Here is a 144,179-nt window from a genome sequence, read left to right as displayed (position 1 = left end):
CCTCTCCTTACCCTTCAACTGCCCTCCCTTTCCCACCCTCCATTCACCCACCCTCCTGCGGGCCCTCCCCTCTGCTCCTCACCCTGCAGCCTCCCTCCTGTGGACCCTCACCTCCCCAGGCTCTCCACAGTTTTGCAAGACACTCCCTGCACCCACGGTCTCACCCCACTCCACGCACAGTGGTGCTGCTTCCTTGATTGAACCCCAACAAATTGTGGCCAATCCCTCACCTCCCACTTTCTCCTCATTGCACTCCAGTAAGAACTCTGTCTCCATCTCTCCATGAAAAAGCTTTTTCAGGTCACCCATAGCCTCAAAATTCCTAACACAGTGGCCCATCATTTGCTTTCTGGGCACTTGCTCTCTCAGCAGCATTTGAAACCAATGACTGCTCCCTTCCTGGGCGACTGGGTTTTCCTCACGCAGCTGGCTGCTTCTCTTGCTTCTCTTGCGTGTATTTGCTGGCCCCTCTTCCTCTTCCTGGCCTTCAGGTTCTTGTGTCCCAGGGTTTGGTTGTTCTTTGTTCATTTTTTTGAGACAGGGTCTGGCTCTGCCACCCAGGCTGGAGTGCGGTGGTGTGTGCAATGGCCCCATCACAGCCTGCTGCAGCCTCGACCTCCTGGGCTCCAGCGATCCTCCCTCCTCAGCCTCCTCAATTGCTGGGACCACGGGCACACAGCACTGGGCCCGGCTAATTTTTGTTTTTGTTTTTCGTTTTTGTTTGTTTGTTTGTTTGTTTAGAGACAGGGTGTATTAGGCTGCTCTTGCATTGCTATAAAGACATACCTGAGACTGGGTACTTCAAAAAATAAACCGACTCAGGGTTCTGCAGGCTGTACAGGAGGCATAGCAGGGGTATCTGCTTCTGGGGAGGCCTCGAGAAGCTTCCAATCCCGGCTGAAGGCGAAGGGGGAGCAGGCTCCCACATGGCCAGAGCAAGAGCAAGCGGGGGAGGTATCACACTCTACAACAATCAGATCTGGGCAAACTCCCTCACCATCTGAAGCACAGGACCGAGCTCCGAGGGATTCTACTCCCCCCTCCACCAGCCCCAACTCCATGACCAGAACACCTCCCACCAGGCCTCACCTCCAACACTGGGGGTTACAATTCCACAGGAGATTCAGCAGCCTCGCGCTGAGCTACATGTTCAAACCTCCAGAGGCTTCCAGTGGCCCATCTCCGCTTCCAGCACATTCGCCCTCCCACACATGCCGCCTCGCTGTACACAGCAAGCCCGCGAGAAAGGCCGGCGGGCCTGAGAAGGGCTTTTCCTCGAGAGACGGCCCAGGCAGAGCAGTGCCCCTTTTATCCCCAACGTGGCCGTGCGAGAATTTGACCGTGGGGGCCCTGGAGTTCACCTAGCTTCTGGTCCCATAACCAAGCAATAGCCGAAGAGTAAATCTAAGCCAGAGACGGATATTCCTGGGGCCTTGGCGACATGGTGGTGTCTCAAATGCTCACCCATTTCTAGAATGTCGGCAATAAATCACCAGTTTCCCTACAGTTTAAGTCAACCTGAGTTGGGGTTTATTTTACCTGTATCCAAAAGCATCATGAGGTTGCGCTTCCTTCTCCCACGCCGCAGCCTTGGCCTCCTTTCCATATGCAGCGCGCACCAAGCATACTCCTGCCGCAGGCCCTTCTCACTGCTTGTTCCTGCGTGGAGTGCGCTGCCCAGAATCTTCGCTGAAACTGGCCTTAGGTCAAGCATCACCAGGTCACAGGGATCTCCCTGACCTCCTAGCCAGAGGACCACCCTCCCACACCGCTTTTATGCCACACTTTCTGTGTTATTGCCGCCTTTACCCCACAGCATCTGTCATTACATTACAAGGTCCTATTTATCTGCACGCTTTTTTTTTTTTTAAGATGTGATCTCACTCTGTTGCCCAGGATGGAGTGCAGTGGCATGATCTGCGCTCACTGCAACCTCCGCCTCCTGGGTTCAAGCGATTCTCCCGCTTCAGCCTCCCAAGTAGCTGGGTTTACAGGCCAGAGCCACCACACCCGGCTACCTTTTGTATTTTTAGTAGAGACGGGGTTTCACCATGTTGGCCAGGCTGGTCTCAAAGTCCTGACCTCAGGTGATCCGCCCGCCTCGGCTTCCTAAAGTGCTGAGATTATAGGCATGAGCCACTGCGCCTGGCCTGCACATTTATTTTCTGCCTCCGCTGCTAGAATGTATGCCCCCACCAGGGCAGGGACAAGGGGCACATGCAGATTACAACTTGGTACTTAGTAAGTGTTCAATAAATATCATTTAAATAAAATGTGGCAAGAGAACACAACACATTCGAAGGACTGCAAGTATTTCTGTGTGCAAAGCTAGCAGAGAAGGCAGGAGGAAATGAGAGGTAAATGCCAGATCCTTAAGAACCTTACATTATATCCTAAGAGGAATGGACAGCCACAGATGAACTGTGAGAAGGAGCACTATACACTGCAGCACGGCAGACTGGAAGGGAGAGAACCTTCAGAAAACTGTTTGGCTTGTCTAGGCCAAGAAATGTGACTCAAACCAAGACAGTGGCTTTGGGATGGAGAATACAGAATGGATTGGGTTCGTGAGGCATTAGTAAAGGATTGGCGGCTTGGCCTCCCACTGAGGGCGGCAAGCTAATGAAAGGGAATCATCAAGGACAATATCCAGGCTTCTATATGGACAGGGTGGTGCCAGTCATGGAGACAGGGCCTGGCGGGGTGGCTGATTCACATTTGGAGGAAATTAGTCTAATTCTGAACATGTTGAATTTGAGACACTCAGGACATTCCCAGGTAGAGATGCACAGTTACCATCGAAGACACAGGTCTGGAGCATAGAGGAAGAGTCTGTCCTAGAAACAGGGCCTGGAGTTCAACCTTGAGAGTGTGGGGGTCATGCAGGAAGACCACAGAGAACGTAGAAAAGGAAGAGAAGACACTTGGAGACAAACCCTAAAGAGCACTGACATCTGAGAAGCGTGGAGAGAGGAACTGCAAAGAGACTGAGAAAAAGTAGCCCAGATGAAAAAAACACCAGAAGTGCATGATTTTACGGAAGTCAAGAGAATATTGCAAAGAAGAGCGATCAAGTGATATGAGAACTAAAATATGCTCATTTGACTTGGTAGCCAAGAAGTTTTTGGTAATCTGAGCAAAACCATTTTGGGGACGGTGGGAGCAAAAGCCAGATTGTTGTTGGTTGTGGAGTGAAGAGATGAGTGAGTAGGGATGACTCAGGGAGACTGTGTCCTTCTTGGGCGTTCAGCTGCAGCCAGCATTCGGCATACTCCCAGCTCTGTATTTACGTTCCCCTCATTTTTACTGAGGGTGAACATCTTTGCAGTGCTGACTGGTCATTAGCAGGGTTGTTTTTTTTTTTTTTTTTCTTTTTTTCCCTCTTGGGCTTGACTTTATTGCCTCTTCTATCATTTGTCTTCTTCTTTCATTGACTGGTGTGAACTCTTCAACTATTACAGCTATGACCCTTTTTCTGTTACATGTGTGGCAGATATTTTCTCTAGCTCTTTGGCTTGTGCTTAAACTTGTTGATGGTGTCATTCACTAATCAGAAGTGGTTTGGTTCAAGGAGGGAAAGAGAAGGGAAATTTACATTTACACCAACAATATGCATATGTTGTCTCTTACACATATTTCATTAATACCTACAGCATCTCTATGACATAGATGTTATTATTTCTAATTTTTAAAGGTAAAAATCTTAGGTATGAAAAGAGGTTACCTGCTCAAGATCACCCAGTGAGTAACTGAAACCCTTCCTGGAATTCACATCTATTGGTACAACTCCAAAATCAAGTTTTCCGCCAAAGCACCTTTTCTAGTTTCATTATCTATTTCTGGGCAGATGTTTGAGGGGAATGATTAAATATAGGTTCCTGTAGATTATACTTTTATATAAAAGTGATAGATCTTTACTAAAAATTTAAAAATTTTTTAAAAAGTGGTTTGGGTTTCTATTTTGTTTTGGTTTTGTTGGTCAGATCTGTCTATCATTTTCTCTATGGTTATTAGATTTTGAGTCTTGCCTAGTAAACCCTTTGTGACCCCAAAATCATGAAAATATCCCCTTATATTTTCTCATAGCACTTTTTCAAGGTTTAGTTTTTCCATTTTCAGAATGTATTTCCTCTAGAATTTTCTTGTGTATTTGGTGAAAGGCAGGACTCTTCTTTCCCTCCACTGGGGAGGCAACTTCCCAAAGGCATTTACTGGATAGTTCACTCTTTTTCTACTCCTCATTACACACTCTCCCAGGCCCCAACTTCCTTATATCCAAGGATAGGTGATGTGATGTGGTAGCCTTTGGGCCACATCAATTTGAAAATTTTTTGGTCAATAGAAAAGTTGTCAAAAATATATTTCAAAGTCTTACTGAAAGTCCACCAATGGTTTCCAGTCTTTGTCAACTTCCTTGCAGCCTCAAATCTCTGTCTCCCTGCCAGGAAAGGCCACTGCTGGAGGCAGTTGCATTGCCTCTGAGGCTGCACCCTCCACATGGGAGGGGCTGGGTGACGGCTGGCGTGTCACCAGGAAAGCCCCCATGAAACAACTGCATCCCCATTGATTTTCCTGCACGGCAGCTTCTCTGCAAAAAGCCTTTGTTCTTTCACTGACATTTGCAAGTTGTTAGGGTTTAAAGTAAGAAAGGGAATATTTCAAGGGGAAAAGATTTTCTTCCCAAGAATAATCAAGAAAGTTGGGAGAGATCAGTGAAACAGATTCCAGAGGTGACATGGTTTTCATGACTTTTTCAAAATGAAAGAAAACACTTTATTACCACAAACTGATTTATTTGAGTGGATCAAACCCAGTGTGCTGCTGCTCACTTCTGTTGTGCAATTGTCCTTTAATGCATGACTGCCACCTGGCAGAGCTTCCTTCTCACAGTGAACAAGAGCACATGGGTTTTCACTGACTATGCAAATAACTTTGTTTCAAACCTCATGGAAATAGTTGATACAGTTATACTTCTGTTTATTTTTTATTGTATTTTTTTAGTTCCTCAAATGTGTGGTCCATGCTATCCAAGGTCTCTGGGTGTGTATAAGCAAATTTAATTATACCATCTTTTTTTATTTTTTGAGACAGGGTCTCACTCTGTTGTTCACGCTGGAGTGCAGTGGCTCGATCTCGTCTCTCTGCAGCCTGGACCTCCTGGGCTCAGGTGATTCTCCCACCTCAGCTTCCCAAGTAGCTGCTGGGACTACAGGTGTACGCCACCACACCTGGCTAATTTCTTTTTTTTTTTTGGAAAAGATAGGGTTTTGCCTTGTTGCCCAGGATGGTCTCAAACTCCTGGGCTCAAGCAATCTGCCCACCTCAGCCTCCCAAAGTGCTGGGATTACAGGTGTGAGCCCCTGTGCCCAGCCTAATTATATCATCTTTTAAAAACTTCTACCACAGGCTGGGTGCAGTGGCTCACGCCTGTAATCTCAGCACTTTGGGAGGCTGAGGCAGATGGATAATGAGGTCAGGAGTTCAAGACCAGCCTGGCCAACCCCATTTCGATTAAAAATACAAAAATTAGCCAGGTGCGGTGGTGCGTGCCTATAGTCCCAGGTACTTGGGAGGCTGAGGCAGGAGAATCGCTTGAACCCGGGAGGTGGAGGTTGCAGCAAGCCAAGATTGCACCACTGCACTCCAGCCTGAGCAACAGAGCAAGACTCCGTCTCAAAAAATAAAAAAATTCTAACACCAATCAGGCAATACACAATAATTTGAATAAATGGTTCAAAATGAGCACCTGCACTGCAGACCTTTGAGAGAGCACAGATTGCTAAATGGGCACATGCAAGAATAGCATAAACCCATATTGAACCAAAAAAAATTAGAAATGCTAAGTTCCAGATTCTAACATACCCACCCACTGTCTGCAGAACATGCACTTTTGAATTATTTTGTAGTATCGATGTGGGTCTCTCATTCTCCATTGTGACCATGTGACACAGTCAGCTGAAATTAGAATTTGGCTCTTCCCATGTGCAGGTGACTTGGCCCAACTTTCCATGAATAAAGGCACTTTCTCTATTCCACTGAGTCAAGTAGCTCAGAGCTTGATTGACACCAGAGCTCATGGGGTGTCAGTCCAACTTAAAGACTCAGGAAAAGTTACCGCCATGCTGTGGCGTGGCATGGCGTGGCAACCCGACATGGCTGGGATACTGAGGGTCGCGAATACACTCCAGGTGCCTGCTTCACAGCAGAGATACCCCAATCTAAATGAATGACAGCCACCATCTCCTTCAGGCTGCTGCCCTCCAAACGAATAGCCTCCACCTTCCTGGATTTGCCCTACATTGGTTTGCATAGATTTTCCAGTCAGCAGATCAGGCAGGCACATATGATGAAATGGCAAACCTTCTCAGCTTACTGAAGCAGCAGCAGTGCATGGAATCCTCATGCTTTGAACCTCTCTCACTTCTGCCGCAGCTCTTTCTTGAGCTCCCTGCTATTAGAGGCTCCTGTGATAACAGTAGCCCCGCCCAGGTAACCCAGGCCGATCTCCTTACCACCTGTGCCACATAACGTGAGGTAAGCAAGGGAAAGTATTTCCTCCTGCTGAAGGGTTGCCCAGGGCAGAGTGGGGCATCTTTGAGGGAAATTTTGGAAATTCTGCTTACCACAGCTATGAACACAGCTGCATGCCTCCTTGTAGGTGGCCTGTAGTATGTCATGAAGTTCCCAAATTGGCAGTTTTCTTTCCTATAATTTTGGGATAACAACCCTTTTTCAGGATTCAGCACATCATGAGAATGATTGCAAATTCAGGTCAAACATGTGTTTGCAAATATGTGATTGCTGCAGCACATATCCTCAGCAGGTAGAACATGCTGTGTTGACCCTAATTCCCTCAGACAATGCTCTCTAGCGCCTGCCCTGCCCACTGAAAGGGACCGCGCTCTGAAGGTCCCTCCAGGAGCGGCAACTGAGCAATGGGCTCATTCTCACTTGTTTCATCTGCCCTGCGACAATGCCCAGGGTACCAGTCAGGACTCAGGGAGTAATTGAGGGGTTTAGTGAAGTGGTGAAGTTAAGGGAGATGACAGGTTTGACCTGATGAAGCGACAGCAAAAGGCTGTTTACCTCCGTGTCCGAGGGGCAAGGAGGGGTGCTTACCAGCTCACTGGGACCTCAGGTAGACGAACACAGCCATCCCTAACCCTCTGCCTGGTAGGGGAAAGCCAGGGGATAAACACCTTGGGCGCTCTCTCCTCCCCTCTCCACTGTCCCACCGGGGCCTCCTATTGGCTGAACCCAACCAGTACCCAGAAGGAAAGGGAGCCTGGCAGATGCAGGCAACAGAGACCAGCCTTCTATCACATGGAGCAGGATGAGGAAGGTGGAAATACAGTGACCTGGGTATTAAGGAGAAAGGGGGAATTGGTCATGACCAACAACCCATGATCCCCACAGCTTTCTATAGCAGTCACGCTCTCCAGGGCCAAGTGCAGCACTGCTCCATGTCATCTTCCTCCAGAACGTGGTCAACAGAGCATCTCCATCCAAAGCACATCCCATCTTATGGCCAAGAATAAAGAGGCCATCCCCATACCAGCTGCAAAAGCATCTGCCTGGAAAAGGCTTACATTCACTCTGTGCTCACTTCATTGGCTTGGGGTATATCACATAGCTACTCTGGAGTTTTCAAAAATGTGATGATGCATAACTTCCCACTGTGAGAGTTATCATAATGAGGAAAACCAGAAAAATCTGACAAACAGGCATGCAACATTAACTAAAAGGGAAGAGTGGGCATCATCTTAAAAGCCAGCACCTGTGCATCTCACCACTCCTGCTTCCAGTCTCTCCTGACTCTTCTTCCATCTTGTCTACATTATTAGACTGGGCTCACCTAAGAAAAGACATAAAAATGCATACAAGCCCGGGCATGGTGGCTCACACCTATAATCTCAGCACTTTGGGAGGCCAAGGCAGGTGGATCACCTGAGGTTGGGAATTCAAGACCAGCCTGACCAACATGGAGAAACACCTTCTCTACTAAAAATACAAAATTACCCGGGCATGGTGGAGTATGCCTGCAATCCCAGCTACTCAGGAGGCTGAGGCAGAAGAATCGCTTGAACCCGGGAGGCAGAAGTTGAGGTGAGCCAAGATCGCACCATTGCAACCCAGCCTGGGCAACAAGAGCGAAACTCTGTAAAAAAAAAAAAAAACCTCATACAAATCCGAAAGGGAGAAATAAAACTGTCCTCATTTGTAGATGTCATGATGGCCAACAGAGAAAATCCAATGGAACTTATTTTTTTAATCCTAGAACTAATAAAGTGAGTAAAACAAAGTTGCAGCTGGAAACTGAAATTTAACACACAACACCATTTACAGTCACTCAAAAAAATTAAATGCTTAGGGGGAAAAAATCTAACAAAACATGTATAAAACTTGTACGTGGAAAGCTGCAAAACACTGATTAAAGAAATCAAAGATTTAAATAAATAGACACATCGTGATCATAGATAAGAGACTCAACATCATAAAGATACCAATTCTTCCCACAGTGATATACAGATTCAACCCAAATCCCGTCAAAATCTCAGCCAGATTTTTTGTAGATATAGACAAGGTTATTCAAAAATTCATATAGAAAGGAAAGGAACTAGAATAGCTAAAATTAATTAATCAATTAATTCTGAAAAAGAAGAATAATGTGGAAGGAATCCCTCCATGAAATTTTAGGACTAACTATCTCCACTAACCAAGTCCACGTGGTAATGGTAGAGTGACAGGCATGAAGATCAGTGGAACAGAAAAGGATCTAGAATAGATTCACAGAAGTGCAGCCAGCCGGGCGAGGTGGCTCACGCCTGTAATCCCAGCACTTTGGGAGGCCAAGGCATGTGGATCACAAGGTCAAGAGATCGAGAACATCCTGGCCAACATGGTGAAACCCTGTCTCTACTAAAAATACAAAAATTAGCTGGATGTGGTGGCGTGAACCTATAATCCCTGCTACTCAGGAGGCTGAGGCACAAGAATCACTTGAACCCGGTAAGTGGAGGTCACAGAGAGCTGAGATCATGCCACTGCACTCCAGCCTGGTGACAGAGCAAGACTCCTCTCAAACAACTCCGTCTCAAACAAACAAGCAAAAAAATGTACAGCCAGGGGCTGGAGGAGCTCCGGCCTGGCTCTGTAGCATGCCTCTGTGGTTCCAGCTACTCAGGAGGCTAAGGTAGGAGAATCACTTGAGCCCACGAGGTCGAGGCTGTACTGAGATGTTCATGCCACTGCACTCCATCCTTGGTGACAAAGTGAGATTGTCTCAAAAAAAAAAAAAAAAAGAAAGAAAAGGAAAAGAACACAATGAGAATCACCACACACATATTACAATAGCTAAAATTAGAAATAGTGACAATACCAAACATTGGTGAGGATATATAAAAACTGGATCTCTCATACATTGCTAGTGGAAATGTAAAAGGGTAAAGTCACTCAGAAAAACAGCTGGCAGTTTCTTCACAAATGAAAGATACATGTGGCTGGGCACGGCAGCTCACGCCTATAATCCCAGCACTTTGGAAGGCTGAGGCAGGCGGATCACCTGAGGTCGGGAGTTTGAGACCAGCCTGGCCAACATGGTAAAACCTCGTCTCTACTAAAAATGCAAAATTAGCCAGGCATGGTGGCATGTGCCTGTAATCCCAGCTACTCAGGAGGCTGAGGCAGGAGAATTGCTTAAACCCGGGCAGCAGAGGTTGCAGTGAGCAGAGATCGCGCCATTGCACTCCAACCTGGGTGACAAGAGTGAAACTCTGTCCAAAAAAAAAAAAAAAGGAAGAAAGATATACCTATCATACCACGAATCCTGAGCATTTCTATCAGAGAAATGGAGATGTATACCCACGCAAAAGATTCTACACAATTGTTCGTGGCAGCCTTATTTGTGATAGCCAAAAACTGGAAACAACTCAAATGTCCTACAGCAGGTGAATGTTTAGACAAACTGTGATGCACTTGTACCATGGCCCCTACTCACCAGAAAAAAGAACTAACGCTTGATACATGCAACAATTTGGGTGTGTCTCAAGGGCATTCGGCTGAGGGGAAAATGCCAATATCAAAAGTCACATGCTGTATGATTCCATTATATAAAGTCCTTGAAATGACAAAATTACAGAAATGGAAAAAAGACGAGCATCCAGGTGAGTGATGATGCAGGGCTGGGGTGGGAGGAGAACCGCGAAGGGGTGGTACAGGGGGATTGTCGTGGGGCTGGATGAGCTCCGGCCTGGCTCTGGTGCTGCTTATCCTAACCTGCCCACATGATAAACAGAACTGCACATACCTTGAACCAGTGTCAGGTCCTGGCTTTGATTCTGCACTATTTTACAAAGGATGTACCCACTGGGGGAAACTGGGGGAAACACTGAATCTACCCATACATTTTCACAGCTTCCTGTGAACCTATAATTATTTCAAATAGAAACTTTTTAAAATCTGAGCAGAATCTAAAAAATGTGAAGAATGCATATACTCTAGGACTCAGCAAAAATATCCCAGTAACAAACAGTTTGAAAATGTATTCTTTAAAAGACACACACACAAAAAAATACAAAACAACTAACACTAAATATAACAAAAGATAAATAAGATTTTTATGAGGAAAATTATAAAACTTTATTAAAATGTCTTTCTAAAGAATTTAAACAGAGAAATAAGCAATCATGTTTGTGGATTAAAATACTAAATATAATACAGTATTAGTTCTTCCCCAGTGGATCTATAGATTCAATGCGATTTCATTTGAAACCCAACAAGCTTTTTTGTGAAACTTGATAAACTGATTGAAAAATGTGTAGGAGGAGTAAAAAGCAGAGAATAGCCAAGACATTCCTAAAATAAGACTAAGGTGTAAGGAATTGACTCACAGATATCAAAAATCATTGTGAAACTACAGAAAGTAGGACAATGTGGTGCTTATTTAGAAACAGACAAGCTGACAAAGAGAACAGAATGGAGGCTAGATCTAGACCAACGCACGAATGGAAGTTTTCTGTATGCCCAAGCTGGTATTGCAAATTAGCAGAGAAAAGATGATTATTCAATAAATGGTGGTGGGACATTGATTGCACATATGGGTATTAGATTATTGGCACACGCCATGTACAAAAATCAATTCTAGTATATTGAAGACAAAGGAGAAAGGCAAAAAACACAAAATTTAAAAGGCAAAATATGAACACATCAAGACAGTGAGGAATTTCTTAAAATACCACAGCAAAAATATAAAGGGAAAGATTGATGATTTCTACTGAACTAAAATGTTTAAATTCTATTCTAAAAAGACCTTATAAAGGGAATGAAAAAACAATTATCTGGGAGAAAATTTTGTCACACTTGTAACTGACAAAGGATTATTGTCTATAACATATATATAAAGAACTGTATTAGTAAACAACTCTGAGATGAAATGGGGAAAGGCTTGAAAATACTTCACAGAGAGAAATAAAAAACGGTTGTAAGTACATGAAAACACACAAGCTCATTAACAGCCACAACAAAAAACCATTTCGTACCCAGCAGACTGGCAAAGATTTTAACGTTGACAATACCAATGCTTGGGAAGGATCTGGAACTCTGTGCACACGCCCAATAGAAAGTAATTGTTACAACCCATTTGGAAATCAACTGAGCAGTCTAGAAAATGTGAAGAAAGCATGTGCTCTATGAGCCCACAACTCAACCCCTGGGGAAATAAGGGCCTTGGAGACCTGCTGTGTCTGTGCAGGAAGAGATGGAAGACAGTGGGCACAGTGGCTCTTTCTGTAGTAGCAGAAAGCCAGGCGCCAATCCAATGTCCGTAACAAAAGGATAGTATACTCCTTCAACTGAAATCCAGAAGGCAAGGAAAGTAGATAAATCACAGTTACACAAAAAACATGGATAAATCTCAGAGACACACAGAACTGAATGAAACTAGAAATCGGCCGGGCGCGGTGGCTCAAGCCTGTAATCCCAGCACTTTGGGAGGCCGAGGCGGGCGGATCACAAGGTCAGGAGATCGAGACCACAGTGAAACCCCGTCTCTACTAAAAATACAAAAAATTAGCCGGGCGCGGTGGCGGGCGCCTGTAGTCCCAGCTACTCAGGAGGCTGAGGCAGGAGAATGGCGGGAACCCGGGAGGCGGAGCTTGCAGTGAGCCAAGATCGCGCCACTGCACTCCAGCCTGGGCAACAGCGTGAGACTCCGTCTCAAAAAAAAAAAAAAAAGAAACTAGAAATCACAGAATAATATATAAAGTATGATTCTGTTTATTTTAAACTCAAAAAAAAGAAAAACCAAACTAGCTATTGTTTAAAACAACAAACATGTGGAAAAACTGTGAAGAAAATCAAGGGAAGGATAAACACAAAATTTAGGATATAGTACTTGCAGGGGACAGAAGAAAGGGACGGCTCCGGAAGGACCCAGAGACCTCAAACGGGATGGTGGCCATTTACTTAAACTGGCAACTGAGTTTACGGGCATTATACACATAGTTAAGTGCATGTTATGCATATTTTCAAAATTACAAAAATAAAGGAAACCGAGAGGCTCCGTGGGAACCACTTGATTCTCACTGAACCTGATGGAGGGGGAAAAGGGTGCCACCTCCCTGCCATGCCCAAGGCCCGCGCTCAAGTAGCTGCTTCCGACCCCCGGGCACTCTCACCCGGTGGACCAGACACACACTATCATTTCCTAAGTGTTGGAGCATGGGAGTAAAGGAGCACGGCCAGGCCGCTCATCACTAGGAGAGGCGGGCAGGGAAGGAGCAATAGGGAGAAGCGGGACGACCCCTGGCCGCCACCCTCCACGGTGTTCCGCATTCTGCCCTTGGCCTCGGCCCAGCGTGCTTTCCACTGCAAGCCAGCCAGGTCCTACTGTGTGTTGGGGGTAAGGGGAAGGGGAGGCTATTTTGAATCTCCACTCCACGGCCTCTCCCTCTCCTCCCAAATGCTCCTCCTTCAGACCACATCCTGACGCAGCTGCAGACGCCCTCATATTCAGCATCCACCGTAAGCTTTTTCAATTGCTCCCAGTGAAAGTTTTCAGGGATGTCAAGGAGGAGGAGGAAAGGGGGTGCTATCGGGAAGGGCTGGCAATGACAAGGCCAGGGATGGTGAAGAGACCCTGCAATTAGTTCCTGACCTCCATCTCACCTCAAGCCCAAGTCCTGCCATTTCAACTCAGGGGACTTGTTTCTGGCCACTGCTGGGGCCGCCTCCTCCACTTTGGGCGCTCAGCTGTCCCGTGACCTGCCAGTCCCCTCACCAAACTGGGATCACTGCGCGGAGGTCACCTGGAATCACCCGTACCTGTGGGTCCTAGACACCCTGTGACTCATTAATGTCCCTGGTGCCAGGAAGCTACAGCAGGAAAATTCCTCTGTTATCTCAGAGAAGCCCACCTGAAGAGGCAGTCCTCACTAGATCTACGCTTATCACCTCTGTGTGAGCACAAGAATTATGGTGTCTTATCAAGCAACATTTTCCGGCCTAATTAAGGGAAACGGTCCATTTGCCCTCTTGGAAAAATAACCACTGGGCGCCTGTCTGGTGTCGTGGAAAATCACAGCATAGGCGCTTCTAAAGCACAGGCTATAAAACATTCTTCACGTCTTGTTCAAATCTTCAAAACTCCCCGGTTGAAGCTCTCAGCTTGACAGAGTCCAGCGAACTCCTCCGCCTTGAGCTCTCTGTGCCTTTGGGGCCTGGGCCGCTGCTGCTCCCTTGCAAATATAGCTGGGTCTCCAAGGAGCCTAATCAGACTCCAGATGCCCACAGGCGCTTCCTCTTTCTTCTCTACCTCTCCCTGAAAAGAAAAAAACAATCATGCTAGCAAAAGGGGAATGGAACAAGGCAAATCCAGTTTACTCGAATGCATCAGAGAGGTTTAGTGCTTTTCTCCTAAAAAATATTCACCCATAGGCAGGGCAGGGTGGCTCATGCCTGTAATCCCAGCACTTTGGGAGACCAAGATGGGTGAATCACAAGGTCAAGTGATCGAGACCATCTTGGTCAACATGGTGAAACCCCGTCTCTACTAAAAATACAAAAATTAGCTGGGTGTAGTGGCATGCACCTGTAGTACCAGTTACTCGGAAGACTGAGGCAGGAGAATCGCTTGAACCCAGAAGGTGGAGGTTGCAGTGAGCCGAGATCACGTCCTTGTACTCCAGCCTGGCGACAGAGCAAGACTCCATCTCAAATATATGTATGTGTATATATATGCATATATTGGGAGGCTAAGGTGGGTGGATCACCTGAGGTCAGCAGGTGAAGACCAGCCTGACCAACATGGTGAAATCCCAGCTCTACTAAAAATACAAAAAAATTAGCAGATCGTGGTGGTGAACACCTGTAATCCCAGCTACTCAGGAGGCTGAGGCACGAGAATCGCTTAAACCCGGGAGGTGGAGGCTGCAGTAAGCTGAGATTGTGCCACTGCACTCCAGCCTGGGTGACAGAGTAAGACTCCATCTCCGAAAAAAAAAAGAAAGAAAGAAAGAAATGTGTGGATGTGTGGCTGTGTGGCATTTGCGGAAAATGCATCAATTAAGATTATCGCTTCTATAAGAAAGCAAATCTTAGTAACCAGAAATATAAGAGGATCCTTCCAAGAAGGAGCCAGGGAAGTAATGAGATTGAGGTGGAGACAGATAGAAGGGCAGGGAAAAGGTGTGCACCACGCAAGCCACTGAGAGCACTGGAGTTTAATTCCATGGGCAATACAAATAAGCACACTTCGCAACTCCTTCCTTTAAGGAATTTACTTTACAATTGCAATTCTAATACCCAGAAGAAGTGAAAACAGGCACTGAGAGAAAGACTTGTGCACACATGTTTACAGCAGCATTATTCACAACAGCCAAAAGGTGGAAATGGCCCGAATGTTAGTCAACGGATGACTGGATAAACACAATGTGTGGATACATCACTCATGTGGGGGTGCAGGACAGAGCTGGTGATGGGGTCGTGGCCACTAAGGATGGGACCTCACAGCTGGGTCTTGGGCCAGGAGAGCCACTGCAGGCATTCTGGGAGAAATACCAGCACACAAAGACCTCATTGCGAATTACTATTATATCTAAGTACAATAAATAGCTTAAGCAGGTGAAGATTAAATTAATACAAGATAGGGCTGGAAAGGTATTTGCAGGAGACAGTGGGAAATAAGCAAGTTTGTAAAATGGTAATAAAAGGTTTTGACATATTTTGGCTTCAGATAAGACATAAATGCCTCTCAGGGGGGAAAAAAAAAACATATCCTGGTCAATAATTATGTAATATGATTAACTCTATCCCTCTGGCCTTGCAGCTCACCCAACAGAACAACCCAGGCCCTTCCTCTCCTTAGCTCCTGCAGAGGAACATGGAGTGGTGAACGCCCACCCAGCACCTTCCCACAGACTCAGACCGGAGTGTGTTTCAGACCCTGTCTAGGTTTTCCACAGAGAAGTCATGTGTCCTCTTCCACTATTTCCTCCTAATGGTTGTTAGGGCAAAAAGCGATTATTTCAGATTGCCATACTCATGAAAGCTACTAAACTATAAAAGGGGGCCAGGCACAGTGGCTCACACCCATAATCCTAGCACTTTGGGAGGCCAAGGCCAGTGGATCGTCTGAGGTCAGGAGTTTGAGACCAGCCTGGCCAATGTGGCGAAACCACGTCTCTATTAAAAATACAAAAAAATATTAGCCAGGCGTGGTGGCATGCACCCATAGTCCCAGCTACTCCAGAGGCTGAGGCAGGATAATCACTTGAACCCAGGAGGCAGAGGTTGAAGTGAGCCAAGATCATGTCACTGCACTCCAGCCTGGGTGACAGACCAAGACTCCATCTCAAAAAATAATAAATAAATAAATAAACCATACAAGGGGGGATTCTGAACTTACCAGAAACATTTCTTATTTTCCAAAGAATAAGCATCATTCAAATGTATTAAACAAAGAAATGACGAGCCAAGTGGAGGACATAATCAGAACAGAAGTGCATTTCAAAGCCAGCAGAAGTCATATTTCTAGCATGGATGCGGTGGGGCCATGTCAGTGTTCACGAACTCTGGGGACCACATACACCTGGGGCCACGCTCTGTCTTTCTCCCTGCAGACGTCAGCACCTTGCCAAGAGACAGGCACTAGGAGAGAAGGTTGTGCTCTGGACCTGAAACACGGATGAAGGAAGAAAGTAACAAAATGCAGAACGGCCCCAAGCCCCTGGCATGGCTCATGCCACAGGCCTCCCAGCCCAGCACCTGTGCCCCCCACTTCCCACTTTGATTCTAGAATGGACCCTCGACTGTCAGCAGGGTCCGGGCGGAAAGCAGTCAGCCAGCAGCGCAGCTCTTTGCATGCCTAATTCACCCTTAACAATCATGTGCTCTTCCCTAACCGAGGAAATAAGGTTCTGCACCTGCCGGAAACATACAGCTTCCCAAACCCTGCCTATTTTCCTTCATGACTATCTTCAGAAACACATGAATATGCTTCCTCTGCACTTTATTAAGGTTCATATTGAAAGAAATAGCAATGACCTGCCAGAGATGCTAAATGGGTGAGCAGAGGAAAGTCTACCATGCACACGTGTGTGAGTGATAAGTTCTCCACCAGAGAATAGGTTTTGAGGAGAACAGGGGAAAGACACACCCCCAGCTCCATCCAGATGTAACTGTGCTCACATGGAACAGGCCTCCTTTCGCTGAGCACAGTGGCCTTTCTTCCTTTATGAGAACAGGTATTCCCTTCTGTTGATCACTAGGAAATGGGGGGAGAAAAGATACTTGATAAAAGGGCAGGGATCTCTCTCCCTCCCAACCAATTCCAGATGGAGGCTGAACAGGAGGCAGCATCCTTTCTCTCTGGCCCTGGTCATCTCACAGCCCTACCCCACGCCACCCAACTCAAACCTTGTCCTGTGGATGCCCAGACCAGGTTGTTCTCCATCAGCCCTGGATTCCAGCTAATTTCAGAGAACAAAAGGGACACCTGCACACAGAGGAGGAGGAGTCCCTGGCTACTCGTGGGAGCGCAGACCTCAGTGGGCAAACCTTCCCTTCTGAGGGCCACCTCGGCACAGAGGCCTCAGCCTGAGTCTCCGCCAACCAGCGAGAAGCGGGCAGGGGGCAGGGGATACAGAAGCATAGGTGCCATGCAGGGAAGAGCCAGACTGTGTCTACTGCCAGGGGTGGATGGCACCAGCTCCACACACACAGAATAAAATGCACACAGAGCTCGTCTGACACAGTGCGTGTGCTCCTCAACTTGGCCCTGGTCAGGCACCAGGGACACTGAAAATGAGCGCAGCACAGCCCTCCTGCTCAGTGTGGCAGCCGGGCCAGCACCGCAGGGGGTGCCTGAGCCCAAAGCCTATCAGTAGGGTGACCATGGCGAACAGCAACCCACTGTGTCTTTCAAAATAGCTACAGCAGTCCCAATGTTTCCAGTGGAAAGAAATGACAAGTGCCGGGCGCGGTGGCTCACACCTGTAATCCCAGCACTTTGGGAGGCCAAGGCAGGCAGATCATGAGGTCAGGAGATTGACACTATCCTGGCTAAAACGGTGAAACCCTGTCTCTACTAAAAATACAAAAAATTAGCTGGACGTGGTGTCGGGCGCCTGTAGTCCCCGCTACTCAGGAGGCTGAGGCAGAAGAATGGCATGAACCCGGGAGGTGGAGCTTGCAATAAGCCGAGATGGTGCCACTGCACTCCAGCCTGGGCGACAGAGCAAGACTCCATCTCAAAAAAAAAAAAAAGAAATGACAAGCATTTGGGCTGGGCACAGTGGCTCACGCCTGTAATCCCAGCACTTTGGGAGGCTGAGATGGGCATATCATCTGAGGTCAGGAGTTCGAGACTAACCTAGCCAACATGGTGAAACCCCACCTCTACTAAAAACACAAAAATCGGTGGGGCATGGTGGTGTGTCCCTGTGGTCCCAGCTCTTCAGAAGGCTGAGGCAGGAGAATCGCTTGAACCCAGGAGGCGGAGGTTGTAGTGAGCCAAAATCACACCACTGCACTCCAGCCTGGGCAACAGAGCAAGACTCTGTCTCAAAAAAAAAAGAAAGAAAAAAGAAAAAAATTTAAAAACAACAAAAGCTGTCATGAACATGAACCAAGGTTAAATCCAACAGCTACTCTTTAGTAAAAACAGCATGATAAACTTTATCTATTGACTTCAACAAAGCAGAGAAGCAGTCCCTGATTTCATTTGAGTTAGAACATCTTCTGGACTCTACCTTTTCAGGAAGTACACTGAAGCTTTGTTAAAAAAAAAAAAAAAAAAGATTTGAAATGAGAGAATCCTAATGCTAAAATCAGCCAATTGCTTAAACCAACAAAATAAACTCAATCTACTTCTAAGCACCTGGTTTTGTTACAACTCGTTCGTTAAGAGAACTGAAGGTGCCCAGCACCAGGCAGGGCAGTGAATTCCTCCAGTAACCTTGGACTCAATAGAGCAAAACTGAAAACAACAAATTATTCTCCCCCCTCGAGCTTTCTATATGCATTTATTTAATGTAAATATGCTTGATGAATGCCACAAAACAGGTAAGGCCTGGTGTTCCTGGAATCTGATAGTCACTTCTGGTGACCAGGGAAGCTGGATCTTGGACTCCGAGGGGCCCTGGACCCTAAGCTTGTTCATGGCATCTCTGTCTTGTTGTGTCTCTGGAGCCATTTGGTAAAACGAGCATTTGAATGTCCAGACTCATGCGACGCCTTTCACCAGGGAGTGTTCAAACCCTTTGCAAATCTAAGCTCGCTCATCTGCAGCACGTGGTGTGTTCAGCTGGGGAGGGCTCAGCCCACTTCTGCCAGAAGGGCAGGGCTGAGTGTGTCTCCAGGAGCCCCCACCTCAGACCAGATGCCCGGACCTCAAATAAATCACCCAAGTAATCTAAGCTGAGTGTCTTGGGGGTTGGCTCCATTATCCAAATAGCAGCTTAAATCTCCCCCTCTCCTTCTCTTGGGGCCACAGTCCATAAATCTGAATGGCTTAAGAGAAGGGGCCTCAGCTCTCCACAATTCCATCCAGCAAAAACTGAACCTCAGGCTTGTGGTTTCACAGCCAAAGCACCCTCAGCTACCACACCAGGCAGCAGAAGCCGGGACAGGCCACCAACCTCTGCCTCACTGCAACCTCTACCTCCCAGGCCACCAAGCCTGCCACCAGCAACGAACCAAAGGGATGAATTTGTCAGACAAGGGAAAATATTTCAAAGGAATATTGACTGCAATGAGAAACAGTTGCCTCAAAATCTAGGTAAACACTCAAGGCATCTTCCAAAGCCCTCTGGTTTGGATTGTACTTGGTCAAGGAGGGGCCCAGATCACAAGAACCCACTTCCTGGGGACTAAAATTTGGCATTTATAGATGCACCAAGACTCCTCTAACATGGCTACTGACTGCTGCACAGTCGAGATCTAGGGCAGACTACTGCAGCTAAACCAGGACTGCCAGGGGTCTGCAGGCACTTCCCGGCAGCGCCTATGGCTGTGGGGGCCAAACCAACAGACAGGAAACTCTCCCAGTACATGCCGGGTCTGGAACGCACTTGCTCTTTGAGAATTCAACTTTTTAATATCTTACTCTTCTAAAACAGCTGTCTCTCTTCTAGACTCCTGGTTCACAGTGAACATCCCGTGTGATCATAATGCGTCAGTAGATGGAAAATCAGATTATGGGATGCAGAGATCTTAGAGATGAGAGGCAACAGAATGGAAGGAGTATTTATGGAAGCAAAGATTCTGCTCAAGACAGATGCAGCCAAGCAGACCTTGGGAGCAGAGAGGTCACGGCAGGGGCACATAGCTTCATTTAATGGCAAAAGAGACCACCTTAAGAAAAACATAACCTTTGTATCGCAGATGACATTTCACTACAGGGAACAAGTAATGTAAAACGTTATCTGCCCATCACAGAAACGTTCTTTCCTCATCTGAGAGCTGAGAGCATTGTTTGTGGTCTCTAAAACGCTTCTGAGCAAGTCACAGGCCCCCCAATGAATAAATAGGATCTAGGCACCTACTTGGTCGCTGCCGCCTGCCTCTGACATGTGAACGGGACTTTCTGTGAATGGTACTTTCACGCTGAACAGCCTCAGTGATCTCCACCTGAGAATTCAACGCTTAACTTCAGAAGAAGATTCACCTTTATTCCATTCCACTTATGCTGCAGTCAGGAGAGCCTCCACCCTGGCCCTGAGGGCTCACAGCTGCGGCCAGTTTCCCAAGAACCAGCAAACAGCCAAATCACAGCCTGGACTCACTTTGCAAAGGACTCGCCATGTTCTCTGCTTCTGCTCAGGTTGAGGGGAATGGGGGAGCTGTTCTACAGAGTCTGTGTCTACTACCCCTTCCTCCAGGTGGAAGAAAGCCCCCCACCCCCATTTGCTGTGAAACACTGATTTGAATACCCCATTTCCTTCTCTAGGCCAGTGCAGGCAAATGGAGCAAACCAAGCTGAATTCCCCGTCCCGGGCAACAGGGTTCTATCCTGCTCTGAAATAGAAAAGTTTCATGTCGTGGGGTCAGGTCTACTGTCATGAAGTAAAGCTATTACTTTCAAGAATAACACAGTCTTAAAAACCATTCATCTGATGTAAAAGGTTCTCTGCTCTTCCCCTTCCCACACATACTTAGCCACTGGGAATGGAAACATTTTAGTAAAAGCCTTTGAGAAAATCTGGGTGTTTGCAGAGGATGGAGAACTTTAAAATGTCTGAGTTTGTCAGACACAGTAACATATTTCAAAGGAGCACTGACTTCAACAGAAAACAATACCCGTCACCCAGCACATAAAAGAAATCCCTGAAATCAAAAAGGTAGCATTGATTGAGTCCCACTGCATCACACAGTGTTACTATTTTCATGGTAATTTGGAAAATAATGAGTTTGATTTTTGAAAGCACATATAAAGTACTTTAAAAGCATATCATGAATATCAAAAAATGAATCTGTAAGTTAATGCAATGTCATACAAGACTTGAAAACATGTTTAAACACATAATTCAAAATTATATCTACTCTATTGATTACAATTGCAATACAACACAACCTCATATTAAAAAACAAATAGGGCCAGGAACAGTAGCTCACACCCGTAATCCCAGCACTTTGAGAGGCCAAGGCAGGCGGATCTTGTGCCCAAGAGACCAGCCTGGGCAATATGGTGAAACCCGGTCTCTACCAAAAAAATACAAAAATTAACCAGGTGCAGTGGTGCACTTCCGTAGTCCCAGCTACTTGGGAGGCTGAGGTGGGAAGATGGCTTGAGCCGGAGAGGTCAGTGATCCTCTTAAATTTCTCCCGAGAGAAAACACAGTGAGCTGTGTTTGCGCCACTTCTCTCAGGCATGGGTGACAGAGCGAGACCCTGTCTCAAAAAAAAAGAAGAAAGAGAGAGAGAGAGAGAGAGAAAGGAAGGAAGGAAGGAAGGAAGGAAGGAAGGAAGGAAGGAAGGAAGGAAGGAAGGAAGGAAGGAAGGAAGGAAGGAAGGAAGGAAAGAAAAAGCTGCAGGTTCCCCATGCAATGAAAGTGACATTCTTGTGTTTAGATATATTTTTGCTACTTATTAAATACAAATGTTACAGGCGATGTGGAGAAGGGGGTGTAGGGATGATTCTCCCCAGGGCACACCCGGGAGAAGAGCCTGTACGGCCCCACCTCCAGGAGAAACTGCTCCAGCAACCAGTTCATCCTGCAGCTACACGACAGTGACACGAACCCTCTCGTAACACACAGCCAAAAGTAAAATCCACATGCTGTACAAATTCATCCCTACCTGACACAGCCAAGAAAAAGCACTTGATTTTAAAATTGAAGAAAAAAAAACTCTCAAGCCATTAGTATTGTTAGTATTGCCCTAATAAAACCATTCCAACATTAATGAAAGTAATTTGTAGTACACTTACTATCCCACCACCTTAAAAAATCACTTTTATCTTCCACATTTTCAAAATATTTCAACCTTATGATAACCCAATAAGCTGCACACAGAAAAAAAATCACTTCCAGATTTGGTAAAACTCAGTTGAAAGAAAACAATCCCCCCCAGATATGTATAAGAACTAGGAAAGTGACTGATCAAAACAAGGCATGTTTCCTACACAGCATATTTTGAAACCCGACACACCTACATTTCTTTCTCTCTCAGTTCCAAACATGCCCAGGAGAAGTTGCACAAATATCCTGGGTATAGGGAACAGATATGTAAAGCACCTGACACTGTGACCCAAATTACAATTGACTTTCAGTCAATTCCATCACTAAAGTAGGGCTGGCCCGTGGAGCAAGTGCAAAACTTACAGGCTTCGCTATGGTTTCTGCACCCTCTTTATCATAATCTCATTTAGTTCTTACAGCCAATGAAACCGTTTCTAAACAGAACAGTCACCCATGGATGGGGAATCGGAGCTCAGAACTTACTCAACTTAATCTTAAAAGTATGATTCTGGAAATTCATCAGGATTTACAAAGCAACACGGACTTGCTATGTGCATGCTCCTCCTAGTGACTAAACTGGGGAAATAAAAAAGATTTTCCAAAGTTCCATCGGCTCCATGTCTGACTCTCCGTAAGGGAAGCATGGGCTCCCCTGGTCCCGCGCGGAGACCACCCACAGGCGGTCTTGGCCGTGCGTTCTCCATGTTGTGTAGTGCACTCTGTCCTGCCGCGGGTCTTCAGCTTATAAAAACCTCCCGAGAGAAAGGCCTGTTCTGTTCTTGGTTTAGCAGATGACATTTCAGAAGGCCAGTGCTCATGTCCAGCACTTTACAAATAACAACTCACGCAGACCTCAGCACGTTTACCTTCAATGTCCAGCTTCTGAAAGGGTCTCGGCATCTACGGGCACTGCTATTTCTGTGTCAAATATCACCTTGTTTCACCCTATTTGTAAGCCAGATTTCTTGTGACTCCCATTAAAAATGTAAAAAAGGAGACTAACATGGTGTTTATGAGTTCTAAAAAAATCCACTAATATTTTTATTAAAATACACAGTGTCTGGGGAGACTTGCGGGCTCCCCAGGCAACATCAGCACCATGCAGGCGGGGAGGGGCTGGGGCTGGAGGCCAGGCCTCCAGGGAAGTGCTCTGGCAGCAAGTTCATCCTACAGCTGCATCACGCTGACAGGGACGCTTCACAAAGTAGTCAAAAGTAAAATCCAAGTGCTGTACGAATTCATCTTAAGCTCAAAATGCTGCAGAGAACCATTTTGTCACAGCATAAGTCACTTGTGAGTTTCCTGAGTCCTCTGGTGTTCCAGAGCCCTGTTCTGTTTATACCATCCTAGGGATCCTAGCCTTCAAGGAGATGAAACTCCACGCCAGACAGAAAGGTGCAAGGCATAGGCCAGGCCCACATCTGAAATGCAAGAAGAGGCACTTATCTGAGCGTCTCTCGCTCCCCACACCCGAGCACCTCTCCCTCCTCCATGCGCTGACCCTGCAGTCCTCCAGGGCCGTTCTCGCCCCTCAATGCTGCAGCCAGGGGGACAGTGCTAAATGTGTGTCCGCACATGTCCCTCCTCAGCTCAGGACCCTGAAGTGGCTGCCTATGTCTCTCAGGGGGAAAACAGTGTCCTCACTGACCAGCCCATGGGCTCTGACCCCTCCCACCACCCTGGCTGCTCCCCCTCCTCCTGGGCTTCCCTTCTCACCTCCACCAAGGCCGGCCTGGCCTCCTACTAGAAGTGGCTCACACCTGTAATCCCAGCACTTCGGGAGGCCAAGGTGGAAGGATCATTTGAGGCCAAAGAGTTTGAGACCAGCCTGGGCAACACAGTGAGACCTCATCTCCAAAAAAGAATTTTTAAAAAAAATTAGCCAGGCACAGTGGCATGGCTGTAGTCTCAGCAAGTCAGGAGGCAGAAGTGGGAGGCTCACCTGAGCCCAGGATTTCGAGGCTTCAGTGAGTCACCATTGCGCCACAGCACTCCAGCCTGAGTGAGAGTGAGACCCCATCTCAAAAAAACAAAAAAGGAAAAAAAGAAGTGAGACCTCCCACCCCACCCCCACATCCTCATGGTCATTTGCCAGCTGAGAACTCAACAGGATGTTCTAGCTATTTGTTTACTGAGCTATTTCAAGTGTAAAGAAGAACATGGACAATAAGATAAATATTATTTTGTCATATTTTCTTCTCTTTTTATGAAACAAAGTCTGTCAACAGGCTGGAGTGCAGTGGCATGATCTTGGCTTCCTGCAGCCTTAGCCTCCCGGGCTCAAGTGATCCTCCCACCTCAGCCTCCTGAGTAGCTGGGACTACAGGTGCTCATTGCCACACCCAACTCATTTTGTACTTTTCATAGAAACAGAGTTTTGCCATGTTGCCCCGGCTGGGCTCAACCTCCTGGGCTCAAGCAATCCACCCGCCTCAGCCTCCCAAAATGCTGGGATTACAGGCATGAGTCACCGCACCCAGCCTTCACTTCCTTTTCTAATGAACATGACTTCACGGATCACATTGAAGCCCATGCACCACCCTTCTCCCCAGAGGAAAGCATTTCCAAATCCCCATGTATACTCAGACGCTCTCAGTACTATGGGCATAGAGGCTTCTGTCGAGTCCGCCTCCAGATCTCCTCATTTCATAAGGACACCAGTCCATATTGGATTAGGGCCCACCCTAATGACCTCATCTTACCTTGGCTTTCTCTGTAAAGACCCTATTCCCCAATAAGGTCCCATTCTGAGACACTGGGAGTTAGGACTTCAGGAGATCTTCTTGGAGGGACACAAATCAACCCAGAAGAGTCTGCTATATTTTTTCTCTCAAAGTTTTAGTTTTGCTTTTCACACGTAGGCCTGCATTTGTCTGGAACTGGTTTTTGAGTGTGACGAGGAATCTCATTCATTTCCTGTCTGCATAACTTCTCCTGGTGCCTCGTATGGAAGAGTCCATTCTTCCCCAGGAGTTCTCAAAGATCCCTCTGCCTTGGATCTAGTTTCCATACACATGTGAGTCTGTCTCTGGGCTTTTTCTCCTCTGCTTAATTGAGCTATTTCCTATTTCTGTCTCTTAATTACATAATCGTATAAAGGGACTTGCTATCTGGTAGTAATAATACTCTCTCGGTACTTCCTCTCCAGATTGGGTTTTTACTGTTTACAGCTGTTAGAGTCTCCATGAGAATCTTAGGATCAACATCTCATGCTTTAACAAAAGTCGGCTGATATTTGATTGGTATTGTACTAATTAATCAGGAAGAAGTGACATTTCTTATATCAAGCCTTCCCAGCAGTGCACACAATCTCACTTCCTACTTGCTCATACATTCGATGAAGTCTTACTGTTTAGTCCAAACATATCTGCACAAGTTTGTTTCATTTGTTATAACCTACAAGTGTTAAATTCTGTTTATCTGGAGAACCCAGATTAACACAGTGCAAAACAGTTTTTTGTAACTACTTCAAATTACCCTGTGACTACCTCCCTTCCCCTCCTCATATTAATAAAGAAAAGAAAATTCTGGTGTCAAACAAGGTATTGGAGGTAAGGACTGCGAAAGCTCCTAACATCAAAAGCCAATGCTGGCCAGGCATGGTAGCTCACGCCTGTAACCCCGGCACTTTGGGAGGCCAAGCGGTGAAGATCACTTCAGCCCAGGAGTTCAAGACCAGCCTGGCCAACATGGTGAAACCCTGTCTCTACAAAAATTACAAAAATTAGCCAGGCATGATGTCATGCTCCTGTAGTCCCAGCTACTTGGGAGGCTGAGGCAGGAGGATGGCTTGACCCTGGAAGGTCAAGGGTGCAGTGAGCTGTGTTTGCACCATTGCATTCCAGCCTGGGCAACAGACCAAGACTTTGTCTTTAAAAAAAAAAAAACAAAAACAAACAAACAAAAAAAACAGCCAATGGGCCTGGCGTGATGGCTCATGCCTGTAATCTCAGCACTTTGGGAGGTCAAGGTGGGTGGATCACAAGGACAGGAGATCGAGACCAGCCCCGTCTCTACTAAAAATACAAAAAAATTAGCCGGGTGTGGTCGTGGGTGCCTGTAGTCTCAGCTACTCCGGAGGCTGAAGCAGGAGAATGGCGTGAACCCGGGAGGTAGAGCTTGCAGTGAGCCGAGATCGTGCCACTGCACTCCAGCCTGGGCGACAGAGTGAAACTCCATCTCAAAAAAAAAAAAAAAGAAAGAAAAAGGCAAATGGTGGCATCTACCATTCTAGTGCAATGCCAAAGATGTCATTCCTCAACTCATCATGTTACATCTCTCACCCACTAAGATTATAAAAAACACAGCCAATATAGTTTCAGGATTTGTAGTAGGGAAAAAAAAAAAAGATGGTGGCAAAGCTTTACACTCTTGCCTTGCCCTTTTGATTTCCTGAGCTGTGATTCACACGGCCGCATGATGCTCCCTGCTCTCGAGGGAGGACCTCACAGGCAGGAGGGGCCATTCCACACACTGCTGAACAGACCCAGGGCTGCTGGACCCCGGCAGCCATGGAAGAATCGGGCAGGCCGCCTCAGCACACACTGGGACATTCTCTAAGGAGCAGTGGGGCTGGAATCATAAATATGCCTGTGAGCACATATAAGCTGCCTATCTGGGGACTTGCAGAAATAACAGGAAAGGGGGTGCTCTGCAGGAGGGGAGAAGAAGTCCTCGATGGGCCTGGGAGGCCAGAAGCCTAGGTTGTCAATATGGTTGTCAATAGGAAGGAGGCTATCATGAATGCCTGTGTGTTTGCCTGCCCCACACAGCGGTGTCCCTGGAAAGACCCTTCTACCCCACCTTAGTCCCTATGGCCTGAGTGTGGCCCACCCCATCCTCCAGCTACAGAGTTTTCGCTGGAGGCCAGAGGGCTTTCATTCACCTAGGCCAGAGGGCCTGGCAAATGAGGACTATGAGTGGTTGGGCTCCTGGATGGAAAGGAAAGGCCAGATAGAGCAGGCAGCAACCCCAGGACCCCACAGGAACAACTGAGGGGTGACAATCTGAGTTTCCAGGCAGAAGAGATCCCGCCTAGGGTTGCCTCCACCTCGTGGGTGGAAAGTGGGGTGTGAGAGTGCAGGAGTCCCCCTGCGAAGAAGCCCATACAGAGGCCAAAGCCATGAAGCAACCAATTCCTTGGCAGCCAACTGCATTTTTACTGGCCTGTGAAGCATGAGACACACCCAAGGCAGGTCACTCCATGAAGGACATGGATAAAAAGTCACATCTGTGCCTAATCAAAACCATTGGCAAACTAACCGTGCAAGAGCAGAAACTTCCTTACGTGAGAGTCAACCTCTGATGGAGGGCTTCAGCAAACACAACCACTAACAACATCTTGTTCAAGCAGGAAGAAGACAAGACATTCGGGCCTGGCTGGCTGGGCCTCAGGTCTGTAATCCCAGCACTTTGGGAGGCCAAGGCGGGCGGATCACAAGGTCAGAGTTCTAGACCAGCCTGGCCAACATGGTGAAACCACATCTCTACTAAAACTACAAAAAGTAGCCCGGTGTGGTAGTGGGTGCCTGTAATCCAGCTACTCGGGAGGCTGAGGCAGTAGAATTGCTTGAACCCTGGAGGCGGAGGTTGCAGTGAGTCGAGATCACACCACTGAACTCCAGCCTGGGCGACAGAGCCAGACTCCATCGCAAAACAAACAAAAAAGACAAAGCTGAGGTTCAAATCAATGCTACGAAGAAAGGAAAGAGTACTAAAACGGAAGAGAAAATGCTTGCCATATGCGGAAGACTAGAACTTTTGAATGATGAAATAGAATATAAGCAGCGTGAAAAGTGACAGGCTAGGAGAAACAGTTTTCAATGCACATAAAACCAATGGATTAATAGCCAACATTTATCAACAGTTTCTACATAACCAACAGGGGGCCAGGCTCATGCTTGTAATCCCAGCACTTTGGGAGGCCATAGAGGGTGGATCACTTGAGGTCAGGAGTTTGAGACCAGCCTGGCCAACATGGTAAAACCCTGTCTTTACTAAAAATACAAAAATTAGCCGGGTGTGATGGTGCACGCCTGTAATCCCAGCTACTTGGGAGGCTGAGACACAAGAATCACTTGAACCCAGGAGGCGGAAGTTACAGTGAGGCGAGATCGCGCATCTGCACTCCAGCCTGGCGACAGAGCGAGACTCAGACTCAAAAAAACAAAAAAGCAAGCCATGGAGCATTACATGTAGAATAAATCCATTTATCGTGTTTTAAAAATATGTAAACACAAGAATGATGGAACTTCTCCAAGGCTGTAAGAAATGCGCGTTTTATTTTTGTTTTTTAAGTGTACAATGGTATTGACATACCATCTATTAACATTTATAAATGGATTTGTTGGGCCCAGCGCAGGGGCTCATACCTGTAATCCCAGCACTTTGGGAGGCCGAGGTGGGCAGATCACAAGGTCAGGAGATCAGACCATCCTAGCTAACAAAGTGAAACCCCGTCTCTACTAAAAATACAAAATAATTAGCCAGGCATGGTGGCGGGCGCCTGTAGTCCCAGATACTCGGGAGGCTGAGGCGGGAGAACGGTGTGAACCCGGGAGGCGGAGCTTGCAGTGAGCGGAGATTGCGCCACTGTACTCCAGCCTGGGCGAAGGAGCCAGACTCCGTTATCAAAAAAAAAAAAAAAAAAAAAAAAAAAAAAAAAAAAAAGGTTGGTGTGAATTCTGTAAATGTTTGGTAGAGTTCAGCGCAAAGCATTTGGGCCTGAGCTTTTCTTTGCAGTTAGTTTTTTTTTCTTTTTTAAATTACTAATTAGATCTCTTCTTTTTATGGTTCTATTCAGATTTTCTGTTTATTCTTGAGTTAGTTTTTTAGTTTGTGTCTTTCTAGGAACTTGTCTTTGTTATCTAGCATGCTGGCATAATCCCTTTTATTTCTGTAAGATCAGTAATAATACCCCTGATTGGAGTCATTTCAGTCTTCACTCTTTTTATTTTCTTGGTCAGTGTAGTTAAAGGCTTGTCAAATTTGCCCATGTACAGACTCAGCAGAACTCAAGGTGTCAAGAGACACCAGATGCCATCTGAGTCCCACTCTCATGTGTAGTGGTGGGTCAGCAAGCGCTCATCCCTCCATGCATGCTCCAGAATCACACTCTCTTCCCTTTCCCTCAATGACATTCAAGTAGCATTGAAATTGGTCCTGTGTAAGTATTTTGGAAAACTTTATTTCTACAAAGGTAAAGGCTTAAATAACCTCAGTAAATGTTGAGCACAAGTTTCACATTTTGAAACTTAAATTAAAAATTAAAACCAGCAGAATGATCAAACAATGACACATAATATCATTAGAAAATATATGTAGCATTGGCCGGGTGCAGTGGCTCACGCCTGTAATCCCAGCACTGTGGGAGGCTGAGGTGGGTGGATCACCTGAGGTCAGGAGTTTGAGACCAACCTGGCCAACATGGTGAAATCCCATCTCTACTACAAATACAAAAACTAGCTGGGCATGGTAGCAGGTGCCTGTAATCCCAGCTACTTGGGAGGCTGAGGCAAGAGAATTGCTTGAACCCAAGAGGCGGAGGTTGTAGTGAGCTGAGATCATGCCATTGCACTCCAGCCTGGGGGACAAGAGCAAGACTTTGTCTCGAAAAAAAAAAAAATATGTAGCATCCTAGCCGGGTGCAATGGCTCATGCTTCTAATCCCAACACTTTGGGAGGCCATAGAGGGTGGATCACTTGAGGTCAGGAGTTCAAGACTAGCCTAGGCAACATGGTGAAACCCCATCTCTACTAAAAATACAAAAATTAGCCGGGCATGGTGGTGTGTGCCTGTAGTCCCAGCTACTCGGGAGGCTGAGGCAGGAGAGTCGCTTGAACCTGGGAGGCAGAGGTTGCAGTGAGCTGAGATCACACCACTGCACTCCAGCCTGGGTGACAAAACAAGACTCTGTCTCAGAAAGAAAAGAAAAGAAAAGAAAAGAAAAGAAAAGAAAAGAGAAAAGAAAAGAAGGGAAGGAAGGAAGGAAGGAAGGAAGGAAGGAAGGAAGGAAGGAAGGAAGGGACATATATGTAGCATCCATGATCAACTTACTTTGAAGTCATTTTCCCTCTGTTAACTAAGATTATTTAACCAGCCTCCAAAGTAGATGACCTAAGTACTAAAATGTTAGAACCCGAAACCTGGACAGTCCCATAATTTTCAGAAGGACAAAAGGGTCCTTGTGCTTGCCTTACTGCTATGGCTTCCTGAAGTCACTGCCTGGGCAAGGAAAGGATGTCTCATGTGCTGTGCACTTAAAGGATATGGGCGAGTGGCTGTTCATTTCTTCTCTGTAATAAAGAAGTGATAAGAGTGGAACTTAAGTCCTAATATCGGTGGTAGCCTGGACAAGGACAAGATCATAACATGAGAGAAACAGCCTTCACAGCGACCTTTCCTTGAAACTCACATCTGTGCCCCTGCACACAGTGTGCAAGTGTACACACACACACACACACACACACACACACACCCCTGAACTAACCCCAAAACAGAGATAGAGAGATCTGAGCAGAACTAAGTCAGACGCACAGCTCCAGCTGCAGCATGCCCTGGAATCAGGCTCATCCAAGTCATAACAGTTTGTTCCAGAAAAGAACAAGGTTTGACTGTAGCTATTCACGTTCTCTACAGTCTTTCCCTCAGATCCCAAGCTCATTTTGTCCATCAATCTGAGCATCAGTTTTGGAGGTAAAAACGTTGAGAAGCAGGACGGCACTACACGTGCGCTCTCGGGACAGCCGTGATTCTGTAGGGAGGGAAAGACACAGAAGAACAGTGAACATTATCTGTGCCATGTGGAGGACTGAGGCTTGCTCTACTAATTCCAGATGAGGAATCTAGCAGGTTGACTCTCAGATTTAAACAGTAAACAAAGAGTCAAAAACTTAAATAAAAGAGTAACTGTGACTGGATCAAGGCGACATCTGCCTTGCTAGGCTGATGACAGTGAGAAGCTCCTCCCTACCCATCAGAGATGAACAAATGAGTAAAGGAGAGTGCTGTGGACTGAACTGTATCTCCCCCAAATTCATATGGTGAAGCCCTAACCCCAAATATCATTGTATCTTTGGCAATGGGCCTTTGGGAGGGGTTAGGGTTAGATGAGGTCATGAGGGTAGGCTCCTCATGATGGGGTTGGTAGCCTTATAAGGAGAGAGAGAGGGTTGTCTCTCTCTCCTCCATGTGAGGACACAATGTGGTGGCTGGCTGCAAGCTAGGAAGGGGTCCTTGCCAGATAGCAAATCAGCCAGCACCTTGATCTTGGATTCCCAGCTTCCAGAACTGTGAGAAATAAATTTCCATTTTTAAGTCACCCAAACTATGCTATTTTGTTATAGAGACTCAAGAGAATTGATACAAGCAGCAATCACAGAGCTGGGTCTTAACTGAGCCCTATGTGTCTTTTCCTACAGATCTGCAGAGGAATGATTGGAAGCACTGTCACTTTCACGGGACTACACCATGTGTGTGTGTGTGTGTGTGTGTGTGTAAATATGTGTAATGGCTCTGATCTTAAAAAGGTCAGGACTCCAGCCTAAGCAACATAAGAAGACTCCAGTTCTACAAAAAATTTAAAAATTAGCACAATGGTGCACAGCTGTAGTCCCAGCTCTTCAGGAGGCTGAGGCAGGAGAACCATTTGAGTCCAGCAGGTTGAGGCTGTGGTGAGCTATGATTGCGTCACTACACTCCAGCCTGGGCAACAGAGTGAGACACTGTCTCAAAAAAGAAAAAAAAAATAGAGGTTAGGACACGGCAAAGAAGGATATCAATATAAAGTAAGAGTATTATCCTACCTTCCATTTTCTGTTATTGCAGATGCTGAGACACATACAATAATCACACAGTCCAGCAGGAAATACTTGCGAACTTACAATTATCTTACTAATAGGACATGCTAACCTCACAAAAATTTCCTAGAGGCATTTTTATAGCACATATATTTTCATAGCAGCATTTCCCAGTGGATAACACTATTGTATAATCAATCTTATTGATACTTTGAAGATAAATGTAACATGGACCATGGGAGTCTATAAGTTACTTTCTCGTTGGGAGCACATCAATCTAGAGAAGGAAAGAGTGTCCCAAGATGTCTGATTAGAGTGCTTTAGACCAGCAATTTTCAAATCAGTTGGTGCAGAATTCCTCACTGCTTCAGGGAAGTGGAGCCCTGGGGTGGGAGGTCAGGGGAACGGCTCCATGCTCCTCCAGCACCACCCGTCACTCACAGCTGAGCCACTTGTATCTGGTTCACATACTGGACACAAAAATTGTGGGGTTTATGTGTATCTTACATTGTATATACTTTATCTTTTCATGTTACATATTTATATACTTATATCTCTGCTAGAACTCATAAATTGACATAAAATACTATTTATAATAGGATAAAAAACTAAAAGATTGGGGGTACACTGAAACTACTAAATATTGTTGACAGAAATCAAATAAAACAAAAACAAATGGAAGGCCGGGACTGGTGGCTCATGCCTGTAACCCTAACACTTTGGGAGGCTGAGGCAGGCAGATCACTTGAGGCCAGGAGTTCAAGACCAGCCTGGACAATGTGGTGAAACCCAGTCTCTACTAAAAATACAAAAAAAAAATTATCCAGGCATGGTGGCACACACCTGTAATCCCAGCTACTCAGGAGGCTGAGGTGGGAGGATTGCTTGAACCCAAGAGCCAGAGGTTGCTGTGAGCCGAGATTGCATCTCTGCACACTCCAGCCTGGGTGACAGAGCAAGACTCCATCTCAAATAAATAAATAAATGGAAAGATACTATATTAGGGTTCTCCAGAGAAACAGAATATATATATATATATTCTAAAAACATATATATTCTGAGAAAGGGAGAGAGAGAGATTTATTATAAGGAATTGACTGGGCCGGGCGTGGTGGCTCATACTTGTAATCTCAGCCCTTTGCCCACAAAAAAGAAAAAATGAAAAAAAGAAAAAAAAAGCTATTGGCCTGTGTGATTCTGGAGGCCAGCCAGTCTGAATATCTGCAGGGTGAGCCAGCAAGAAGGAGAGCTGGGACTGAGAGCTTCAGGCTGAGGCTGGGAGGCGGAAGACCCGGGAAGAACCAGTGTTTCCGTTTGAGTATGAAGGAAGAAAAAAGCCAATGTCCCAGCTCGACGGCAGGCAGGAGGAACCTTCTCTTACTTGAGGAGCCCTTGTGTGACTCTTTTTCCTCTTGGTGTTTCATTGTGGATTCTTTCTATTGCCATGTAGTTAACTTCACTACTACTTATTCTGCAGTGTCTAATCTATTAATCCCATTCGGTTAGGATGAATTCCTAATCCTATCAATTCTACTTTTCATCTCAGACATTGTGGTTTTTACTTCTAGAAGTTCAACTTGAGTCTTTTTTATATTTTCTATGTCACTACTTAACATGTTCAATCTTTCCTGTAGCTTCTTAAATGTATCAAATGCAGTTATAACTGTTTTAATGTTCTTTTTTTTTTTTTTTTGAGAGGGAGTCTCGCTCTGTCGCCCAGGCTGGAGTGCAGTGGCCGGATCTCAGCTCACTGCAAGCTCCGCCTCCCGGATTTACGCCATTCTCCTGCCTCAGCCTCCCGAGTAGCTGGGACTACAGGCGCCCGCCACCTCGCCCGGCTAGTTTTTGGTTTTTTTAGTAGAGACGGGGTTTCACCGTGTTAGCCGGCATGGTCTCGATCTCCTGACCTCGTGATCCGCCCGTCTCGGCCTCCCAAAGTGCTGGGATTACAGGCTTGAGCCACCGCACCTGGCCTTGTTTTAATGTTCTTGTTTGCTCATTCTATACCTATGTTATTTCTGGGTCAGTTTTGATGATTTTTTCTCCTCATTGTGGATCTTATTTTCCTATTCCTTTGCATGCTAGGCACTTTTTTTATTACCAACGTGATTGTCAGGTGCTAGACTTTTTTGTATTCCTAAAATAATCTTGAGTTTTGGATATAGTTCGTTTCTTTTTATTATTTATTTATTTATTTATTTATTTATTTATTTATTTTGAGACGGAGTCTAGCTCTTTCGCCCAGGCTGGAGTGAAGTGTCACGATCTCGGCTCAATGCAAGCTCCACCTCCCAGGTTCACGCCATTCTCCTGCCTCAGCCCCCTGAGTAGCTGGGATTACAGGCACCCACCACCACGCTCAGCTAATTTTTGTATTTTTAGTAGTGACGGGGTTTCACTGTGTTGGCCAGGCTGGTCTTGAACTCCTGACCTCCTGATCCGCCTGCCTCAGCCTCCCAAAGTGCTGGGATTATAGGTGTGAGCCACCACGCCCAGCCATAGTTTATTTCTTAAAAACAGTTTCATCCTTTTAGATCTTGCTTTTAAACTTTGCAAAGCAGGACCAGGTCAGCATTTAGTCTCTGGTCAATTTATCCTCATAACAAACTGGCTTTTCCCCGTTTATCCAGTGGTCTTTCAAGATTAAAAGTTGGGGTTTTCAAGGGAAAAATTATCTTCATGACTGAGGCAACACCCTTCTGTGTGTTCCGCCTGACTGCTGGGGGAACAAGCTCTGTCTCAGGTCCCAGGTGAGCTCTAGGAGTGGGCTTCAGATCATCCCAGGTGTCTCTTTCCCCAGTCTCAGGTGCTTTTCTCACACTCGTGCTCATCTGTACTGAGCTGGATACTCAATGCGGACATCTGTAGACCTCCAGAGTTCTTTCTTACTGTGCAGCTGTCTCCTCTCCAGCACTCTGCCCTGCAAAATCCAGCCATCTTGGCCTCGCAGATTCCCAGCTCTGCCTCCCAAGTCAGGGAGGCTGTGGGCTCCTCCTGGGTTCTCCCTCCCATGCCACAACCTGGAAACTCCCTGCACGCAGCAAGCTGGGGCAGCTGCGGGACTCAGCTCCCTGGTTTCCCATCTTCATTGCTTGATATCCGTGGTTTTATATCTTCTGTCTGGATTTTTGGTTCCTTCAGGTAAGAATATATTTGGTCCCTGTTAAAGAAATGTCTGTCCTTATCTGTGCAAGTACCCTATAGCGAAACAAGTGAAAATTATGAACAAGTATTTCATCATGAACTTTTTCATATTGTTGAAGCAACTGCCAATATGATGCAGGAGATTCAAACCCCTACAAAGAGAAAATACGAGGACACAGAAAACATTTGATAAGGAAATAGTGTATTTTTTTAATGACTGGCAGACCTTGGAAAAGAGGTAGAAGGAAAGAAAATCACAAAAATAAAAGCAAATTGGAAGTAACACAAGGGAGACTAAGCATTGCCAAAAACCCAGGAAGAGCCCCAGAAGAGAGAATTAGGAAAGCAGGAAAAAGAAAATGGAAGCAAATAACTAGAAAAAAAAAATCAGAGAGAAACTAACTGCTACGGATAAATGGCAATGGTGGCCCAATTTAGGTATAAGATGAAAACAAAAATAATAAGACAAACTAAATGTTTAAAAATATAACTCAAGAAACTGTTCCAGAACTAGGAGAAGACATAAATCTACCGAGAAAAAATTAGCACAAAGCATTCAACACTGAGGCATATTCCGAAAAGCCTGTATAGCTCACGCCTGTAATCGCAGCACTTTGGGAGGCCATGGCGGGTGGATCACCTGAGGTCAGGAGTTCAAGACCAGACTGGCCAAAATGGCGAAACCCCATCTCTACTGAAAATACAAAAATTAGCTGGGCATGGTGGTGTGTGCCTGTAATCCCAGCTAAACAAAAGGCTGAGGCAGGAGAATAGCTTGAACCCTAGCTAGGAGGCAGTGGTTGCAGTGAGCCGAGATCACGCCATTGCACTCCAGCCTGGGCAACAAAGTGAGACTCTGTCTCAAAAAAAGAAAAGAAGAAGAAAACAAAAAGCCTGTGTACATCAAGGTAAAAAGTTCAAGTCACCCATAAGTAGAGGCAGCAGGGAGTGAATGAGGCTGACGCCAAGGCTCTGCCCATCAATGTTCAATGCTGGAAGACAGTGGAGTAATGTATAAATGTGCTCAAGGAAAGAACAAATAGCCTGAGAACTTTATATACAGCCAAGCTGTCATTCAGGAGCTAAGGTAAAAGATTAAAAAGCCTCAGCTTCCTGTTTTCCGTAAGTTTGTCTTTAGAAACTACCAAAGAATGAATGTCAGCCAACCAAACATAACAGGAAAAACTTTTGCAAAAAAGAAGCCGGTTGTGGTGGCTCACACTTGTAATTCTAGCACTTTGGGAGGCTGAGGGCAGGAGGATCACTTGAGCCCAGAAGTTCGAGACCAGCCTGGGCAACATAGTGAGATCCCATATCTACAAAAAAAATACAAAAATTAGCCAGGTGTGGTGGCACACACCTGTAGTCCCAGCTACTTGGGAGGCTGAGGTGGGAGGATCAATTGAGCCCAGGAGGTTGAAGCTGCAGTGAGCCATGATCAAGCCACTGCACTTCAGCCTGGGCAACATAGCAAGACCCTGTCTCAATAAAAAGCAGGGGTGGGCTGAGTGTGGTGGCTCACGCCTGTAATGCCAACACTTTGGGAGGCTGAGGCAGGCAGATCATGAGGTCAAGAGATCGAAACCATCCTGGCCAATATGGTGAAACCCCACCTCTACTAAAAATACAAAAATTAGCCAGGCATGGTGGCACGCACCTGTAGTCCCAGCTACTCAGGAGGCTGAGGCAGGAGAATCGCTTGAACCCAGGAGGCAGAGGTTGCAGTGAGCCAAGTTTGCACCACTGCACTCCAGCCTGGCCACAGATCAAGACTCAGTCTCAAAAAATAATAATGATAATAAGCGGGTGTGGCAAGAATAGGACTAACATTAAAACAAATATTATTACAGAATAATACAAATATTATAAATACTGGCAACTAAATATAATAATCAAAAATTGGAAAGGGAAGGGAGAGAAGTTGGCAGCTGACAGCTTTCACATGAGATCCCCCTGCCTGAGGTTAAGTCCTTTCCGGGGGCAGTCCACATGCAATGCTAGTCCGTGCATGGGTCCGAGGGCCCAGTGCCCTCCCTGGATCCGCAGCACTCTAAAGGGCCTCCCGAGCTTCAGAGCACCTCAGGGACTGGCCGCAGCTTCTACTGTGACCACCTCACATCTCAACCCTCTTCTAGGGTGCAGAGGCCCTGCCACTTGGGCCACACAACTCAGGAAGCCTATGATATTAGAGGTATCTGCGGTGAGGAAAGACAGCGGGTGGAGCAGTGTCTTAAGGCAGGTCCCCAGGCCTTAAGCAATGCCCTGTTGGCAGAAGCAGACAATTACACATTTTGAGAATGGCTCTTGGTGCACTACTGGCCCTGGGAGACAGAGTGTGCGTGATCATAGCCAACCAGGTGGCCCAGCAGCCAGGGCTGCCACGATGGCAGGCTCTGTCAGACCTACCAAGCCACAGGTCCAGTGAGCCCATCACCTCACCTTGCAGGGAGCAAGCCACTAGGAAGGGAAGGGGTGCCCGGGGTCGGGCACAATCCGGACCTGAAGGGGCAGCAAGCCCACAAGCCGGTGCTCTGAACATCACACCACCCCCATCATCACCTCAGTGTCCTCCTCCGGTGCACACCTGTGGCCACACTGGGAAGCAGGAAGTCTCTGGAGCAGCTCTTCATGGAAGAGCAAGGCCACACAGCTCCAGTGCTGGTCCCTGGCGTGTCATGCACCACAGCCCCACCGAGGACAGCCCTGCGAGGCGGCAGCCCCTGGCCCACACCCACCGTCCCTGCGGCCTGAGGTTGGAACACACAGGGACTTGTGGAAGAGGCAGCAGGCTCGGCTGGCAGGGAGCAGCCTGAAGGAAAACAACGGGAAGCCAGAGACATGGAGGACGAAGGAAGGGGCCACGGCGGCCCTGTGGGAGTGGCACAGAGCGTGGGCACCCTGCCCACCACAGAAGAGACACCCAACACCCAGGCAAGCAGAGCAGTTCAGCAGCCAATACCAGCGGGTCTGTCATCAGCCACCTTGGAGCCAGCATGGCAGGCGCATGCAGAGAGTGTCAACAGTGGAAGGAAAGGTGGAGGCCGCAGGGCCACAGCCTGGGCTTCCACTCCCCAAGGTCACTCGCTGTTCAGTGTCCCACCCACTTGTGACAGCGACCGACACAGGGCTCTGTACACCACCACTCCAGAGATGGTCAACCAGATCCCTGGGGCACAGAGGGTCCGCTGGAGCCCTTCCCCTGGGAAGGGTGGCTCCACCCCGCCTGGAACAGATATCCCCTTGGGATGGGTCAGCCCTTCCTGCCTCACACCCTGTTCCTAGCGGCAGCCAGGACCACGGCTGTCTCACGGACATAAAGGCCCAGCTCCCTAAATTCGGACGGTTCTGAAGGGCCGTCCCTCTGTCGTGACTGCATCACAGCTCACATTCTCCCTCTGCCCATTCCTGATCTTTTTACTCCCAGGAGTGTTGCTCAATTCTCAACAACCTCCCTGCATGAAAAGCTCCACCTCATAGCCTGCGTCCTGGAGACTGACTTACCACAGGAGGCCAGGCTAGAGACAGAAAGATCAGACGAGGCCAGTGTGTGTGGGTACCTCACTGTTGGTCTGGACCAGACAGCTAGGCATAGTCTAGTGTTAGGTTCCCAAAGACAAAGCAGTTGATTCTGATCTCTCAGTTTCCATCAAGGGATCCAGGCAGCCGCTCACAGACCTGAAGGTGCATCCAGGGCCTGGATCTCTGGCTTAGAGAATCAGGATTCCAAGAGAAAATAAGAAGAATTCTGTTAAACTGGCAAATACACTTAACAACAACAAGGGCCCCATTTGCAGCCACAGGCTGTGATGTAACTTGCATTAAGTAAATAAAAATCATAAAATAAAATGCACCCGGCCGGGCGCGGTGGCTCAAGCCTGTAATCCCAGCACTTTGGGAGGCTGAGACGGGCAGATCATGAGGTCAGGAGATCGAGACCATCCTGGCTAACACAGTGAAACCCGTCTCTACTAAAAAAATACAAAAAACTAGCCAGGCGAGGTGGCGGGCGCCTGTAGTCCCAGCTACTCGGGAGGCTGAGGCAGGAGAATGGTGTAAACCCGGGAAGCAGAGCTTGCAGTGAGCTGAGATCCGGCCACTGAACTACAGCCTGGGCGACAGAGCGAGACTCCATCTCAAAAAATAAATAAATAAAAAATAAAATAAAATACACCCTGTGTGAATTTTAAAACAACCAGAACAGAGGCTGGGCATGGTGGCTCACGCCTATAATCCCAGCACTTTGGGAGGCTGAGGCGGGCAGATCACCTGAGGTCAGGAGTTTGAGACCAGCCTGGCTAACATGGTGAAACCCTGTCTCTACTAAAAATTCAAAAAATTAGCTGGGTGTGATGGTGCATGCCTGTAGTCCCAGCCACTCGGGAGGTTGAGGTAAGAGAATCGCTTGAACCTGGGAGGTGGAGGTTCCAGCAAGCTGAGATCGCACCACTGCATTCCAGCCTGGCAGACAGAGCAAAACTCTGTCTCAAAAAAAATAAACACTGAACGGCTTGGCTTGAATATGGCAGCAAGGATGAGAACATTAGTCTTCTGACTTGGAAAATGGGTTGTGTCTGGAGGAGAGCGTATTATTAAACTGGATTAAACCACACTAAAATAATGTCTCTGCAGTCAGCTAGGTGATCCCTATCAACAACCTTCAGTGAGTCGATCCATAGTGACACAAAGCAAGGTGCTGTTTTTATGGTGCTATTCGCAAGGTACTATTCTTAATCCCCGCAAAACATGAAAATAGGCAGTCATACAAATCCTGAAATGACTTAAATGTGGCTAATATGGCTCACTAAGAAAACTGCCAACTCTGATAAGTCAAGGAGAAATAGAGATTTAGTTACTGTATCCCCCTTTCCATTCCGCTTTCCCTTTCTTTCCTCTTTTTTTTTTTTTTTTTTTTTGAGATGGACTCCAGGCTGGAGTGCAATGGCATAATCTCGGCCCACTGCAACCTCCGTCTCATGGGTTCAAGCAATTCTTCTGCCTCAGCCTCCTGAGTAGCTGGGATTACAGGCACCTGCCATCACGTCCGGCTAATTTTTGTATTTTTGTAGAGACAGGGTTTCACCATGTTGGCCAGGCTGGTCTTGAACTCCTGACCTCAGGTGATCTGCCCACCTCAGCCTCCCAAAGTGCTGGGATTACAGGCATGAGCCACCGTGCCCAGCCTCTTCCCTGTTTTCTCAGAGGTCTCTTTTCCTGCCGCCAAAGCCAGAAATTACCAAATAAAAACAAGTCCTTGAAATCATATAAGGTACTTGCAGGGCCTGACACAAAAAGATGATTCTGATATCTGTCTTCCTAGAACTTTAATTTTTATACATGCCATAGTTATAAACGTCACGTTAATCCTAATATCTCTATTCAATTTATCAAATGAGTATAACAAGATATCTAAGCAATTCAATATTGCAAATTTTCTTATAATTTTATCACACTTCATTAAATGACCTTCAATATATTAAAACAAGATAAATCCTGTAGATATAAAGACATAGCCAAATCCCTGTTGAGACATAACCAAATAAGGTGGCAAAGGTGGTAAAATCATAATTTAGGGCCCTAGAGAAAATATGGGTTCTAATTCAATACTGGAAATACTAGAAATTCAATCAGAAAGCAGATAACAGCCCTCCTGGCATTTGGTTTTCTCAACCAATATTCTGATATTAACCAACAGTTTTATGTCCCTGGGTAACTCTGGTACATTCTCTGTTTGCTTGTCTAAGATCAGTCTCTGTTTACAATGGGTATTCCTTTTTTTTAAAACTGCCAGGGGCCAGACACAGTGGCTCATGCCTGTAATCTCAGCACTTCGGGAGGCCGAGGCAGGCAGATCACCTGAGGTCAGGAGTTCTAGACCAGCCTGGCCAACATGGTGAAACCCTGTCTCTACTAAAAATACAAAAATTAGCCAGGTGTGGTGGTGCGTGCCTGTAATCCCAGCTACTCGGGAGACTGAGGCAGGAGAATCACTTGAAACCAGAAGGCGGAGGTTGCAGTGAGTTGAGACGGCGCCACTGCACTCCAGTCTGGGCGGCAGAGCAAGCTTCCATCTCAATCAATCAATCAATCAGTCAATTAATAAAAATAAAACTGCCAGGATCATTTGAGGAAACTCTATCCATAGTTTCTCTGAACATGGTTGCCACATATTGAAATGGCACATAGAATTCCATAAAAAGAAGTATGGGCATGCTCCTCTCACAGGTTTCTGAACCCTCATCCCTGCCTCCCACAGCCAGGCTGGCTCCACCTCGCCCTGTGTCTTCTGCCAACAGACTCAGAACTAGAAGGGAAGGGAGTCATACTCAAGGTAACCTACTTTTTTAAGAGCAACAGAGGAAGACAAAGGGCTTCAGAACTATGTAGGTTTCACTTATGTGTTCACAGCACGATATAAAAAGTGAATCTTCAGGAGAATCAAAAAAGAAAAGCACCTTCATGCTCTAAGGACATGCATTTGGTTTCTGATGAGTCTCTCTAGAGACCTGTGTTTTTATGCACACACTCGTCTCACCCAAGCTGGACTCCCTCCATGTACACAGCGCTGAATGCTATGGTCGGCTCTGATTTCTATTGTGTCACATGAAAGGCAATTGCAATAAAACATATATGCACATTTTTACATTTATAAAGTGCCTGATACTAAACAAGTCAGGTATTTGCAAACTTTCAGCTTTTACTTAGCAAAACCAAAAGTAAAACAAACAAATGCCCTGTTTCTCTTAGGAACTGCCTACTGGCAAAACAGTTCTGGTCAAACACAGGAATTTTTGCTCCCAGAAGGCCAAGATAACACACGTGCCTATAAATAGCAAAGAAGCTGTTCTGGAAAGTAATACATGAAAACGGGCTATGTCAAGCTTCTTTCTCTCTGAGTCTTGCATCAGCCGCAGTGAATTTCCTCAAATGGCTGCCTTGCTGAGCCTGCTTATTTTCAAGTCAGTCTGAAAATAAGTCACCTCCAGCTATTACATTCACTACCAGGTCAGAAGAAACAGATGGGCTTTTTGCAGGTAATCCTTTATCCAGAGCACTGCCAAGTAACACCATTACTCACCCAGATTAGTACTGTTTTTCTCTGAATCGTAAAGGCTGTTAACCGTAACAATAGAATAGAAAGCACTATGTTATTCAGATGTTCTTTATTTAGCTTAAGTTTTAGATGTCTCCACTGCTTCCCAATTCAGCTGGATGGGAAGTGACAACTTACTTGATGAGCTGGCACTTCAGAATTCAGTCAGCTCCAGTTTTAGCAATATTCCACTCCTTTCTTTGCATACTGCCAACCAGGAAAGTTAGTCCTGGAAAAACCAAGGAGGCAGAGTAAGATGGTAGAACAGATGGCTCCACCAATCTTCCTTCCCCTGCAATGACACCAGTTTAACAACCATCTACACACACACACACACACACACACACACACACACACACACACAACCTTCGTGAGAACCAAAAATCAGGTGGACACTCACAGTAGCTGGTTGTAACTTCTTATCACTAAAACAGGCACTGAGGAGTTAAGAAAAACAGTCCTGAATCGCCAATGCCACCCCTCCCCAACCCCTGGCAGTGGCTGCATGGTGCCCAGAACATCTCTGTGCACTGGGGAGAGGGAGAGCACAGCAATTGTGAGGCCTCGAACCCAATGCTGCCCTGTTATGTCAGAAAAGAAAGCCAGACCAAACTCAGCTGATCCTCACCCAGGAAGGGAGCATTTAAATCAGCCCTGGCCAAATGGGAAACGCCCATCCCAGCGATCTGAACCTGAGTTCCTACAAGCCTTGCCACCATAAGCTGAAGTGCTCTAGCACCCTACATCAACTAGAAAGGCACTCTAGGTCACAAGGACTGCAACTTCTAGGACAGTCCTAGTGCTCAACTGTGCCCAGAGCCAGAGGCCTGGGGGGCAGAAGACATACTGAGACATCAGCCAGGGCAGCTAAGGGAGTGCTGGCATCACTCCTCCCTTAAACCCAGGCTACACGGCTCGTGGCTCCAAACAAGACCCCTTTCGTTTGCTTGAGGAGAGAAGACAGATGAGTGGGGTGGACTTTGTCTTGTATCTTAGATGTCAGCTCAGCCATAGCAGGATAGGGCACTGGGCAGAGTCTTGAGGCCCCCTTTCCAGGCTCTAGTGCCTAGATGATATTTCTAGACACACCCTGGGCCAAAAGGAAACCTGCTGCCTTGAAGGGAAGGACCCAGTCCTGGCAAATTCATCACCTGCTAACTGAAGAGCCCTTGAGCCCTGAATAACCAGCACCGACACCCAGGTACTGCATCAGGGCCTTGGCTGAGGCTCTGAGACTCAGCACATTCCCAGCTGTGGTGGTTATGGGGCAAGATTCCTTCCACTTGAGTAAAGGAGAGGAAAAAGTAAAGGGGATTTTGTCTTGCACCTTAGGTACCAGCTAGGCCACGGGGGAGTAGAGCACCAAGTGAGCTGTTGGGGTCCCTGATTCCAGGACTTTTCTCTTGGACAGCATTTCTGGACCTGCCTTGGGCCAGAGGGGTGCCTACTGCCCTGACGGGTGAGTCCTTGGCCAGACAGCTTTCACCACAAGCTGAATGAAGAGCACTTGGGACTCAAGGGAACATTGGCAATAGTCTGACAGTACTCCCCATGGGCCAGTGGAGGTGGTGGTCATGGGGTGAGGCTCTGCTACCTTGGAAAGGGGAAGGAAGAGTGGGAAGGATTGCATCCTATAGGTTCAGTGCCAGTTCAGCCACAGTACAATAGAACACAAAGTAGACTTCTAAGGTTTTTTAATCTAGTTCCTGGCTCCCAGACAGCACCTTTAGACCAGTCCAGGGCCTGGGAGAACTTGCCACCTTGAAAGGAAGGTCACAGGCCTGGCTGGCTTTGCTACCAGCTAATTGTAGAGTCCCAGGGCCTTGAGAAAACATAAGCAGTAGTCAGGGAGTGGCTACAGCAGGCCTTGAGCAAGACCCAGTTCTGTGCTGGCTTCAGGTCTGACCCACCACGGTCCTAGTGGTGGTGGCCACAGGGGTACTTGTGTCACTCATCCCCAGGTCCATGTAGCTCAGAACCAGGACAGAATTTTCATCTGGGAGAAAGTAAGGGGAAAGAACAACAGTCTCTGCCTGGTAATCCAAGGAATTCTTCCAGATCTTGTCCAAGACCATCAAGGCCATACCTCTACAAGTCTACAAGAACCACAGGGGCTTGGGATGACCCCTAATGCAGATACATCTTAGATGAAAACACTTAAGTCCTTTTGAATATCTGGAAAGTATTCCCAAGATGGACAGATTCAAACAAGCGCAGACTGAGAAAACTACAATAAATACCTAACTCTTGAATGCCCAGACACAAACAAACATCTACAAGTATCAAGACCATCCAGGAAAACATAACCTCCCCAAATGAACTGAATAAGTCACCAGGGATGAATCCTGGAGAAACAGAGATATGTGACCTTTCAGACAGAGAATTCAAAATAGCTGTCTTCAGAAAACTCTAAGAAATTCAAGATAACACAGAGAAGGAATTCAGAATTCTATCAGATAAACTTAAAGAGACTGAAATAATTTAAAAGAATCAAAAAAAAATAAAAATAAAAATAAAAAAATAAAAGAATCAAGCATACTAAAGAATGTATCAGAGTCTTTTAAAAGCAGAACTTATCAAGCAGAAGAATTAGTGAGCTTGAAGACAGGCTATTTGAAAATGCACAGAGAAGGTTGGGCATGGGGGCTCATGCCTATAATCCCAGCACTTTGGGAGGCTGAGGCAGGTGGATCAACTGAGGTCAGGAGTTCAAGATCAGCCTGGCCATCAGGATGAAACCCATCTCTACTAAAAATACAAAAATTAGCTGGGTGTAGTGATGGGTGCCTGTAATCCCAACTACTCAGGAGCCTGAGGCAGGAGAATTGCTTGAACTCAGGAAACGAAGGTTGCAGTGAGCTGAGATCACACCACTACACTCCAGCCTGGGCAACACAGCAAGACTTCATCTCAAAAAAATAAAAAGAAAATACACAGAGGAGACAAAATAAAAAAATTTTTTTTTTTAATGAAGCACACCTAAAGGATTTAGAAAATAGCCTCAAAAGGTCAAATCTAAGACTTACTGGCCTTAAATAGGAAGTAGAGAAAAAAATAGGGGTAGAATTTATTCAAAGGAATAAAAACAGAACTTCCCAAACCTAGAGAAAGATATAAATATCCAAGTAAAAGAAAGTTAAAGAACACAAAGCAGATTTAACTGAAAGAAGACAACCTCAAGACATTTAATAAACAAACTCCCAAAGGTCAAGGATAAAGAAAGGATCCTAAAAGCAGGAAAAAAAAAAAAACATGCAATGGAGCTCCATTACGTCTGACAGCAGACCTTTCAGTGGAACCCTTACAGGCCAGGAGAGAGTGGCATAACATATTTAAAGTGCTGAAGGAAAAAAACTTTTACCCTAGAATGGTATATCTGGTGAAAATATCCTTCAAACATGAAGGAATAATAAAGATTTTTCCCAGACAGACAAAAGCTGAGAGATTAAAGCTGAGAGATTTCACCAATGCCAGGCTTGTCCTACAGGAAATGCTAAAGGGAGGACTTTGATCAGAAAAAATAAAGGACATTATGAGCAATAAGAAATCATCTGAAGGTTCAAAACTCGCTGGTAATAAGAAGTACTCAGAAAAACACAGAATATTATAATACTGTAACTGTGGTGTTTAAAGTACTCTGAAGTAGAATGACTAAATAATGAACAAGAAGAAAAATAATAATAATAATAACTACAACTTTTGAGACATGGACAGTACAATAAAATATAAATAGAAACAACAAAAAGTTTAAAAGTGAGGAGATAAAGTTAAGGCATAGAGTCTTTATTAGTTTTCTTTTTGCTTGTTTCTTTATGCAAACAGTGTTATCAGTTTAAAATAATAAGTTATAAGATAGTATTTGTAAGCTTCATAGTAACCTCAAATAAAAAAAAAATACAGTGAATACACAAAAAATAAAAAGCAAGAAACTAAATCGTATCACCTGAGAAAATCATCTCCACTAAAAGGAAGACAGAAAAGAAAGGAAAAGAAGAACACAAAACAACCAGAAAGTAAATAACAAAATGGCAGGTGTAACTTCTTACATATCAGTAATAACATTGAAAGCAAAGGGAATAAACTCTCCAATCAAAAGATATAGAGTGAATGAATGGATAAAAAAGTAAAAAAATTTTTTTTAAAACACACAATGATCTGTTGCCTACAAGAAACACACTTTACCTATAAAGACACACATAGACTGAAGGGATGGAAAAAGATAAAATTCCACGCCAATGGAAACCAAAAAACAACAGTAGTAGCTGTATTTATATCAGAAAAAAATAGATTTAAAGACAACTATAAGAAGAGACAGAGAAGGTCACTAAATGATAAAGAGATCAATTCAACAAGAGGCTGTAACAATTTTAAATATATATGCACCCAACACTGGAGCACCCAGATATATAAAGCAAATATTAGAGCTAAAGAGAGTCATGGGTCACAATACAATAACTAGAGACTTTAACACCCCACTTGTAGCACTGGACAGATCTTTCAGACAGAAAATCAACAAAGAAACATTGAACTTAATCTGCACTATAAACCAAATGGACCTAATAGATCAATAGATATTTACAGAACATTTCATCCAATGGCTGCAGAATACACATTCCTTTTTTTTTTTTTTTTTTTAAGATGGAATCTAACTCGATCACCCAGGCTGGACTGCAGGGACACGATGACACGATCTTGGCTCACTGTAACCTTTGCCTCCCAGGTTCAAGCAGTTCTCGTTACTCAGCCTCCCAAGTAGCTGGAATTACAGGAGTGCACCACAATGCCCAGACAAATTTTGTATTTTTAGTAGAGACTAGGTTTCACCATGTTGCCCAAGCTGGTCTCAAACTCCTAAGCTCAGGTGATCTGCTGGCCTTGGCTTCCCAAAGTGCTGGGATTACAGGCATGAGCCACCACACCTGGGCCAGAATACACATTGTTTTCTTCAACACATACATCATTCTCAAAAATAGACCAGATGTTAGGTCACAAAACAAGTCTAAAAGCATTCAAAAAAAATGAAATAATATCAAGCATCTTCTCTGACCACAATGGAATAAAATTAGAAAAATGACAAGAAAAATTTTGGAAACTATACAAATACATGGCAATTAAACAATATGCTCCTGAATGACCAGTAAGTCAATGAAGAAATTAAGAAGGAAATTGAAAAATTTCTGGCAACAAATGATAACCAAAACACAGCATACCAAAATCTTAGTACTGTAAAAGCAGGACTAACAGGAAAGTTGATAGCTATAAGTGCCTCTATCAAAAAAGAAGAAAAACTTCAAAGAAACAATAAAAGAATACATCTTAAAGAATTAGAAAAGCAAGAGCAAACTGAACCCAAAATTAGTAGAAAAAAAGAAATAATAAATATCAAAGAATAAATAAATGAAATTGAAATGAAGAAAGCAATACAAAAGATCAATGAAACAAAAAGTTGGCTTTTGTGGGAAGTTAAACAAAATTGGCAAACCATTAGCCAGACTAAGAAAAAAGAGAGAAGATCCAAACAAATAAAATCACAGATGAATGATGATACATTAACAGCTGAAATGATACATTAACAGCTGATACCACAGAAATTCAAAGGATCATTAGTAGCTACTATGAGCAACTATATCCCAATAAATTGGAAAATCTAGAAGAAATGGACAAATTCCTAGACACTTACAACCTACCAAGACTGAACCATGAAGAAAACCACAATCTGAACAGACCAGTAACAAATAACAAGATCAAAGCCATAAAAAAAGTCTCCCACTAAAGAAAAGTCTGGCACTTTGGGAGGCTGAGGCAGGCAGATCACCTGATGTCAGGAGTTCAAGACCAGCCTGGTCAACATGGTGAAACCCCATCTCTATTAAAAATACAAAAACTAGGCCAGGCACAGTGGCTCAAGCCTGTAATCCCAGCACTTTGGGAGGCTGAGAGGGGCGGATCACGAGGTCAGGAGATCGAGACCATCCTGGCGAACACGGTGAAACCCCGTCTCTACTAAAAAATACAAAAAACTAGCCAGGCAAGGTGGCGGGCGCCTGTAGTCCCAGCTACTCTGGAGGCTGAGGCAGGAGAATGGCATAAACCCGGGAGGCGGAGCTTGCAGTGAGCCGAGATCCTGCTACTGCACTCCAGCCTGGGTGACAGAGCGAGACTCCGTCTCAAAAAAAAAAAAAAAAAAAAAAAAAAAAAAAACACAAAAACTAGCTGGGAGTGGTGGCGCACACCTGTGGTCCCAGCTACTTGGGAGGCTAAAGCAGCAGAATTGCTTGAACCCAGGGAGGTAGAGGTTGCAGTGAGCTGAGATTGCGCCACTGCACTCCAGCCTGGCGCTGGATGACAGAGCGAGACTCATCTCAAAAAAAAAAAAAAAAAAAAAGAAAAGAAAAGAAAAAGAAAAGCCCAGAACCCAATGGCTTCACTGCTGAATTCTACCAAACATTTAAAGAACTAATACCAACCCTACTCAAACTATTCCAAAAAATAGAGGAGGAGGGAATCCTTCCAAACTCATTCTATAAGGCCAGTATTACCCTGATAACAAAACCAGATAAAGCCACATTAAAAAAGAAAGAAAGGAAGAAAGAAAACTACAGGTCAATATATCTGATGAATACTGTTGCAAAAATCCTCAACAAAATACAAGCAAACTGAATTCAACAATACATTAGAAAGATCATTCACCATGACCAATGGGATTTATCTCTGGGATGCAAGAATGGTTCAACATACACGAACCAGTCAATATGATACATCATATCAACAGAATGAAAAACGAAAACCATATGATTTAAAAAAAAGAAAACCGGCTGGGCGCGGTGGCTCACACCTGTAATCCCAGCACTTTGGGAGGCCAAGGCAGGTGGATCACGACGTCAGGAGATCAAGACCATCCTGGCTAACACGGTGAAAACCCATCTCTACCAAAAATACAAAAAATTAGCTGGGCATGGTGGTGGGCGCCTATAGTCCCAGCTACTCGGGAGGCTGAGGTGAGAGAATGGCATGAACCCAGGAGGCGGAGCTTGCAGTGAACCAAGATTGTGCCACTGCACTCCAGCCTGGGCAACAGAGCGAGACTCTGTCTCAAAAAAAAAAAAAAAAAGAGAAAACCATATGATCATTTCAATTGATGATGAGAAAGCATTTGATAAAATTCAACATCCCTTCACGATTAAAAACTCAAAAATGGGATATAAAAGGAACATATCTCAACATATTAAAAGCCATATAAAACAGACCCACAGCTAGTATCATATTGCATGGGGAAAAACTAAAAGCCTTTCCTCTAAGATCTGGAACATGACAAGGATATCGCTTTTACCATTGTTATTCAAGAGAGTACTGGAAGTCCTAGCTAGAACAATCAGAAAAGAGAAAGAAATAAAGGGTATCCAAATCAGAAAAGAAAAAGTCAAATTATCTTTGTTTGCAGATGATATGATCTTATATTTGGAAAAACCTGAAGACTCCACAAAAAAACTATTAGAACTGATAAATTCAGTAAATTTGCAGGATACAAAATCAGTAGCATTTCTACATGCCAACAGTGAACAATCTAAAAAAGAAATTTAAAAAGTAATCAACGTAAAATAGTCACAAATAAAATTAAATACCTAGGAATTAACCAAAGTAATAAAAGATTACTATAATGAAAATTATAAAATGCTGATGAAAGAAATTGAAGAGGACGCCAAAAAATGAAAAAATATTCCATGTTCATGAATTGGAAGGATCAATATTGTTAAAATATCCATACTACCCAAAGCAATCCACAGATTAAATGCAATCCCTATCAAAATACCAATGACATTCTTCACAGAAATAGAAAAAAAAGAACCCTATAGTTTATATGGAACCACAAAAGACTCAGAACAGCCAAGGCTATCCTAAGCAAAAAGAACAAAACTGGAGGAATCACATTACCTGACTTCAAATCATACTACAGAGCTATAATAACCAAAACAACATGGTACTGGCATACAAACATTCACATAGGCCAATGGAACTGAATATAAAACTCAGAAACAAATTCACACATGTACAGTGAACTCATTTTTAACAAAGGAGCCAAGAACATACACTGAGGAAAAGACAGCTTCTTCAATAAATGGTGCTGGGAAAACAAGATATCCATATGCAGAAGAATGAAAGTAGACCTCTATCTCTCACCATATTAAAAAAAAAAAAAAATCAAATGGATTCAAGACTTAAATCTAAAACCTCAAACTATGAAACTACTATAGGAAGACAGCAGAGAAACTCTTCAGGACATTGGTCTGCGCAAAAATTTCTCCACAAGCACAGGCAACCAAAGCAAAAATGGACAAACAGGATCACATAAAGTTTAAAAGCTTCTGCACAGCAAAGGAAACTATCAACAAAGCGAATAGACAACCCACAGTATGGGAGAAAATATTTGCAAACTACCCATCTGACAAGGGATTAATAACCAGAATATATAAGGAGCTCAAACAACTCTATAGGAAAAAATTTAATAATCCAATTTAAAATGGCCCAAATATTTGAAATAGCCATTTCTCAAAAGAAGACATACAAGTCCTCGCGCAGTGGCTCATGCCTGTAATCCCAACACTTTGGGAGGCCGAGGTGGGAGGATCACTGGGAGGCCAGGAGTTCAAGGCCAGCCTGGGCAACATGGAGAAACCCTGTCTCTACAAAAAATACAAAAATCTGCCAGGCATGATGGCATGTGCCTATAGTCCCAGCTACTCAGGGAGCTGAGGTGGGAGGACTGCTTCAACCTGAGAAGTAGAGACTGCAGTGAGTCAAGATTATGCTAGTGTACTCCAGCCTGGGTAACAGAGTGAGACTCTGTCTTTAAAACCTACAAGCAAATGGCAAACAGGCATATCGAAAGGTGCTCAACATCACTGATCATCAGAGAACAGAGAAATGCAAATCAAAACCACAATAAGGTATCATTTCACCCTATTTAAAATGGCTTTTATCCAAAAGACAGGCAATAACCAATGCTGGTGAGGATGTGGAGAAAAGGGAACCCTCATACGCTGTTGGTGGGAATGTAAATTAGTAAAACTACTATGGAGAACAGTTTGGAAGTCCCTCAAAAAGCTGAAGAGAGAGCTACCATATGATCCAGCAATCCTACTGCTGGGTAGATACCCAAAAGAAAGAAAATCAGTATATCAAAGAGATTTCTGCACTCCCATGTTTGTTGCAGCACTGTTCACAATAACTAAGATTTGGAAGCATCCTAAGTGTCCATCAACAGATGAATGGATAAAGAAAATGTGGTACATGTACACAATGAAATACTATTCAGCCATAAAAAAAAGAAAAAAGATGAGATCCTGTAAATTGCCACAACACGAATGGAAATGGAGGTCATTATGCTATTGAAATAAGCCAGGCACAGAAAGACAAACATCTCATGTTCTCACTTATTTGTGGGATCTAAAAATCAAAACAATTGCCTGAGGTCAGGAATCCGAGACTAGCCTGGCCAACATGGTTAAACCCCATCCCTACTAAAAATACAAAAATCAGTCAGTCATGGTGGTGTGCGCCTATAATCCCAGCTACTGGGGAGGCTGAGGCGGGAGAATTGCTTGAACCCGGGAGGTGGAGGCTTCAGTGAGCTGAGATTGCACCACTGCACCCCAGCCTGGGCGACAGAGCGAGACTTTGTCTCAGAAAAAAAAAAAAAAACAGTAATAATAATCACATACTCTTTGAAAATAAACAAAGGCAGTACATATTCAAGACAGTAGGAAATAAAGTCATACTCAAAGGAAAACTTGTAACAATGATTTCATGAAAAACAAGAGTGAAAATAAATTAACTCATCTTCCACTACAAGAAAGTGGTAATAACAATAGTAGCTAACATGCATGGAGGGTTCGTATGTTCTAAGTGTTTCATGTGTATTACTTCATTTAATTCTCATCCCACACTACAACACAGGCATGATTATATTGTCATTTTACTGATGAGGGCACTGAGGCTCAGTGTCTACTAAACATACTGGTACAACAAACTGAGAGGAAGCTTCCACAGCCCAAGCTGTTAACACTGAACTGTCTATGACTCTAATAAAAACAGCAAACAAAGCCAGAGCAAGCAGAGAGCAGATAATACAGAAAAAAACAGAAGCGAATGAAATGGAAAATATAATTTTCAAGAAATACAGAAAGAACCAAAATATATTTGACAAGTAGTATAAATACTAAAGAAAACAATAACCTCAGAAGTTTAAGGTTAATTCCCAAATAGGTGATATATTCTGAATGCTCTAAGGGAGAATTATACCATAGCTTTAATGAGCCTATTATTATTATAAACTGTCCAACAGAGCAGAACTTGTTGGGAAGCTTCTAAATTCATTATATTACTACCACAAATCCTAGTATAACCCTGATAACCAAATTATACTATAACAGAACAATTAAGAAAAACTCAAAAATGCCAAAAAAATCAACAGGTAAATGTCCCTATGAATAAAACTGCAAATATTTATAAAAAGTAGCATACAAAAGCCATCAATATATTAAAATTATTACAGTACAGCAGTAATGCATGGGAAATTTATCATTACTACATTAAGCAATATAACTCGCCTTATTAATAAATATTGCTTTCTAGGCTGGGCACAGTGGCTCATGCCTGTAATCCCAGCACTTTAGGAGGCTGAGGCAGGCAGATCACCTGAGGTCAGAAGTTCAAGACCAACTTAGCCAACATGGTGAAACCCCGTTTCTACTAAAAATACAAAAATTAGCCAGTCATGGTGGCGGGTGCCTGTAATCCCAGCTACTTGGGAGGCTGAGACAGGAGAATCGCTTCTTTGAAAAATATACAGAAAGAGTTCATACATAAGATGAATACCTAAACAGAAAAAACAAACAAGGAGTAAATAGCAAGGGAAATACAAAAGAATAAGCTTATTAGAAGATGACCAGGCAGGGCATGGTGGCTCCCACCTGTAATCCCAGAACTTTGGGAGGCCATGGCAGGAGGATCACTTGAGACCAGGAGTTTCAGATCAGCCTGGGCAACATAGCAAGTCCCCATGTATACAAAAAAAAAAAAAATGAGCCAGGTGCAGGGGTGCATGCCTGTAGTCCCAGCTACTCGGGAGGCTGAGGTAGGAGGATGACTTGAGACCAGGAGTTCCAGGCTGCAGTGAGCTCTGATTATACCACTGCACTACAGCCTGGATGACAGATTGAGACCTTGTCTCAATCTGTATGCTTGAGGAAATGGATTATGTTGTCTACTCTTGGTTCAGCCTTTGAAAAGAAAATTCGGCAGCTTTCTCTTAAATTTTTGGGTTTGCCATTTCTAGGGAATGATCCTACAGAAACACACATTTATAAGAGTATGTACAAAAGCTGTTCACTGCAGAATTATTAAGAAAAAAAATAGATATTCACCAATAGCAGTTTATTAACCTGATACACCCATAGCATGGAATGCTGTGAGCAATGAAAAAGAATAAGGTAATTTACATGTATAAACATGGAAAGATCTCCAAGACAATGTAAAAAACAACAAAAACATGTGCAGAATATATAGTCAATATGGTACCACTTAAGTAAAAACACACAAACTCCCAAACTCTGTTTCTAACCTTACATAAATATGTATGTAAATATATAGAAACCAATCTGAAATAACAAAGGCAAAATTGTTAAAGATGGTTATTTTGGGAGAGAAATGGAATTAACAAGGGAGAGGAGGTTGATGTAGGAATAGGGGCTTGCATTTTAACATTTTTCTTAAAAATAAGCAAATATTATCTCATATATATATATATACACACACACACACACATATATATATATATATAAAATTTAGCAAAATGAGAAAGTCCTAGAAATATGCAGACATTTAAAAAACACTATTGGCAAAATAAAGGCTCAAACCAAAAGAGTGACAGACCAATTTTTGGTTCAAATAATGGTTCTCAACCCAGGTGCCATAAAGTGAAAACTATGAATTTTATAGCATATTAAAATTAAGACATATGGCAAATGACTGGGGGAAATTATCCTCAATACATATGACAGATAGCAGCTAATTTCCTTAGGAAGGGATGGTCACAAAACAGTGAGGGGGGACAAATGAACGACTGAAAAATGGGTGAACAGCCAGGCATGGTGATGTGCACCTGTGGTCCCAGCTACTCAAGAGGCCAATGCAGGAGGATTGCTTGAGCCCAGAAATTGGAGGCTTCAGTGACCTATGACTGTGCCACTGCGCTTCAGCCTGGGTGGCACAGAGACCTTGTCTCTAAAAAAAAAGTTTTTAATTAAAAATTTAGGCCAGGTGAGGTGGCTCATGCCTGTAATCCCAGCACTTTGGGAGGCCGAGGCAGGCAGATCACCTGAGGTCAGGAGTTCAAGGCCATCCTGACCAGCATGGAGAAATCCTACCTCTACTAAAAATACAAAATTAGCCGGGCGTGGTGGCGCATGCCTGTAATCCCAGCTACTCGGGAAGCTGAGGCAGGAGAATCACTTGACTCAGGAGGCAGAGGTTGCAGTGAGCCAAGATCACACCATTGCACTCCAGCCTGGGCAACAAGAGTGAAACTCTGTCTCAAAAAAAAAAAAAATTTAGAAATCAAAAAATGAGTGAAATATTTGAGAAGGCTATGAACAGAGAAATGACAAAAAGTTATCAACTATGATCACCTTTATTTTTAGCAATGAAATTACAACCGGCTGGGTACAGTGGCTCATGCCTGTAATCCTAGCACTTTGGGAGGTCAAGATGAGTGGATCACCTGAGGTCAGGAGTTCAAAATCAGCCTGGCCAACATGGTGAAACCCTGTCTCTACTAAAAATACAAAAATTAGGCAGGCATGGTGGCATGCACCTGTAATCCCAGCTACTCGGGAGACTGAGGCAGGAAAATTGCTTGAACCTGGGAGGCAGAGGTTGCAGTGAGCTGAGATCATGCCACTGCACTCCAGCCTGGGGAACAGAGTGCAACTCTGTCTCAAAACAAAAAAAGAAAGAGAGGAAAGAAAAAGAGAGAAAGGAAGGAAGGAAGGAAAGAAGGAAGGAAGGAAGGAAGAAAGAAAAAGAAAGAGAGAGAGAGAGAAAGAAAGAAAGAAAGAAAAGAAAGGGAGAGAAGGAGGGAGGGAGGGAGGAAGGAAGGAGAAAAGAAAGGAAAAGAAAGAAAGAAAGAAAGAAAGAAAGAAAGAAAGAAAGAAAGAAAGAAAGAAAGAAAGAAAGAAAGAAAGAAAGAGAAATTAAAACCAACATCCTTTTTACCTATCAAGTTGACAAAGATGATACATTTTTATTATAAGTCCAGTGATCCTCAATATGTGAGAAAATAGGCCTTTTTACATTATAGGCTGAGTGGAAAAAAACAAAAACTTTTTCCTCTGCTCTCACACCACAGTAATCAACACAGAAGACTCTATGACCACACATGTGGGGATTTCTCTCCATCAAACAAGCACACAATCAATTCTTCGGTGGACACCACCTGGGTGTCCTCCAATTCAACTGGAACACTATCTACCTGGACATAGCATCAGGTCCCAGAGGCCCACAAGACTGGCCTCCACTTCCAACGACAATGGCAAGCCCCAGTTTGTTTTACCTGTGCTTCTGACAGACTAGCTATAAACCAGGTTTCCACCACCCCCTCTTTGAATTCCATTAATCTGCCTAGAGCAGCTCACAGCACTCAGGGAAACACTTACATTTACCAGTTTATTATGAAGGATATTGCAAAAAGTACAGATAAAGAGATGCATAGGGCCAGGTATGGGGGGAGCCAAGCACATCTTCCAGGAAGTTCTAACCAGAAGGTCTCTAAATCCAGTCCTTTTGGGGTTTTTATGGAGGCTTCATTACATAGGCATGATGGATTAAACCATAGGCTACTGGTGATCAACTCAACCTTCAGCTTCTCTGCCCTCCATAGAAATTGGGTTTGGAGCCGAAAATCTCACCCCTCTAATGTTGCCTTGCTCTTTCCTGTGAGCAGCCCCATCCTGGAGCTACCTAGGGGCTGCCAGCCACCAGTCAGCTCATTAGCACGTATCCAAAAAAAGACATCACTTTAAAGATTGCTAGGATTTAGGCCATGTTGCCCAGCCTGGTCTCAAACTTCTGGGCTCAAGAGATCCTCCCATCTCCAACTCTCAAAGTGCTGAAATTACAGGTGTGAGCCACCATGCCCCGCCACGGGACTGCTTTTTCATAAATCATGGATATACTCCATGATTTTAATCGCATTAAGTCCAAGCATTTATATGACCACCCCTCCTTTGAAAGTTACAATAAAATATCCAAAGTAATGAATGATAAAAACATTGTTATCAGTACCGGAAAATACAAGAGTTACGAGCTTTGAGACATTTCTGCTGCATTGTAGAGATGCGCATGGTTCTCAGTCCCAAGGGAGCAGCACAAGGTGTAGTAATTACCAATCCCAGAGGATGACTCTAAATGCGTCTATCCATTGTATCTTGGTATAGCATTCACCAAGTGAACATAATGCAGACAAGCACTGGATGGAACGAGGCTTTACCTACATGCAGAGAGAGGAGACAGTGGAAGTGGAATATCAGCTTCAGTGGTGTCCGTCAGTCCCCCATGGTTAGCAGCCAACCCTAACACCACTCCAGGACAGACGGCAATTTGGCTGCTCATACCCCTCTCCTGCAGCAGCTCCAGAAGGACCTTGACTTCTGTCAGTACAGTGTGAAATACTGAACGCTCGGGGTACACCTGGGAGTCATTGATGCACACTCTGAAGCTAAATAAAGGAACAATGAGTCTGAAACAGGGCAAGTGTTACTTGGAGCGGAAGTATTCTGGGCTCCAGGTCCAGTCTTATGTGGCCCAGTGGGGTCAAAGATTGCACACATGAGACTGTTTATCCCAGGCAGTTCGACGAAGTTCTGAATGAGTCAAACTTGTTTTGCACCATTTAAGAGTAAAATATGCTCAAATTTAAGCTGACATATTATTTATACAAGTCATATAAAGGAAGAAATGATGCAGTTGAATGTTAGATTTGCTGGTTTAATGACAATTTCAGTGTTGTACAAAAGCCATGGATATCCCTCATAAATGCCTATTGATGTAATGTAAAATTAATCATCTACTAATCAGCAAAGAATATTACCAACATTGGCCAGACGCAGTGGCTCACACCTGTAATCCCAGCATTTTGGGAGGCCAAGGGAGGTGGATCACCTGAGGTCAGGAGTTTGTTGGCCAGCCTGGCCAACATGGTGAAACCCCATCTCTACTAAAAATGCAAAAAAATTAGCCAGGTGTGGTGGCGTGTGCCTATAGTCCCAGCTACTTGGGAGGCTGAGGCAGGAGAATCACTTGAACCTGGGAGGCGGAGGTTGCAGTGAGCCAAGATTGTGCCACTGAAGTGCAGCCTGGGCAACAGAGTGACACTCTGTCTTTAAAAAAAAAAAAAAAAAAAGGAATATTACCAACATCTGAACAAAATATTCATGATTCATCAGCCGGACTTGAAACATAAGTAAAGTTCTTAAAATAGCTAGTGGGTTCATTGAAGGAAATGAGAATATCCTTCAAATTTAGAATAGAGTGAGAGTGGTATAATACGTCACCAAAATTTATTTCAGATGTAAATCATTTAGAAAAAGAGAAGATGAATTAAAGTCATAAGTTATCTCAGGAGGCTTGGAAAAAAGGAAGAATTGTAATGAAAGGAAAATGTAATATATGTATAAAACAAATGTCATTTTCTTCACAAAGCAACAAAGAATGAAACAGTGTCAGAAATCCTTCTCCCCTCACCCTCAGTGTCCCTAAAAGTCCTTGGAATGAGACATCAACTCTGGGAACGGAAAGCTGTTGACCCTTAATGAGGCCATCAGGCAAACGAAGGTAGAAAATATTTATGTTCTGATGTAAATATTTATGTAAAATCAGGTATTTGTCACACCTGAGCAGTGCCAGTCTCAGTCTGATTAATATAATTATTCAGAATCACCCTCCTCCAATCAATGCTCTCCCCACCTGGTCCTGATTTCTCCAGATGACTCCAGAGCAGAATAATATTTAAACAAAAGACATCCAACTTTTTCTTAAAGATCTTTTGGCGAACACGCATGGTTCTTAAACTGCCATGCATCGGGGCAGGGGCAAGGCTTCTTACAACACAGATTTGCAGATCTCTGGGTTGAGGGTTACAAGGATGCTGCTGGTCTCAGAGTCACAACGTGAGAACCACAGAGCTAGATGGTTTTCAGGGTTAAGTGCTATTAATTCATCATATATTTGGCCAACAAAAGTTCTAAGTTTTTAGACTGTCCCAAATGTTTCACCTGAAAGCAAATCAGGAAAGCATCTTCCTATGCGGTGGCGCCTAGTAAAGCTGGGTGAGGCTCAGGGAAAAAGGCATAAAGCTCCGCCCTTTCCGCTGTCAGACCCCGCCCATGGATACTTAAGCCCACCCTGGCCTGATGGTGCTCAGATCCTTGCAGAGGACAGCAGTGGTTAGAGCCTGCTGCTGGTTCTGGGTGCACCCGGGAGCTTACCGCATCCTATGACCTGGGAGCGGATTCAGAGGACAGGACAGAACACTTGGGTAAGTGAATCTCTGTCTGTCTCATTTGTTTATTCCCACTTTCCTAAGGAGCACACACTTACCACCCACACATACTCACTCACTCTACCCTTCATATTGGGGGTCAGAAAAGAAGTAAGGGACCCTGGGAGCTCCTGGTTTCTAATCATGTCTGCATCTAAGAATAGTGGGGTCCCACTTGGCTCCTTCTGTGAGCAGTCCCCCAGCCTGGTCTCAAGATCCATGCCAGCCTCACCCAGCTTCTCTCTCTCCCCTCCCAGAAACTCAGACCCAGGAGGGGGCTCCTGGGTCTACTAGGACCCTGGGGCTACTTTTCATCATCCCCTAAGGCTTCACTACACTCACTTCCTCCTTCACCAAAATCCCACAATATCCCATTTCCCTTTCCTAACCATGAGGGACAATCACAGAAGCCACTGGGCTCTGCCCTTCCCTGGGGCTTCTTCACAGCCACCACATGCATCAGTAATATACCACATGTTCTTACTGCCATGGCCCCACAGCTCACCCCCAGCCCTCAGGGACTCTCTTGTGTCTCCCAGCTACTCCTCAAACCACCGACAATTTCTGACACAGTCAGCCCGTCACACCCAAGAATTACCTAGAGACTCACAGACCTCACTGGGGTCCTCCCCTATGACTCCCACCCCTTCAGCTCCAGCCCTCAGGGACTCTCTCATGTCTCCCAGTTACTCTCTAATCATCCCCACATGTCTCCAACTGACTGTTGCCCCCCAACACTCAAGAATCACCTGCAGACGCAAATCTGAGTGCCCTCCTCCACGCTGTCTCTCAACTCTTCTCCTGCAGCCCTTTGGGACGCTCCAGTGTGTCCCAGCTCCTCTCTAGCCATCCCCAGACTTCTCCTGGGGGCAGCCCCTAACACCCAGGAGACCCCTAGAAACTCACAGGCCTTCCTGGAATCCTCCCCCATGTCTCCATCCCAGCCCTCAGGGACTCTCCGGTGTCTCCCAGCTCCTCTCCAACCATCCCCGCATTTCAGCTGGAGTCAGCTCCCCACACCCAGGAATCACCTGGAAACCCACAGACCTCCCTGGGATCCTCCCCCATGTCTCCGCACCTTCACCCTTTGCTCTCAGGGATGCTCCTGTATCTCCCAACTCCTCTCCAACCACCCTCAGATTTCTGCAATAGTCAACCCTACACATCTAGGAAACACCCAGAAATTCAGAGACCTCACAGGGCTCCTCCCCAATCTCTTTCAACTCGTCACCCCCAGCCCTCAGAGACTCTCCCATGTCTCCCAGCTCCTCTCCAGCCGTCCCCAGATTCCAAACGCCCCACATCCAGGAATCACCTAAAAACTCACAGACCTCCCTGAGATCCTCCCCTATCTCTCTCACCTCTTCACCCCCTTTCCTTAGGGACTCCTGTGTCATTCAGCTCTGCTCCAACCATCTTCAGTTTTCTGCAGGAGCCAGCCCCAGGCACCGAGGAGACCCCTAGAAACTCACAGAGCTCACCAGCATATTCTCCCACAACGTCCATCTACGCAGCAGTAGCCACCACATATTCCCCAGTGGCTCGCACCCATCTCCTTTCACACTCAGACACTCCCAGGGCCTCACAGCCACTCCCCATTGTTGTCCTTCAGCTGATAGTGCTGGCCAATCTACCAGCCAGCATGATCCGCTTACCTGTCCATTCCCCACATTCCTACTCAGGGTCCCACATCCAGCCACAGAAGAGCCCCTGCTGTGTTCCACATAGGCCTGTCCTTCTTTCTACTGTCACACACTTGCCAGCAGAAGAGGCCCCTCTAATGGCCGACATCACCACCTAGGCTACCATTACCCTTCAGCTGGGCATCGGGACCCTCCTGCCTCCCGATGTGGCTGCCAGCGCCATTGCCAGTGTGAACCCCAGTCTGTCTGCAGCCCTGCGGGCGACCCTCCTGTCTGGCAGTGACACTATTGGTGTGAACCTCCATTTTCAGATCTCTGATTTGTAAATATGACCATGTTCCCTTCTCTCTATTTCTTCCATTCACAGGACGTCTCATTCTCTCTGTTTCTGCCTCCATTGCAAACATTTACTCGTTTTTTTTCCCTTTTTCACTACATCTGCCCCAGTTTCAACATAGATGCCCTAGATAAGATTCACCCATTTAAGGTGATGGATTGAATGGCTTTTAGTATATTCATAATTGCGCACAGTTGATTTTAAATCACAGTTTTATAACACTTTGTCCCCCCTCCCCCAAGGAAACCCTATAAACATTAGTCATTCCTCATACTGTCTCCAAGCCCCAACCCCAACCACAACCTCGGCCCTAGGTAACAGCTCCATAGAGAGCTCTCCCCTATCTCCATAGATTTGCCTATTCTGGGTATTTCCTATAAACAGATAACACAATATGTGAGCCTGTACAACTGTCTTTTTACTTAGCATAATGTTTTCAAGGTTCATCCACATTGTAGCATTACCCACGGTTTCATTCACTTCATGGCCAAGTGATACTCGACTGCATGAATATGCCCCTGGGGATGCTAATGAGTTGATGGGCATTAGGTTGTTTCTACTTTTTTGCTTCTGTGAATAATGCTGCTATGAACACTCCTGTACACTATTTGGTGTGGACATCTTTTCTCTTGGTGCATACCCAGGAGTGGAACTCTTGGGTCATATGAAGACTTATGTGACGTTTAACATGTTGAGGAACTGCCAGATTTTCCAGCATGGCTGTAGCATTTGACAGTCCCACCAGCAATGCAGGAATGTTCCAGCTTCTTTGCATCCTCATCAGCATTTGTCATTATCTGCTTTTTCATTCTGGCCATTCTGGTGAGTGTGAAGTGGCATCATTGTTGTTTTGACTTGACTTGAGGATACAGAGAATCATTTCATGTGTTTCTTGTCTATTTGTGTATCTTCTTTGGAGAAATATCTACTGCAATCCTTTGCCTATTTAAAAATTGGATTATTTTTCTTCTTTTTATTGAGTAGCAAGAATTCTTTTTGTAATCTAAATACAAGTTCCCTATCAGGTGTATGATTGCAAATATTTCTCCCATTTTGTAGTTGTCTTTTCATATTTGAAACACAACAGGTTTTGCTTTTTATAAAGTACAATTATTGTATTTTCGTTTGTCACTGGTGGTTTTGATGCCACATCTTAAAAACTTTCATCTCACCTGCAGTGATATTTTCTTCTAAGATTTTATCTTTTTTTGTTTTATTATTTTTTATTTTTTAAGATTATTTATTTATTTATTTATTTATTTATTTATTTTTCTTTTGAGACAGAGTTTCACTCTGTTGCCCAGGCTGGAGTGCAATGGCACAATCTCAGCTCACTGAAGCCTCTGCCTCCCAGATTTAAGCAATTCTCCTGCCTCAGACTTCCGAGTAGATGAGATTACAGGCACGGGCCACCACGCCCGACTAATGTTTGTGTTTTTTTTTAATAGAGACAGGGTTTCGCCATGTTGGCCAGGCCTGGTCTGGAACTCCTGACCTCAGGTAATCTGCCTGCCTCAGCCTCTCAAAGTGCTGGTATTACAGAAGTGAGCCACTGCGCCCGGCCAGATTTTCTCTTTCTAGCTCTTAAATTTACATCCATAGTCACCTTGGAGTTAATTTTTGTGTGTGGTCTGAGGAAGGTATCCAACATTATTCTTTTGTATGAGGGTATCCCATTGTGCAAGCACCATTTGATAAGAAGAGGATTCCTGGCTGGCAACGGTGGCTCATGCCTGTAATCCCAGCACTTTGGGAGGCCAAGGCGGGCAGATCACCTGAGAGGTCAGGAGTTTGAGACCAGCCTGGTCAACATGGTGAAACCCCATCTCTACTAAAAGTACCAAAATTAGCCGGGTGTGGTGGTGCCTGCCTGTAATCCCAGCTACTCAGGAGGCTGAGGCAGGAGAATCACTTGAACTCGGAGGCAGAGGTTGCAGTGAGCTGCGATCACACCACTGCACTCCATCCTGGGCAACAGAGTGAGACTGCATCTCAAAAAAAATAATAATAGGATTCCTACCCACAATGAGTTTTCTCAGCACAGTCTGAAAATCAGTGGACTGTAAATGTAATGGCTTACTTCTGGGCTCTGTTTATTCCCCTCATCTATATCTCTATGTCTGTATCCCAGTACCATATGGTCATGATTATTGTATCTTGCAGGATGCTTTAACATAGGGAAGAGTCTTATAATTCTGTTTATTTCTTTGAAGATTGTTTTAGTTATTCTGGGTCCTTGATATTTCCTGTATGAATTTTACAATCAGCTTACCAATTTCTGTGAACTTGCCAACTAGGCTTTTGATGGGAAGTATGTGGAACCGACACAGGAATTTTCTCAGTTACTTTGTCAGTCGGGACCTCTAGCCAGCAATGCCCCTGCAACCCTGGGCCTTGCTCGGCCCTGGGACTGCCACTGGTGGTGCCCCAGCTCACCTGTGTTACATCTTGGTGGTTCCCGAGTTCTTGTCCTATGTCCAAGAAGAATGAGGATACACTGACAGTTGAAGGGTAAGGATAGGCAGAGAATTTTATTGAGCAATGGAATAGCTCTCAGCGGAGAGGGGGTGCAGAAGGATGGGGAAGGGGGTCCCCCACCTCCGCAGTCGGGTGGTTTTTTTCTCTCAGCGTGGCTGGGCCCTTTTTATGAATTCAGAATGGGGAGTGTTTGCTGATTGGCTTGTGAGTATGCAAAAAAGGTTAAAGCAAAGACACCACTCAAAGGTGGACATGACAGTGTAGAAAATCAATTAGGAAAGATTAGGTATATGTAAAACAGGTGAAGGGTGGGGATCAATCAGAGGAGAAAGCGTGCCAAATGGGAAGACAAGTTCTCAATCGAGTCCGAAGATTTAACTTGTAGCTTGGCTTTCAGGCTTTAAACTGCCTTCAGCTTGTAGGTGGGGTTTCACCGGGGACTCGCCCCTATCTGCCTGGGCATTTGGCTGCCTCCTGTCACTATCAGAATGTGTAGAACACTTTGGGAATTATTACCATCCCAGCAATATGAAGTCTTTCCATCCATGAACGTTTTTTGTCTTTCCATTTATTTATGCCATCTATAATTTCAATAATATTTTGTAGTTTTCAGGGTATATGTTTTGTATTTTTTGGTCAGGCTTATTTCAAGTATTTTTTTTTTTTTTGAGACAGAGTCTCACTCTGTCGCCCAGGCTGGAGTGCAGTGACCGGATCTCAGCTCACTGCAAGCTCCGCCTCCCGGGTTTACGCCATTCTCCTGCCTCAGCCTCCCGAGTAGCTGGGACTACAGGCGCCCGCCACCTCACCCGGCTAGGTTTTTTTTTGTATTTTTTAGTAGAGACGGGGTTTCACCGTGTTAGCCAGGATGGTCTCGATCTCCTGACCTCGTGATCCGCCCGTCTCGGCCTCCCAAAGTGCTGGGATTACAGGCTTGAGCCACCGCGCCCGGCCTATTTCAAGTATTTTTATTCTTTTTGATGTTACTGTAAATGGAATTGTTAAATTTCATTTTCAGATTATTCATTGTTATTGTGTGGAAATTTAATTGATATTTGTATATTGATCTTGTATCCTGAAACCTTGCTGGACGCATTTCTTAGTTCTAATAGTTGTTTTAATGGTTTCCTTAAGATATTCTACATGTTGGATAATGTCTGCAAGGAATAGAGATTGTTTTTCTTCTTCCTTTCTTATCTAGATGCCTTTTATTGCCTAATTTCCCTGGCTAGAAACTCTGGTACAATCTTGAATAGAAGTGGCAAAAGTGGACATCTTTGTCTTTCTTATTCATGATGTGAAGCGGAAGGCATTCAGTATTTTGCCATTAAACATTGGTTTTTTGTGGGTTTTCTTTTGTGTGTGTGTAGCTGTTCTTTATCAGGTTAAGGAAGCTCCCCTCTGTTTACAGTTTTTTAAGTATTTGTGTTATGAAGTGTGTTGTATTTTTTCAAATGCACTTTTTGTGTCGATTGAGATTGTCATGGGGTTTCTGTTTTTATTGATATTGATAATTGATATGTATGTTTCACATTTAGTTCTCCAAGAACTCTCCTTCAGGACTCATCTTTCTAGTCATGATGAAAATATCTTTGTGTTTTTGCTCTGTCTGGAGATATTTCTTCTATTTGACATTCAAGTCCACACTATAGTTGAAATATGCCAAAATTTCCCTTTTTATCTCCTATTTCAAATGTTTAAATTTGTGAAACTGATTACGTTTCTGCTTTTAGTACCACCAAGCGTCTTCCCCTTCCTCCCTTCCTTACTCCTCCCCCTTTCCTTCCTTTACTTTCTTCCCTCCTTCCCTTTCTTCCTTCCTGTATGTTTCCATGTCAAATCCTTGAGAGTTCTCAGTACAGTTTCACTGTTGTTATGTATCAGCGTCTTTCTTCCATGGTTCCCCATCAATTGTAAACATCTACTGGTTTCTCTCAAGTCACTTAGTATCCTTTCATTAGTTACACCTTTTTTGCCTTATACAGCTACTCCTGGATTTTCAATGGTGTTATGTACTGATCAACCCATCATAACTCAAAAATGCATTTAATATCCCAATGAACCAATTGTAAAGTTGGGGGAAAAAGATAATGGAACAGCAATTAGACAAGAAAAAGAAATCAAAAGTATTCAGATTGGAAAAGGAGAAAAACTATTTGCAAATGATAGGATCTTATATATAGAAAAGCCTAAATAGTTTATGCAGAAAAGCTATTAGAGTTAATAAACTATTTCAGCAAAATTGCAGGATACCAGACCAATACACAAAAACCAGTTGTAGCAATCATCCAAAACTCAAATTAGGAAAACAGTTCCATGTATAATAGCATCAAAAAGAGTAACATATGTAGGGATAAACTAAAATGGAAGTGCAAACTTATATGCTGAAAACCACAAAATATTGTTTAAAAAAACTAAAGAAGATATAAGTAAATGAAAAGATATCTCATGTTCATGTGTTGGAAGATGTAATATTAAGATGGCAATACTCCCCAAAGCGATCTACAGCTTCATTGCAATCTCTACCAAAACTTCAACAGCCTTTTTTTTTTTTTTGGCATAAATACAAAAATGCAAGGAACCCAGAATAGCCAAAACAGTCTTGAAAAATAAAACTGGGCCTGAACAGAACAAAAAGAGGAGGATGGGAAAACTTGTCCCTTCTGCCTGATGTTTCAGCTGGGACATCAGTCTTCACTTGCCCTTAGACTAAGACTTACACCATCAGCTCTCCCAGTTCTCGGGTCTTTGAACTCAGACTTTCCTGCATCTCCAGCTTACGGACAGCACATGGTGATATTTCTCCACCTCCATAATCATGTGAGCCAGGTCCTCATAATAAATTTCTATCAATTGATCTATTGGTTCTGTTTCTCTGGAGAACCCTCTATAGTGACCTTGGACTAGGCAACAGTTTCTTAGATAAAATCCCAAAAGTACAAGTCACCAAAAAATATATATAGAGAGAGAAAAATTGGGCTGCATCAGAATTAAAAACTTTTTTTGCATCAAAGGATAATATTAAGAAAGTAAAGAGACAATCCAAAGAATGGGAAAAATATTCAAAAGCTATATATTTGATAAGATCTAGTATCCAGAATACATATATAAAAACTCTTACAAGTCAACAAAAAATGGGCCAGGCACGGTGGCTCATGCCTGTAATCCCAGCACTTTGAGAGGCCATGGCGGGTGGATCACCTGAGGTCAGGAGTTCGAGACCAGACTGGACAATATGGCAAAACCCTGTCTCTACTAAAAATACAAAAATTAGCCAGGCGTGGTGGCACACGCCTGTAGCCCCAGCTACTCAGGAGGCTAAGGCAGGATAACTGCTTGAACTCAGAAGGTGGAGTTTGCAGGGAGCCAAGATCGTGCCACTGAACTCCAGCCTGGGCAGTAGAGCAAGACTCCATCTCAATTTAAAAAAAAAAAAATGACAAATAACCTAAATTTCAAAATGAGCAAAACAGCCGGGCACAGTGGTTCACGCCTGTAATCCCAGCACTTTGGGAGGCTGAGGCAGGTGGATCAGTTGAGGTCAGGAGTTTGACACCAGCCTGGCCAACATGGTGAAACCCTGTCTCTACTAAAAATACAAAAATTAGCTGGGCGTGGTAGCACGTGCCTGTAATCCCAGCTACTTGGGAGGCTGAGGCAGGAAAATCACTCAAACCCAGGAGGCGGAGGTTGCAGCGAGCCGGCTGAGATTGTACTACTGCACTCCAGTTTGGATGACAGAGCCAGACTCCGTCTAAAAAAAAAAAAAAAAAGGCCAGGTGCACGGTGGCTCACACCTGTAATCCCAGCACTTTGGGAGGCCGAGGCGGGCAGATCACCTGAGGTCAGGAGTTCAAGACCAGCCTGACCAACATGGAGAAACCTCGTCTCTACTAAAAATACAAAATTAGCCAAGTGTGGTGGCACATGCCTGTAATCCCAGCTACTTGGAGGCTGAGGCAGGAGAATCGCTTGAACCCAGGAGGCAGAGGTTGTGGTGAGCTGAGATTGTGCCATTGCACTCCAGCCTGGGCGACAAGAGAGAAACTCCATCTCAAAAAATAAAATAAGATAAAATAAAAAGGCCAGGCGTGGTGGCTCACGCCCATAATCCCAGCACTTTGGGAGGCCAAGGCAGGTGGATCACTTGAGGTCAGGAGTTTGAGACCAGCCTGGCTAACATGGTGAAACCCTGTCTCTACTAAAATACAAAAATTAGCTAGATGTGGTGGTGCATACCTGTAACCCCAGCTACTTGGGAGGCTGAGGCAGGAGAATCGCTTGAACCCAGAAGGCAGAAGTTGCAATATATCGAGATCATGCCACTGCACTCCAGCCTGGGCGACAGAGCAAGACTCTGTCTCAAAAAAAAAAAAAAAAAAAAAAAAAAAAAATCAAATGAGCAAAGGAGTTGGACAGGATTTCTCCAAAGTTATACAAATAACCAATAAGCACAAGAAAAGATGTTCAGCAGCACTAGTAATTTAAAAAAACACTGTGAAACTCCGTCTCTACTAAAAATACAAAAAAATTAGTGGTGGCGGGCGCCTGTAGTCCCAGCTACTCAGGAGGCTGAGGCAGGAGAATGGCGCAAACCCAGGAGGTGGAGCTTGCAGTGAGCCGAGATTGCGCCACTGCACTCCAGCCCAGGTGACAGAGCGAGACTCCATCTCAAAAAAAACTAAAAATAAATACACAATGAAATACCACTTCACACCCACCAGGAAGGCTAGAATTTAAAAGACGAGCAATAACAAATGTTGGTGATGACAGGGAGAAATTGAAACTCTCATCCACTGCTGGTTAGGATGTAAAATGGTACAGCCACCTTGGAAAACATGCTAACAGTTCCTCAAATGGTGAAACAGCTTCTGTATGACTCAGCAATTCCACCCCTACCCAACAGAAATGAAAACGTCCACACAAAAACTTGTACACAAATGTTTATAGCAATATTATTTAAAATAGCCAAAAGGTGCAAACAGCCCAAATGTCCATCATTCTGGAATGTTCTGGAATTAGTGGTAATGGTTACATAATCTTGTGGCTATAACAAAAAACACTGAATTGTACAATTTAAAATGGCGCATTTTATAGTATGTAGTTTATATTTCAGATAAAAAATAAATAGAAATGAAAAACCCATGGAAACAGAGGCATGACAGAACCTCACCTCCCAGCCATTCCTGTCCTCCGAGCTCAGCACCACCAAGATTAGAACTGAGTGGGCCTCATGGAATGGCAGGGCCACATTCCAGCACTGGCCAACATGACTTCAAGTCCAGTGACCACCCTGGGCACACAAGTCATTCATGCTTACAAGAGTAAAGAGCCCACTGGGGCCGGGTGCGGTGGCTCACACCTGTAATCCCAACACTTTGGGAGGCTGAGGCGGGTGGATCACCTGAGGTCAGGAGTTCAAGACCAGCCTGACCAACATAGCCAGGCATGGTGATGCATGCCTATAATAGCCCAGCTACTCAGAAGGCTGAGGCAGGAGAATTGCTTGAACCCAGGAGGCGGAGGTTGCGGTGAGCCAAGATTGCACCATTGCACTCCAGCCTGGGCAACAAGAGCCAAACTTTGTCTCAGAAAAAAAAAAAAAAAAGAAAAAAAAAGCCCACTGGGCAGTGTTTCATATGAAGTTAACTCAAAGGTGGACTGGCTTCCTCTACATACTCTACCTCCGCATGTCCAGGGTGCATCTGACACATCCAAAGGGGACCTGTCTACCCCCTACTTGGTTACCTTGGAGACTGAAAGGTCTATATTTCTGGTGGGCTGCACCAACCAGCAGGGCATGTGCCAATACATGGGCTCCAGTAAGCACTTGATAAAGACTGACTGAAGCATGAATAAATTACACCATGAACAACACTTCCAGATTCCATCTGCAGCTTGCATTAGGACAGAAAAGCAAGGCAAACAATCATAAACCTACTCATAGCTCACATGATCATGGAAAAGGCAGGCATGGAGCTGGGCTTCAGAAATCACAGGAGCCAGCCCTGAATCACAGCACCTTCCCCTCTCTCCAACCTCACGTCTGTCTCTGTGGGCCAGCTTGTCCTCTCAGACTGCTTTCACCCTCACATGGGGAATTATGGCCCCCAGCATCCCCTCTCCCCCATATCATACACATCTGCCCTCAGGGGGCACTAATCAACGTCCACCTCTCAGATGAAAGCAAAGAGGCCAGCAATGGGTATCTCCCACACTGCTTTGCAAACTGTTTTTCAAATTATACAGAACTCATGAAAATTTCATTCCAGGCTACAACATAAATATTTAGAACCTGAGCTGACAAAAAATGTTCTGAGTCATCGTGGGGGATTATTTGTACCTTTACTGTTTGCCTAGAGAAAACGATTCCAAAAAGCAGTACATCTGTTGACAAAAAGAGGCATACTTCTCAGTGATGAAAATATTTTCAACACAAAGGCTGCTCGTGATGAAACTATTCCATCTTTGGTTCTGGCAGGATCCACCTATAACATAGCTGATCCTTGACAAGTAGCTGACTTCTTCCTGGCCCAGGGAACACATCTTGAAACTCAGTGGTAACCAAATAGTTAGAGCCACCATTCAATGAGAAATATTCTCAAAAGAAATTATTTCGGCCGGGCGTGGTGGCTCACGCCTGTAAGCACTTTGGGAGGCTCAGGTGGGAGGATCACCTGAGGTCAGGAGTTCGTGACCAGTCTGACCAACGTGGAGAAACCCAGTCCCTACTAAAAATAGAAAATTAGCCAGGAGTGGCTGGGCGTGGTGTGGGCTTTTGTGTGTTCATATACACACAAAAGCTCTGAAGTTTGAAGTAGTTGAAACTCAGCTTGAGAATATGTTTCTTTACATCTTAAAGGAAAAAAAAAATTATTTCTATGGTAGAGATCTTGGAAAGCTCCCTACCTAGCCCCAGGATAGATCGCTAGGAGGTAGATATGCAGGGGCAGAGCCCAGCAGGGATTCAGCCTGGGTTTGAGTGAGCTGACTCAGGTTTCTCTAATGCTGGTGGGAGGGATGGCATTTGAACTCGGACAGTCTAAAAGGCTTCCCCCCATCCCTCACAAGCCAGGCCAGAGGATGAGCCCTGGTGTGATGCCATAATTCTTACTCATGTCTAAAAGAAAGTATGCATTTTATCACTGTGGCCTTTTAAATCAAGAATACAGTGCTTTATGTGTGGTAGACATCCGGGTATCTGTCGCTGAGTTCTGGGGTGTGGTTTCCATGGGCAGAAGGATATTCCTAGTAAAACTGTGGCCAGTGTAGTTTTGTTGTTTCCATTATCTTCTCCCAGCCCATGGTTGGGAAAGAATCATGAGTTTTTTAAAACACTGATGTCCTTGTGTTAAACTATGCTTCAACCCTCCTCCACTAGCACAAGTCTTCAATAAAATTGGCCAAACCCAAAAAGCTGATATCCCTTACAGGATATGAGCTTTCATTAGTGGATTAAGGGATCAGAGTCCTGTCCAATTGGGTGGGGAGGGAAAGGTGTGAGTAGCAATCACAGGAGGCAAGATTCAGAACAGAGATCCAAGGTTTCAACAGATGCAGGATCCTGGAAACAACGATGACCCTGTGAGTGGTCACTGCTCCATGATTTAAAGGATAATTAGGGGAAGTGTGCCATTCACAGTACACAGGCTACAGGCTCAGCTGCTCTGTTCAATATTAAAACATGGGAGAACCCAAATAGACTGCAGAACTAAGAGCTATTCCAGGAGTTTACACTTGGCTTACAGGATTTTCTTCTTGTTGTTGTTAATTCTTTAAAATAAGTAGCTGGTGAAGGTAGGGGGAGGGAGAGTATAGGGATAGATTTGCTCATGGATACAAAATTACAGCTAGATAGGAGGCATGAGTTCCAGTGCTCTATATGACTATAGGATGACTATATAATAACAATGATATATCATATAGGCCAGGCACAGTGTCTCATGCCTATAATCCCAGCCCTTTGGGAGGCCAAGGCAGATGGATTACCTGAAGTCAGGAGTTCGAGACCAGCCTGGCCAACATGGTGAAACCCTGTCTCTACTAAAAATACAAAAATTAGCTGGGCGTGGTGGCAGGCGCCTGTAATCCCAGCTACTCCGGAGGCTGAGGCAGGAGAATCGCTTGAACCCAAGAGGCAGAGGTTGCAGTGAGCCGAGATCGTGCCGTTGCACTCCAGCCTGGGGGACAAGAGCAAGACGTTGTCTAAAAAAAAAAAAGAAAAAAAACAGAAAGAAAGAAAGAGAGAAAGAGAGGAAGGAGAGGAAAGAGAGGAAAGGAAGGAAAGGAAATTAGCCAGGCGTGATGGCGCATGCCTGTAATCCCAAACTACTTGGGAGGCTGAGGTGGGAAAACTGCTTGAACCCAGGAGGCGGAGGTTGCAGTGAGCCAAGATCACGCCATTGCACTCCAGCCTGGGCAACAAGAGTGAAATTCTGTCTCAGAATAAAAAAAGAAAAGAAAAGAAAAGAAATTATCTCAAAATTAGAGAAAAGTCATATTCTACCAAAAGTGCTACCAGAGGCCGTAGGTAAATAACAACATACTCTCAGAAGAATGTTTGTAGTGCTTAGAACACATTACAAGGCTTTCTACCTCACAAATTGACAAATATCTACTATCTATTTGTATCTATCTGTCACGTATCTATTGGCCCTGGTCATTTAAAAATTTTTCAGGAGTATATACTGAGTTAAAGCCCCCCCACAGTTCTGCCGTGCTGAGACCTGAGCAAGGGGCTGCGCTCTTCCACTGTACACTGGCGTTTCTACCTCACCCTACAGCTTATTTCTGCCCGCCCTGACCCTCACACCCAGGTGCTCTGCCGGCAGCAGGCAGGGTGGCTAGTGCTGGCGAGCATGGCACACACACCACGACAAACACTTTGTGACTTCCATCTCATTATTTGCCTTAATCAATACAGCTTGAGGGAGAGACAAATAAGCATGACCTGCAATTTTTTAGTTGAAAAGGTAACATTTAAACTTGGCCTTAACAGATGGAAGGACACTTTTGGGATATAAAACCTACCTACTATGTTTTTCCCTGAAATAAATTTCATTCGTTCTGCAACAGGAAGCAGTCATGTGCCTGGAACAGGGATGAGGAGGAGAAGCTTCCCAGGCCTGGGGAAAGGGCAAGCGTGCCCGGAGATGAAGGTTAGAATCTGTGAGGTGGCACCAGGAAATGCCCACCAGGTGAAGGGCCCTGCAAATACAGCCCAGAAGACTCAGTGCTGCAGGTGCGCACCCACAGGTCATCTACAAAGTGCCCAAGCTCAGCAAGGGGATGTGCCAGAGACATCATAAAGATTATTGTACACACAGCCCAGATGGGAACATTTAAAAGGAAACTGATTTTCGTGATGTGGCAATGTTAAAATTTAAATATTTGCGGTGAAATTGCCCTCTATGCCCATCCCTGCACACACACAAATATACCAAATACACAGGCTCTGAGAGTCATAAGGTCTCAAGTCAAAAGTATGGGGCCAGAGAGGAAGTTCCAGCAGAGGGCCATGAAAAGTGAGTGGGCAGGGAGTTAGGGAGACAAAACCAAAACAGCCAAGGACACCATGGTGAGACCGTGCTTGCTCCTCTGTAAAGAGAATTTAAGTATATGCACCCCAAACATGGTCTGCATTTCCTACTCCACGGATGCCCGCCAGACACACATCCATTAAGCCTCCTCCCAAACCACTGTTTATTAAGCCCTTTGCTCCTCAAAGTGTGGTTTACCAACCAGTGGCCATCATGAGAAGCCTGTAAGAAACAGAACCTCAGGTCCCACCATAGACCTACTGAATTAGAATCTGCACTTTAACAAACCCTCAAGAATGCCATTAAAATCTGAGAAGCACTGGTCTATACCAAAATGATGTCCTTTCGAAAGACAGACTGTACACTACATGTGAATAAAACTATACTTCTGTGTGTCTCCCATAGGACCAGCAAGGTTCCATACACCGTAAAGCATTCTATGCTCTTAGAATACACAGTGTAGGCCAGGCACAGTGGCTCATGCCTTATACCCAGCACTTTGGGAGGCCAAGAAAGGAGGATCACTTGAGCTTGGGAGTTCAAGACCAAACTGGGCAACATGGCAAGACTCCATCTCCACAAAACCCGCAAAACTTAGCTGGGTACAGTGGCTCATGCCAGTAATCCCAGCACTTTGGGAGGCCAAGAAAGGCAGATCACTTGAGTTCAGGAGTTCAAGACCAACCTAAGCAGCATGGCAAGACCCCATCTCTACAAGAAATGCAAAAATTATCCGGGCACAGTGGCTCATGCCTGTAATCCCAGCACTTTAGGAGGCCAAGGCAGGTGATTATTTGAGCTCAGGAGTTGGACACCAGCCTGGGCGACATGCTGAAACCCTGTCTCTACAAAAAATGCAAAAGTTAGCTGATCGTGGTGGCCTGTGCCTGTAGTCATAGCTATTCAGGAAGCTGAGGTGGGAGGATCACTTGAGCCCAGGTGGCAGAGATTGCAGTGAGTTGAGATACCGCCACTGCACTCCAGCCTGAGTGACACAGTGAGATCCTGTCTCAAAACACACATACACACCACACACATAGATTAAATGACTGAGAAATTAAGTTAGCACCAAAGGTGTCTAAGAAATTGACTACTCCAGTTTCCATTTTGTCAAGACTAAACTATTCGCGAGAATGTGTGGGCTGTCCAGAGTCTAAGAGGTAAAGCTCAGTATCACTGATCATTAGAGAAATGCAAGTCAAAACCACAATGAGATACCATTTCACACCAATCAGAATGGCTATTATTACAAAGCCAAAAAAACAACAGATGCTGGCGAGGTTGTGGAGAAAGGGGAACACTTATACACTGTTGCTGCGAGTGTGAATTAGTTCAACCATTGTAAAAAGTAGTATGATTCCTCAAAGAGGTAAAAGCAAAACTGCCATTTGACCCAGCAATCCCATTACTGGGTATATACCCAGAGGAATATAAATCATTCTACCTTAAAGACACATGCATGCAAATGTTCACTGCAACACTGTTCACAACAGCAGACATGGAATCAACCTATACGCCCACCAATGACAGACTGGATAAAAGAAAATGTGGTACATATATACCGTAGAATACTATGCAGCCATCAAAAAAGATGAGATCATGTCTTTTGCAGGAACATAAATGGAGCTGGAGGCTATCATTCTTAGCAAACTAACAGGAATAGAATACCAAATACAACATATTCTCACTTATAAACTGGGGCTAAATAAGAACTTGTGAACACAAAGAAGGAAACAACAGACACTGGGGTCTAGAGGTGGGATGGTGGGAGGAGGGAGAGGAGCAGAAAAGATAACAATTGGATGCCAGGCTTAATACCTTGGTGATGAAATAGTATGTACAACAAAACTCTATGACACGTTTACTTACGTAACAAACCATCACATGTGCCCCCAAACCTAAAAGTGTAAAAAACTTTTTTTTTTTTTTTTTTGAGACAGGGTCTCACTTTGTCACCCAGTCTGGAGTCCAGTTGTGCGATCACAGCTCACTGCAGCCTTGCTAACCTCCTGGGCTCAAGTGATCCTCCTACCCCAGCTTCCCAAGTAGCTGGGATATGCCCAGCTATTTTGTATTTTGTGTAAAGACAGGGTTTCACCATGTTGCCCAGGCTGGTCTCAAACTCCTGGGCTCAAGTGATCCACCCACCTCGGCCTCTCAAAGTGCTGGGATTGTACAGGCGTGAGCCACTGCGCCCAACCAACAATGTAACTTTTTTTTTTTTTTTTTTTTTTTTGAGATGGAGTCTTGCTCTGTCGCCCAGGCTAGAGTGCAGTAGCACCTGGCCTGCCAGGTTCAAGCGATTCTCCTGTCTCAGCCTCCCAAGTAGCGGGGATTACAGGCACACGCCGCCATGCCCGACTAGTTTTTTGTATTTCAGTAAAGATGGGGTTTCACCATGTTGCCTAGACTGGTCTCAAACCCCTGAGCTCGAGCAATTCACCTGCCTCGGCCTCCCAAAGTGCTAGGATTACAGGCGTGAGCCACCGCGCAGGGTTTAACTTTTTTTTTTTTCCTGAGACAGAGTCTCACTCTGTTGCTGGGGCTGGAGCGCAGTGGCGCAATCTCGGCTCACTGCAAGCTCCGCCTCCTGGGTTCACGCCATTCTCCTCCCTCAGCCTCCCGAATAGCTGGGACTACAGGCGCCCGCCACGACGCCCGGCTAATTTTTTGTTGTTGTTGTTATGTTTTTTTAAGTAGAGACGGGGTTTCACCGTGTTAGCCAGGATGGTCTCGATCTCCTGACCTCGTGATCTGCCCACGTCAGCCTCCCACAGTGCTGAGATTACAGGTGTGAGCCACCGCACCCGGCCTCGGCTAATCTCTTTAACAGTTACCAAACACCAGGATAAGGAGTAAACTCGTTATATGTAGGTGTAATTTATATTCTCCTTAAAAGACAAGCTATTAATAACACTTGTTGTAGCGCTTTTCAACAACCTCAGAAATCTAGTCCTGGCTGGGCATTGTGGTTCACACCTGCAGTCCCAGCTCTTTGGGAGACCGAGAAGGGAGGTTGACTTGAGCCCAGCAGTTCCAGACCAGCTTGGGCAAGAAGACAAAACCCCGTCTATTAAAAATACACAAAATTAGCTGGGCGTGGTGGGGCACACCTGTAGTCTCAGCTACTCAGGAGACTGAGACACGATAATCGCTTGAACCCAGGAGGCAGAGGCTACAGTGAGCTGAGATGGTGCCACTGCACTCTAGTCTGGGTGACACAGCAAGACTCCATCTTAAATAAATAAATAAAGAGCCTATCTCTTAAGTTCCACCACATTGTACATGTGAGAAAAGAGGCTATGTATCTTCAGCATCTAACAGTGCCTGCCCAAAGGCAAGAGTAAGACAAAAGCCCTAGTCTCAAGATTTGCTGGAAGCACCACCCACTGATGCTTATTAAAAGTAGAAATCGACTTTCTTTCACAATTCATATTACTTCACTATGATTATATTCACAAGTGACTAGTGGAAAAAGGTAAGCTTAAAATGTAATCTCCCGGCCGGGCGCGGTGGCTCAAGCCTGTAATCCCAGCACTTTGGGAGGCCGAGACGGGTGGATCACGAGGTCAGGAGATCGAGACCATCCTGGCTAACACGGTGAAACCCCGTCTCCACTAAAAAAATACAAAAAACTAGCCGGGCGAAGTGGCGGGCGCCTGTAGTCCCAGCTACTCGGGAGGCTGAGGCGGGAGAATGGCGTGAACCTGGGAGGCGGAGCTTGCAGTGAGCCGAGATCCGGCCACGGCACTCCAGCCTGGGCGACAGAGCAAGACTCCGTCTCAAAAAAAAAAAAAAAATGTAATCTCCCTTTCCTAATTAATCAAGTTACTTTACATAGGTTGCATATATGAAGAATTGAGTTTTCTATTATAATGTAGTTAAACCATGGACTTTTCAACCCAAGCTTTGTGAACCTGGCTTTCCATTACCAGTAAGTTACCTCTTTCCAACGGACCTCATCTTAATGGCCTGCTGCTGGTACCAAAGCAATTGTGCCCAACCTGGGATGCATCCACCAGGGCCCCTGCGGCAAGACGTGTGGGGGCATCCTCTCAGCAGTGTGGGGGCATCCTCTCAGCAGTGTGGGGGCATCAAGAAGCCTATCACAAACATCCAAAAGCCTATCTGTTCACCTTTGACCATGGGCAGAAATTAACTGAATTCAGAATGCACAAATGCCTTAATGGCGTCCCATATGACCTCTTTCAAAAAACCAACCCATTCTTTACATAGAAGTACAGGCTTGATGCAAATGTATATTTTATTTTATTATTATTTTTTGAGATGGAGTCTCATTCTGTCGCCAAGCTGGAGTACAGTGGCATGATCTCAGCTCACTGCAATATCAGCCTCCCAAGTAGCTGGGACTACAGGCATACGTCACCACGCCCAGCTAAATTTTGTATTTTTAGCAGAGATGGAGTTTCACCATGTTGGCCAGAATGGTCTCAATCTCTGTACCTCATGATCTGCCTGTCTCGGCCTCCCAAAGTGCTGGGATTACAGACATCAGCCACCGTGCCCGGCCACAAATGCAAATTTTAACATAGACTAAGCGTTCTTAGATTAATAACATTAAGAAATATTACCATTTATTGATCACTCTGCATCAGACTGTGATTAAACCTATTCATGTTATTTCATTACACGACAACTCAGAGGCAAGCACAGCCTTTACAGAATAAACTAAAGCTTACGGGGCTAACTGCCTACAGTCACAGGGCAGAGGGCAAAATAGGTGTTTTCCCTAGGATTTGCAGCAGATTCCTCTGGACTGCTTTTCATTTATCCATATTACTATCCAGTACCAATTAGAACATTGTGATAATTGCTTCATTTATCCATATTACTATACAGTTAAGCTGAGAACATTATGCTAATGGCTTCATTTTGCATATTACTATCCAGTTCAGTTTAGAATATCATGCCAATGGCTTCACTTATCCATATTACTATCCAGTTCAGCTTAGAATATGATGCTAATGGGTAGTTAGACTCTACCAGATAGGAGGTGCCAGATGAGGGACCAGCAGACTTGATCATCATCTCTGTTACGAAGAGTTGACAATAATGTACATATATTTACCTATGAACTCAATATTATCATCTACATACAAGTACCAAGTAAGTAGCCTTTTATAAGGACTTCATATAGGGAGGGTTTAATAACAAGCATGCCAACATGTTCGATAAACAGAACTCAAAATTTTCATTTCATAAAAAACTACCTAGTTTTTAGCAATAAAGCTTTTTTTTTTTTTTTTTTTTTTTTTTTTTGAGATGGAGTCTTGCTCTGCTGCCCAAGCTGGAATGCTGTGGCATGATCTCAGCTCACTGCAACCTCCGCTTCCCAGGTTCAAGTGATTCTCATGCCTCAGCCTCCCAAGTAGCTGGGACCGCAGGCACACACCTCCATGCTCGGTTAATTTTTTTATTTTTAGTAGAGACAGGATTTTACCATGTTGGCCAGGCTGGTTTCGAACTCCTGACTTCAGGTGATCTGGCTGCCTCAGCCTCCCAAAGTGCTGGGATTACAGGCGTAAGCCACTCCGCCGGGCCCACTTTATAATTTTAAAAGATCTTGCAGTTTTGTTACAGGTCTAAAGAAGAAGAAAAAAAAAATCTAAAAGCCTAAGTTCAAACAATGTATGCATTAAACAATAGTTTAATAAAAATAATTCAAGACAACACTAAGTCCACAAGAATTTTCCTTCTCAAAGGGATCCATATGTTACTAAAATTTAAAAACCGATGCAATTAATTTACTCTTCTTGTGAACTCAATTATTTTCACTTGAGTATTAGGTAACTGAAAATGTGCCCATCATACCCACTTTGAATTTGTCTGAATAATCATTGCAATTATCCAGATTTTTTTACATTATAGCAACAAAAAGATAATTTATAATAATGGATGGAATCAGAACATTTGAGCACCATTACTTAAGTGGCTAATGTGGCTTGATAAGGAATGAAACAATATCTTTATCTTTATCAATTATCAACTGTGGAAAAAATCTGTTCAAGTTAAAGGCTGATAAGCTTCAAAGGCTATCAAATGTAATAAAGCATTTGCAAGTATCAAGTATCATGTTTATTAATTATAAATGAATGAAAGTCTTTAAATGAAAAAACAGGATATTCAGTATTAAAACTAATTTTACTACATTTTAATATGAGGATGTCCTGTTAAAATCTCATTTCATGATAATGTGAATTTTTGATATTACCTTGTAATCTATTATTAAAAGGGGGGAAAAAACTGAGCTGGGCAAGGTAACTCATGCCTGCAATCCCAGCACTTTGGGAGCATGGCTCGAGGCCAGGAGTTTGACACCAGCCTGGACAATATAGCGAGACCGCCGCTACAAAAAAATTTTTAAAAATTAGCCGAGTGTGGTGGTGTGTGCCTGTGGTTTAGCTGCTCGGGAGGCTGAGGCAGGCAGGAGGACTGCTTGTTTAAAAAACAAAACCAAAAAAAAAAAAGCCTCCTTGTAATCTTTGAACAGTGTTTTTCTTTCATTACTCAACTACTGTACTGAACAAGCAATGCAAAGTATTCACTACAGATAAGGTCAACAATTTGCTTTTCTATTTACCACAGGTTTCTTTTGACTATTGGTTTCTTAGTGCCAACTAATAACAACAACTCTGGTTTTGTATAATCTTTTAACTGCCAGAATTTCTAGATAAAGTAGCTGCTCACTACTGACGAGGACAAGATAAAAGAATTCACACATTGAGTCTATATATTTGGCAGCAAATGGATCATTGCACAACACTTATATGGTATTTGGTCAGTTAAACACTGGAGAAAGGATAATCCCTGGAATCTTCAGAAAACAAGATCTATCAGCCTTTATCATTTATTTCACAAATTAACCTGAAACAAAAACTTTGAGATGGTTGTATAGACTACACAGAAATATGAGATGCCAGCCAGGGGTGGTGGCTCATGCCTGTAATCCCAGCATTTGGAAGGCTAAGGCAGGAAGATCACTTGAGGCCAAGAGTTTCAGACCAGCCTATACAACATAGTGAGATCCTGTCTCTACCAAAAACAAAAACAACAACAACAACAAAAAAAACCCAGACATGGTGGTGTGCACCTGTATGTAGTCCCAGCTACTAAGGAAGCTGAGGCGGGAGGCGGGAGGACCACTGGAGCCTAGGGTATCAAGGCTAAAGTAAATCATGATTGCACTAACGCACTCCAGCCTGGGTGACAGAGCGAGACCCTGTCTCTAAAAACAAATAAAAAAAAATTTTAATTTTAAACATGAGATGGAGCAGATTCTTAGGAATTTTTTAGATGAAAAGATCCTACTAAGGATATAAACACCACAGTAACTTCCTCGTATCCAATGATTTTTTTCAGTCATGTAACTCACTCCTTGAGTTTGCACAACTCCTTTATTGCAACAAAATGGACTTTAACTTGTCACTTATTTCCTATATCATTAAATACCTTCATTAATTTTCTCTTCAGAAAATACTTATTATGTATCTTTATTTTCAACACTCCACAATACTTTTTAAATAAACATTTTCAGTACGAACTATGGTAAGATTTCATCATTCTATAAGGCATATTATTTAAGAGGTATTCCTTCCTATGCAGTAAACTCAGTATCAGGTAAAAATTAACTGCTAATGTTCCTATCAACAATTCATCCATTCCTTTTTATGACACTTTTATCTTGTATAGAAAAAAATACACTTTTCCCAAACCTTGAGTTGAATTTTGTGTGTGCATGACAATAATTAAAAGCCAGTCAAGTTGGTACTAGAAAATTATTTTGATACTTATCAGAAAAGTAAAAGCAGTGCCTTTCAATCCATCCCAGCAATAAATGATACCATGACATTACACATACAGATGCCTAAAAAGCATACTATAAAAGGAAAATTCCTGAAATGCCTCCAAAATCCTATTATGCATATTAGACTTTATCATCAATACTTATATTCCTCAAAATGTACCTAATACAGTCACATGCTCATTAAAAGAGTTGATACAGTTTTGATGGCAGGCTACAGTTCACTGCTGTCTTTCCATGATGCATCAGCAGAACCTAAGCCACACACACCAAACCTATTAAGAAAAAAGCATTCATAATTCCCAGCTGTGTCCTCTACATTTTCAAAACAATATTAATTTCACATGTATTTATCAATATTATATATTTAGTGGGAATTAACATTAAAATCAACATATTGTTCTTAAGTAATCCAGACTAATAAACCATGAGTCAAACAAATCTACTCTGCGAAAACCTCAAATCACTAAGTGTGATAAATTATTTTAATAACATAAAACTATAAATTTTCTCTATTTTTATATCCAAGACTAAATACCATTGACTATCCTTCAAAATATGTTCCAAAATCCTGTAGTTACACATAAATCCACAACAAAAGACATTACTCTAGAATGCTAGAAAAAATATTTTTTAAAATTATCAATTCTTAAAATTGGTTAAGTAATTAAAACCATTAAATCATAACACTGACCTAACAGGACAAGACGTTTCTTTTGGTAATCTTTATTAATATATGATCACCCTCAAGGGTCTCACTTGCTAGCCTTTTAAACAAATTTCTAAGGCAATTTTACAGTTCATTTAAAAGGTAATACCACACACTCCTACAACCTTAGCCACTTTACAAAACAAAGGAAAAATTTCTTCCAAATGTTACTATAATTAAGAGCTTTTCTATATTAATTCCTCTTACAGTCTCCCAGTGTGTCTTAGATTGCCAAGTACATCTTGATTGTGACATGCAAAATGGATTCAGCTTTAGAAATGGGTTAAATGGCATGCAAATGTCTGCAGAGATCCATAATCTCACAACCAAGGGGGGAAATGAACATTATAGGGCTGACTCTGACAACATGTACTTGGCAGGAGAAGGGGGCGGGGGTTGGCAACTTCACAATCATAGATTTGGGGGAAGGAAAGAGGACAAGAGACTGAGGTACCCAGACCCTCATCCTGCCAACAGCATTCAAGTAGTTACTAGCTTCCATGTATAATAAGACACATTTTCGAAATGGAAAGGAGGTTATCAGAGAGATGGATTCAGATTATCAGTTACCATTAGACTACAGTGTCAGTTCATTCAATTTAATCTTCTTTAACCATTAAAAATTTTTAAAGACTATATTTCAAGGTAATAGTTCATTTCAAATTTAACAAATTATACATGCACTAATTTGTATGTATATGTTCTCTATGTATCATCTTAAAGCATTTTAAGTATTTTTGGTAAATAAAATGGAACAGCCATGTTGAAATTAATGTTTACATAAACTCAGTGACTTTAATGTACTATTGGCCAAGAAAAGGTAGCTCAAAGCTTTAACTTTATATGAGCTTGATAAAAGCCTTTCAGGGCATGTTTGAGAAATGTGCCCTACTATAAAAGTAACTATTTTAATATACAGCCAAGGTCAATTATTAACATATATTTTTTTGAGACGGAGTCTTGCTCTGTCGCCTAGGCTGGAGAAGTGTTGTGATCTCGGCTCACTGCAACCTCTGTCTGCCAGGTTCAAGCAATTCTCCTGCCCAGCCTCCCGAGTAGCTGGGACTACAAGTGCCCGCCACCACACCTGGCTAATTTTTTGTATTTTTAGTGGAGACGGGGTTCCATCATGTTGGCCAGGCTGGTCTCAAGCTCCTGACCTCAAGTGATCTGCCTGTCTCAGCCTCCCAAAGTGCTGGGATTAGAGGCATGAGTCACCACATGGCCAATACTTTACTTTATAAGCAAACTTTGAACATCTAATTTAATATTTGATAAGGTTTTGGTTTGCCTATATATACCGGGGTAAAGTATGAGACAAATTATTAAGCTTGACAAAATAAAAGGAGACTTTACCTGACCACTTTTCTATATTCTTCAGTGAATTCATCAAACAGCATTTTCAACAAAGCTTTGTATCCAGTACTTTGAAGTGAAATAGTGACCTAACGCCTCATGTCACTTTGGTAAAAGCAGAACATAAATGAATTTTCAACTTCAGAGTTCATATTTGTCAGAGTAGAGAACAGTGGAATGAATAAAGTTATCCTTGTTAGTATTAAAAGCCCTAACTGGAAGATAAAAGTCTCCAATTAGTTCACCCTATTTATTAACCAAAAGCTTCACAGAAAAACAACTAAAAAAGATGTTATGATTTTAAAAATGGGATATGTATTTGGATAATTTGCAACCTATAATCCTAAAAGAATTGCTAGACTGCAAAGATCTTTTTAATAATATTATTTCTGGTGAAATCAAACTCAAAATATAATACCTAGGACTCCTCCTTGTCCAAAAAAGAAATTAAACTAGGTAATTTCTTTTCTGAAATAGTCTGCACATCATAATTCACAAGTAGTACACAAAATAGGGTAAATAAAAGTGTGTATACAGAAAAAGCTACATAATTCCAATTTTTGCTTCCCTAGCATGGTACTGTACATATACTACATCAACATAATAGAAATGGCACAGTCTCTGAGGACACGTTCCACATTTTATTTACATTTTAAGACTAACTTTAATCTCCAAATCACATATCCATACACCTATTTCCGTTTTGTTGACTTCACTTAAACTTAAATGCATGGTTAAACAAAGACTGTAAACAAATATTTACCATGTCTGTTACATGTAACACACAAGAACAGCTTTTAACAGAAATTCATCAACTTCCCCCAACATTTTTTATTATAAATACAGGTATCAAAACAATCCTGAACATATTTTTGATACTACTAGTAGTCAGCACCCACACCGCTTCAAAAATTAACACATCTGTGACAATATTCGTTGTACCTGCTACTTTTTAAACAATTTCAACTGCAGCTCTCTTTCACTAAGCAAGATGGGTAAAGCATGCCATTTCTGTTTTCTTTCTTGAGATTTTCACTTTTTAGAAACACACATGCTTCCACTGCCATCTGACACTTCTCCACACGCTTTCATCTTGTAAACCTGAATTCTACTTTGAGTACTCCAGGTTTATGTTTAAATGACAGTGCCTTAACAAGAGAAAAAAAATTGTGCTGCATTTTTCCTCCTGTTACCTGAAAACATAATGGGTGTACATGTATTAAATATATTCTTACAAATGTCCAGGTCATGTTTACCAGCTGGAATTCTTTTACTTAATGTGTGGGTATTTTTCATTGTGATATTTAATCAAGACATTAACATGAGTAGAAGGTTGTTGATTTAAGACAAGTTTGAGATCCACTAAAATTAATTGTTGTATGTTTGTCCTTCTGGTGGCTGTGGAAGCTTCATATTTTCTTTGGACATCATTAGACGTCTTAGCTCTTGAAGTACAACTTTAATGCTATATGAATTTTGCCATTTTGCTAACACTGGTATGCTCCGGGCATCCACCTGAAAGGGGAAGAAAGAGTACAGTTAACTAGCAAGTTTAAAGTACTATGGCATCAATTTGTTAAGTGTATTTTAATAAGAATGATTTTGAAAATTCATAGCTTGCCTCTATTTTCACAAAACATACACTATGAAATTACTAATACCATAATTAGTATATTTTATCATAATTAGTGTAATATCTTGGGAAAATATAAAGATATAAAACATACAGTGAACTTTGGTCATCAGAAATAAATGTTATATTAAATAACTACTTTGTAAATAAATTTACCAATTCCTTCTTAATGGAGTAAGGTCAAAAAGTTCCTCTCCATTTCCAATGCCACTACCCAAAATCTGGGGAATTATCTCACACTGAGATTTAGATGAAAGCTACTAAGCTGATCTCTGCTTTCAGATTTTTCTTTCCAATGTATTCTATGCACTATTCCTAATTATTATTTTTTTTTTTTGAGAGAGTCTCACTCTGTCACCCAGGTTGGAGTACAGTGACATGATCCCAGTTCACTGCAACTTCCGCCTCCCAGGTTCAAGCAATTCTCCTGCCTCAGCCTCCCAAGTAGCTGGGATTACAGGCACCCGCCACCACGCCTGGCTAATTTTTCTATTTTTCATACAGACGGGGTTTCGCCATGTTGCCCAGACTGGTCTCGAACTCCTGAGCTCAAGTGATCCACCTGCCTCAGCCTCCCAAAGTGTTGGGATTACAGGCATGAGCCACCGCACCCGACCCAAATCAAGCTTCTGTGAAAGAGCAACAGAATGGGGATGGAGCTCCTTGCAAGCCCATTCAGTTAACTGTCAGCATTTGACCTGTCCTGCAGTTCCCTGGAAAACTCCACTCACAGAGCTTTCCTTTATCTGACCTCAGAGCTCACCTATCTTCAATCACCTCCTACGTTGGGCATTTGTCAAAAAAAGCTGAGTCAAACAGGAAGGTGGGCCAGATGTGGTGGCTCACACCTGTAATCCCAACATTTTGGGAGGCCAAGGCGGGTGGATCACAAGGTCAGGAGTTTGAGACCAGGGTGGCCAACATAGATAGTGAAACCCCGCCTCTACTAAAAATACAAAAATTAGCCGGGTGTGGTGGCACATGCCTGTACTCCTAGCTCCTTGGGAGGCTGAGGCAGGAGAATCACTTCAACCTGGGAGGTGGAGGCTTCAGTGAGCCAAGACTGCGCCACTGCACTCCAGCCTGGGCGACAGAGTGAGACTCTGTCTAAAAAAAAAAAACACCGGAAGGTAACTAAAATACTTAAGCAGACAAGCTGGGAAATGAGGTGTCTATAGAGGTGTTGAAAAGCCCCAAAACAGGCCTGGGAATCCAGAAGACCACACACATGTGTAGGGCTATGCACCGGCTTATGAAAGAGCTGAGAAGGCCATAAGCTGTCATCTACAGCTGACCTCAAGCAACATATAAGACTATATACAGGCTGGGTGCAGTGGCTCACGCCTGTAATCCTAGCACTTTGGGAGGCCGAGGCGGGCAGACTGCCTAAGTTCAGGAGTTCGAAATCAGCCTGGGCAACACGGTGAAACCCTGTCTCTACTAAAATATAAAAAATTAGCTGGGGGTGGTGGTGTGCGCCTGTAGTCCTACCTACTCGAGAGGCTGAGGTGGGATAATTGCTTGCACCTGGGAGGCGGACATTGCAGTGAGCTGAGATCGTGCCACTGCACTCCACCCTAGGCGACAGAGCAAGACTCCATCTCCTAAAAAAAAAAAAAGATTATATACAAGTAGGACCTATCCCAGAAACAGAAGATAGATTCAGCATTTTAAAAATCAGAGTAATATATCATATTAACAGAACAGAGAACAAAAACCATGATCATCTCAATGGATGCAAAAAAGCATTTGACAAAATCCAACAACCTTTCATGATATAAATACTCAATAAATTAGGAATAGAAGGAAACTACCCCTCAACCTAACAGGAATCTACAGAAAACTTAGAGCTAGCATCATATTTAATAAAGGCCAAATGTTTTCCTCCTAAGATGAGGAATAAGACAAGGATGTCCATTCTCATCACTTCTTATATTTTCTTTCTTTTTTTTTGAGACAGGGTCTCACTCGTTGCCCAGGCTAGAGTGCAGTGGCACAATTGTGGCTTACTGCAGCCTCGACCTCCCTGGGCTCAGGTGATCCTCCCACCTCAGCCTCCCAAGTTGCTGGGACTACAGGCACGCACCACCACAGGCCCAGCTACTTTGGCTCGCTGCAACCCACACCTCCCCAGTTCAAGCGATTCTCCTGCCTCAGCCTCCCAAGTATCTAGGAAGACAGGTGCCCACCACAACACCCGGCTAATTTTTTGTATTTTTAGTAGAGACAGGGTTTCATCATCTTGGCCAGGCTGGTCTTGAACTGCTGGGCTCAAGGGATCTGCACACCTCGGCCTCACAAAGTGCTGGGATTATAGGCATGAGCCACCACCACCTGGCCCCGTTCTCATCACTTCAACATTGTAGTGGGGAGGTTCTAGCCAGGACAATTAAGAAAGAAAGTGAAATAAAAGGCACCCTGATTAGAAAGAGAAGAAGTAAAACTACCTCTATTTGCAGAAGCAATGAAAGAAATGATCTGGTATATAGACAATTCTAAGGAATCCACTAAAGAAATTATTAGAGCTAATAAACAAGTTAATCAAGGCAACAAGATACAGGTTCCATATACAAAAATTAGTTTTTATTTACACTTGCAACAATCTGAAATAAAAAATAACATACCTAAGTATAAATTTAACAAAAGTGCAAAACCTGTGCACTGAAAACTGTAAAATAGCTCCCCTCCCTCCTTCCTACCTCCCCCTTTCCCTCCCTCCCCAGAAAAAAGAGAAAAAAAAAATTAAATAGAAATAATTTAAAGGTCGGGTGCGGTGGCTCATGCTTGTAATCCCAGCACTTTGGGAAGGCGAGGCAGGCAGATAGCCTGAGGTCGGGAGTTTGAGACCAGCCTGGCCAACATGGCAAACCCCCCATCTCTACTAAAAATACAAAAATTAGCTGGTACATGCCTGTGATCCCAGCTACTTGGGAGGCTGAGGCACAGGAATTGCTTGAGCCCACAAGGCAGAGGTTGCAGTGAGCCAAGATTGCGCCACTGCACTCCAGCCTGGGCAACAGAGCTAGACTCCATCTCAAAAAAATAAATAAATGAAAATAATTTTTAAAAACTGTAAAATATAGTTGATAGAAATTAAAGAGCTAAATAAATATACATGGGTCAGAAGACTATTATTACTATGAAGATGACAATATTCATCAAGTTAATTTAGAGATTCAATACAACTCCTATTAAAATTTCAACTGCTTTTTTCTTGCTTGCAGAAATGAAGGCTTATCTTAAAATTCATATGCAAATGCAAGAAACCCAGAGTAGCCAAAACAATATTAAAAAAAGAAGAACAAAATTATGATTTCAAAACTTACTACAGGCCAGGCGTGGTGGCTCACTCCTGTAACCCCAGCACTTTGGGAGGCCAAGGCAGGCATATCAGCTTGAGGCTGGGAGTTCAAGACCAGCCTGGCCAACATGATGAAACCCTGTCTCCACTGAAAACACAAAAAATTAGCCAGGTGTGGTGGCGCATGCTTGTGATCCCAGCTACTTGGGAGGCTGAGGCATGAGAAGTGCTTAAGTCCAGGAGGCAGAGGTTCCAGTGAGCCAAGATTGTGCCACCGCAATCCAGCCTGGGTGGCACAGCAAGACTCTGTCTCAAAAACAAACAAAAAAACTTACTACAAAGCTACAGCAGTCCAGAAAGGCAGGCCAGGTGCAGGGGCTCACACCTGTAATCCCGACACTTTGGGAGAGATAGGCGGGTGGATCTCTTGAGCCCAGAAGTTAGAGACCAGCCTGGGCAACATGGCGAAACCCCATCTCTAGTAAAAATACAAAAACTAGCCGGGTGTGGTGGCGCACACCTGTATTCCCAGCTACTCAGGAGGCTGAGGTGGGAGGATCGCTTAAGCCCAGGGAGATCAAGACTGCAGTGAGCCATGATCACCCCATTGCACTTCAGCCTGGATGACAGAGTGAGACCCTGTTTCAAAAAAAAAAAGGCGGGGCGTGGTGGCTCATGCCTATACTCCCAGCACTTTGGGAGGCTGAGGCAGGCAGATCATCTGAGGTCAGGAGTTCATGACCAGCCTGGCCAACATAGTGAAACCCTGTCTCTACTGAAAATACAAAAATTAGCTGAGTGTGGTGGCAGGCACCTGTAATCCCAGCTGCTCGGGAGGCTGAGGCAGGAGAATCACTTGAACCCAGGAGGCAGAGGTCGCAACGAGCTGAGATTGCTCCACTGCACTCCAGCCTGGGTGACAAGAGCGAAACTCTGTCTCAAAAAAAAAAAAAAAAAAAAAAGGGGTGCTCCCATAAGGATATACAGATCAATGGAATACAATTGAGAGTCCAGAAATAAGTCCTTATGTTTATGGTTAATTGATTATTGACAAGGATGCCAAAACAATTCAAGGGGAAAAGAAAAATCTTTTCAACAAATGGTACTGGGACAATTAGATATCCACATGCAAAAGAATAAAACTGAACTCTTAACTCATACCATTCACCAAAAATATCTCAAAATGGATCACAGACCCAAATTAGGACTTAAAACTATAAAACATTAGAAGAAAACATAGGAATAAATCTCTGTGATGTTGGATTTCACAATGGTCTCTCAGATATGACATCCAAAGCACATTTGACAAAAGAAAAAGTAGATAAATTATGACCGTATCAAAATTTAAAACTTACACTGCTAACAAATGCAAGTAAAAAGAAAAATCAATAGAATGGGAAAAAAATACTTACTAATCATATATCCAATCAGGGATTTTTGTATAGCACATAGAGAACTCTTACAACTAAATAATAAAGGCCAAACAACCCAATTAAAATGTGGGCTAAAGGCCAGGCACGGTGGCTCATGCCCGTAATCCCAGCACTTTGGGAGGCTGAGGCAGGTGGATCTCCTGAGCTCCAGAGTTCGAGACCGCTCTGGGTGACATGGTGAAACTTCATCTCTACTAAATACAAAAAAATTAGTAGTAGCGCCTGCAGTCCCAGCTACTCGGGAGGCTGAGGCACAAGAATTGCTTGAGCCCGGAGGCAGAGGTTGCAGCGAGCCAAGATCGCACCACTGCACTCCAGCTTGGGCTACAGAGTAAGACTGTCTCAAAAAAAAAAAAAAAAAATGGGCAAACGCAGACTGCGATAGGCAACTTTTAAAACAGCTCCCAAATATCCCCAACTCCTGATATTCATGCCCTATGTAATCTCTCCTCTTGAGTATGGGCTAGATCTATGACTTGTTTCTTTTTATTTTTGAGACATGGTCTCACTCTGTTACCCAAGCTGGAGTGCAGTGGCACAATCTTCGCTTACTGCAGCCTTGACCTCCTGGGCTCAAGCCATCCTTCCATCTCATCCTCCTGAGTAGCTGGGACCACAGGCATGTGCCGCCATGCCCAGCTAATTTTAGTTTTTTTTTTTAGAGACGGGCTTTCACCATGTTGCCCCGGCTTGTCTCGAGCTCCTGAGCTCAAGCAATATGCCTGCCTCGGCTTCCCAAAGTGCTGGAATTACAGGCATGAGCCACTGCACCTTTCTTTTTTTTTAAATGTTTTTGAGACGGAGTCTCACTCTGTCGCCCAGGCTGGAGTGCAGTGGTGAGATCTCAGCTCACTGCAAGCTCTGCCTCCCGAGTTCAGGCCATTCTCCTGCCTCAGCCTCCTGAGTAGCTGGGACTATAGGTGCCCGCCACCACACCCGGCTAATTTTTGGTATTTTTAGTAGAGACGGGGTTTCACCATGTTAACCAGGATGGTCTCAATCTCCTGACCTCGTGACCCACCGGCCTCTGCCTCCCAAAGTGCTGGGATTACAGGCGTGAGCCACCACGACCAGCCTTAATATTTTTTTTATTCATTGTTTTACGTACAAAGAGTTGTATATAATTAATGTATACTACTGGATAAACTTGGAGATAAGTATACATCCATAAAACCATCACCACAATCTATATCATAAACCTATCCCCTACTTCCAAAATTTTCTCTTGCCCTTTTATTATAATTTGTGTGTGTGTGTGTGTTTGTATGACTCTGATTTTTAAAAAGTCTGGCTTCCATCTTGCTCTCTCTTGCTTGCATTCACTGGCCTCACAGACAGACATCACCTGCCTTGTGGTGAACTACCCTATGGAGAAGCCTATGTGGCAAGGAACTGAGGGCGGTCTCTGGGTAATACCCTGAGAAAAACTGAGGCCCTCAGTCCAGAAACCCACAAGGAACAAAATCATGCCTACAACCATATGAGTGGGCTTGGAATTGGATCCTTTCTTAGTTAAGCATTCAGATGAGATGGCAGCACAGGCTGACATCTGAATTGCAGCCTATGTGAAACCCCAAACCACAGACCTACTGAAAACTGCACCCATATTCCTGATGCACAGAAACCGAGAGAACGTTTGCTGTTTTAAACTACTTTTAAAAAATGGGCAAAGAATCTGAATATATATTTCTCCAAAGACATACAAATGGCCAATAAGCACATATAAGGTGCTTAACATCATCAGCTATCAAGAATTGTAAATCAAAACCACAATGAAATACCACCTCACACCCAACAGGATGGCTAGAATCAGACATAGTAACAAAGTCCTTGATAAGTCAGGACTTGCTTCTGCCATTTTGTTATTTATTTTCTGGTTGTTCTGTGGTCTTCCTTCCCTCTTTCCTCGTTGTTTTCCTTTTTTTGAAAGTGATTGTTCATGTTGTTATGTTTTAATTTCTTGCTTTTTATTTCTGTGTTTGTGTTGTAGATTTTTTATTTGGGGTTAGCAAGGATGTGGAGAAGCTGGGAACCTGCATACACTAGTGGTAGCAATGTAAGATGGCCCATTCACTTTAGAAAACCTTTAGAAAACCTTTCTTGACAGTTCCTCAAAAACTAAAATATAGATACCATATGACCCAACAATTCCACTCCTAAATATATATCTAAAAGAAATGAAAATATTTGCCCACTCAAAAACTTGTACACAAATATTCATAGCAACAGTATTCATAATAGCCAAAAGTAGAAAAATAGAAATATCTACCAGGAGATAAATGGATAAATAAAATCGGATCTCCATACAATGGAATATTATTCAACAATAAAAAGGAATAAAGTACCAATACACACTACAAACGTGGGTAAATCTTGAAAACATTACGTTAAGTCACCGAAGAACACATACTTTATGATTCTATTTATATGAAACATCCAGAATGGGCAAATCTATAAAGACAGAAAGTGGATTAATGGTTGTTTAGGGTTGAGGGAGGTGGGATGGAAAATGACAACTGAAGGGCACAGATTTGCTTTGGGAAGAACAAAAATGTTCCAAACCTGGGTCATGGCAGTGATTCCACAATGTTGTGAATACTAAAAATCCTTGCATTTTACACTTTAAATGGGCGAATTGTATGGTATGGTATGTGAATTATATCACCATGAAAGTATTTGAAAGTAGAAAAGAAAAATAATTTGAGTGATATTTATTTTAGAAACTAACGCCAGGTGCAGTGGCTCACACTTGTAATCCCAGCACTTTGGGAGGCTGAGGTGGGTGGATCGCCTGAGATCAGGAGTTAGAGACCAGCCTGGCCAACATAGTGAAACCCCGTCTCTACTAAAAATACAAAAAATTAGCTGGGCATGGTGGCGGGTGCCTGTAATCCCAGATCCTAGGGAGGCTGAGGCAGGAGAATCGCTTGAACCCAGGAGGCAGAGGTTGCAGTGAGCTGAGATCGCACTACTGCACTCTACCCTGGGCAATAAGAGCGAAACTCCGTCTCAAAAAAAAAAAAAAAAAAAGGAAAAGAAAAGAAACTAACTAAAAGAGTAAGAAAAATGTTACAGTGGTAAGGTACATTTAAAATGCTTCCTCTAACACTTTCACTTTAAAGAGTGGCAACCTCATTAGCTTATTTTAAATAGACTCCATAATTGAACAGTTTATAAAAATAAGTAGAGAGAATACCAAGCTATTTCTAAAGCAGACACAAACACTTCCAGCTGTAAATGGTAGTTAAATAAACATAAGTGATTGCAAATCCTGTGAAATACCAACAGGGTGAAAAAAAAAAAAAAAACACTGGAGGAAAAGAAAAACAAAAAAGATGAAGAGAGAAGACACAGTAAAGAGCATGAGAAAATAAATATCATGTCAGAATAAAATCTGCATCTTATCAGTCTACAACATACAATGACCTCCAAAATGTGAGATCTCACTGCATAAGACAATGAAATTTACACTTCAGAATGCTAACCACCCACAGGGGATAATTTTGCCTCGTCATATTAAATACATATAAACTAAAATTACTAAAGCGACACCCACCATCAATGCCTGTGAACTACAATTCATGAGATACTTAGCCTCGAAATATATAAAACTATCCTGGCACAATCACCAGTGTGAAATTCTGTACCATTTACTAGTTATAAAAGTAATAATCCGGCCGGGCGCGGTGGCTCAAGCCTGTAATCCCAGCACTTTGGGAGGCCGAGACGGGCGGATCACGAGGTCAGGAGATCGAGACCATCCTGGGTAACACAGTGAAACCCCGTCTCTACTAAAAATACAAAAACTTAGCCGGGCGAGGTGGCAGGCACCTGTAGTCCCAGCTACTCGGGAGGCTGAGGCAGGAGAATGGCATGAACCCGGGAGGCGGAGCTTGCAGTGAGCTGAGATCCGGCCACTGCACTCCAGCCTGGGTGACAGAGCGAGACTCCGTCTCAAAAAAAAAAAAAAAAGTAATAATCCAATCTCTTAGATGTAAATGGAAGAGAAAAACAGATGTCCAATATATTCACCCTACCCACAACCCTCTATACACACATCTACACTCCAATAATGATTAAAATCAGTATTTATTTTTCTGTTTCCCAGTCCCCATTCCAGATTGACAGTAAGAAGGGTTGGTGGGAATATACATTCACAGGGTCCTGTTATACGCCACTGGTGGGGCTGACATTGACCTGGCCCTGCGGAGAGCAGCTTGGCAATATTCAAGCTGAAGAAAGCCCCACGCCACGGCACACTTCTAGATGTATTCCGAGAATAGCGCTACTCAAGGTATGTCCATGGAAAGGGGCAGGCCACGAACTGAATTCTACTGGTCCTTGACAAGAAAAACATTGCAATTGAGAGTAAGAATTTAGAAAGTTTTACAGCAATCTGACGGAGAACATTTTAATTTAAAAATTTTAAACTTGGCTAGACATAGTGGCTCACGCCTGTAATCCCACCCAGCACTTTGGGAGGCCGAGGCAGGCAGATCACCTGATGTCAGGAGTTTGAGACCAGCCTGGCCAACGTGGTGAAACCCCATCTCTACTAAAAATACAAAAATTAGCCAGGCGTGTTGGCGGGCACCTATAATCCCAGCTACTTATGAGGCTGAGGCGGGAGAATCACTTGAACCCAGGAGGCAGAGGTTGCAGTGAGCTGAGATTGTGCCACCGCACTCCAGCCCGAGCGACAAGAGCAAAACCCCATCTCAAAAAAAATAGGAAGGGGAAACAAGAGAAAGCCACACACAGAATTAACTCTATTTATAATGTAGTCTTTGTACCAGTAAGAAAAAAATCTGGGCGGGCAGGGTGGCTCACACCTGTAATCTCAGCACTTTGGGGGGCCGAGGCGGGTGGATCATTTGAGGTCAAGAGTTTGAGACCAGCCTAACCAATATGGTGAAACCGCATCTCTATTAAAAATACAAAAAAATTAGCTGGGCGTGGTGGCACATGCCTGTGGTCCCAGCTACTTGGGAGGCTGAGGCAGGAGAATTGCTTGAACCCAGGAGACAGATGTTGCAGTGAGCCAAGATCGCGTGACTGCACTCCAGCCTGGGAGACAGAGTGAGACTCTCTCAAAATAAAAAGAAAAAAATCTGTTACAAATAAGACAAATGTTAACATTTGACAAAGCTAGGTGGAGGACACATAGATGCTGGTTCTATCATTCTCTAAAACTTCCTCTATTATATTAGAAACATTTCTTTTAAAATCAAAAAAATAATAAATTTATAGTAAGTGCAACAAAAGAATAAGAGTGACTATAACAGAGCAATAGAAGGGACATAACTCAAGTTGGAACATCAATAAAGAGTTCTGTTAAAAAGTGGAATTTAGGCTGGGTGCGGTGGCTCATGCCTGTAATCCCAGCACTTTCGGAGGCCAACGCGGGTCAGGAGTCCGAGAACAGCCTAGCCAACATGGCAAACCCCCATCTGTATTAAATTAGCCAGGTGTTGTGGCACACACTTGTAGTCCCAGCTACTTCGGAGGCTAAGGCAGGAGAATCACTTAAACCCAGGAGATGGAGGTCGCAGTGAGCAAGACAGTGCCACTGCACTCCAACCTGAGTGACAGAGCAAGACTCTGTCTCAATAAAAAAGAAAGGGGAATTTACAGTGAGAAATGAAGGACCCATAGGAGTTAGCCAGACTGTGGAGGAAGGAGGAAGAGCAGAAGTGCAAATGTCTTGAGACCAAACGAAAGGCATGCAAGCCAGTGTGCACCTTGAGCATTCCCACCCAGTGAGCCATGGCAAGAAGCAAGCATGCTGAGGCTGATGCCCCTAAAGGAATCTGAAGTGCAGAAATGACATGACACAATTTGTCTCTTAGGAGGATCCCTCTGGCTGCTAACTTTGGAAAGATTGGAAGGGATTTTAAAAAGCAGAATCAGAGATGTTGTTGCAAGAGTCCAGGAAATAAATGATGGCCAATATTCACTTGGTGGCAATGTAAACAGAAAAACAAGACCTAAATCGAGTTACAGTTGGAACATAAAACTGACAAGGCTTAATGATAAATGGGTTGGGAGAAGGGAGGTAGAGAGGGATGCAAAATATCAACTAATGGACCAAAAGCCCAGGAGATCAGATAAGCTTATTAGAGGTAGGTCTGAAATTTAATCTAAATTTCCTAGCTTCCATGACAATGTAGAACACACCATTGGTTACTTAATTTACAGCAACTATAATGTAAAAACAAACCAGTAGTGGAGAAAAACAGATACATCTAGTAGCAAAATCTAACAAAGATCTTCTTCATAAAGGCAATGCTGTGCGTCACACAGGACATTCCCTAAATAATATCCTTTCTGTGTACTCATATGCTTTATAATCCTGCTGCTATCAAATTTCTTAAAAATAGATAAGTGTGGCCGGGCGCGGTGGCTCAAGCCTGTAATCCCAGCACTTTGGGAGGCCGAGGCGGGCGGATCACAAGGTCAGGAGATCGAGACCACAGTGAAACCCCGTCTCTACTGAAAATACAAAAAATTAGCCGGGCGCGGTGGCGGGCGCCTGTAGTCCTAGCTACTCAGGAGGCTGAGACAGGAGAATGGCGTGAACCCAGGAGGCGGAGCTTGCAGTGAGCCGAGATCGCGCCACTGCACTCCAGCCTGGGCAACAGCGTGAGACTCCGTCTCAAAAAAAAAAAAAAAAAAAAAAAAAAAGATAAGTGTACATAATTTCTAGAATAACCACTGAAAGAACACAAACAGAATGAAAGAAGTTGAGAACAACCATTCCAAAAGTAGGCAAGAAACATGCAGAAAAACAGAAACCACCAACTAAGATGATCTATTTAAACCTGAACATGTAAGTAATTATGTATATTAAATGTAAATAAGGCCGGGCGCGGTGGCTCAAGCCTGTAATCCCAGCACTTTGGGAGGCCGAGGCGGGCGGATCACAAGGTCAGGAGATCGAGACCACAGTGAAACCCCGTCTCTACTAAAAATACAAAAAATTAGCCGGGCGCGGTGGCGGGCGCCTGTAGTCCCAGCTACTCAGGAGGCTGAGGCAGGAGAATGGCGGGAACCCGGGAGGCGGAGCTTGCAGTGAGCCGAGATCGCGCCACTGCACTCCAGCCTGGGCAACAGCGTGAGACTCCGTCTCAAAAAAAAAAAAAAAAAAAAAAAAAAAAAATAAATGTAAATGGACTAAATGCTCCCAGTAAATCACAAAGACTGATCAACTGAGGACTGTGAGGGCTAGAGAGACTGTCAGGTCCCAGCTCTGAGTTGGCACAGGGGTGGGCAGTGGGAGGGGTGTGGGGGGTGTTAATGGCCCAGCAGGTGCAGGGCTAAGGTTTCCAATGACCTTTTCCCACCTTCTTCCTTTCTCAGGGTCATGCTTTATTTGGCCTGGTGCCTCCCTGCTGGACGCACCAGCCAATCTGGGGCCCTGCCTCAGACCTGGGAATTACGTTGGGGATGAGGGGCAGGGAGCTGGCTGTGAATCCAAGATTCAACTTGTTGCCAGAAATACAGTTATATGAAGGGGAAATTGAGTAAATAAGTAAATGCATTGGGGAGCATGGGAGCCAGGTTTCTCAAATGGAAAGGAAGAATCACAGAACAAACCCTATAGTCTTAGAATAAAATTAGTGGGAGTTGTTAGTATAAACTCGTGGTTTTTAACAGATGGTAAATAGATGAGAAGGAAAGAGAGAAGGAGAGAAGAAAGGAGGATGAATTTGTGTACATATGTGATACATTTGTAGTACAAAATACACTGGTAGAGAGAGGAAACACAGGGATGGGATGAGAAATCAAGGATACTGAGATCCTATTTCCTAAGATGGATGATACTAATTTTATGATGATGATATGTTATTTTGCTTCCTAAAATGTATTTTGTATGTGGTGTGCTCTCAACATGGCACCAAGAGAGCCTAGGCTTCAAAGACTTATCATGAACTTAACAATCTACTCATATTGGAAATTCAGCTGTTTCTACTAACTAACTTGTGTGGGTCAAGCAGGGCATGTCATTTTGTTTAAAGAGACAATAGGCTGGACACAGTGGCTCACGCCTGTAATCCCAGCACTTTGGGAGGCCAAGGTGGGCGGATCACTTGAGGTCAGGAGTTTGAGTCCAGCCTGGCCAACATGACAAAACCCCATCTCTACCAAAAAATATAAAAATTAGCTGGGCTTGGTGGCATGTGCCTTGTAGTCTCACGTACTTGGGAGGCTGAAGTGGGAGAATCACTTGAGGCCAGGGGAAGTGGGGGAGTACCACTGCACTACAGCCTGGGGGACAGAGTAAAACCCAAAAATAAACAGACAATGATGCTCAGCCATGATTGTTTCAACACAGATACACTTGCTCCTCAAAGAAAAAACCCTTTATGAATATTCATCCTTTTCATGAATAGTCATCCTTTTAATCCCACCAAGTGTACCTTAAACCTCAGAAAAGTAACATTCAAAGAGAAATAATGATCATCTTTATTTTTGACGGCGTTTCACTCTTTCGCCCAGGCTGGAGTGCAGTGGCACAATCTCTACGGGAGTGAGCACCATGCCCCGCCCAATAATGGTCATCTTTTTACCAAATAAAGATCAACTGAAATATGACTACTAAGGCAATTAAAACCCTAAGAAAACTTTTGGCCAGGCACAGTGGCTCACATCTGTAATCCCAGCATTTTGGGAGGCCGAGGCAGGCGGATCACCTAAGGTCAGGAGTTCGAGACCAGCCTGGCCAAACACTGTGAAACCCCGTCTCTACAAAAACACAAAAATTAACCGGGCATGATGGTGGGTGCCCGTAATCCCAGCTACTCGGGAGGCTGAGGCAGGAGAATCGCTTGAACCCAGGAGGCGGATGTTGCAGTGAGCCGAGATCACACTATTGTACTCCAGCCTGGGCGACAGAGTGAGACTCTGTTTCCAGAAAAAAAAAAAAGAAAGAAAAAAAAAAGTTTTAACCACCACATACATCTATTCCAGGCAAGCACATTAAGGTTTTTAAGGATGGCCTAATTTATATTAATAAAATAAAAACAACATAATGCAACCTTCTTTAGACTTCTGGCTTAACAAAAGTCCTCTTTTAAAAACTTTCTCCTAACTACATATTAATATCTTACACATATTATGCTGTGTGTATGTATAATTAACATATAACTCTATACATTATGTTATATAAAACCAATATGACTATATTAACTTACCATCCCACTGGAATTATTTATTCCATTCATATTAATTTTTGTTACAAATCTAACTGACGGAGGAGCTTCTGGGTATTTAGGTCCACATTCTACTTTCAGGCTATATATTCTGTTTTCATAATTTGTCTGGAAGGCAAAAAACAAAAAGACAATCAAAATAACAATACCTAAAATATTAATGTCTAAGTGCTAAAAAAAAAAAAAAAGGAAAAGTACAATATGAATGTACTTGATAAGACACTGTTTATGATTAAGAATTTATTTTTCCACATTCAAATTTATTTCACCTCTATGGTGAGAAAAAATGCAATAAGCATACTTAAAAATTGAGATTTTACAAAATTAATTGCATGAGATCTTCCCAAATTAATTCTACAAAGTATTATCAATATGATCACAACTTGCTTTTGTGATAAAAAATGATGCCTGTAACAAATTAGAAGGAAGAAGGAAAAAGGAAAAACCAAACCACTTAAATTTAGATTTTGCTAAAAAGTTTACATTGTAGAGGGAGGGGCTACTTGAGACTTGTGTCAAACATATATGAGGTTTCTGTTTTACACAACAGTTCTGCTTATTCCTATTGTTCCAGAATTGACTATTAATAGTGCCTGTTTTCATTCTCAAAAGGGTCTTGTTGGATAACAAATTATATGATCATCCTACTTAATATGGCAATCAATAACTTCTAGCAAAAAAGAAAACCCCACATTATACCATTGTGCAGCAATAAAACATAATTATTTTATGTCTCCTGTTAGTTACACTTACGTTGCTACTTCATTAATTTTGAGGTTCATTAAATCCCATTATCTGAATTCAGAGAAACAATAGCAAACTTTATGTTTACACATCATTTTCAAATAGGTATCAAACTTAAAGCTTCTAGATTATCCAGGGCTTATTTTCATGCCTATAAATTAGCTCTTCTTTCTCCTATAGCTTTTGTTCACTTGGTTAACTTATTAGTGTACCATTAAAACAGCAAAGTAAAAAATAAACGAATCCTTGACCGGGCGCAGTGGCTCAAGCCTGTAATCCCAGCACTTTGGGAGGCCAAGATGGGCGGATCACGAGGTCAGGAGATCGAGACCATCCTGGCTAACACGGTGAAACCCCGTCTCTACTAAAAAATACAAAAAACTAGCTGGGCGAGGTGGCGGGCGCCTGTAGTCCCAGCTACACGGGAGGCTGAGGCAGGAGAATGGCATAAACCCGGGAGGGGGAGTTTGCAGAGAGCTGAGATCCGGCCACTGCACTCCAGCCCGGGCAACAGAGCAAGACTCCATCTCAAAAAAAAAAAAAAATACCAAAAAAAAAATAAATGAATCCTCACCTTGACTCAATTAAAAAGAAAAAAATTGTTTTAAAAAGAATTTATAATTATTGAAATTTTAATAAATTTTCTAAATTATAATTAAAATAACATAAAAATATATACATAAATAAATGAAAGTGAAAAATTTAATACCTGCTGGCTGCTGAATAAGACCAGAGAGGGAGGAAGCTAATCAACCATCTACAGATCTCACCTACTCAAACTGATCCCGTCCCCATAAACAAGAACTATCCAAATGGAGGTCAGATTTGCAGTATTAAACTACTCTAATGTAAAACCTATGCAACAATCTTATATGTATGTTATTAAATATTTCAATATTTTTAAGAAAAAAAGCTATATAAAACTTATCTGAGATTAATAGCAAGCAAATATTAATAATATCCCCAGCACTTTCAATATATAAAAATGACTAAAATCAGATAGATCTAAAGATTATCTTGGCTGTGGTTCTCCAATCTGGATGCATATCAGACACCCCTATGATAGAGCAATTCTTTTTTTTTTTTTTTTTGAGACGGAGTCTTGCTGTCGCCCAGGTCGGAGTGCAGTGGAGCGATCTCGACTCACTCACTGCAAGCTCCACCTCCCGGGTTCACGCCATTCTCCTGCCTCAGCCTCCCAAGTAGCTGGGACTACAGGCACCCGCCACCACGCCTGGCTAATTTTTGGTATTTTTAGTAGAGACGGGGTTTCACCGTGTTAGCAAGGATGGTCTCGATCTCCTGACCTCATGATCTGCCCGCCTCGGCCTCCCAAAGTGCTGGGATTACTGGCGCAAGCCACCGCGCCCGGCCCTGATACAGCAATTCTATTCCTAGGCATTTACCCAAACGAAATGGAAACAAACATGTTCACAAAAAGACTTCTACAAGAATGCCCATAGCAGCTTTATTTGTAAAAGCAATAATGTAGATTAAATCCAAATGTCCATTAAAAAAATTGATAAACACACTGTGGTATATCCATATAGTAACATACTATTCAACAATAAAAAGAAACACACTCCTACTACCTGAGATAACACAACTGAATTGCTCAGACTTCATGCTGAGTAAAGACGAGAACCGTAAGTGTACACACTACATGACCCTACTTATCAAAGCTCTACAACATGCAGATCTCTCAGGTGCAGGAAGCAGGGGTGGGTGTGGGAAAGGGCACAGGGAGCTTTCTGGACTGACGGGAATGTTCTTTATTTCCGTAGGGGTAACAAGCTACATTTGTCAAACTCACGGCACATCTGTGCATTTCACTACATGTAAATTCTACCTCAATTCCTTTTAAGTTAAAAAACAAACAAACAAACAAACAAAAAACCAAAGCTCTTTTCTGAAGGATTTTATGTTAAGAAAAAAATTTTTAGGCTGGGCATGGTGGCTCACACCTGTAATCCCAACACTTTGGGAGGCCGAGGCAGATCACGAGTCAGAAGATCGAGACCACAGTGAAACCCCCTCTCTATTGAAAATACAAAAAATTAGCTCGGTGCGGTGGTGGGCGCCTGTAGTCCCAGCTACTCGGGAGGCTGAGGCAGGAGAATGGCATGAACCCGGGAGGCGGAGTTTGCAGTGAGCTGAGACCGTGCCACTGCACTCCAGCCTGGGTGACAGAGTGAGACTCCGTCTCAAAAAGAAAAAGAAAAAAAATTTAATCCCAAAGCTAGCCTATTAATCTAATCCAATGCTTACAGTAAATATCACCCTAACTTCTGACACCTTTGATTTTATCCCCTCTAAATTTTAAATTAACAGGCTGGGCATGATGGCTCATGCCTATAATCCCAGCACTTTGGGAGGCCAAAGGCAGGCATACTGCCTGAGGTCAGGAGTTCGAGACCAGACTGACCAACATGGTGAAACCCCATCTCTACTAAAAAGACAAAAATTGGTAGCACATGCCTGTAATCCCAGCTAGTCGGGAGGCTGAGGCAGGAGAATCACCTGAACTCAGGAGGTGGCGGTTGCAGTGAGCTGACATCAAGCCACTGCACTCCAGCCTGGGTGGCAGAGCAAGACTGTCTCAAAAAAAAAAAATTACATTAACAGCCAGGTTTTCCTGTTATCTAACAAAAAGCAAGAGCAAAAAAAAAAGAGGAGAAAAACAAACTAATATTTACTAAGTCAAGTACTCAGGTAGTCTCCTATTATGTAATCATTATTTCACTTAATTCTCATACTGTTTCTATTTTAAAGATGGAGACAGTACCTTCATTTACATATGAGAAAACTTGAGAAAGTACTAAACTCTAGTGACAACAAATATTGCTTCAGAAAACTGAACACAGAAACATAGAAAAGAAAAACTGCTAATCATATAAATCCAAATAAATACTAGAACATAAAAAATGAGGGATCTGGCTGGGTGCGGTGGCTCACGCCTGTAATCCTAACACTTTGGGAGGCCGAGCAAGCGGATCACCTGAGGTCAGGAGTTCGAGACCAGCCTGACCAACATGGAGAAACCCCATCTCTACTAAAACTACAAAATTAGCCGGGCATGGTGGTGCATGCCTGTAATCCCAGCTACTTGGTAGCCTGAGGCAGGAGAATCGCTTGAACCTGGGAGGCAGAGGTTGCGGTGAGCCAAGATCACGCCATTGCACTCCAGCCTGGGCAACAAGAGCGAAACTCCATCTCAAAAAAACAGGGACCTTTAGTCAATAAAGTATAAAAAATAAAAAACAACTGGCCAGGCACAGTGGTTCATGCCTATAATCCTAGCACTTTGGCAAGCCAAGGCATGAGGGCCATTTGAGCCCAGGAGTTTGAGACCCATCTTGTCAACATAGTGAGACCCCTGTCTCTACACACACACACACACACAAATTAGCCAGGTATGGTGGTGTGCCCCTATAGTCCCAGCTACTCAGAAGGCTGAGGTGGGAGGATTGCTTGAGCCCAGGGGGTTAAGGCTGTGAGCTGTGATCGGGCCACTACACTCGAGCCTGGGTGACAGAGTGAGACTATCTCAAAATAAAATAAAACAAAAATAAAAAACAACCAACCATGTAACAGTATGTTAAAAGTCTTCCTCCTCTCGACCAGCACGGTGGTTCACACCTGTAATCCCAGCACTTTGGGAGGGCCAAGGTGGGCAGATCACCTGAGGTCAGGCTGAGACCAGCCTGACCAACATGGAGAAACCCCGTCTCTACTAAAACTACAAAATTAGGCCAGGCACAGTGGCTCACGCATGTAATCCCAGCACTCTGGGAGGCCAAGGCGGGCGGATCACGAGGTCAGGAGATCGAGATCATCCTGGCTAACACAGTGAAACCCCGTCTCTACTAAAAATACAAAAAATTAAAAGGGCATGGTGGTGGGTCCCTATAGTCCCAGCTACTCGGGAGGCTGAGGCAGGAGAATGCCGTGAACCCGGGAGGCAGATGCAGTGGCGAGCTGAGATCGCACCACTGCACTGCAGCCTGAGCGACTGAGCAAGACTCCGTCTCAAAAAAAAAAACAAAATTAGCTGGGTGTGGTGGCATATGCCTGTAATCCCAGCTACTAGGGAGGCTGAGGCAGGAGAACCACTTGAACCTGGGAGGCAGAGGTTGTGGTGAGCCAAGATCACACCATTGCACTCCAGCCTGGGCAACAAGAACCAAACTCCGTCTCAAAAACAAACAAACAAACAAAAAAGTCTTCCTTTTCTTCTGGCGAGATGTAGGTACTCTACCCTGGAGATAAAACTGTTCTCAACATCTCACTTTCTAAGGAGAAAACAACTGTGGTAAGACACCAACTCCTGCCTGTTTTATGAAAAGGCAACTGAATATACCCGCTATAACCTCCTGCCTTCAAGAGAACTGAGAGAGAGGGTGATGCAGAGAAGATCATCAGGTGGTGAGCAGAGGCCAGCTCCAGAAGAAGCCTGTGCCTTTGCAGGGCACACCCTCCTACCTCTGCCTGGCACTCAAAGGAAGTTAGCGGGTCTCTGATGAGGTTCAAGACACACTATCCCAAAGTACGGCACCTTGGCACTTAAGAAAACAGCAGAAGCAAGGTTACTCTTACCTTACCTTCGCCCCCTTCTCCTCTGAAGCAGACCCTAAAATCTAGCTGACCTCCCCATGAAGTAGGTCATGAGAACCACTCCAAAGGGGTCTTGTCTTATGCCAAGAAAGGAATGAAATCCATAGACACAGGAATAATCTGAACAAACAGGCCCTGGTAAGTTCCCCCAGTTTACTACCTAGTGTGTTACCATCAGATCCAATCACGCTGTTACATTACTGTCCACTCTTCACCAAATTTAGCATAAAAATACGCAGGTTTTCCTGTTTCTTTGGGTCTTCCTTTCTAAATGTTCCCATGTCATGTAAAACTTAAATAAATTTGTATGCTTTTCTCTGCCTTTTATTATAAGTGCCTCAGCCATGAAGCTTGAGACAAGTGAGGAAAAGCTATTATGACCTTTTCTCCCCTGCAGCTCCAAAACCACCAACCACTGAGAGTGGAGGACCGCCACAGCATCTTGTCAGTGTGCCCTGCGCCCCTTGAGCAAGGAGAGAGTTGTGGAGAAGCAGCCTTCACCCCCATCCCAGTGGATGGAGTTTCCTGAGGTTCAGTGACACCAGGAATGGCAACCAGTTGGAGCATCCTGCAGGGGGCCCCAACCGGGTGAAAGACCAAGCAGGAGCCGGTCCACCACAGCTAGGAACTGTGCTGTGGGTCAGCCCACAAGACCACTGATGAACTCATCACAAGCTCCAAAACATTCTTAAAGAATAAAGTCTGCTGCAGGCAGTGGCTGGAGAAAAACCAAATCTAAATAATTCCAAATTTATATTCTACCAAGTTCTGACTGTTAAATCTTCAAATCAGTAAGTCAGAATGTTCATCAATTATAAGCACTTTTTTTTAACCAAACAGACCATAGTAATAACGTTCACAGGCAGTGAAAATCAAGGTTTTCATTATGCATACCAAGTTATAAGGAACTCTATCCATCAATATTATATTTCCTTCCTCAAATGTCTTTAGGAAAAAATAGAGCAAGGTACACAGGCAGCCTATCAGTTTAGGAGTGTGCATGAATTTTGCAAAGGAACACCAGAAAACAACAGAAAACACACTAATTCATTCTCTATAATTAATGTTGCTAATTACCTGATACATTTTTCTTTTGTAATAATCAGGAGGGGCTAGGTGCGGTGGCTCACACCTGTAATCCCAGCATTTTGGGAGGCCAAGGCAGGTGGATCACTTGAGGCCAGGAGTTTGAGACCAGCCTGGCTGACATGGTGAAACCCCCTCTCTACAAAAACTACAAATATTAGCCAGCAGTGGTGGTGCACACCACCTCAGGAGGCTGAGGTGGAAGGATCGCTTGAGCCCACGAGGCTGAGACTGCAGTATGCTGAGATCACACCACTGCCTGGGTGACTGAACAAGATATTGTCTCAATAATAATCATCATCATCATCATCATCATCAGAAGGAACTCTAAACTCTACCCAAGAGCAAAACTGTTGAAATGCTCTCATCATAAGGTAGCAACCAGTATACAAAACCAAAGACTTGAAAAACCCTTCAAATGTGTGCTCTTTCTAACAAGCCAAAAACATTACAGGCACACATTTCAAAGATTCGCTGCAAGGAGTGCAGTGGATGGGACCATTAAGTAAGGAATGCAACGTAAAAATAAATAAATAAATAAAAATTTAAAAAAATCCCAAGCTAGATAAAAAGACTTTGAGTAAAAATAAAACTTCATAAACCCAAGAAAGACCTAAGACAAAGTACAATGGGCCAGTTGCCAACCATACTAGAAAAAAGTGCAAGAATCATAGACTTTTTATAGATGAAGAAACTGAGACCTACAGCATTTCTATGGCATGTGAAGTGTCAGAGGGCAAATAGCAACGTGCACTCAATGCAAACCAATTTAGAAACCCTCAGGTTCACACCAGAGGTTAGTAACATGTTACGTCAAAATGACTGCTCTCCCCACATACCCCCTCCATTTCCTCACCTTTTGTCCTCTCTATCTGGAATGTTCTCCATCCCCATCACCACCTTCTGAAATCCTACCAGTCAGTCCTTTAGCGCTCATTCCAAAGGCAACTTCCTCCACTGTTCAGCCTTCCTCAATTATTCCAGCTAGAAGAAACATATTCTAAAGTCCTGCAGTGAACTTGCTCTGTCATATTTAGAATCTGTCAATTTGTACTGATTTTTTTCTCCTTTACTAAACTGCAAAACTTTGATGGCAATGACCGTATCAACCTTCCTCCCCGCAATCCTCTACATAATCAAGGATTATATCCTGCACATGGGAAGCATCAATAAATGTAAACAAAATAAATAAAAAGGAACTATTTTAGAAGTTATCATAATTGCTTATTTTAATATCAACAGTATAAAATTAAATGTTAACTCTAAAGTAACAATAAGTATTAATAGAAAAAATATAATTTATAACACTGACCCTTGGTGGCCCAATAATCATGCCTGTCCACCTTGTAAGTGTCATATCTTCATCATCTTCAAGGCCCCAGCTAACCGTACCATCGCCTACTCCTTTTTGTCCTTCTTCAAGTTCTTCCAACAAGCGAAAATTACGAGGAACTTTAACTCCTATACAAAAGAACGTCAGTGTAAATGTAAAAAGCTCATAATTATAAGAGCTACACATATTTAAATTCAGCTTTTTCCAAATTAACTTTTATAAATTATTTCCCAAAAAGACAAAATTCCCTTTAAAAGGCATTCTGCTCCAGAAAATGCTGGATCTAACAACCCCTCAAAATGAAAACCCTAAAGAAAGCACTGTACCAAACATTAATAGCAGTATACAACACGTGTATAATTCCTCATCCATTTTATACTGACATGTCAATCAATCATAAGGAAATCGTTAGAAAGTGAACGTTTCCCCTACTTGAGGTTTCTGTTACAGTCAAGGACTCTGCATCAAACAAACAGCCATGACCAGAAAGTTAATAAAAGCCAAAGTTCATTAATACATACTCTCTAATGATTTTTAAAGAGTAGAATTATGTTCCATCTTAGAAAGTGCACCAGAAGGTACTGTCTTTTAGAATCCTGAAGCAGTCCCACCCATGTAGGGGCATGTGAAAACAGAATCTGTCAGATCGCGAGTTCGTGACCAGCGTGACCAACATGGAGAAACCCCATCTCTACTTGAAATACAAAATTAGCCAGGCGTGGTGGTGCATGCCTGTAATCCCAGCTACTTGGGAGGCTGAGGCAGGAGAATCGCTTGAACCCGGAAGGTGTAGGTTGCGGTGAGCCGAGATGCCACCATTGCCCTCCAGCCTGGGCAACAAGAGTGAAAGTCCATTTAAAAAAAAAAGAGTGTTTACACAAGTAAAGTGTGTCTGCTTTTTAAGAGTTTATTCAGTTTAGGAAGGGGAGTCAAAATTTGTACTTGATTTCAATTTATTGAAATTGAAAGTATTCCTAACTTTTTTTGCTTTCGTGTATATGCAAAGGTAAATATTTATTAATCAAACCTTATAAATTTGAGGTTATTTTAGCCTGATTTCTCAGAACTTTTAATTTGTCTGTGTAGAAATGGGTTTACTAAATATTTTTAGACAATTTCTTAAGTATCTACTTTTATTTGCATACAGTAAGTTAGGAAAGACATTTAAAGTTCCTCATACACCTGCTGTGTTATTTTGTGTGTATGAGAGTCTCGCTCGTAGCCAAGGCAACCTCCACCTCCCAGGTTCAAGCTATTCTCCTGCCTCAGCTTCTCAAATAGCTGGGATTTCAGGCGTGCACCACCATGCCCGGCTAATTTTTGTATTTTCAGTAAAGATGGAGTTTCACCATGTTGGCCAGACTGGTCTGGAACATTTAATGTTCCAGAGGCAGAGGCTGCAGTGAGCCGAGATTGCACCACTGCATTCCAGCCTAGGCGACAGAGCAAGGCTCTGTCTTTTTTAAAAAAAAAAAAAAAAAAAAAAAAAAAGGCCGGGCACAATGGCTCACACCTGTAATCCTAGCACTTTGGGAGGTCAAGGCAGGTGGATCACGAGGTCAGGAGATCGAGACCGTCCTGACTAACACCGTGAAACCCCGTCTCTACTAAAAATACCAAAAATTAGCCAGGCATGGTGGCGGGTGCCTGTAGTCCCAGCTACTCCGGAGGCTGAGGCAGGAGAATGGCGTGAACCCGGAAGGCAGAGCTTGCAGCGAGCTGAGATCACACCACTGCACTCCACCCTGGGCGAAAGAGCGAGACTCCATCTCACAAAAAAAAAAAAAAGAAAAAAGAGAAAAAAAAAGACCAGCCTGGCCAACATGATGAAACCCTATCTCTACTAAAAATACAAAATTTAGCCAGGCATGGTGGTGCACACCTGTAATCCCAACCAGCAACATGGGAGGCTGAGGCAGGAGAATCGCTTGAACCCAGGAGGTGGAGGTTGAAGTGAGCCAAGATCAAGCCCCTGCCTGGGAGACAGAGCAAGACTGTCTCGAAAACAAAAACAAAACAAAAAAAGAAAACAAAACAGAGGGGACACTTTCCTAGATTTTAAGACTTCTTCATCAACTAAAGAAATCATTAAGAAAATACGGAATTAGTGCAGAAATGAACAGACTAATGAAAAAGAAAAGCCCCAAAGCAGACATATCATATATGAAAATGTGCTTTTTAGTAGAGGCAACACTAAAAGTCAGTAGAGAGACTAGAGGCATGACACGTAAATGCAACCTTGGTTATCAGGAAAAATATTATTGTCATTATTTTGCTTTAAAGAACAGTAGTGGTGAAATCTGAATAGGGCTGGTAGATAACAGTCCTTTCTCAATATTAATTTCCTGGTTTTAACAATTATATTGTAAGAAAATGTCCTAGTTGAAGTATGTAGGGGTGAAGAGACAGTATCTGTTAACTTACTCTTGAATGGTTCCCCCAAAAAACAAAATCGAATGTGGAGGGAGGGGGGAAGAGAGTACACACAAGAGCAAGCAAAAATGTTAAACATTAATATTCGATGGATCTGCATGAAGGTATATGGGAATCCTTCGTACTACTTATGTAACTTTTCTGCAAATCTAAAGTTATTCCAAAAGAGAACAAACAAAAAAAAAGTAGAAAAGGCTAGGCATGGTGGCTCACACTTGTAAACCCAGCACTCTGAGAGGCCAAGGTGGGCCAATCAACTGAGCCCAGGAGCTGAAAACCAGCCTGGGCAACATGGCAAGACCCCATCTCTAAAAAAATACAAAAATTAGCCAGGTGTGGTGGCTAGCACATGCCTGTGGTCCCAGCTATTCAGGAGGCGAGGATCACCTGAGCCCGGGGAGGTCAAGGCTGCAGTGATCTGTGATCACACCACTGCACTCCAGCCTGGGCCACAGAGTGAAACCCTGTCTTAAAAGAGAAAAAAAAAAAAGTAGGAAAAGTTAATGGTGTTGGAACATTTTACCAATATGGAAAAATAAAATTAGAACCCAATCTGATCTCATAGTATATATAAAAATCAATTATAGGCAGATTAAATGAAAAGATAAGCCACAGACTGAAAAAAGATATGAATAACAAATAGCAGACAAGAATGTTATTCAAAATACAGAAAGAATTCCTCCTAGAAATCAATAAGGAAAAGAAAACCCTAGAGAACAATGAGAACATATTAGGAATAAGGTTTACAGAAAACAGTAATGACCAACAAACATATAAATATGCTCAACCTCATCAGTAATCAGGGAAACGTAACAGCTTATTCTAGCCACCAAACTGACAAATATTAAGTCTGATAATTCTTTATCTGGGCAAAGATGTAGATATTGGAAGTTCATTCACTGCTGCAGTTAGAATACACTGGTATAGAAGCTCTAAACAAATGTAGTTTTTATACGTATATACATATGTAGCAAAAAGTATAAAGGTGTTAGTGGAAAAGATATTTAAAAATCAGGGGTCGGGCGAGGCACAGTGGCTCACGCCTGTAATCCCAACACTTTAGGAGGCCAAGGCAGGTGGATCACCTGAGGGCAGGAGTTTGACACCAGCCTGGTCAACATGGTAAAACCCATCTCTACTAAAAATACAAACCTGTCTCTACTAAAACTTCTCCTGAGGCAGGAGAATCGCATGAGCCCAGGAGGCAGAGGTTGCGGTGAGCTGAGATCACGCCACTGCACTTCAGCCTGGGTGACAGAGCAAGACTCTGTCTCAAAAAAAAAAAAAAAAAAAAAAAAAATCAGGATTATTGGGCCAGGTGTGCTGGCTCATGCCTGTAATCCCAACACTTTGGGAGACTGAAATGGGCAAATCACTTGAGTTCGACACCAGCCTGGTCAACACTGTGAAACCCTGTCTCTACTAAAAATACAAAAAATTAGCTGGGAGGCTGGGCGTGGTAGCTGACGCCTGTAATCCCAGCACTTTGAGAGGCTGAGGCAGGCGGATCATTTGAGGTCAGGAGTTTGAGACCAGCCTGGCCAACATGATGAAACCCCATCTCTACTAAAAATACAAAAGAATTAGCCAGGCATGGTGGCGTGCGCCTGTAGTCCCAGCTACCTGGGAGGCTGAGGCAGGAGAATCAGTTGAACCCGGGAGGCGGAGGTTGCAGTAAGCCAAGACTGCGCCACTGCACTCCAGCCTGGGGGAGAGAGCAAGACTGCATCTCAAAAAATAATAATAATAATAATTAGCTGGGCATGGTGGTATGCACCTGTAGTTCCAGATACTCAGGAGGCTAAGGCGGGAGGATCACTTGAACAGGGAGCAGAGGTTGTAGTAAGCCAAGATCACGCCACTACACTCCATTTTGGGTGACAGAGTCCGACTCTGTCTCAAAATAAATAAATAAATACAAATAATAAAAAATCAGGATATTGATGACCTCTGGGAAAAGAGAAAGTGGCCTAGGACTTAGAAGGGAAAATAGGACTTTAAATGTACTAGAAATGTTCTATTTCCAAAAAACAATCTGAAGCAAGAATTTATTAGAATGTGAACAGCCAGGGTGAGTACATGTATATTCACATATTTTTCTGGTGTTTGAAATATTTAAAAAGAAAAGGGAGGATTGGGCGGGTGGAGCCAAAAAAAAAGGCGTGGGGAGGACATTACAAAAGAGAGACAGAATGCTGGGCAATGTTTGGGGACTGCAACTGAGTATGAGAGCAAAGAGTCAGAAATGGCCTGGAAGGGGCACCCTTAGCAATTCAGCCTTTATCTGCAGTAATGAGGATTCAGGGAGGACATAAACTTCACTTTGCTGCAACGTGGGAATGGATTGGGAGGTAAGAGGAGGAGAAAAGTATCAGCTGTTATTAAAGGCCAAGAAAGAGGATGAAGTGCTAAGCACTCAGTTGACTGAGAAAGTTGTGGTTCATTTTATTGTTGTAATTATTTGGTTTTATTTATTTATTTCCATTTAAACAGCACCAAATGTCTACTGTGAGCCAGAGAATTGTGGCTAGGCCCCTGATCTTGCCGTGATAGTCGAAGTCCTGCTCTTGTGGAGCTTAATGTTCAGCAGCGCATCAAGACACAGAAACCACGATTAGAGTAGGAGAAGCGAGAAAAAGGAGGTAACAGCATAAAGTGAGAGTTTTGCTCTACTAAGAACCTAACTAGATGACTGAGCAGTGTTTTCTTTTTATACTTTGCATACTTTGACTAAACCATATCAGTGATATATATACAACTTTTTGTCTACCCCAGTATATCTCAATGACCAACACACAAGAGTCTAGCACAGGAAGGCAACCCACTGCCCTGGGTAGAAGAGGCAAAAGAAAGGAGCAATCCTATCGCCTTGCCTCCATCCCCCACCTCTATCCCTAGTCAGAATTCCTGCTGAAACACATTATTTCTAAAGCCTTAGCCTTTCATAAACTGATTCTAAAAGAAACAATCTATCCCTCTGATGCCCAAAATGTCACTTCCTAAGACTTCATAACCCATATATGTATTTTTCTTTTTAGAGACAGAGTCTTGCTCTTGTTGCCCAGGACAGAGTGCAATGGCACGATCTTGGCTCACTGCAACCTTTGCCTCCGGGTTTCAAGTGATCCTCCTGCCTCAGCCTCCGGAGTAGCTGGGATTACAGGTGCTTGCCACAATGCCTGGCTAATTTTTGTATTTTTAGTAGAGACGGGGTTTCGCCATGTTGGCCAGGCTGGTCTCAAACTCCTGACCTCGTGATCCGCCCGCCTCGGCCTCCCAAAGTGTTGGGATTACAGGCGTGAGCCACTACGCCTGGCCAACCCTTATATATATTATCTGTCATGAGTCAAGAATCTGGATACCACAAATACCCTGAGATTTGATCTACACATTCTATGCACACAATGAAATATCACATGTACCCCACAAAATATGTAAAATATTACATATCAACATCACTTGAAAAAATAGTTTTGAGTCGGCTGGGCGGTGGCTCATGCCTGTAATCCCAGCATTTGGGAGGCTGAGGCGGGTAGATCATGAGATCAGGAGTTCAACACCAGCCTAGCCAAGATGGTGAAACCCCATCTCTACTACAGATACAAAAAATTAGCCGGGCGTGATAGTACGTGCCTGTAATCCAAGCTACTCGGGAGGCTGAGGCAGGAGAATCGCTTGAACCTGGGCAGCAGAGGTTGCAGTGAGCCAAGACCACGCCACTGCACTCCTTCCTCAGCAACAGACTGAGACTCTGTCTCAAAAAAAAAAAAAAAAATACATATATATATACACACACACACACTTTTTTTTTGAGTCAAGAATCGTTACACTCTGTACCAAATTAAAGATGGCCACAAATTCTTTGCTTTTCCTCCCACTAATAGGTGAAGTCTGATTTTCCTCCTTTAATCTTCCTTCATTTTATTTGGAACACTACTTAAGAACATCATACATGACCCTATCCTAAGATGTTTTTTTAAAAAAATTGGCCAGGTGTAGTGGCTCACGCCTGTAATCTTAACACTTTGGGACACCAAGGTGGGAGGATCGCTTGAGCCCAGGAGTTCAAGACGAGCCTGAGCAACATGGCAAAACCCCATCTCTACAAAAAATGCAAAAATTAGTCAGGCGTGGTGGCGCACATCTGTAGTCTGAGCTGCTCTGGAGGTTAACGTAGGAGGATCACTTGAGCCTGGGAGGTAGAGGTTTCAGTGAGCCATGTTTGTTCATGCCACTGCACTCTAGCCTGGGTGACAGAGTGAGACTCGGTCTTGGAAAATAAAAAAAGAAATTAAAGGCAAAGGGAGAAAAGTAATAATTACAAGGCACACAACTTTCAATTTTTTTTTTTTTTTGAAATGGAGTCTCACCCTGTCACCCAGGCTACAGTGCAGTGGCATGATCTCAGCTCACTGCAACTGCCTCCTCATGAGTTTAAGTGATTCTCCTGCTTCAGCCTCCTGAGTAGCTGGGATTACAGGCGCCCACCACAATGCCCGGCTAATTTCCGTATTTTTAGTAGAGACAGGGTTTCATCATGTTTCCAGGCAGGTCTCGAACTCCTGACCTCAAGTGATCCACCCACCTTGGCTTCCCAAAGTGCTGGGATTACAGGCGTGAGCCACTGCGCCAGGCACAGGCTAATTTTTTAAACTATTTTTTAAAACTCTGTATCAGCTGGGCGCAGTGGCTCACGCCTATAATCCCACACTTTGGGTGGCCAAGGGGGTGGACCACTTGAGGTCAGGAGTTCAAGAGGAGCCTAGCCAACACAGTAAAAGCCCCTTTCTACTAAAAATACAAAAACTAGCTGGTCATGGTGCCACATGCCTGTATGCCCAACTATTCGGGAGGCTGAGGCAGGAGAATTGCTTGAACCCCAGAGGCGGAGGTTGTGGTGAGCTGAGATAGTGGCACTGCACTCCAGCCTGGGTGACAGAGCAAGAACCTGTCTCAAAAAACAAAAACCCTGCCAGGCGCAGTGGCTCACGCCTGTCATCCCAGCACTTTGGGAGGCTGAGGCGAGCAGATCACCTGAGGTTGGGAGTTCTAGACCAGCCTGACCAACATGGAGAAACCCCATCTCTACTAAAAATACAAAAAATTAGCCTGGCATGGTGGTGCATGCCTGTAGTCCCAGCTCCTGCAGAGGTTGAGGCAGGAGAATCACCTGAACCCGGGAGGTGGACGTTGCAGTGAGCCAAGATCATGCCACTGCACTCCAGCCTGGGAGACAGAATGAGACCCAGTCTCAAAAAAAAAAAAAAAAAAAGCACACACACATATATATACACACACACATATATACACACACACATATATACATACACATATATGTATACACACACACACATAAAAAACAAGAATTTTTAAATATGTAGTATGATTTGACTTAAATGCTACTGTGTGAAATTTCCCCTCAGGACAAAACACCAGGGCGCAGAATGTCTGCAGAGTGCTGTGAGCCATCCTCCACCCTCCAGACCCAGGCGCACCCCTCCTCCCCTTGAAGCTGCACACGCCTTCCTACCTGTTTTATCAATAGAATAGGGAAGCAGTGGCAGGGCGTGGTGGCTCATGCCTGTAATCCCAGCACTTTGGGAGGCCAAGGTGGGCAGATCACCTGAGGTTAGGAGTTTGTGACCAGGCTGTCCAACATGGTGAAACCCCATCTCTACTAAAAATACAAAAAAAAAAATTAGCTGGGTATGGTGGTGCACACCTGTAGTCCAGCTACTTTGGAGGCTGAGGCACAAGAATCGCTTGAACCTGGGAGGCAGAAGTAGCAGTGAGCCGAGACTGTGCCACTGCACTACAGCCTGGGTGACACAGTGAGACTCTGCCTCCAAAAAAAGAATAAACAGGGAAGCAGCAACGCTAGGCCAGTTCTGGCACTCGCTTGTAAGAGGAATGCTAACTTCTGCTTTCGTTCTTTTGGAAAACAACTGTCATGTAAGAATTCTGAACACCCTGACACCACCAGGATGTGAGGAAGTCCTAAATGGCCACGTGCAGAGGCTGCAGGGAGGGGGAGCAAGGCATCCTAGGCAATAAGCCTATCCCTTCACCAGCTTGATGCAACCACATGAGTGACTCTAAGTGAAACCAGCAGAACCACCCAGTCAACTCCCATATTATGAGAAAAAAATCAGTCATCGTTTGAAGCCACAGAATTTTGATATAATTTGTTACACAGCAATAGATAAATGAAGGGAGGGGGGTTGGAAAAGCAATCTGAACAAAAATGTTTATTTGGCAGTGCAAAAACTTAAAGAAGTCAATTGGTATACATTCAGGCAAACTATGTCACATAATTTAAAACATTATATAAAGTCATTTAAACTACATGAATTATATTAATTGTGTATAAGTTAAAAAAAAAAAAAAGGAGTGGGGGAGACCTAATAGCAACACATATATTTTGATCATAATTATAAAAAAACTCTCATATATACAACAGTATGGATCCAAAGACAACCTACAATTGACATTTTAAATTCATTGGGACTGTGGAATCTTTCAAAAAAGAAAACAGGACGACTGTGGTGGCTCACGTCTGTAATCCCAGCACTTTGGAAACCCAAGGCAGGGGGATCACGAGGTCAGGAGTTCCAGACCAGCCTGGCCAACATAGTGAAACCCCATCTCTACTAAAAATACAAAAAAATTAGCCAGACACGGTGGCGGGAACCTGTAATTCCAGCTACTCAGGAGGCTGAGGCAGGAGAATCGCTTGAACCCAGGAGGTGGAGGTTGCAGTGAGCCAAGATGGCGCCACTGCACTCCAGCCCGGTGACAGTGCGAGACTCCGTCTCCAAAAACACAGAGGTCAAATATGAAGACAGAATAAAAACAGTGGTTACCAAGGTTGGGGCTGGAAAGGAAATAGGGAGCTGTAGATCAATGGATACAAAATAGTAGGTATGTAGGATGAACAAGTCTGCAGATCTAATGTTCTGCAGAACAGCCTTGAGGACTTCCTTCTTTTTTTTGCAACAGGGTCTCCCTCTATTGCCCAGGCTAGAGCACAGTGGCTCAATCAAAGCTCACTGCAGCCTCGTCCACCTGGACTCAAGCAATCCTCCCACCTTAGCCTCCCAAGTAGCTAGGACTATAGGCGCGTGCCAACATGTGAGGTAATTTTTGTATTTTTTGTAGAGAGGGAGTTTTGCCATGTTGCCCAGGCTGGTCTTGAACTCCTGGGCTCAAATGATCGGCCCGCCTCAGCCTCCCAAAGTGCTAGGATTACAGATATGAGCCCGCACCCAGCCATGAGGACTAAGAGTTTGCTATGGTCAGGATTTTTGCTCTTGCCACAGGAAGGAAAAACAGGTAACTGTAAGATGATGGATACGTTAATTTGATTCACTACAGTAACCATTTTACTATATGTCTCATAACATGATATATATACCTTAAACACACACAATAAATTTTATTTTAAAAAAACAAGAAATGAGCCAGGTGTGGTGGCTCATGCCCATAGTCCCAGCACTTGGGAGGTCAAGGCAGGAGGATCACTTAAGTCCAGGAGTTCGAGAACAGCCTGGCCAACATGGTGAAACCCCATCTCTACTAAAAATACAAAAATTAGCCAGCGTGGTGGTGAAAGCCTATAATCCCAGTTACTCAGGTGGCAGAGGCAGGAGAATCACTTGAATCCGGGAGGCAGAGGTTGCAATGAGCTGACATCACACCACTGCACTCCAGCCTGGGCAACAGAGACCGTCTCAGGAAAAAAAGAAAAAGAAAAAGAAAAAAAAAATCACTGAGTCTTTCTGCCTTATAAAGTTGTTAGAATATTTGAAGACACTAAGAAAAGTCAAGTCTTTTCAAGCAAATGAGTCCTTCATGTGATAACTTTATTTTGCCTTGTGCTCTGGATGGTATGCCCCTGCTCCTTTCAAGGCATCCTCGGTGGAATTCCTTGCTGAGTGGGTCTGCCATCCTATCCGCTTTTAACATTCATCCAGCAAAGTAATGAGTGTGAATCATAAGCCCCATCACAGTTCTACACTCAGGAAAACTGTTCCAGAATCCTAACTGGGCCCATAACCCCACTGGCTGTTTCAAAAACATCAGTTACAACCCCACTCTCAAGAACACTATTTGTTGACATTAATAATGTCAATAATGTCAATAATACACAATTATTGACATCAAAGCATATGCTGGGGTGTGTGTGCATGGGTGTCTGTGTGTTTGTTTTAAGACAGGGACTCTGTCGCCATGGCTGAAGTGCAGTGGTGCAATCATGGCTCACTACAGCCTCAAACTCCTAGGCCTTCCATGTCAGCCTCCTGAGTAGCTGGGACTGCAGGCATGCACCGCCACATCCAGCTAATTTTTTAAATATTTTTAGTAGAGACAAGGTCTTGCTAGGTTGCCCAGGCTGGTCGCAAACTCCCAGGCTCAAGGGGTCCTCCTGCCTCAGCCTCCCAAAGTGCTGAGACTATAGGTGTGAGCCCCATGCCCAGCTACATTTTTTCTGAACTTTAAAATTGAAATACATCCATCATTCAGACACTGTGAATTTATACAAATAGATTTAATATTAAAAACTATATTTACATAATTCACCAAAAAACATCAGAAGGTGATATTCTTTTGCTGAAGTGAAGGTTTACCAGATAAACCAATTTTCAACTTTAGCCTCCAAAATATTTCAAAAAATTGTATGAGATTAAAAACATATTTCAATAGAACATATTTAAGTTTAAATTGATCACAACTGTTTAGTATTCAGATAATAAATGAGAACACATGTCAGTATGTTTGTAGAATCCAGTATTTGAAATCTATTATATATTCACCTCAATGTGGGCATCTTAACAGTTTTTTTAAATACTGTCTTTCATCAAATCTAAGATGGCATAACCAATTACATGATACTATAATTTAAAAAATTTTTTAAACTCTACCAATTAAACTATAACACATATATCCATTTTGGATATTTAAATGTTTTAGAATTGATGAAATATAGTAGATAAAAATGTAATTTATAAAAACAAACTTTACTCACACCTGTAATCCCAGCACTATGGGAGGCCAAGGCGGGTAGATCATGAGGTCAGGAGATTGAGACCATCCTGGCTAACATGGTAAAACCCCGCCTCTACTAAAAATACAAAAAAATTAGCCAGGAGTGGTGGCATGCATCTCTACTCGGGAGGCTGAGGCAGAAGAATCACTTGAACTTGGGAGGTGGAGGTTGCAGTGAGCCAAGATCACATCACTGCACTCCAGCCTGGGTGACAGAGCGAAACTCCATCTCAAAAAAGAAAAAAAAAAAAAATTCAAGTCAAACTTTGTACATCTGAAGCATCTGTACTACACTTTCAAACACAAGTGGAAAAACCTCTGGATTAGAGGATTTCCAAAGTATTTCAATGCTGTGGTGTGGAGAACACATTATATACAGGAGAAATTAATCATACTACTGTTATTCTTTAGGTTGTAACCAAAACCACCCTGCCCCTAGCCACTGCCAAAAAATCACCACCTATATGAAGAGTTCATTTAGAATCTATTTGTTAGATACTAACTCAGCTAGATAAGGGGAAAATAAGCAGCTTCATGATTTTAGATTTAATGAATATATGTGACTAAAATATTATTTTAGTAGTTTTACTTCAGAAAAGCAAACTAAAAATAAGACAGTGAAATATTACAATCTACAAAAAGGAAAGGCTGGTTTTTCCAGCAGAGGGAGGGGATTGTTTCTTTGTTTTGAGAGAGAGTCTTGCTCTGTCACCCAGGCTGGAGTGCAGTGGCACCATCTCAGCTCACTGAAACCTCTGCCTCCTGGATTCAAGGGCTTCTCCTGGCTCAGCCTCCCAAGTAGGTGGGATTACAGGTGCCTGCCACCACACCTGGCTAATTTTTATTTTTGTGTTTTTGGGTTTTTTTCTTTTTTTTTTTTTTTTTTTTTGAGACAGAGTCTTGCTCTGTGGCCCAGGCTGGAGGACAATGGTGCAATCTCAGCTCACTGCAACCTCCACTACCCAGGTTCACGTGATTCTCCCACCTCAGCCTGCCAAACAGCTGAGACTACAGGCATGTACCACCACTCCTGGCTAATTTTTGTATTTTTAGTAGAGACGGGGTTTCACCATGTTGGCCAGGCTGGTCTCAAACTCCTGACTTCAAATGATCCGCCCACCTCAGCCTCCCAAAGTGCTGGGATTTCAGGAGTGAGCCGCCATGCCTAGCCAGTTTTTGTTTTGTTTTTTGTTTTTGAGACAGGGTCTCACTCTGTCACCCAGGCTGGAGTGCACAATCTCAGCTCACTGCAACCTCCACCTCCCAGCCTTAAGCAATTCTCCCACCTCAGCCCCGCAAGTAGCTGGGACCGTAGGCGCATGCCACCACATCCAGCTAATTTTTGTATTTGTAGTAGAGATGGGGTTTCGTCATGTTGCCCAGGCTGGTCTCGAACTCCTGGGCTCAAGTGATCCGCCCGCCTAGGCCTCCCAACGTGCTGGGATTAGAAGCATGAGCCACTGCGCCCAGCCTGAAAAGCTAGGTTTTATTTGAGCCATTTATTCTCTCATTATTAAATCCCTGACACAGAAAGACACTGTACCACAGAAAATGATGACACAACAGGCACTCGATAAACACCTGGTGAATTTATGGCAAATGCTTGCTTTTAATCTTTCAATATATACAAACTGACAGCAGATGTTGCTGATACTGAACACAGAATCCTTTCCCCAGGACATTACTATCTAGTGGGGAAGACAGCCATGTAAATGAATACATTCAAATATAATGCAGCAAGTTATTGCAGAAGATTTCACCTGGATACACTACAGATATCCCAATGAGATAAGCCAATGAATGTAGTAGTTACTTCACATTCTCCAGTAAGGTAGCTAAGAATGTTTATTGCAGAACTATGAAGGGAGACTTCCCTTAGAATACACTAGAGAGTGGAAGAAAGTTAAATAAGCTAATATATTCTGGTTCCTCTCTAGTTTTAATTTCTAAGTAAAATTAGGATGGCATGCACTTTAAAAGATGTGAGGTCTTCTGACAGAGACTATTAAATGGGCATAACTGCTCACCTGTGAGTCCAGGAAGCTGTAACTGGCTTCCAGTCAGAAAGCCATATTAAGCAAAATAAACAGATATCTCTCCATATCACTGTTTATGAGGTAAAAACTTGAGAAAACCAAAGACTTCTCAATAACATAAGTATTTCCTCTGAGGACATAACAATTTACATCAGTACTGTTTCGTAAACAACAATCAATAATTTAGGTAGCAGATGACACTGGCATGAAGAGCAGTACACCAAGCAACGCACTGTCTGTACTTTTCGAGAACATTCCAATCCATAAATTGAAAAACCTCTGGCATAATTATACTACTTCCAAAGAATAAACTGTTTACAGTATGCGTGGTATCTGGCTATTGAACTTTTTTTAGTGAGATTAAACTTCACCTGGCCAGGTGAAGCTCAGACTCCTGCCCTTCTGTCATACAGTAATCATAACTAGAGCATCAACTAGAACTCACAGTATTTCATGGAGTTGTTTTTATTCATTTATATTTTAGTTTCTGACCATATTCTGCATGAAACATGATTCTCTGATGTTTGTGTGTTCATTTTAGAGACAGGGTCTTACTCTGTTGCCCAGGCTGGAGGGCAGTGGTACAAACATGTCTCACTGCAGCCTCGAACTCCTGGGCACAAGTGATCCTCCTGCCTTAGCCTCCTCAGGAGCTGGAACTACAGGCACACACCACTATGCCCAGCTAATTTTTTTCTTTTTTTGTAGCGACAGGGTCTCGGTATGTTGCCCAGGCTGCTCTCGAACTCCTGACCTCAAGTGATCTGCCTACCTTGGCCTCCTACTGCACCCAGTCTGAAACATTATTGTTTTTAAAACAAAGAACCAGTTAGGTGATGAGCTACATACAAAAAGCCAGAATCTGCATTTTAATGAAATAGAAAAAAATAAAGTGGTCTTCATCAAAATTTTAAACTTTTGGGTTTCAAAGGACAACATCAAGAAAGTGAAGACAATCTACAGAATGAAAGAAAATATTTGCAAACCATGTATCTGATAAAAGACTTGTATCCAGAATATATAAAGGTCTCCAATAACTCAACAATAAAAAGACAAACAGGCCGGGCGTGGTGGCTCAAGCCTGTAATCCCAGCACTTTGGGAGGCTGAGACGGGCAGATCACGAGGTCAGGAGATCGAGACCATCCTGGCTAACACGGTGAAACACCGTCTCTACTAAAAAATACAAAAGATTAGCCGGGCGAGGTGGCGGGTGCCTGTAGTCCCATCTACTCCGGAGGCTGAGGCAGGAGAATGGCCTAAACCCGGGAGGCGGAGCTTGCAGTGAGCTGAGATCCGGCCACTGTACTCCAGCCTGGGGACAGAGCGAGACTCTGTCTCAAAAAAAAAAAAAAAAAAAAAAGACAAACAGCCCAATTTAAAAATGGGTAAAGGGGTCGGGTGCAGTGGCTCACACCTGTAATCCCAACACTTTAGGAGGCCAAGGTAGGCAGATCACTTGAGGTCAGGAGTTTGAGACAAGCCTGGCCAACATGGTGAAACTCCGTCTCTACTAAAAACTACAGCTCAAGCCTGTAATCCCAGCACTTTGGGAGGCCGAGGTGGGTGGATCACGAGGTCAGGAGATCGAGACCATCCTGGCTAACACGTGAAACCCCGTCTCTACTAAAAAAAATACAAAAATTAGCCGGGAGCGGTGGCGGGCGCCTGTAGTCCCAGCTACTCGGGAGGCTGAGGCAGGAGAATGGCGTGAACCCGGGAGGTGGAGCTTGCAGTGAGCTGAGATCCGGCCACTGCACTCCAGCCTGGGGGACAGAGCGAGACTCCGTCTCAAAAAAAAAAAAAAAAAAACTACAAAAAAATTAGTTGTGTTGGTCTGGGCGCAGTGGCTCACGCCTGTAATTCCAGCACTTTGGGAGGCCGAGGTGGGCGGATCACTTGAGGTCAGGCTGAGACCAGCCTGACCAACTTGGCAAAATCCAGTCTCTACTAAAAATACAAAAATTAGACAGGCATGGTAGTGCAGGCTTGTCATCCAAGTTACTTGGGAGGCTGAGGCAGGAGGATCACTTGAACCCAAGAGGCTGAGGTTGCAGTGGACTGAGATCACACCACTGCACTCCAGCCTGGGCGATAGAGCGAGACTCCATCCCAAAAAAAAAAGAAAAAGAAGAAGTCTCCCTTTGGAAAACAGCCTAGCAGTTCCTCAAACAGCTAAACATAGTTAACACGTGACCCAGCAATTCCACTCCTAGGTATCTACGAAAAAAAACCTTGTACGTAAATGTTTACAGCAGCCTTATTCCCAATAGCCAAATGGTGGAAAACACCACCAAAATGATGAATGAATAAACAAAATGTGGTGTATCCAATGCAGTGGAATATTCTTCACCCGTAAAAACATGTAAATACTGATACATGCTATATAACATGGATGACCCTTAAAAACATTATGCTAAGTGAAAGAAGCCAGTCACAAAAAACCACATAATATATGACTCTACACATATGAAAGTACAGAATGGGTAAATCTATTGAGACAGATTATAGTAGCCAGGGGCTGAGGTTTGGGGGTATAGGACAGTGACAGTTAAAGGGTACAGGGTTTCTTTCTGAGGTGATAAAAATATTCTAAAATGACCACAGTTGTATATATGTGTGAACATGCCAGAAATCAGTGAATTGTATACTTTAAATAGACAACTATATGGTATGTGAATTATATCTCAGTAAAGTTGTTTTGAAAAAACAGCTCCCTGAAACCAAATTCAATATTCATCTATAACTCCATCTACCAAAAGTTCAGCTTTCTTAGGAAGCAACCCTCAAAGGTGTGGTCAAATCCCAGAGGAAACTGGCCCTTTTCTATAGAACTTCAGATTTTAGTAACCACTTCATAAGCCCTAGAGAGAATAAGAAGCCCAGGTTACATAGCTGTTATCCAGTCTTCCCAGTTCCAAAACTCCTCGAACCAAGTTCTTCCTACCTGATAATATACAGTCTTATCTAGAGGCAGCCTACTTGGGGAAGTAGGTAAAAGGAAGAATGAAACGAAAAGAAAGAAAGAAAGAAAGAAAGAAAGGAACAGTACTAAATGTTCTAAGGGTCACTTTAGGAATAACAGATGCAATACTAAAATGTTTAGGACAACTCATCAGGTTGTAAATTCTACCTCTGATACAGAGGTAAGTTTCTATCAAACACTTACAACACTCCCAGTAACCTCCCTTTCCCTCCCCTCCCTTAGATAAACCTCAGATAGAAAATCCAGAGCTGGGCGCAGTGGCTCACGCCTATAATCCCAGCACTTTGGGAGGCAGAGGCAGGCGGATCACGAGGTCAGGAGATCGAGACCATCCTGGCTAACACGGTGAAACCCCATCTCTACTAAAAATACAAAACAATTAGCCGGTGCTGCCCGGCGCCTGTAGTCCCAGCTACTCAGGAGGCTGAGGCAGGAAAATGGCGTGAACCGGGAGGCGGAGCTTGCAGTAAGCGGAGATGGCACCACTGCACTCCAGCCTGGGCGACAGAGCAAGACTCGTCTCAAAAAAAAAAAAAAAAAAAGAAAATCCAGATTTAGGCCAGGCACGGTGGCTCACGCCTATAATCCCAACACTTTGAGAGGCCAAGGCAGGCCGATCACTTGAGGTCAGGAGTTCAAGACCAGTCTGGTCAACATGGTGAAACCCTGTCTCTACTAAAATACAAAAAAAAAATCAGCTAGGCATGGTGGCGCACACCTCTAATCCCAGCTACTCATGAGGCTGAGGCAGGAAAATTGCTTGAACCCTGCACAAGTTGCAGTGAGCTGAGATCACACCACTGCACTTCAGCCTGGATGACAGAGACTCCATCTCAAAAAAAAAAAAAAAAAAAAAAAAATCACAGATTTATAACAACCACTGACTGGCCGGCCATGGTGGCTCACGCCTGTAATTCCAGCACTTTGGGAGGCCAAGGCAGGTGGATCATGAGGTTAGGAGAGCGAGACCATCTCCTGGCTAACACGGTGAAACTCCATCTCTACTAAAAATACAAGAAGTTAGCCGGGCATGGTGGCACACGCCTGTAGTCCCAGCAACTCGGGAGGCTGAAGCTGGAGAATCGCTTGAACCCAGGAGGCAGAGGTTGCAGTGAGCTGAGAGTGCACCACTGCATTCCAGCCCGGGCAACAGAGCAAGACTCGTTCTAAAAAAAAAAAAAAAAAAAAAAATCACTAAGGGAATAATTAATATATATGTATTTACCCGCAATACCAAATATGTGCTTACAAAAAAGATTGATGTGAATATTGACCAGCATTTAGCCACTAAAATCGCTTTTTCTAAATTTTTGTTACTTATTTCAATACAATCCTTCACACCTTAAAAGAACACGGAGCTTTAATAATCTATTAATGCCTTCAGACTCTATCAAGTATTTTGTCTTGATCCTTAACGGCATTTATCTGTAAAATAACATCTCTGGGTTTCCAGGAAATAAAAACAACCAAGCCATACATAGGACACAGTCTGATACAGAAGCAGTATTTAAGAATTTTTTTTTTTTGAGACGGAGTTTAGCTCTTGTTGCCCAGGCTGGTGTGCAATGCGCAATCTCGGCTCACCACAACCTCCGCCTCCCGGGTTCAAGCAATTCTCCCAAGTAGCTGGGATTACTTGGGAGTACTCATGTGCCACTATGCCCAGCTAATTTTGTATTTTCAGTAGAAACAGGGTTTCTCCATGTTGGTCAGGCTGGTCTCAAACTTCCAATCTCAGGTGATCCGCCTGCCCTGGCCTCCCAAAGTACTGGGATTACAGGCGTGAGCTACCGTACGCAACCAAGAATCTTAAATCAAGACACCAGCTCTAGACTCAACATGTAGCTAAAAAATCCTGCAAAAGCCATTTCATATCTGTATTTCTACTGCTCATCTATAAAATGAACTTGGTCTAGAGTCCAGGCAATCCATAACGTATGTTTTATTAATCTGTTTTTTTCTATTTCTATTTAAGTACCTATACATGGCCACAAGGATTTAGCTCCTTCTAAGGTTTGAAACAGCTGCTGAGTTCCAGCTTACTGAAAATACCATCCGCTCTCACACAAATCAGCTAAGACTTTATAAACAAGAATAAAGCACTCCCAAATACAGTCCCAAAGTCCCATCTTACATATGTCAAAGACTTATTTTATTTTTTTTTTTTTTTTGAGACGGAGTCTCACTCCGTCGCCCGGGCTGGAGTGCAGTGGCCGGATCTCAGCTCACTACAAGCTCCGCCTCCCGGGTTTACGCCATTCTCCTGCCTCAGCCTCCCGAGTAGCTGGGACTACAGGCGCCCGCCACCTCGCCCAGCTAGTTTTCTTGTATTTTTTAGTAGAGACGGTGTTTCACCGTGTTAGCCAGGATGGTCTCGATCTCCTGACCTCGTGATCCACCCGTCTCGGCCTCCCAAAGTGCTGGGATTACAGGCTTGAGCCACCGCGCCCGGCCCTAAAGACACTGTAATCAGCTCTTTGAAAAAGAGCCTTTGAAAAAGTGAACAACTTTTGAAACAAACTTTCAAACATTGATTTTTTTGTTTTTTTGAGACAGGGTCTCACTTTGTCACCCAAGTTGTAGTACAGTGGCGCAATCTCGGCTCAATGCAACCTCTGCCTCCTGGGTTCAAGTGATTCTCCCACCTCAGCCTCTCAAGTAGCTGGAACTATAAGCAAGCACCATCATGCCTGGCTAATTTTTTTTTTAATTTTTAATAGAGATGGGGTATCACCATGTTGGCCATGTTGGCCAGGCTGGTCTCAAACTCCTGACCTCAAGTGATCCTCCTGCCTTGGCCTCCCAAAGTGCTGGAATTACAGGCATAAGCTACTGAGCCCCGCCTGAACACTGAATGTTATTCTAGCTTGCATGCTGCATATCCACTTCTATCAAGTTTTATGTTAGGCTGGGCATGGTGGCTCACACCTATAATCCCAGTACTTTGGGAGGCCGAGGCAGGCGGATCACCTGATGTCAGGAGTCCAAGACCAGCCTGGCCAGCATGGTGAAACCCCGTCTCTACTAAAAATACAAAATTTAGCCGAGCATGGTGGCGCATGCCTGTAGTCACAGCTACTTAGGAGGCTGAGGCAGGAGAATCACTTGAACCCAGGAGGCAGAGGTTGCAGTGAGCCAAGATCGCACCACTGCACTCCAGCCTGGCAATAGAGCAAGACTCTGTTCAAAAAAAAAAAAAAAAAAAAAGGATATCTAAAGAAAAAGTAGCAAAAAAACCGTACAAATATGGAGAAAGTTGTAAGTATACGGCTACAGGTTGAAGGGTCTCCAATCAGACTCAGTCCAAATAAGACTACCCCAAGACATGTTATAACCAAACTGTCAAAGATGAAAGACAAAGAGAGAATCCTCAAGGCAGCAAGAGGAAAGAAGCAAATAACATATAAGGGACTTCCAATATACCTAGCAGCAGACTTCTCAACAGAAACCTTAGAGGCCGGGGGAGAGTGAGATGATACATTTAAAGTGCTCGCAGGGGCTGGGCTCACACCTGTAATCCCAGCACTCTGGGAGGCTGAGGCGGGCAGATCACTTAAGCCCAAGAGTTCAAGACCAGTCTGGGCGACAGACCTTGTCTCTCTTTAAAAAAAAAAAAAAAAAAAAAAGTGACCAGGAGAAAAACTGTCCTTTAGACAAAGCTGTCTGTCCCACGACAAAGCTGTTCTTCAGAAACAAAGAATAAAGACTTTCTCAGGCAAACAAAAGCTGAAGGAGTTTATCACCACAAGACATGCCTTACAAGAAATGCTATGGGAAGTTCTTCAAGCTGAAAGAAAAGGATACTAATGAGTAACACAAAAACATCTGAAAGTATAAAACTCACTGGGAAAAGTAAACACAAGGTCAACTTCAGAATACACTAATACTGTAATAGTGGAGTGTAAATTACTTGTGTCTTTAGTAGGAAGGTTAAAAGACAAAACTATTCAAAGTAACTACAATAATTTGTAAAGGAATACGCAATATAAAAAGATGCAGGCTGGGTGCGGTAGTTCATGCCTGTAATCCCAGCACTTTGGGAGGCCAAGGCAGGTGGATTACCTGAGGTCAGGAGTTTGACAGCAGCCTAGCCAACATGGTGAAACCCTATCTCCACTAAAAATACAAAAATTAGCGGGGCGTGGTGGCAGCTGCCTGTAAACCCAGCTACTCAGGAGGCTGAGGCAGGAGAATCACAGGAACCCAGGAGGCAAAGGTTGCAGTAAACCAAGATCAGACTACTGCACTCCAGCCTTGGTGACAAGAACGACACTGTCTCAAAAAAAAAAAAAATTCAAACTGTGACATTAAAAATTCAAAATGAGAGAGTAGGGTAAAAATATAAAGGATTTTTTAGGCAATCAAGGCTAAGTTGTTATTAGCTTAAAATAACCTTTTGTAACGGTAAGACCTTTTTTGTAAGCCTCATGGTAACCACAAAGCAAAAACCTTTATGCCAGGTGTGGTGGCTCACCCCTGTAATCCCAGCACTTTGGGAGGCTGAGGCAGGTGGGTCATCTGAGGTCAGGAGTTCTGGACCACCCTGGCCAACATGGTGAAACCCCATCTCTACTAAAAATTAGCCAGACGTGGTGGTGCATGCCTGTAATGGCAGCTACTTAGGAGGCTGAGGTTCAAGGAGAATTGCTTGAACCCAGGAGACAGAGCTTGCAGCAAGCCAAGACTGCATCACTGCACTCCAGCCTGGGCAACAAAGCAAGACTCCATCTCAAAAAAAACAAAACAAAACAAAAAACGAGTTCAAGACCAGCCTGGCCAAAATAGTGAAACCCCGTCTCTACTAAAAATACAAAAAATAAGCTGGGCATGGTGGCAGCTGCCTGTAAGCCCAACTACTAGGAAGGCTGAGACAGGAGAATCGCTTGAACCCGGGAGGAGGCAGAGGTTGCAGTGAGCCGCTATCACGCCATTGCACTCCAGCCTCGGCAACAGGAGTGAAACTCCATCTTAAAAAATATATATGTATAATAGATAAAAAATAAAAAGCAAGGAACAAGCCAGCGGAGTGGATCATGCCTGAAACCCCAGTGCTCTGGAGCCCAAGGTGGGAGGAGCACTTGAGGCCAGGAGTTCAAAGCTGGCCTGGGCAATACAGCAAGACTCTGTCTCTACAAAAAATTAAAAAAAAAAAAAAATAGCTGGGCATGGTGGCACATGCCTGCATTCCTAGCTACGCAGGAGGCTGAGGCAGGAGGATCGCTCCAGCCCAGGAGTTCAAAACCAGCTTGCGCAACATGGCAAGACCCCGTATCTACAGGAAAAAAAAAATTAGCCAGGTTTGGTGGCACACACCTATAGTCCTAGCTACTCCCAAGGCTGAGGCAAGAAGATTGCTTGAGCCCAGGAGTTGGAGGTTACAGTGAGCTATGATCATGTCAGAGCAACACACTGTCTCCAAAAAAAAAAAAAAAGTGAGGAAAAAAACATACTACCAGAGAAAATCAACCAGCAAATAAGACCGTAAGAGAGGAAGAAAGAGTGACTAAATGGTTAAAAAAAACAAGACCCAACTATATGCTGCAACAAGAGACTCACCTCACCTGTATGGACATATGTAGACTGAAGGTGAAGGAATGGAAAAAGATATGCCATGCAAATGGAAATCAAAAGAGAACAAGACCCTGTAATCCCAGCACTCTGAAAGGTCAAGTAGGGAGAACTGTTTGAGCCCAGGAGTTTGAAAGTATCCTGAGCAACACTTTGAGACCCCATCTCCACAAAAAATATAAAAAATTAGCAAGGCATAGTGGCATGCACCTGTGGTCAACTACACAGGAGGCTGAGGTAGGAAAATCACTGATCTCAATAGTTCAAGGCTGCAGTGAGCCATGTTCACGCCACTGCACTCTAGCCTAGAGAGGGAGACCCTGTCTCAAAAAAAAAAAAAAAAAAAAAAAGAGAGAGAGAGAGAAAGCCCAAGAATTGCTTCACTTATATCAGATAAAATCATTTTTGTTTTTGTTTTTAGACAAAGAGTCTCACTCACTCTGCCCTGGTTGGAGTACAGTCACAGCATCTTGGCTCACTGCAACCTCCACCTCCTGAGTTCAAGCAATTATCCTGCCTTAGCCTACCAAGTGGAATTATAGGCATATGCCACCATGCCTGGCTAATTTTATTTGTATTTAGTTATTTTTTTTTTGAGATGGAGTCTAGCTCTGTCACCCAGGCTGGAGTGCAGTGGCGCAATCTCAGCTCACTGCAACTTCTGCCTCCCAGGTCACGTGATTCTCCTGCCTCAGCCTCCTGAGTAGCTGGGATTACAGGCATGTGCCACCATGCCCGGCTAATTTTTGTATTTTTAGTACAGACAGGGCTTCAGCATGTTGGTTAGGCTGGTCTCAAACTCCTGACCTTGTGATCTGCCAGCCTCAGCCTCCCAAAGTGCTGGGATTACAAGCATGAGCCACCGCGCCCTGCTGGGTTTTTTGGGAAACAGAATCTCGCTCTGTTGCCCAGGCTGGAGTGCAGTGGCGCAATCAAGGCTCACGGCAATCTCCAACTCCCAGATTCAAGCGATTCTCCTGCCTCAGCCTCCTGAGTAGCTGGGACTACAGGCGCCCGACACCACGCCCAATTTTTGTTTGTTCTGTTTCGTTTCATTTTGAGCAGTTGTGCTGTCACTCAGGCTGGAGTGCAGTGGCATGATCTTGGCTCACAGCAACCTCTGCCTCCCGGGTTCAAGCAATTCTCTGCTTCAGTCTCCCAAGTAGCTGGGGTCACAGGCACCCGCCACCATACCTGGCTAATTTTTGGACTTTTAGTAGAGATGGGGTTTCACCATTTTGCCAGGCTGGTCTTGAACTCTCAACCTTGTGATCCACCTGTCTCGGCCTCCCAAAGTGCTGGAATTACCGGTGTGAGCCACCGCTCCCGGTCCAATTTTTGTATTTTTAGTAGAGATGGAATTTCGCCATGTTGGCCAGGCTGGTCTTGAACTCCTGATCTCAAGTTATCCGCCCGCCTCAGCCTCCCAAAGTGCTGGGATTGCAGGCATGAGCCACCACACCTGGCCCTCAATAAAATAGATTTTTAAATCAAAAACTGTAAAAAGAGATAAAGAAGGTCATCATATAATAATAAAGGGGTCAATTTAGCAAGAGAACAATTGTAAATATACATGCACCCAACATCAAAGCACCTAAATTTATAAAGCAAATATTAATAGATATGAAGGGTAAGATAGGCTATAATACAGTAAAAGTAGGAGACTTTCACACCTCACAATTAGCAATGCACAGAGCATGCAGACAGAAAGTCAACAAGGTAATATGAGACTTAAGCTACACTACAGAACAAATGGACCTAACAGACATATACAGAACATACCATCCAACAGTGGCATAATACATTATTTTAAGCTGCACATGGAACATTCTCAAGGATAGATCATATGTGAAGCCACAAAATAAGTCTTAACAAATTTAAGAAGATGGAAATCATATCAAATATCTTTTCTGACCACAATGGTATAAAACTAGAAATCATTAACAGGAAGATCTTCAGAAAATTCACAAAAACATGGAAGTTAAACACATGCTCTTAAACAACCAATACGTCAATGAAAATATTAAAAAACAAATTACGAAGTTTATTGAAACAAATGAAAACTGAAACACAGCATACAAAACCTATGGAATACAGCAAAAGCAGTTTTAAGACAGAAGTTTGTAACAATAAACACTGACATCATATGTCTTCTGTAAACAGGAACAGTTTAACTTGTTCTTCAATTAAGATGCCTTGTATTTCTTTGTCTTACTGCTCTTTCTAGGACTTCCAGTACTATATTGAACAGAAGTGGCAAAATTGGGCATCATGCAGCTGGGCATGGTGGTGGCTCACGCCTGTAATCCCAGCACTTTGGGAGGCCAAGGCGTGTGGATCACCTGAGGTCAGGAGTTCAAGACCAGCCTGGCCAACATGGCGAAACCCCATCTCTACTAAAACTACAAAACATTAGCCAGGTGTGGTGGCGTGCACCTGTACTCCCAGCTACTCAGGAGGCTGAAGTGACAGCCTGGGAAGTTGAGGCTGCAGCAAGCCGTGGCTATACCACTGCACTCCAGCCTAGGTGACAGGTTGAGACCGTCTCAGGAAAAAAAAAAAAAGAAAAAAGAAAGAAAAAAGGCAATCTATGAAACTACTAGAAAACAGGAAGAAAAGTCAATGGCATTGGTTCTGGGCAATGATTTTTGGAGGATATGACCTCAAAAGCACGCTCAAAAGCAAAAACAGACAATTTGCGTCACATAAAACTAAAAATCTCCTGCACAGCAAAGGAAACAATAAAGAGAGAACTGGCCAGGGGCGGTGGCTCTCGCCTGTAATCCTAGTACTTAGGGAGGCCGAGGCAGGCGAATCAACTGAGGTCAGGAGTTTACAACCAGCCTGACCAACATGGATAAATTCCGTCTCTACTAAAAACACAAAATTAGCAGGGCATGGTGGCATATGCCTGTAATCCCAGCTACTCAGGAGGCTGAGGCAGGATAATCCCTTGAACCCAGGAGGCAGAGCTTGTGGTGAGCTGAGATAGTGCCACTGCACTCCAGCCTGGGCAACAAGAGCAAAACTCCACCAAAAAAAAAAAAAGAGAGAGAGAGAACATACAGAATGGTTCACCACACTTGCAAACCATACATCTGATAAGGGGTTAATAACCAAAATATATAAGGAACTCAGTTCAATACCAAGAAAATAACCCCATGTAAAAATGGGTAAAAAATCTGAATAGGCATTTCTCAAAAGACATACAAATGGCCAAGAGGTATATGAAAAAAATTCTCAACATCACTGATCATCAAGGAAATGCAAAAAAAAAAAAAAAAAACCACATGAGATATCACCTCACTCCCATTAAGATGGCTATGATCAAAAGAATGAAAGATGAGGCCAAGCGCAGTGGCTCACGCCTGTAATCCCAGCACTCTGGGAGGCTAAGGTGGGTGGATCACCTGAGGTCAGGAGTTTGAGATCAGCCGAGCCTGGCCAACATGGTGAAACCATGTCTCTCCTAACAATATGAAAATTAGCCAGGTTGGCCGGGCACGGTGGCTCAAGCCTGTAATCTCAGCACTTTGGGAGGCCGAGTCGGGCAGATCACAAGGTCAGGAGATCGAGACCATCCTGGCTAACACGGTGAAACACCATCTCTACTAAAAAAAAAAAAAAATACAAAAAACTAGCCGGGTGAGGTGGCGGGCACCTGTACTCCCAGCTATTCGGGAGGCTGAGGCAGGAGAATAGCGTAAACCCAGGAGGCGGAGCTTGCAGTGAGCTGAGATCCGGCCACTGCACTCCAGCCTGGGCGACAGAGCGAGACTGCGTCTCAAAAAAAAAAAAAAAAAAAGACAATTAGCCAGGCATGGTGGCAGGTGCCTGTAATCCCAGCTACTCGGGAGGCTAAGACAGGAGAATCGCTTGAACCTGGAGGTGGGTGTTGCAGTGAGCCGACATCTCGCCACTGCACTCCAGCCTAGGCAACAGAGCAAGACTCTGTCTCAATTTAAAAAAAAAAAAAAAAAGGCTAGGCACAGCGGCTCACACCTGTAATCCCAGCACTTTGGGAGGCCAAGGCAGACGGATCACCTGAGGTTGGGAGTTCGAGAGCAGCCTGACCAACATGGAGAAACCCCATCTCTACTAAAAATACAAAATTAACTGGGCATGGTGGCACATGGCTGTAATCCCAGCTACTCGGGAGGCTGAGGCAGGAGAATTGCTTGAACCAGGAGGCGGAAATGAGCCAAGATCACGTCATTGCACTCCAGCCTGGGCAACAAGAGCCAAATTCCATCTCAAAAAAAAAAAAAGATGAAAGATAACAAGAGTTGGTGAGTATGTGGTGATAAAGGATAATCTAAGCACGCTGTTGGTGGGAATGTGAATTAGTACAGTCATATGGAGAAAGAACAGTATGGAGGTTCCTCAAAAACTTAAAAATAGAGCTACCATATGATCCAGCAATCCTGCTACTGCATATATAGCCAAAGAAAATAAAATCGGTATGTCAAAGAGAGGTCTGCACTCCCATTTTATTGCAGCACTACTCAAAATATGCAAGATATAGAATCAACCTAAGTATCCATCAACCAACAAATGAATAGGCTGAGCGTGGTGGCTCACGCCTGTAATCCCCGCACTTTGGGAGGCCAAGGCAGGTGGATTGCTTGAGGTCAGGAGTTTGAGACCAACCTGGCCAACATGGTGAAACTCCATCTCTACTAAAATACAAAACAGCCAGGCGTGGTGGCAGGTACCTGTAATCCCAGCTACTAGGGAGCCTGAGGCAGGAGAATTACTTGAACCCAGGAGATGGAGGCTGCAGTGAGCTGAGAATGTGCCACTGCACTCCAGCCTGGGTGACAGAGTCAGACTCCGTCTCAAAAAAAAAAAAAAAAACACACACACAGACGAATGGATAAAGAACATATGCTATACGTACACGGTGGGATACTATTTCAATCATAAAAAAGAAATAAATTCTCTCATTTGCAACAACATAGATGAACCTGGAGAACATTATGTTAAGTGAAATAACACAGGCACAGAAAGACAAATACATACTATCTCACTCATATATGGAGTCAAAGTTGATCTCACAGAAGTAGACAGGAGATGGCGTACCAGAGGTTAGGATGGTTAGGATTATGGGGGTGGGGATTGGGAAGATATTAGACAAAGGATACATAATTACAGTCAGGAGGAACAAGTTCAAGAGCACTACTGTATAGCATGGTGACTAGTTAAGGACATACTGTATTACTGAAAAATACTGAGTAGATATTAAGTATTCTCACCACAAAAATGATAACTACGTAAGATAATGTATTTGGTACTTAGCTAGATTTAACCATTCTACAATGTACATATAGTGTCTTTCAAAACATTAGCAAGCATTGTTCAAACTACTTTTTTTTTTTTTTGACACAGTGTCTTGCTCTGTCGCCCAGGCAGGAGTGCAGTGACACGATCACAGCTCACTGCAGCCTCAACCTCCCAGGCTCAAGCCATACCCCACCTCAGCCTCCCAAGTAGCTGGGACTGCAGGTGCACATCACCACACCCAGCTAATTTTTGTATTTTCTGTAGAGATGGGATTTTGTTATCTTGCCCAGGCTGGTCTTAAACTCCTAGGCTCAAGTGATCCACCCACCTTGACCTCCCAAAGCACTGGGACTACAGATGGAAGCCACTGCACCTAGTCTCAAGCTACTCGACAAGCTTTTTTTTTTTTTTTAAGATGCAGTCTCGCTCTGTCGCCTAGGCTGGAGTGCAGTGGGGCCATCTCGGCTCACTGCAAGCTCCGCCTCCGGGTTCACACCATTCTACTGCCTCAGCCTCCTGAGTAGCTAGGACTACAGGAGCCTGCCACCACGCCCAGCTAATTTTTTGTATTTTGGGTAGAGACGGAATTTCACCGTGTTAGCCAGGATGGTCTCGATCTCCTGACCTTGTGAACAACCCATCTTGGCCTCCCAAAGTGCTGGGATTACAGGCGTGAGCCACTGCGCCCAGCCAACAAGCTTTTTTTAACGAAATAAAACATTTTAATTCTTAATATCTGATACTTTAAATTACGACATACTAAATATTAATTTTATTGTTTTCATTTTCCTGCACATTTCTAAACAGGGAACGTTCTTAATGTTTTGACATTTTTGAAGGTCTCAGAATAACCATAATTTTCCCAATTATTAAGATTGCTTTGAGTTTTTTGCACGGCCATTTTTACCTCTGCAAACTGCTGTTCAAAAGACTGTACAGTGAGGTTGTACCATATTATCAAAAGCATGTTTATCAAGAGAATTCAGGCTCCCAAATGACCTAGAAAAAATCAACCAGGCCAGTTATGGAAGCCTCGAGAGGGAAATACACTAGACTACCATAGTTCAGCTCTTCTACTGTTTAGTTCCCAAGTTCTAGATTACGATTTAAACTATGTAATTCTCTTCTATTACCACACCCATGTTCTGTCCATATCCAAGCACCTTCATCTAAAGAAAAGGAAAACAAGATCATGTTGTCCAATCTTTTCACAGATGGGATGAGAAAAGCAATGTTTAGTGATTAACTGACATGCCCATGGTGGCACGGTAGTCTGTCAGGGGCAGCAGGGAACTCAGACCACTGCTAAACTAGTTCTTCCAGTATATACAATGCTACCCACTTCTGAAGAAGGCAATTAGTAGGTTATATTTTGGTTTTGTTTTCTGCCTACGTAGCAGAAAACATATTCTTTAATCAATTTTTTCTGAGTTTCTCATTACTCAAAGACATTTTCCAGGCATCTACAGTCAAAGAGACTAGAGCTTCACTATACCACTAATATTACCTAAGTGATAAATATAAAACATTTCATGTTACAATGTAACGTGGTATCCTGGATGAAGTCCTGGGACAGCAAAAGTACATTAAAGAAAAACCAAGGAAATCTGAACCTTAGTTAATAATAAATGTGTCAATATTGGTTCCTTAATAGTGTACCATACCAATGTAAGAAATTAACAGGGAATACGGATGCGGTGGCTCATGCCTGTGATCCCAGCACTTTGGGAGGCTGAGGTGGGTGGATCACAAGGCCAGGAGTTTGAGACCAGCCTGGCCAACGTGGTGAAACCCTGTCTCTACTAAAGACACAAAAAATTATCCAGGCATGATGGTGCACGCCTGTAATCCCAGCTACACAGGAAGCTGAGGCAGGAGAACCGTTTGAACCCAGGAGGAAGAGGTTGCAGTGAGCCCACATCACGCCACTGCACTCCAGCCTGGGCGACAGAGGAAGACTCCATCTCAAGAGAAAAAAAAAAAGGAAATTAACAAGGAAAACTGAATGTGAGGTGCATGGAAACTTTCTGTACTATCTTCACAACTTTTCCGTAAAACTAAAACTATTGTGTTTTTTTAAAACTACTGCACATACATTTTTTTCTTTTTTTTTTTGAGATGGAGTGTCACTCTTCTTACCCAGGCTGGAATGCAACGGCACGATCTCGGCTCACAACTCCGCCTCCCAGGTTCAAACGATTCTCCTGCCTCAGCCTTCTGAGTAGCTGGAATTACAGGTATGTGCCACCACGCCCGGATAATTCTGTATTTTTAGTAGAGACAGGGTTTCTCCATGTTGGTCAGGCTGGTCTCGACCTCCCGACCTCAGGTGATCTGCCCGCCCTGAACTCCCAAAGTGCTGGGATTACAGATGTGAGCCACCCCACCCGGCCTGCATACTTTTCTATCTAAACTAATTGTTATTATTAATGTTGGAATCTAATAAAATTTTGACTCATGAGTACAAAACAGTATCAGATTTCTATTGGCAAAAGTAGCTTCTTTTTTTTTTTTTTTTTTTTTTGAGATGGAGTCTCGCTCTGCCGCCCAGGCTGGAGTGCAATGGCCGAATCTCAGCTCACTGCAAGCTCCGCCTCCCGGGTTCACGCCATTCTCCTGCCTCAGCCTCCCGAGTAGTTGGGACTACAGGCGCCCGCCACGGCGCCCGGCTAGTTTTTTTTTTTTTGTATTTTTTAGTAGAGACAGGGTTTCACCGTGTTCGCCAGGACGGTCTCGATCTCCTGACCTCGTGATCCGCCTGTCTCGGCCTCCCAAAGTGCTGGGATTACAGGCTTGAGCCACCGCGCCCGGCCAAAAGTAGCTTCTTAACCTTTGTTCTGTGAAATACTCTTGAATTCCATGGGTGACTCTGTCTCTTGGAAATGGATAACCTAGCTGGTGAGGGCTACGTTCCCCCTTCATCCACAAGCAGCATATGAGTCTGAAACAAGGACTGTGCTACAAAGGGAAGTGTGAAAGGGAGTAATTAAGATTCATGTTCTGACAAATATTCCAAATTCAGAGTTCTTCATAATGGACAGCGCATCAGACTGAGGGTAAAAGACCTGGATTCTAATCTTGCCCATACTAATAACCACCTATACATAGCCTTTTACTTGTTTGAGCCTCAGTTTTCTCATCGCAAAATAAAAAGACCAGATGGTATGGCCAAAAATGTTTCTGGCCATGCACAGTGGCTCAAACCTGTAATCCTAACCTCAGGCCAGGGCAGGAGGATCACTTGAGTCCCACAGTTCGGACTAGTCTGGATAACATATGGAGACCCTGTCTCTAGAAATAATTTAAAAAATTAGCCAGGTGTGGCAATGTGTGCCTGTGTTCCCAGCTACTTGGGAGGCTGAGGTAGGAGGATAACCTGACTCCAGCAGGTCAAGGCTGCAGTGAGCCATGATCACACGCCACTGCATTCCAGCCTGGGCAACAGAGCGAGACTCCATCTCAAAAAGTCTCAAATTAAAAGTTTTTTCCTTCCAAAATTCTCTTCCAGTAAAAGGGTTAAAGGAGCTAAGGTATATGATGCACACTGAACTCAAGATCAAAACACATTTGTCAGGGCTTTTTCTTTTTGGCCTCTTAAACAACTGTTATCGAGATACTTTGGCTTAAATAAAAAATACGTGTATTAGACCAGGCTCAGTGGTTCATGCCTGTAATCCCAGCCCTTTGGGAGGCCAGGGCGGATGGATTACCTGAGGTTAACAGTTTCAGACCAGCCTGGCCAACATGGTGAAACCCCGTATATACTAAAAAATATATATACAATAAATTAGCTGGGCGTGGTGGTGCATGCCTGTAATCCCAGCTACTCAGAATGCTGAGGCAGGAGAATTGCTTAAACCCAGGAGGAAGAGGTTGCAGTCAGCCGAGATCACACCATTACACTCCAGCCTGAGCAACAAGGCGAAACTCCATCTCAAACAAACACGAGCATCACATCCATGTAGCTCATCTAATTTTAAATTTTAAGCTGTATCATGCTGCTTTCACAAATACACAGGTACTATTTACTTCCCATGTTACCAAAAAGCAAACAAAAGTATAGCTAATAGTAAAATTAAAACTAATTAGTAGGCTGGGCACGATGGCTCACACCTTATAATCCCAGCACTTTGGGAGGCCGAGGTGGGCAGATCACCTGAGGTCAGGATTTTGAGACCAGTCTGCCCAACATGATGAAACCCCATCTCTACTAAAAAAATAATAATAATAATACAAAAAAATTTGCTGGGCGTGGTGGCGTGCGCCTGTAATCCCAGCTACTCGGGAGGCTGAGGCAGGGGAATTACTTGAACCAGGGAGGTGGAGGTTGCAATGAGCCAAGATCACACCATTGCACTACAGCCTGGGCGAAGAAGCAAGACTCTGTCTCAAAAAAAAAACAAAACAAAACAAAACAAAAAAAACAAACCCAGGCGCGGTGGCTCACACCTGCAATCCCAGCACTTTGGGAGGCTGGATCACAAGGTCAAGAGATCAAGACCATCCTGACCAACATGGTGAAACCCTGTCTCTACTAAACATACAAAAAATTAGCTGGGCATGGTGGCACACGCCTGTAGTCCCAGCTACTTGGGAGGCTGAGGCAGAAGAATCACTTGAGCCCATGAGACGGAGGTTGCAGTGAGTCGAGATCCCACCACTGCACTCCAGCCTGGGTGACAGAGCAAGACTCCGTCTCAAAAAAAAAAAAAAAAAAACTAGTAGACGGGAACAATGACTCACCCCTGTAATCCAGCACTTTGGGAAGCTAAGGCAGGCAGATCACCTGAGATGAGGAGGGTGCAGTGAGCCAAGATCATGCCACTGCACTCCAGCCTGGGCAACACAGCAAGACTCCATCTCAAAAAAATAAAAATAATTAAAAAAAAAAAGACTCCCTATGTACAATATGCTAATAATTTATCAGTAATCTTTATAATTTATATTCAATTTCCAAAACAACTAAAAGTGATTAACAAAAAATATTTGCCATTAATATCAGGTAACCTTTGGTCTTTTCAAAATATTAACATTCACTCATACGTACAGTGTTATGAAAAAATTGTGTTTAATAATGCAATCCACAAAATGAAAATGAAAAGTATTAAATTAAAATGCATTATTTTATTACTAAATTTTCAAAAATCTATGAGGTTCTAAGCACAACTGTTAAAAAGATATGGCCCCGTTAACGAGCACATAGATTAGATTTCAGCAAGCACAGTAAAGTCGTAACACTAAAATTCCACTTTAAAAATAATCCTTGCCTTACTAGTTAGCTCTGACCCAAGTATATATACTATCCCAACACTAGAACTGCTAAAGATCTTAAAACCTATGACACCTATATGTAATAAAGATGTAAAAGACACTACCTAATTAAAATGTATGAAGAATGTATCCTGAGTTATTAAAGTAACAATTACAACATATATTCGAAGCCTTCCATTTCAGTACATACAGATTTGAAAACTCATTTTATTATGCAATGATGACATGAACTATTAAATCACACTGTTCTATAATCCAGTTTCAATGAAGTCTAGAAAAAGGCAGATCAGGCCGAGCGCGGTGGCTCATGCCTGTAATTCCAGCACTCTGGGAGGCCCAGGTGGGTGGATCACCTGAGGTCAGGAGTTCCAGACCAGCCTGGTCAATATGGCGAAACCTCCTCTCTACTAAAAATACAAAAATTAGCCTGGCGTGGTGGCACGCGCCTGTAATCCCGGCTACTTGGGAGGCTGAGGCAGGAGAATCGCTTGAACCTGGGAGGTGGAGATCGCAGTGAGCCGAGATCACACCACTGCATTCCTGCCTGGGCAATAGGGTGAGCCTCTGACTCAAAAAAAAAAAAAAAAAGAAGAAGAAAAAGGCAGATCATACATGTTAACATTTTTAAATGTAAAGTAAAACTTAACATTTTCAACATTTTTGGAATGGTCTAATGTCTAAAACCCCAACGTTAATACTTGTGTGCTCACAGGAAACCAAACATTGTATTCAGCAGGAAAGAGGAGTTGAACAGCTTATCTAAGAAACCACTTGTTCTTCAATTAGCTTTCATCTTGCTCTGGTCTTTTATTTTGTTTGCACTGCAGTTTCCTCATACATAATAAAAAGATAACACGTATTCAGTCAGGTAAGAACGATCCTCTCTCTCTTAAGGAGCAACCGTCCTCTCCTCCCCAACCGAGGTCAAGGAGAGTCCAAGAGAATGGGACCCCTACTCTGATCCAGGTCACCTCTTGGCCTGACCCATCTTCGGTGCCGGAGGTTGACACCCGCCCACCTTGGGCCTCCTCGCCTCCCTCCCGTAGAGCCTTCAGCCTACAATTCGGACCCGCGCCCGCCGCACCCTACGGGTGCGCCCGCGCGGGAGCCACCCCGCCCCCAGCCCGCCGGCGCGCGGCCGACGCGCGAGCACGACCCGCCAACCCGACGGCCGCCGGGGGCCTCGGCGCCGGTCCCACCCGGTCCCAGGCTACGCTCCGCGGAGAGCGCGGCATTCGAGACAGCGCACTCGGGCTTCTCCCGCACGGTCAGCGCTCGGCCGCCAGCAGCAGGCAGAGGGGCAGAGCCGGGTAGGAGCAGAAAATCAGGCAGCCCGGCCCGGGAACCGACCTGTGGAGACCGCCATCTTCTCCTGCAGCCCGACGCAGCCGCCCGCACGCACGCACGAACCGTCGCGCGTCACTTCCGGGAGTGCGCTGCTCTGCCCGCGTCATAGCGGACTCCGCCCCCGGCGGGCGCGGGGCTACCGGAGCCGTGACAGTGAGCACGTGGGCTGAGGGGTTGCGGGGCCTCGCTGCTGTTTCCGCAATTCCCTTGTGACTTCGCTCTCAAAATGAAACACTAAAGAATAAGTTCATGAGGGCCGGGCACGGTGGCTCACGCCTGTAATCCCAGCACTTTGGGAGACCGAGGTGATGGGATCACCTGAGGTCAGGAGTTTGAAACCAGCCTGGCCAACATGGCGAAACCCCGTCTCTACTAAAAATACAAAAATTAACCGGGCGTGGTGGCGCGCGCCTGTAATCTCAGCTATTCGGAGGCTGAGGCACCAGAATCGCTTGAACCAGGGAGGCGGAGGTTGCAATGAGCCGCGATTGCGCCACTGCACTCCAGCCTGGGCGACAGAGCGAGACTCCGCCTCAAAAAAATAAATAAAAATAAGTGGGCATTGACAGATTTGCTTTGATAAATGATTCAAAAGAGTTGGACGATAAATTTGAACAGCTAGGGATGCTGAGGTGGGAGGGTCAGTTGAGCCCTAGAGGTGAGGCTGCAGTGAGCAGAAATCGCTGCACTCCAGCCTGGGCAACAGAGGGAGACTGTAGAAAGAAAGAAAGAGAGAGAGAGAGAGAGAAAGAAAGAAAAAGAAAGGAAGGAAGGAAGGAAAAGGAAGGAAGGAAAAGGAAGAAGGAAAGAAAGAAAGAAAAAGAAAGGAAGGAAAGAAAGAAAGAGGAAAGTAATACAGGCTGGGGGCCGAAACTCACTTCTGTAATCCTAACACTTTGGGAGGCCAAGGCAGGAGGATCGCTTGAGCCCAAGACTTTGAGACCAGCCTGGACAATATAGTGATACCTAGTCTCTACATAAAACTGAAAAAAAAAAAAAAAAAAAAAAGGTTTTTCACATCCCTTGTAAGTTGTATTCCTAGGTATTTTATTCTCTTTGTAGCAATTGTGAATGGGAGTTCACTCATGATTTGGCTGTTTGTCTGTTATTGGTGTATAGGAATGCTTGTGATTTTTGCACATTGATTTTGTATCCTGAGACTTTGCTGAAGTTGCTTATCAGCTTAAGGAGATTTGGGGCTGAGAAGATGGGGTTTTCTAAATATACAATCATGTCATCTGCAAACAGAGACAATTTGACTTCTTCTTTTCCTAATTGAATACCCTTCATTTCTTTCTTTTGCCTGATTGCCCTGGCCAGAACTTCCAATACTACGTTGAATAGGAGTGGTGAGAGAGGGTATCTTTGTCTTGTGCCCGCTTTCAAAGGGAATGCTTCTGGCCGGGTGCAGTGGCTCACGCCTGTAATCCCAGCACTTTGGGAGGCAGAGGTGGGTGGATCACGAGGTCAAGAGATCAAGACCTTCCTGGCTAACACGGTGAAACCCCGTCTCTACTTTAAAAAAAAAAAATACAAAAAAATTAGCCGGGCGTGGTGGCAGGCCCCTGTAGTCCCAACTACTCAGGAGGCTGAGGCGGGAGAATGGCGTGAACCCAGGAGGCAGAGCTTGCAGTGAGATGAGATTGAGACACTGCACTCCACTCCAGCCTAGGGGACAGAGCAAGTCTCCGACTCAAAAAAAAAAAAAAAAAAAAAGGAATCCTTCCTTCCAGTTTTGCCCATTCAGTATGATATTGGCTGTGGGTTTGTGATAAATAGCTCTCATTATTTTCAGATACGTTCCATCAATGCCTAGTTTATTGAGAGATTTGGCATGAAGGGCTGTTGAATTTTGTCGAGGCTTTTTCTGCATCTATTGAGATAATCATGTGGTTTTTGTCATTGGTTCTGTTTATGTGATGGATTATGTTTATTGACTTGCATATGTTAAAGCAGCCTTGCATCCCAGGGATGAAGCTGACTTGATCGTGGTGGATAAGCTTTTTGATGGGCTGCTGGATTCGGTTTGCCAGAATTTTATTGAGTATTTTCGCATCAATGTTCATCATGGATATTGAGCCCACATAGCCAAGAAAATCCTAAGCAAAAGGAACAAAGCTGGAGGCATCACACTACCTACCTGACTTCAAACTATGGCTACAAGGCCACAGTAACAAAAATAGCATGGTACTGGTACCAAAACAGAGATATAGATCAATGGAACAGAACAGAGGCCTCAGAAATAACGCCACTACGGCCGGGCGCGGTGGCTCAAGCCTGTGATCCCAGCACTTTGGGAGGCCGAGACGGGCGGATCACGAGGTCAGGAGATCGAGACCATCCTGGCTAACACGGTGAAACCCCGTCTCTACTAAAAAAAATACAAAAAACTAGCCGGGTGAGGTGGCGGGCGCCTGTAGTCCCAGCTACTCGGGAGGCTGAGGCAGGAGAATGGCGTGAACCCAGGAGGCGGAGCTTGCAGTGAGCTGAGATCCGGCCACTGCACTCCAGCCTGGGCGACAGAGCGAGACTCCGTCTCAAAAAAAAAAAAAAAAAAAAAAAAAAAAGAAATAACGCCACATATCTACAACCGTCTGATCTTTGACAAACCTGACAAAAACAAGCAATGGAGAAAGGACTTCTTATTTAATAAATGGTGTTGGGAAAACTGGCTAGCCCTGTGCAGAAAGCTGGAACTGGATCCCTTCCTTACACCTTATACAAAAAGCTCAAGATGGATTAAAGACTTAAACGTAAGACCTAAAACCATAAAAACACTAGAAGAAAACCTAGGCTATTAATACCATTCAGGACGCAGGCATGGGCAAAGACTTCATGACTAAAACGCCAAAAGCAATGGCAACAAAAGCCAAAATTGACAAATAGAATCTGATTAAACTAAAGAGCTTCTGCACAGCAAAAGAAACTATCATCAGAGTGAACAGGCAACCTATAGAATGGGAGAAAATTTTTGCAGTCTATCCATCTGACAAAGGGCTAATATACAGAATCTACAAAGAACTTAAACAGATTTACAAGAAAAAAATAAGCCCATCAAAAAGTGGGCAAAGGATATGAACACACACTTCTCAAAAGAAGACATTTATGCAGCCAAACAAACATGAAAAAAAGCTCATCATCACTGGTCATTAGAGAAATGCAAATCAAAACCACAGTGAGCTAGTGTCTCACACCAGTTAGAATGGTGATCATTAAAAAAGTCGGGAAACAACAGATGCTGGAGAGGATGTAGAGAAATAGGAATGCTTTTACACTGTTGGTGGGAGTGTAAATTAGTTCAACCATTGTGGAAGACAGTGTGGCAATTCCTCAAGGATCTAGAACTAGAAATACTATTTGCACGGTCAGGCGTGGTGGCTCATGCCTGTAATCCTAGCACTCTGGGAGGCCAAGATGGGTGGATCACGAGGTCAGGAGATCGAGACCATCCTGGCTAACACGGTGAAACCCTGCTTCTACTAAAAAATACAAAAAATTAGCCGGGCGTGGTGGCGGGCACCTGTAGTCCCAGCTACTCGGGAGGCTGAGGCAGGAGAATGGTGTGAACGCAGGAAGCGGAGCTTGCAGTTAGCCAAGATCACTCCGCTGCACTCCAGCCTGCGCAACAGAGCGAGACTCCATCTCAAAAAAAAAAAACAAATACTATTTGACCCAGCAATCCCATTACTGGCTATATACCCAAAGCATTGTAAATTATTCTACTATAAAGACACATGCACATGTATATTTATTGTGGCACTATTTACAATAGCAAAGACTTGGAACCAACCCAAATGCCCATCAATGATAGATTGCATGAAGAAAATGTGGCAAATATACACCATAGAATACTATGCAGCCATAAATAAGGATGAGTTCACGTCCTTTGCAGGGACATGGATAATGCTGGAAACCATCATTCTCAGCAAACTATCACAAGAACAGAAAACCAAACACCTCATGTTCTCACTCATAAGTGGGAGTTGAACAATGAGAACATATGGACACAGGGAGGGGAACATCACACACCGGGGCCTGTCAGGGGTTGGGGGCTAGGAGAGGGATAGCATGAGGAGAAATAGCTAATGTAGATGACAGGTTGATGGGTGTAGCAAACCACCATGGCACGTGTATAGCTATGTAACAAACCTGCACATTCTGCCCCTGTTGCCCAGAACTTAAATTAAAAAAAAAAAAAAAACCAAACAAAACCTGGCATTCTGGTTTGTGCCTGTAGCCGCAGCAACTCGGGAGGATGAGATGGGAGGATCACTTGAGCTAGGAGGTTAAGGCTTCAGTGAGCTATGATGGCACCACTGTAATACAGCCTGGGCAACAGAATGAGACACTGTCTTAAAAAAAAAAAAAAAAAAAGCGGGGGGCCAGGTGTGG

General features: G+C 43.8%; 1 protein-coding gene and 1 long non-coding RNA gene across 4 annotated transcripts; both read right to left on the bottom strand.

Annotated features, from left to right (window-relative positions):
* Nucleotides 1-10,613: 10,613 nt before the first annotated feature.
* On the bottom strand, nt 10,614-20,483 carry LOC144330788 (uncharacterized). Its single transcript, XR_013397269.1, has 3 exons — nt 20,040-20,483; nt 15,902-16,169; nt 10,614-13,816 (listed from the first exon to the last, which is right to left on the bottom strand). It is a non-coding gene; the product is annotated as an uncharacterized LOC144330788 (long non-coding RNA).
* Nucleotides 20,484-82,771: 62,288 nt separating this feature from the next.
* UBE2V2 (ubiquitin conjugating enzyme E2 V2) lies at nt 82,772-139,829 on the bottom strand. Of its 3 annotated transcripts, none has more exon segments than NM_001266843.1 (4): nt 82,772-83,978; nt 98,025-98,150; nt 105,799-105,947; nt 139,791-139,829. In NM_001266843.1, coding segments are annotated over 4 exon segments (438 nt in total). In that variant the 5' UTR covers nt 139,807-139,829; the 3' UTR covers nt 82,772-83,831.
* Between the last annotated feature and the right edge of the window lie 4,350 nt (nt 139,830-144,179).

Source organism: Macaca mulatta, chromosome 8 (genome assembly GCF_049350105.2).
Source record: "Macaca mulatta isolate MMU2019108-1 chromosome 8, T2T-MMU8v2.0, whole genome shotgun sequence".
NCBI classification, from domain to species: domain Eukaryota; kingdom Metazoa; phylum Chordata; class Mammalia; order Primates; family Cercopithecidae; genus Macaca; species Macaca mulatta.
This window is presented reverse-complemented; position numbering and strand designations above follow the sequence as displayed.

What these genes read in the sequence shown, in the direction of transcription:
- UBE2V2 (XM_028852263.2), bottom strand. Translation starts at nt 113,831, where the DNA reads ATGAGCCACCACGCCCTGCCACTGCTTCCCTATTCTATTGATAAAACA. An exon ending in CTATTCTATTGATAAAACAG is followed by an intron (nt 105,948 to 113,782) that starts GTAGGAAGGCGT and finishes TCTTTTGTATAG; the next exon opens with GAGTTAAAGTTCCTCGTAAT. An exon ending in TGATTATTGGGCCACCAAGG is followed by an intron (nt 98,151 to 105,798) that starts GTCAGTGTTATA and finishes TTTGCCTTCCAG; the next exon opens with ACAAATTATGAAAACAGAAT.